Genomic DNA, 144,179 nt, shown 5'->3' on the forward strand with positions numbered 1-144,179 from the left:
GAACAGGCGGCATATGAAAGGGGCCAACCATCAAGTTGTTCAGGTATGCTGAAAACGAATATCGCAAGGAAAATTAGCAGAGAATGACCGACTACTAGTTTTGGAGCTTGTTTTATTAATGCGTGTATTTTGAAATGTAAATCACTGGCGACCATGTGTGAACAGTTTTAACAGGCGGCATATGAAAGGGGCCAACCCTCAGTTTGTTCAGGTATGCTGAAAACGAATATCGCAAGGAAAATCAGCACAGACTGACTATAGACTCACCATCAAAGTATTGAAATATTTTTTATTTTATAAAGGAATCACTACTTATCAAGCCCCAGAGGCCACTCGAGGATAAGGGTTAAAGTGTGTACATACAGTAGTCAATGGACAATATCATAGTAATCGTTAGAAGTGTAAATTTGGTAAATTGGATTACTTAAGATGAACGGCTCATCAAGAACTTGTTTACATTGGACTTGAAGACGACGAAATAAAAACTATACAGTTGAAAGAACTCGCGAAAAATATCATTTTAACGATGCATTTCAAATCGTAAACTGCTTGTTTACATTTGTGTACATTTTTCGAAGATAATAAAAAGTGTAAAAAAAGGCAAACCTTTAGAATCCTAAAAAGATCTCCCGGAAGCATTTTTGCTACATGAAAAATATACAAACCAAAGTAAAGACAGGAGGCACCCTACTCTAAAATATGGTTTATTACATCGCCTAAAAAAAAAAAAAAGAATCCTTATTTAGACGCTCCAATAATATGATAATTTGGTGGGGGAAGCAAATTGTTTTCTTTTTTCTAACTTGGTTTTAAAAAGTTTTTATTGCTAACATTTATTTTCATAAAATCTAACCACACCTCACAACCCTAATCCCGACCTGTCGGGAAAAAGTTTTTATTTTTTTTTAATTTTGTTGAAATCGACGAAATGTTCGTTTGGCATTATGTGACCAAGCTAAATCAAAACTAAATAAATTTGACCTGATGTCGAGTTTATCTAAAAGCGATACTCGAGTTTCACTCGGAATTATTCCTCGTTCAATTCAAGTTTCACAACATCTTGATTACATTGTTAGATGACAGTACAAAGAATAGATTTCTAAGTAATAATGTTTTTATTTCGGCACGGTAGCATAACTGCATAGGATGCATATATTTTTTTAAGGAGAGACTGGGTGTTTATACTACGCTGGGGTAGGTCGTAAAAGTAACCGTTTATTTTTTTTTTTAATTGCAATTTTTAAAGAAATCATTACCTTAAAAGTTAAGACAGCCATTCGATTTTAGGAAAACTCGTCCCGGGAAAACTCGTCTCGGGAAAACTCGTCTCCGGAAAACTCGTCTCCGGAAAACTCGTCCCCTTTCGCTAGGTAGGAAAACTGGTCCCGTATTGAATAAATATCGATTGAAAACACATTTTATGATCGTTCTTGAAGGAGATATTGCTTTTTAAAATAGACTATAGCCCCCCCCTAATATTTTAAAAAAATATTTTTATTTGTTTAATGTTTTTTTTGTTTTTTTTTCTACCTAACTGGCTAAGTTCTTAGTGGTTTCACTTATTTTAAAGCGTTTATTATGTTCATACAAAGTTAATTTAAAAACTTTTTGGTTCTTATTTTAACGATGTTTTTTGGAGTCATAAAAACAATAATAAAAAAACAAAACAAAAAAATTAAAAACTGGGAGCGTTACTTTTTTGTTTTGGTTTTTTAATTATGATAGTTTTTTGTTTTATGTTTTCGTTTTCTCCCATACCAAATGCAATGCACTCATGCGTTATATAAAATTATAATTCTATCAATTATCCACATTTATTGTCGTCCTGTCAAATTTTGCAAAAATTAACTAATAAATCAAAAGCGAAATATTTTTTTGGCGCGAGAGATGCCATGTGCTAACAATCTCTCGTTAACTCATTTTTAATTTTTTTAATTTTTACTTCAAAATTCTAAAATCAATCATTCAGAGAAAAAGTAATCACTAAATAAATTTATTAATCAATTTTATTAAAAAATCCGCTATCGTTTATCAAGATTCTTTTTAATTTCATTTTTTGTTGGTTGTTTTTCCGAGGGAGATATACCCCCCTCTCTAAATTATATTTCAAAAAATATTAAAATTTTGGTTTGTATTACTGTACACATAGATTCGAAAAATAATAAACTAGACAAAATACTGTTAGAAATTCGCTCAATATATATTACCGTGACATAGGTTGACATATATTCGGTGTTTTTTTTAATAGTATTTTGTCTAGTTTATTATTTATAACACCTATTCCCGAACTTACTGTGTTTAAAAGAGAGTCGGCCGCTATTTTGAATTATCCAATACATCGGTAAACACTGTATGTTTTTCGAGCTGAATAAACATGTTACATTGAATAAAAACACGAAAAATATATCCAGTTTGGTAGGAAAGTAACTTATCTTGCCTTTGATAACATTTATTTGTTTTATTAATGCGTGTATTTTGAAATGTAAATCACGGCGACCATGTTTGAACAGGCAGCATATGAAAGGGGCCAACCCTCAGTTTGTTCAGGTATGCTGAAAACGAATATCGCAAGGAAACTTAGCACAGACAGACGAATTGTTTTCGAGATAGTAATGCGTGTATTTTGAAATGTAAATCACTGGCGACTATGTTTGAACAAGCGGCATATGAAAGGGGCAAACCCTCAGTTTGTTCAGGTATGCTGAAAACGAATATCGCAAGGAAAATTAGCAGAGAATGACCGACTACTAGTTTTGGAGCTAGTTTTATTAATGCGTGTATTTTGAAATGTAAATCACTGGCGACCATGTTTAAACAGGCGGCATATGAAAGGGGCCAACCCTCAGTTTGTTCAGGTATGCTGAAAACGAATATCGCAAGGAAAATCAGCACAGACTGACTATAGACTCACCATCAAAGTATTGAAATATTTTTTTATTTTATAAAGGAATCACTACTTATCAAGCCCCAGAGGCCACTCGAGGATAAGGGTTAAAGTGTGTACAGTAGTCAATGGACAATATCATAGTAATCGTTAGAAGTGTAAATTTGGTAAATTGGATTATTTAAGAGGAACGGCTCATCAAGAACTTGTTTACATTGGACTTGAAGACGACGAAATAAAAATATAAAGTTGAAAGAACTAGCAAAAAATATCATTTTAACGATGCATTTCAAATCGTAAACTGCCTGTTTACATTTTTTTATACATTTTTCGAAGATAATAAAAAGTGTAAAAAAAAGCAAACCTTTAGAATCCTAAAAAGATCTCCCGGGAGCATTTTTGCAACATGAAACATATACAAACCAAAATAAAGAGAGGAGACAACCCTGCTCAAAAATATGGTTTACTACATCGCCTAAAAAAAGAAGAAGAATCGGGGGCTCCGTGGGGAAGTAAATTGTTGGGTTTGCATTACTGTACACATAGATTCGAAAAAGTTGTCAAAAAACAAATATAGAACAAATAAATGTTATCAAAGGCAAGATAAGTTAATTTTCTACCTAACTGGATATAATTCACGTGTTTTTATTCAGTGTAACATGTTTATTCAGCTCGAAAAACATGCAATGTTTACCGATGTATTGGAAAATTCAAAATGGCAGCCGACTGTCTCTCGGAGAGGGTACGTTTGGGAAAAGGTATTATAAATAATAAACTAGACAAAATACTGTTAGAAAACAACCGAATACATGTCAACTGATGTCACGGTAACATATATTGAGCGAATTTCTAACAGTATTTTGTCTAGTTTATTATTTATAATACCTTTTCCCAAACGTACCCTCTCCGAGAGACAGTCGGCTGCCATTTTGAATTTTCCAATACATCGGTAAACATTGCATGTTTTTCGAGCTGAATAAACATGTTACACTGAATAAAAACACGTGAATTATATCCAGTTAGGTAGAAAAGTAACTTATCTTGCCTTTGATAACATTTATTTGTTCTATATTTGTTTTTTGACAACTTTTTCGAATCTATGTGTACAGTAATACAAACCCAAATTGTTTTCTTTTTTCTAACTTGGTTTTTAAAAAGTTTTTATTGCTAACATTTATTTTCATGAACTCTAACCACACCTCACAACCCTAATCCGGCCGGTCGGGGAAAAACGTTTTTATTTTTTTAAATTTTGGTGAATACGACAACACACATACGAACGCATGTACACACATACACACACACACACGCACGCACGCACACATAAGCATATCGCTTGTCACCAAGCTAAAGAAGAGAGAGAGAGTGGGGGAAGGAGAGAAAGGATCGTACGTGCCGGGGTCAAACAGAAGTTAAATGAAATCGATTATAAATCGCTCGACAAAGTTGTGTCAGAACTTTTTATTCTATGAAACTTAAGATTAATAAAACGAAATAATCGTGACCCGTGGAAATTTCATAGCGAATATTTCGCATTCAAGAGAACAAAACGAAAAGGTAGTGAACAAATAAATATATAAGAAAATGAATGTTACCAAAGGCAAGAAAAGTTACTCTTCTATCTACCTAGATCACATTTTTGTTGCTTTCACTTATTTTAAAACGTTTATTTAACACAAACAAAAGTAGCGCACGGTTTTAAGTTAGAACAATAAAGAAGTGTCTGACATTTTACAGACATCTTGTGAGACTCGATAATCGCTCCAAACTCGAAAATTAAGCAAAATACTGGTAGGAACACATCCAGTAAATGTCAGCAAACGTTCGAACATGTTTTCTTTTTCACATTAGCGAAACACTTATCAGAGAAAAAGCGAAAATGAGAAGCAAACACAAATGAAGAAGTCGGTTTTTATAGTTGAGCACAAAAACAACAAAAAAAAGAGTATCTAATCTAATAGGCCCCGTGCGTGCTATAGGTCAATCTCCAACGTCTGTCCCATCGCCTCGGTGTTGCATCCCTGTTTACAAGTACTTTAATGGGATGTGCTCTCATGAACCCATAGCACTTATACCAGTGCCCTGAAAACTTGTCCCGGGAAAACTCGTCTCCGGAAAAACCGTACCCGGAAAACTCGAACCGTCAGTTTGTTCAGGTGTGCTGAAAACGAATATCGCAAGGAAAATTAGCACAGACAAATAGTCTTGGAGCTAGTTTTATTAATGCGTGTATTTTGAAATGTAAATCACTGGCGACCATGTTTGAACAGGCGGCATATGAAAGGGGCAAAACCTCAGTTTGTTCAGGTATGCTGAAAACGAATATCGCAAGGAAAATTAGCACAGACAGACGAATAGTTTTCGAGGTATTAATACGTGTATTTGGAAATGTAAATCACTGGCGACCATGTTTGAGTAGGCGGTGTATGAAAGGGGCCAACCCTCAGTTTGTTCAGGTATGCTGAAAACGAATATCGCAAGGAAATTAGCAGAGACAAATAGTGTTGGAGCTTGTTTTATTAAGGCGTGTATTTTGAAATGTAAATCACTGGCGACCTTGTTTGAACAGTTTAACCAGGCGGTGTTTGAAAGGGGCCAACCCTCAGTTTGTTCAGGTATGCTGAAAACGAATATCGCAAGGAAAATTAGCAGAGATAAATAGTTTTGGAGCTAGTTTTATTAATGCGTGTATTTTGAAATGTAAATCACTAGTGACCATGTTTGAACAGTTTTAACAGGCGGCTTATGAAAGGGGCCAACCCTCAGTTTGTTCAGGTATGCTGAAAACGAATATCGCAAGGAAAATTAGCAGAGACAAATAGTGTTGGAGCTAGTTTTATTAACGGTTGTATTTGGAAATGCAAATCACTGGCGACCATATTTGAACAGGCGGCATATGAGGGGGCCAACCCTCAGTTTGTTCAGGTATGCTGAAAACGAATATCGCAAGGAAATTAGCAGAGACAAATAGTGTTGGAGCTAGTTTTATTAAGGCGTGTATTTTGAAATGTAAATCACTGGCGACCTTGTTTGAACAGTTTAACCAGGCGGTGTTTGAAAGGGGCCAACCCTCAGTTTGTTCAGGTATGCTGAAAACGAATATCGCAAGGAAAATTAGCAGAGACAAATAGTTTTGGAGCTAGTTTTATTAATGCGTGTATTGTGAAATGTAAATCACTGGCGACCATGTTTGAACAGGCGGCATATGAAAGGTGCCAACCCTCAGTTTGTTCAGGTATGCTGAAAGCGAATATAGCAAGGAAAATTTGCACAAACAGACCAATAGTTTTCGAGATAGTAATGCGTGTATTTTGAAATGTAAATCACTGGCGACCATGTTTGAACAGGCGGCATATGAAAGGGGCCAACCATCAAGTTGTTCAGGTATGCTGAAAACGAATATCGCAAGGAAAATTAGCAGAGAATGACCGACTACTAGTTTTGGAGCTTGTTTTATTAATGCGTGTATTTTGAAATGTAAATCACTGGCGACCATGTGTGAACAGTTTTAACAGGCGGCATATGAAAGGGGCCAACCCTCAGTTTGTTCAGGTATGCTGAAAACGAATATCGCAAGGAAAATCAGCACAGACTGACTATAGACTCACCATCAAAGTATTGAAATATTTTTTATTTTATAAAGGAATCACTACTTATCAAGCCCCAGAGGCCACTCGAGGATAAGGGTTAAAGTGTGTACATACAGTAGTCAATGGACAATATCATAGTAATCGTTAGAAGTGTAAATTTGGTAAATTGGATTACTTAAGATGAACGGCTCATCAAGAACTTGTTTACATTGGACTTGAAGACGACGAAATAAAAACTATACAGTTGAAAGAACTCGCGAAAAATATCATTTTAACGATGCATTTCAAATCGTAAACTGCTTGTTTACATTTGTGTACATTTTTCGAAGATAATAAAAAGTGTAAAAAAAGGCAAACCTTTAGAATCCTAAAAAGATCTCCCGGAAGCATTTTTGCTACATGAAAAATATACAAACCAAAGTAAAGACAGGAGGCACCCTACTCTAAAATATGGTTTATTACATCGCCTAAAAAAAAAAAAAAGAATCCTTATTTAGACGCTCCAATAATATGATAATTTGGTGGGGGAAGCAAATTGTTTTCTTTTTTCTAACTTGGTTTTAAAAAGTTTTTATTGCTAACATTTATTTTCATAAAATCTAACCACACCTCACAACCCTAATCCCGACCTGTCGGGAAAAAGTTTTTATTTTTTTTTAATTTTGTTGAAATCGACGAAATGTTCGTTTGGCATTATGTGACCAAGCTAAATCAAAACTAAATAAATTTGACCTGATGTCGAGTTTATCTAAAAGCGATACTCGAGTTTCACTCGGAATTATTCCTCGTTCAATTCAAGTTTCACAACATCTTGATTACATTGTTAGATGACAGTACAAAGAATAGATTTCTAAGTAATAATGTTTTTATTTCGGCACGGTAGCATAACTGCATAGGATGCATATATTTTTTTAAGGAGAGACTGGGTGTTTATACTACGCTGGGGTAGGTCGTAAAAGTAACCGTTTATTTTTTTTTTTAATTGCAATTTTTAAAGAAATCATTACCTTAAAAGTTAAGACAGCCATTCGATTTTAGGAAAACTCGTCCCGGGAAAACTCGTCTCGGGAAAACTCGTCTCGGGAAAACTCGTCTCGGGAAAACTCGTCTCCGGAAAACTCGTCTCCGGAAAACTCGTCCCCTTTCGCTAGGTAGGAAAACTGGTCCCGTATTGAATAAATATCGATTGAAAACACATTTTATGATCGTTCTTGAAGGAGATATTGCTTTTTAAAATAGACTATAGCCCCCCCCTAATATTTTAAAAAAATATTTTTATTTGTTTAATGTTTTTTTTGTTTTTTTTTCTACCTAACTGGCTAAGTTCTTAGTGGTTTCACTTATTTTAAAGCGTTTATTATGTTCATACAAAGTTAATTTAAAAACTTTTTGGTTCTTATTTTAACGATGTTTTTTGGAGTCATAAAAACAATAATAAAAAAACAAAACAAAAAAATTAAAAACTGGGAGCGTTACTTTTTTGTTTTGGTTTTTTAATTATGATAGTTTTTTGTTTTATGTTTTCGTTTTCTCCCATACCAAATGCAATGCACTCATGCGTTATATAAAATTATAATTCTATCAATTATCCACATTTATTGTCGTCCTGTCAAATTTTGCAAAAATTAACTAATAAATCAAAAGCGAAATATTTTTTTGGCGCGAGAGATGCCATGTGCTAACAATCTCTCGTTAACTCATTTTTAATTTTTTTAATTTTTACTTCAAAATTCTAAAATCAATCATTCAGAGAAAAAGTAATCACTAAATAAATTTATTAATCAATTTTATTAAAAAATCCGCTATCGTTTATCAAGATTCTTTTTAATTTCATTTTTTGTTGGTTGTTTTTCCGAGGGAGATATACCCCCCTCTCTAAATTATATTTAAAAAAATATTAAAATTTTGGTTTGTATTACTGTACACATAGATTCGAAAAATAATAAACTAGACAAAATACTGTTAGAAATTCGCTCAATATATATTACCGTGACATAGGTTGACATATATTCGGTGTTTTTTTTAATAGTATTTTGTCTAGTTTATTATTTATAACACCTATTCCCGAACTTACTGTGTTTAAGAGAGAGTCGGCCGCTATTTTGAATTATCCAATACATCGGTAAACACTGTATGTTTTTCGAGCTGAATAAACATGTTACATTGAATAAAAACACGAAAAATATATCCAGTTTGGTAGGAAAGTAACTTATCTTGCCTTTGATAACATTTATTTGTTTTATTAATGCGTGTATTTTGAAATGTAAATCACGGCGACCATGTTTGAACAGGCAGCATATGAAAGGGGCCAACCCTCAGTTTGTTCAGGTATGCTGAAAACGAATATCGCAAGGAAACTTAGCACAGACAGACGAATTGTTTTCGAGATAGTAATGCGTGTATTTTGAAATGTAAATCACTGGCGACTATGTTTGAACAAGCGGCATATGAAAGGGGCAAACCCTCAGTTTGTTCAGGTATGCTGAAAACGAATATCGCAAGGAAAATTAGCAGAGAATGACCGACTACTAGTTTTGGAGCTAGTTTTATTAATGCGTGTATTTTGAAATGTAAATCACTGGCGACCATGTTTAAACAGGCGGCATATGAAAGGGGCCAACCCTCAGTTTGTTCAGGTATGCTGAAAACGAATATCGCAAGGAAAATCAGCACAGACTGACTATAGACTCACCATCAAAGTATTGAAATATTTTTTTATTTTATAAAGGAATCACTACTTATCAAGCCCCAGAGGCCACTCGAGGATAAGGGTTAAAGTGTGTACAGTAGTCAATGGACAATATCATAGTAATCGTTAGAAGTGTAAATTTGGTAAATTGGATTATTTAAGAGGAACGGCTCATCAAGAACTTGTTTACATTGGACTTGAAGACGACGAAATAAAAATATAAAGTTGAAAGAACTAGCAAAAAATATCATTTTAACGATGCATTTCAAATCGTAAACTGCCTGTTTACATTTTTTTATACATTTTTCGAAGATAATAAAAAGTGTAAAAAAAAGCAAACCTTTAGAATCCTAAAAAGATCTCCCGGGAGCATTTTTGCAACATGAAACATATACAAACCAAAATAAAGAGAGGAGACAACCCTGCTCAAAAATATGGTTTACTACATCGCCTAAAAAAAGAAGAAGAATCGGGGGCTCCGTGGGGAAGTAAATTGTTGGGTTTGCATTACTGTACACATAGATTCGAAAAAGTTGTCAAAAAACAAATATAGAACAAATAAATGTTATCAAAGGCAAGATAAGTTAATTTTCTACCTAACTGGATATAATTCACGTGTTTTTATTCAGTGTAACATGTTTATTCAGCTCGAAAAACATGCAATGTTTACCGATGTATTGGAAAATTCAAAATGGCAGCCGACTGTCTCTCGGAGAGGGTACGTTTGGGAAAAGGTATTATAAATAATAAACTAGACAAAATACTGTTAGAAAACAACCGAATACATGTCAACTGATGTCACGGTAACATATATTGAGCGAATTTCTAACAGTATTTTGTCTAGTTTATTATTTATAATACCTTTTCCCAAACGTACCCTCTCCGAGAGACAGTCGGCTGCCATTTTGAATTTTCCAATACATCGGTAAACATTGCATGTTTTTCGAGCTGAATAAACATGTTACACTGAATAAAAACACGTGAATTATATCCAGTTAGGTAGAAAAGTAACTTATCTTGCCTTTGATAACATTTATTTGTTCTATATTTGTTTTTTGACAACTTTTTCGAATCTATGTGTACAGTAATACAAACCCAAATTGTTTTCTTTTTTCTAACTTGGTTTTAAAAAGTTTTTATTGCTAACATTTATTTTCATGAACTCTAACCACACCTCACAACCCTAATCCGGCCGGTCGGGGAAAAACGTTTTTATTTTTTTAAATTTTGGTGAATACGACAACACACATACGAACGCATGTACACACATACACACACACACACGCACGCACACATAAGCATATCGCTTGTCACCAAGCTAAAGAAGAGAGAGAGAGTGGGGGAAGGAGAGAAAGGATCGTACGTGCCGGGGTCAAACAGAAGTTAAATGAAATCGATTATAAATCGCTCGACAAAGTTGTGTCAGAACTTTTTATTCTATGAAACTTAAGATTAATAAAACGAAATAATCGTGACCCGTGGAAATTTCATAGCGAATATTTCGCATTCAAGAGAACAAAACGAAAAGGTAGTGAACAAATAAATATATAAGAAAATGAATGTTACCAAAGGCAAGACAAGTTACTCTTCTATCTACCTAGATCACATTTTTGTTGCTTTAACTTATTTTAAAACGTTTATTTAACACAAACAAAAGTAGCGCACGGTTTTAAGTTAGAACAATAAAGAAGTGTCTGACATTTTACAGACATCTTGTGAGACTCGATAATCGCTCCAAACTCGAAAATTAAGCAAAATACTGGTAGGAACACATCCAATAAATGTCAGCAAACGTTCGTACCTGTTTTCTTTTTCACATTAGCGAAACTCTTATCAGAGCAAAAGCGAAAATGAGAAGCAAACACAAATGAAGAAGTCGGTTTTTATCGTTGGGCACAAAAACAACAAAAAAGAGAGTATCTAATCTAATAGGCCCCCCGTGCGTGCTATAGGTCAATCTCCAACGTCTGTCCCATCGCCTCGGTGTTGCATCCCTGTTTACAAGTACTTTAATGGGATGTGCTCTCATGAACCCATAGAACTTATACCAGTGCCCGGAAAACTTGTCCCGGGAAAACTCGTCTCCGGAAAAACCGTACCCGGAAAACTCGAACCGTCAGTTTGTTCAGGTATGCTGAAAACGAATATCGCAAGGAAAATTAGCAGAGAAAAATAGTCTTGGAGCTAGTTTTATTAATGCGTGTATTTTGAAATGTAAATCACTGGCGACCATGTTTGAACAGGCGGCATATGAAAGGGGCAAAACCTGTTTGTTCAGGTATGCTGAAAACGAATATCGCAAGGAAAATTAGCACAGACAAATAGTTTTGGAGCTAGTTTTATTAATGCGTGTATTTTGAAATGTAAATCACCAGTGACCATGTGTGAACAGTTTTAACAGGCGGCTTATGAAAGGGGCCAACCCTCAGTTTGTTCAGGTATGCTGAAAACGAATATCGCAAGGAAAATTAGCACAGACAAATAGTGTTGGAGCTAGTTTTATTAACGCGTGTATTTGGAAATGTAAATCACTGGCGACCATGTTTGAACAGGCGGCATATGAGGGGGGCCAACCCTCAGTTTGTTCAGGTATGCTGAAAACGAATATCGCAAAGAAAATTATCAGAGACAAATAGTTTTGGAGCTAGTTTTATTAATGCGTGTATTTTGAAATGTAAATCACTGGCGAGCATGTTTGAACAAGCGGCATATGAAAGGGGCCAACCCTCAGTTTGTTCAGGTATGCTGAAAACGAATATCGCAAGGAAAAATAGCACAGACAGACGAATAGTTTTCGAGATAGTAATGCGTGTATTTTGAAATGTAAATCACTGGCGACCATGTTTGAACAAGCGGCATATGAAAGGGGCAAACCCTCAGTTTGTTCAGGTATGCTGAAAACGAATATCGCAAGGAAAATTAGCAGAGAATGACCGACTACTAGTTTTGGAGCTAGTTTTATTAATGCGTGTATTTTGAAATGTAAATCACTGGCGACCATGTTTAAACAGGCGGCATATGAAAGGGGCCAACCCTCAGTTTGTTCAGGTATGCTGAAAACGAATATCGCAAGGAAAATCAGCACAGACTGACTATAGACTCACCATCAAAGTATTGAAATATTTTTTATTTTATAAAGGAATCACTACTTATCAAGCCCCAGAGGCCACTCGAGGATAAGGGTTAAAGTGTGTACAGTAGTCAATGGACAATATCATAGTAATCGTTAGAAGTGTAAATTTGGTAAATTGGATTATTTAAGAGGAACGGCTCATCAAGAACTTGTTTACATTGGACTTGAAGACGACGAAATAAAAATATAAAGTTGAAAGAACTAGCAAAAAATATCATTTTAACGATGCATTTCAAATCGTAAACTGCCTGTTTACATTTTTTTATACATTTTTCGAAGATAATAAAAAGTGTAAAAAAAAGCAAACCTTTAGAATCCTAAAAAGATCTCCCGGGAGCATTTTTGCAACATGAAAAATATACAAACCAAAATAAAGAGAGGAGGCAACCCTGCTCAAAAATATGGTTTATTACATCGCCTAAAAAAAGAAGAAGAATCGGGGGCTCCGTGGGGAAGTAAATTGTTTTCTTTTTTCTAACTTGGTTTTAAAAAGTTTTTATTGCTAACATTTATTTTCATGAACTCTAACCACACCTCACAACCCTAATCCCGACCGGTCAGGGAAAAAAGTTTTTATTTTTTTAAATTTTGGTGATTACGACAACACACATACGCACGCATGTACACACATACACACACACACACACACACACACGCACACATAAGCATATCGCTTGTCACCAAGCTAAAGAAGAGAGAGAGAGTGAGGGAAGGAGAGAAAGGATCGTACGTGCCGGGGTCAAACAGAGGTTAAATGAAATCGATTACAAGTGGCTCGACAAAGTTGTGTCTGAACTTTTTATTCTATGAAACTTAAGATTAATAAAACGAAATAATCGTGACCCGTGGAAATTCCACGGCGAATATTTCGCATTCAAGAGGACAAAACGAAAAAGTAGTGAACAAATAAATATGTAAGAAAATGAATGTTACCAAAGGCAAGATAAGTTACTCTTCTACCTACCTAGATCACATTTTTGTTGTTTTAACTTATTTTAAAACGTTTATTTAACACAAACAAAAGTAGCGCACGGTTTTAAGTTAGAACAATAAAGAAGTGTCTGACATTTTACAGACATCTTGTGAGACTCGATAATCGCTCCAAACTCGAAAATTAAGCAAAATACGGGTAGGAACACATCCAGTAAATGTCAGCAAACGTTCGAACATGTTTTCTTTTTCACATTAGCGAAACACTTATCAGAGAAAAAGCGAAAATGAGAAGCAAACACAAATGAAGAAGTCGGTTTTTATAGTTGAGCACAAAAACAACAAAAAAAAGAGTATCTAATCTAATAGGCCCCGTGCGTGCTATAGGTCAATCTCCAACGTCTGTCCCATCGCCTCGGTGTTGCATCCCTGTTTACAAGTACTTTAATGGGATGTGCTCTCATGAACCCATAGCACTTATACCAGTGCCCGGAAAACTTGTCCCGGGAAAACTCGTCTCCGGAAAAACCGTACCCGGAAAACTCGAACCGTCAGTTTGTTCAGGTGTGCTGAAAACGAATATCGCAAGGAAAATTAGCAGAGAAAAATAGTCTTGGAGCTAGTTTTATTAATGCGTGTATTTTGAAATGTAAATCACTGGCGACCATGTTTGAACAGGCGGCATATGAAAGGGGCAAAACCTCAGTTTGTTCAGGTATGCTGAAAACGAATATCGCAAGGAAAATTAGCACAGACAGACGAATAGTTTTCGAGGTATTAATACGTGTATTTGGAAATGTAAATCACTGGCGACCATGTTTGAGCAGGCGGTGTATGAAAGGGGCCAACCCTCAGTTTTTTCATGTATGCTGAAAACGAATATCGCAAGGAAAATTAGCACAGACAAATAGTTTTGGAGCTAGTTTTATTAATGCGTGTATTTTGAAATGTAAATCACTGGCGACCCTGTTTGAACAGTTTAACCAGGCGGTGTATGAAAGGGGCCAACCCTCAGTTTGTTCAGGTATGCTGAAAACGAATATCGCAAGGAAAATTAGCAGAGATAAATAGTTTTGGAGCTAGTTTTATTAATGCGTGTATTGTGAAATGTAAATCACTGGCGACCCTGTTTGAACAGGCGGCATATGAAAGGTGCCAACCCTCAGTTTGTTCATGTATGCTGAAAACGAATATCGCAAGGAAAATTAGCACAGACAAATAGTTTTGGAGCTAGTTTTATTAATGCGTGTATTTTGAAATATAAATCACTAGTGACCATGTGTGAACAGTTTTAACAGGCGGCTTATGAAAGGGGCCAACCCTCAGTTTGTTCAGGTATGCTGAAAACGAATATCGCAAGGAAAATTAGCAGAGACAAATAGTGTTGGAGCTAGTTTTATTAACGGTTGTATTTGGAAATGTAAATCACTGGCGACCATGTTTGAACAGGCGGCATATGAGGGTGCCAACCCTCAGTTTGTTCAGGTATGCTGAAAACGAATATCGCAAGGAAATTAGCAGAGACAAATAGTGTTGGAGCTAGTTTTATTAAGGCGTGTATTTTGAAATGTAAATCACTGGCGACCCTGTTTGAACAGTTTAACCAGGCGGTGTATGAAAGGGGCCAACCCTCAGTTTGTTCAGGTATGCTGAAAACGTATATCGCAAGGAAAATTAGCAGAGACAAATAGTGTTGGAGCTAGTTTTATTAATGCGTGTATTGTGAAATGTAAATCACTGGCGACCATGTTTGAACAGGCGGCATATGAAAGGTGCCAACCCTCAGTTTGTTCAGGTATGCTGAAAACGAATATCGCAAGGAAAATTAGCACAGACAGACCAATAGTTTTCGAGATAGTAATGCGTGTATTTTGAAATGTAAATCACTGGCGACCATGTTTGAACAGGCGGCATATGAAAGGGGTCAACCATCAAGTTGTTCAGGTATGCTGAAAACGAATATCGCAAGGAAAATTAGCAGAGAATGACCGACTACTAGTTTTGGAGCTTGTTTTATTAATGCGTGCATTTTGAAATGTAAATCACTGGCGACCATGTGTGAACAGTTTTAACAGGCGGCATATGAAAGGGGCCAACCCTCAGTTTGTTCAGGTATGCTGAAAACGAATATCGCAAGGAAAATCAGCACAGACTGACTATAGACTCACCATCAAAGTATTGAAATATTTTTTATTTTATAAAGGAATCACTACTTATCAAGCCCCAGAGGCCACTCGAGGATAAGGGTTAAAGTGTGTACAGTAGTCAATGGACAATATCATAGTAATCGTTAGAAGTGTAAATTTGGTAAATTGGATTACTTAAGATGAACGGCTCATCAAGAACTTGTTTACATTGGACTTGAAGACGACGAAATAAAAACTATACAGTTGAAAGAACTCGCGAAAAATATCATTTTAACGATGCATTTCAAATCGTAAACTGCTTGTTTACATTTGTGTACATTTTTCGAAGATAATAAAAAGTGTAAAAAAAGGCAAACCTTTAGAATCCTAAAAAGATCTCCCGGAAGCATTTTTGCTACATGAAAAATATACAAACCAAAGTAAAGACAGGAGGCACCCTACTCTAAAATATGGTTTATTACATCGCCTAAAAAAAAAAGAAGAATCTTAATTTAGACGCTCCAATAATATGATAATTTGGTGGGGGAAGCAAATTGTTTTCTTTTTTCTAACTTGGTTTTAAAAAGTTTTTATTGCTAACATTTATTTTCATAAACTCTAAGCACACCTCACAACCCTAATCCCGACCTGTCGGGAAAAAGTTTTTATTTTTTTTTAATTTTGTTGAAATCGACGAAATGTTCGTTTGGCATTATGTGACCAAGCTAAATCAAAACTAAATAAATTTGACCTGATGTCGAGTTTATCTAAAAGCGATACTCGAGTTTCACTCGGAATTATTCCTCGTTCAATTCAAGTTTCACAACATCTTGATTACATTGTTAGATGACAGTACAAAGAATAGATTTCTAAGTAATAATGTTTTTATTTCGGCACGGTAGCATAACTGCATAGGATGCATATATTTTTTTAAGGAGAGACTGGGTGTTTATACTACGCTGGGGTAGGTCGTAAAAGTAACCGTTTATTTTTTTTTTAATTGCAATTTTTAAAGAAATCATTACCTTAAAAGTTAAGACAGCCATTCGATTTTAGGAAAACTCGTCCCGGGAAAACTCGTCTCGGGAAAACTCGTCTCCGGAAAACTCGTCTCCGGAAAACTCGTCCCCTTTCGCTAGGTAGGAAAACTGGTCCCGTATTGAATAAATATCGATTGAAAACACATTTTATGATCGTTCTTGAAGGAGATATTGCTTTTTAAAATAGACTATAGCCCCCCCCTAATATTTTAAAAAAATATTTTTATTTGTTTAATGTTTTTTTTGTTTTTTTTTCTACCTAACTGGCTAAGTTCTTAGTGGTTTCACTTATTTTAAAGCGTTTATTATGTTCATACAAAGTTAATTTAAAAACTTTTTGGTTCTTATTTTAACGATGTTTTTTGGAGTCATAAAAACAATAATAAAAAAACAAAACAAAAAAATTAAAAACTGGGAGCGTTACTTTTTTGTTTTGGTTTTTTAATTATGATAGTTTTTTGTTTTATGTTTTCGTTTTCTCTCATACCAAATGCAATGCACTCATGCGTTATTTAAAATTATAATTCTATCAATTATCCACATTTATTGTCGTCTTGTCAAATTTTGCAAAAATTAACTAATAAATCAAAAGCGAAATATTTTTTTGGCGCGAGAGATGCCATGTGCTAACAATCTCTCGTTAACTCATTTTTAATTTTTTAAATTTTTACTTCAAAATTCTAAAATCAATCATTCAGAGAAAAAGTAATCACTAAATAAATTTATTAATCAATTTTATTAAAAAATCCGCTATCGTTTATCAAGATTCTTTTTAATTTCATTTTTTGTTGGTTGTTTTTCCGAGGGAGATATACCCCCCTCTCTAAATTATATTTAAAAAAATATTAAAATTTTGGTTTGTATTACTGTACACATAGATTCGAAAAATAATAAACTAGACAAAATACTGTTAGAAATTCGCTCAATATATATTACCGTGACATAGGTTGACATATATTCGGTGTTTTTTTTAATAGTATTTTGTCTAGTTTATTATTTATAACACCTATTCCCGAACTTACTGTGTTTAAGAGAGAGTCGGCCTCTATTTTGAATTGTCCAATACATCGGTAAACACTGTATGTTTTTCGAGCTGAATAAACATGTTACATTGAATAAAAACACGAAAAATATATCCAGTTTGGTAGGAAAGTAACTTATCTTGCCTTTGATAACATTTATTTGTTATATATTTGTTTTTTGACAATTTTTTCGAATCTATGTGTACAGTAATACAAACCCAAATCGATTTTACCCTTTTATAACAACAGTAAATAAGTAAATTCTTTTTATATTAATATAAAAAAATATGCGGTCTCGTTTATGAACATAATAAACGCTTTAAAATAAGTGAAACCACTAAGAACTTAGCCAGTTAGGTAGAAAACGGACACTTAGAAAATCGATTTTATTTAAAAAAAAAAAAAAAAACATCAAACAAGTAAAAAAAATTTTTTTTAATATTATGGGGGGGGGGGGCTATAGTCTATTTAAAAAAACAATTTCTCCTTCAAGAACGATCATAAAATGTGCTTTCAATCGATATTTATTCAATAAGGGACCAGTTTTCCTACCTAGCGAAAGGGGACGAGTTTTCCCGAGACGAGTTTTCCGGAGACGAGTTTTCCCGAGACGAGTTTTCCCGGGACGAGTTTTCCGGGCACCCAGCCATTCTTAATGTAGAGAGGGGAATGTTAACTATTCTGTACTTTCATCCAATAATTTAATAGGCAAAAGATAGGATAAAAATTGAATTTAACTTCAAAATTTTACCCAAAAATATCGCAGAAGTTTTCTTTGATATTTTTTACAAGTTGCCCCAGCGTAGTATTATCACCTCTAACCTCTCCATGATAAGAACGGCTTTCTGAAAAAAAAAAAAACAACCTAGAAAGCCGTTCTTAACATGGAGAAATCGGGGGGAAGGGGTTCATTCCGAAAATCGTTCTTAAAATCGGGAGGTTGGGGTGTTTATACTACGCTGGGGTATGTCGTAAAAATAACCTTTCTGTTTTTACTGTGCCGCACTGCCGCACTGCCGCAGCGCACTGGCAGTGCCGCACTTTAATAAATAAAAAAACTTGGGAAATTGAAACACTCGCCCAAAGTTATATTTACTGACGAAGTTTAATATCAGGAATAGACTCTGACCAAAGACCAAAGACCGTATGCTGTTACCCTCTCTCTCTCTCTCTCTCTCTCTCCTTTCCCCTCTCTCTTTCTCTCTCTCTCTCTCTCTCTCTCTCTCTCTCTCTGGCTTCACCGTGCCCCTGCTACTAAGTTTATATATATATATATATTATTTTTTTAACTTCTTATAACTTTTTAAATTTCCGGGTGCTAACCTTTCTCTCTTTCTCTCTCAACGACGCACACACCCACATACACACACACTTGCATAAACACACACACACACGCCCACGTTCACTCTTCAAACTAAACAAATTTAACTCAGCACACACACTCACATAAACACATACACACACACACACTCGCATAAAGACACCAACACACACAAACACAAAGTATTACTCTGTGTGTGCGTGCGTGCGTGCGCGCATATCACGCCACATTCACTCTTCAACTAAACAAGTTTAAATCAACCAATGAAAAGGCAGCTAGGTAACACAAACTCCATAAAAGGTAAAAAGGTTGTAACGTCTACTGCGAATTGTTCGATTTTTCCCGGAAAAAGTTAACGGTTTTCACGCCGATGGTGAAATATAAAAAGAGCCCGAAAACGGGCTGTAAATTCAGTTTGGACCCTGGCAGCGAGATGAGTTCCGTAAGAATAGATGACCAGCCAGTCGACCCAGCTAAGCCGCCGCCCTGCCGCTCCTCTGTCTACTTCTCTGATGTCAAAAAAAATAAGGTTATTTCTTCTCATTTCAAAGTAGATGACGCATTTATTTCAGTTGTGTAAACTGCACAAGTGTTCAATGAACGTTGTTAGTATGAGCACAGTTCATAAACACGTCGAATTTCTTTTCAAATTTCGACACGTGTAGTTTACACGATTTTAACGTTTAACGTCTTTTTATATTTTATTATACTGTTAGAAAGCCAGCCAACAAATATTACCGTGACAATTGTGCAGTTTATAGACCGTGCTGTTCTTGAAAAAAATATTTTTAATTTTAATCTAAATTAACGTCTTTTTTTTAATTTGTTAGGTGAAAGCATACATATAATATTATTTAAGGGTGGTCCAAAAACTGTACAATCACAGTGACAATTGTGCAGTTTATAAACCGTGCTTTTGCTGGAAAAAATATTTTTAATTTAAATCTAAAATTAACGTATTTTAATTTAATTTGTTAGATGAAAGCATACATATAATATTATTTAAGGGCGGTCAATAAACTATAGAATTACCGTGACAATTGTGCAGTTTATAAACCGTGCTGTTCTTGGAAAAAATATTTAAAATTTAAATCTAAATTAACGTCTTTTTTTTAAAATTTGTTAGATGAAAGCATACATATAATATTATTTAAGGGTGGTCAATAAACTATAGAATTACCGTGACAATTGTGCAGTTTATAAACCGTGCTGTTCTTGGAAAAAAATATTAAAATTTAAATCTAAATTAACGTCTTTTTTTTAATTTGTTAGATGAAAGCATACATATAATATATAAGGGCGGTCAATAAACTATAGAATTACCGTGACAATTGTGCAGTTTATAAACCGTGCTTTTGCTGGAAAAAATATTAAAATTTAAATCTAAATTAACGTCTTTTTTTTTATTTGTTAGGTGAAAGCATACATATAATATTATTTAAGGGCGGTCAATAAACTATAGAATTACCGTGACAATTGTGCAGTTTATAAACCGTGCTTTTGCTGGAAAAAATATTAAAATTTAAATCTAAATTAACGTCTTTTTTTTTAATTTGTTAGGTGAAAGCATACATATAATATTATTTAAGGGCGGTCAATAAACTATAGAATTACCGTGACAATTGTGCAGTTTATATACCGTGCTGTTCTTGGAAAAAAATATTAAAATTTAAATCTAAATTAACGTCTTTTTTTTAAATTTGTTAGATGAAAGCATACATATAATATTATTTAAGGGTGGTCAATAGACTATAGAATTACCGTGACAATTGTGCAGTTTATAAACCGTGCTGTTCTTGGAAAAAATATTTTAAATTTAAATCTAAATTAACGTCTTTTTATTTAATTTGTTAGATTTTCATCTAACAAATTAAATAATGTATATAATATTATTTAAGGGCGGTCCATAAACTGTAGAATTACCGTGACAATTGTGCAGTTTATAAACCGTTCTTTTATTGGATAAAATACTGGATGTGTATTTTCCCCCCTAAAGTCCAACCCTATCCTCACCGTGGTAGGGGGGTGTAACGTTGTAGTTTAACAGCTACACGGCTAAATGGGCTCTGGCAAAAAAAAAAAAAAAAAAAAAAAATCCAGAAAATGTCGGCATTAGTTTGTTGCGTCCGTCATCTGGTCGTCTTTTTATACGCTTGCATGTGGCGAGCAAAAAGGCGTGATGGGGGCAGGCTGAAAGGAGAACAATACCCGAAAGATGTAAACCGAACGCAAGAGAAAAATGGGCCTCCCTGCAAGGCCCCGTGTTCTCCCCAGCCTGCTCCCAGTTTCCCCGACTTTGCATGCAACTGGTTTTGAGCTTTTGGAAAGCTCTTTTCTCAGTGTCGGGGTGTTGACTCCACTTCCAAGTTAACAAATAGCTGCAAGTCTGGGTACGGTCCGATTGGTTCCGAAGCTCTTCCGCTGTGAGGTGCGCTTTCGAATCTCCCGAAGGGGGCTACCCTCTAAGCAGGCGACACGTGCTCGTGTTACTATGTAATGCAGGCTTGCCTCGACTCGACTAAGGACGACTAGAGTTCGACTAGATTGTGTGCTCACAAGCCGCTTTAAGGCCGCTTTTATTATTCCTACTGTCTAGGAACTCCGAAACGGTATGGTAGTGCAATTATATATGACCGTCCTCCAATACGAAATGGTAGTGCAATTATATATGACGGTCCTCCGATATGATAGTAGGAATGCCAGTTTTGTGAGCGATCATCGCCATCTTATGAACACAAACTAGTGGTCTCTTTACGAATCCTGTTGGGTAGAGAGAACACCTCTGTTTTCTGCTCCGCCTGTTATTCTGAGTAGAAACCGCTTTTTAGGAGATGTTCGCAGCAAAGCTTGTTTTTATATAGTGCCCCTCCTTTCGGGAGTTCATCACCTCGCTCGCTGCCCAGACGAGAGCTTTCTCCGGTGGAACCTCTTTTTTTTTTTTCTTTTTTTTATTTTACTTTCCAGTTTAATGGCGAACGAACAGTCACCAGCAAGTGGTCTGCACCGACAGGAAGATGAGTATAGTATCACCCTTTCTTCTTTTTATTTCGATTTCAGTCTTTGTGATTTGATAATTTAATTTAACTGTTTCCATTGTTCCAGCTTTCACACAGCAGTAGATTATCAACACTATAAATATCATCTCTTTTTTATAGATTGGAACAAGCAATGAAACCTAGCAGCATCACCGTTCCTGTCTGCCACATGTCTTGTGCACTTTGAATCAAGTATTTCTTTCTTTGCGTTCAAGCACATCGGGGTACAATCAAACTGCGTATGATGTATGTCTATCTGTTTCTTCCAACATTAGCATCTCGAAGTCTTGGCAGCAATCATTGTCATAGAAGTAGAGTAAGTATTCTTTTTCTTTCCTTCTGTGTGTATATTTTTGTAATTTCAGGTACTCCCCTTGATCATGGTGGAATTCTACTATCAGCTATTGTTAGAATTATGTGCATTGGAAAAAACAACTGAATCCAGCAGCATCACCTATCCTAGCTGCCACATGTTTCCTGTAGTTACAGAAGTCCTCAAGTAAGTGTTTCTTTCTTTGTGTACATGCACATCTGGGTACAATCAAATTCTAAACTATTAGCTTTATTTAAATGAATGCAGTTCTGCTTGTATTTCTTCTCATCAGCTAACTTATGCAACTACAAAAAAAATAAAAAAGTAGTACATGGGTGTTTGATTATAGCCAGAAAGTTAAATATATCATTAAAAAAAAGTTTTTAAATTATTAAAAGAAAGAAGTTTTTAAATTATTAAAAGGAAAAAAATCATCACAGTAAAAATTATATATATGTAACAAAGAACACAAACAAACCTGAAATTGCCATGAGTTTCAGCAAGAAGCAGAAAAGAGAAAAAGTGGAGATAACACCTGGGAAGTAACAGGTAAGAATTTTCTTTATTTCTTATCTCAACTAGCACATAGATTTTTTTCAAATATACATTAAAAACAATTACCCAAGTCAAACAATTGATGGAAAAACTAAGCATTAAAGTTCAATTAAGCATAAAAAAAATAAATTCTAATAATTATGTAATCTATATACAAATTGTCTCCCTTGAATATATATATATATATATATATATATATACATATTCAAGGGAGACCATTGGTATATAGATCACATAATAATTAGAAGTTATTTTTTTAACTGAAATATATATATATTCAAGGGAGACAATTTGTATATATATCATATAATTATTTGAAGTTATTTTTTAATTCAAATATATATATATATATATATATATATATATTTATTTATTTCAATTAAAATAATAACTTCTAATAATTGTTATCTATATTCACATAGTCTTCCTTGAATATATATATATATATATATTCAAGGGAGACAATTTGTATAAAGATCACATAATTATTAGAATTATTTTTTTTAATTGAAATAAATAAATATATATATTCAAGGGAGACAATTTGTATATAGATCAGATAATTATTAGAATTATTTTTTTTAATTGAAATAAATATATTTATATATATATATATATATATATATATATATATATATATATATAATATATATATATTATACTAGCATGGGTTACTGGCGTAGCCCCGGTGTTTAGCGGTGTATGCTGCCCCCCTCCCCAACCAAAAAAAAAAGCAGAGAAACGGTTAATTTTTTAAAACTTGACCCCTATTATGAACCCTTAAAATTTATTGTTTTGGGCTCCAATGGAGATATTAAGTTAGATTCATGTCCAAGGAAACTATATGTAAAATTTCAAGTGTTTAGACCCATAATTGTCGGAGGAGATTTGTAGGGTTCTAAAAGGCCAAATCATTGAAGTTTGACCCCTCAATCGCCAAATTTCTGTCCAAGTACCAATCACATAGATTTTCCAAAATCTCAGTACCCTTTTTATCAAAATTTGGAATATGTAGACTAAAATTGACAGAAATGTACACACAGACAGACATATTCAATTCTATAGATAGATAGATAGATAGATAAATAATGAGAGACAGAAAGATAAATATATACAATGATTAATGAATTAGTAGAGATAGTTGTTAAATTTTTGGAAATATGTATGGCAATTTGATGGTAAGACTTAGAGCTAACTGTAAATATTTAAAATATACACACAGAAATTCAAATGACAGGACTTATATGTAGAGTGCTCAATACATCAGTAGAGCAAGGTAATAAGTTAAAAAAATGTATACGTCAATTTAGATAACCACAATATTTTTGGTATTCTTGTGTGAATATGACATAATGTAATATAAATTTTAATAATTTTATTCTAAATGTTATGATTCTCAATGAAAAATCTAAAATGTCAATATATATATATATATATATATATACATATATATATATTTCAATAAAAAGAATAACTTCTAATAATTATGTCATCTATATAACAATTGTCTCCCTTGAACATATATAGATTATATATATATAAAATATATATATTTATATATATATATATATATATATATATATATTAAAAAAAAATAACTTCTAATAATTATGTGATCTATATTAAAATTGTCTCCCTTGAATATATATATATATATATATATATATATTTATTTCAATAAAAAAATAAGGTCTAATAATTATGTGATCTATTTACAAATTGTCCCCCTGTAATATATATATATATATATATATATATATTTCAACTAAAAAATAACTTCTAATAATTATGTGATCTATATACAAATTGTCTCCCTTTTTTCAGCACTATTTAAAGTGTAATTATTAAGTACAAATCTACATAAAATGTCTTTATTGCTCTATGTCTAATTGAGCACTCTTATATAACTCTAGTTAAATTTTAATGTTTATTTTCCTGTAGTAAAATAAACGTTTTATAATATCAGCTCTGTCTAGTTTTGAACACTATTTAAAGGGTATTTATTAAGTACAAACCTAAATAAAATGTCTTTATTGCTCTATGTCTCATTGAGCACTCTTATATAACTAGTTGAATCTTAATGTTTATTTACCTGTAATAAAAGAAAATACATATAAAATTTGAATATATATATATATATTTCAATTAAAAAAAATACTTTTAATAATTATGTGATATATATACAAATTGTCTCCCTTGAATATATATATAGATTATATATATATTTATTTCAATAAAAAAAAAACTTCTAATAATTAGGTGATCTATGTATTAATTGTCTCCCTTGAATATATATATATATTATATATATATATATATATATAAATATATATTTTATATATATATATATTTATATATATATATATTTCAATAAAAAAAAATAACTTCTAATAATTATGTGATCTATATACAAATTGTCTCCCTTGAACATATATACATAGATTATATATATATATAAAATATATATATATATTATATATATATTTATATATATATATTTATTAAAAAAAATAACTTCTAATAATTATGTGATCTATATATAAATTGTCTCCCTTGAATATATATATATACATATATATATTATATATATATATTTATATATATATATATATATATATATGTATATATTTATTTCAATAAAAAAATAAGGTCTAATAATTATGTGATCTATTTAAATAATTGTCTCCCTTGAATATATATATATATATATATATATATATATATATATTTCAATTAAAAAAATTACTTCTAATAATTATGTGATCTATATACAAATTGTCTCCCTTTTTCTTAGCACTATATAAAGTGTAATTATTAAGTACAAATCTAAATAAAATGTCTTTATTGCTCTATGTCTAATTGAGCACCCCTGTTTAACTCTAGTTTAATCTTAATGTTTACTTATCCTGTAATAAAATAAACGTTTTATAATATCAGCTCTGTCTAGTTTTGAACACTATTTAAAGTGTATTTATTAAGTACAAATCTAAATAAAATGTCTTTATTGCTCTACGTCTAATTGAGCACTCTTATATAACTCTAGTTAAATCTTAATGTTTATTTTTCCTGTAATAAAATAAACGTTTTATAATATCAGCTGTGTCTAGTTTTGAACACTATTTAAAGTGTATTTATTAAGTACAAACCTAAATGAATTGTCTTTATTGCTCTAGGACTCATTGAGCACTCTTATATGACTCTGGTAAATTCTATATATTTATTTATCCTGTAATAAAATTACATAAATAAAAATTGAATATATATATATATATATATATATATATATATATATATATATATTTCAGTAAAAAAAGAAATTCTAATAATTATCTGATCTATATACAAATGTTCTCCCTTGCATATATATATATATATATATATATACACATATATTTACTTATTTCAATAAAAAAAATAACTTCTGATAATTATATGATCTATATACAAATTGTCTCCCTTTTTTTAGCACTATTTAAAGTGTAATTATTAAATAAAAATCTAAATAAAATGTCTTTATTGCTCTATGTCTTATTGAGCACTCTTATATAACTCTGGTTAAATCTTAATGTTTTCTTATCCTGTAATAAAATAAATGTTTTATAATATTAGCTCTGTCTAGTTTTTAATACTATTTAAAGTGTAATTATTAAGTACAAATCTAAATAAAATGTCTTTATTGCTCTATGTCTAATTGAGCACTCTTATATAACTCTAGTTTAATCTTAATGTTTACTTATCCTGTAATAAAATAAACGTTTTATAATATCAGCTCTGTCTAGTTTTGAGCACTATTTTAAAGTGTTATTATTAAGTAAAAATCTAAATAACATGACTTTATTGCTCTATGTCTCATTGATTGAATTGAAATAAATATATATATATATATATATATATATATATATTTCAATTAATAAAAATAACTTCTAATTATTATATGATCTATATCAAATTGTCTCCCTTGAATATATATATATATATATATATATATATGTTTATTTATTTCAATAAAAAAAACTTCTAATAATTATGTGATCTATATACAAATTGTCTCCCTTGAATATATATATATATATAGATTATATATATATATATATATATATATGTATTTCAATTAAAAAAATAACTTCTAATAATTATGTGATTTATATATTTACCAATGATTCTTGCATGTGCTCCATAGTTTTATATAGCTGTGTAGTAAATTTAAAAATTGCTTTGTTTAATTATACAAGACGATTTTACTTTAAGAGTGCTCAATTCATTTATAGAGCTTTGTAGTAAGAGTTGGAAACATTTTGGCAATTATTTTAGACAAATCTACTTCCAGAGTGCTCAATATATTAGTAGAGCTAAATAAAACATTTGAGAAACAGATATGGCATTTCAACTGCATAAATTTATTTTGACAGAGTTCAATACATTAGTAGAGCTAAATATAGACTTTCAAAAAACATGTATGGCAATTCAGCTACACGAATATACTTAAGAGTGCTCAATACATTAGTAGACGAAAGAATAAAATTCAGAAAACATGAAGAGCTCTGCAGTATGTTTTGAAAACCTAAATGTCAATATGTAAGTATAGATATACTGTAAGTGTTTAATATATATATATATATATATATATATATATATATATATATATATATATATATGACAAGTATTTAAAACAAGTTTCTTATTTAAGTGCCTAATATATTTGAGAGCTCTATGGTAACTTTATAAAACATATTTCAAAATTATGTTAGATAAATTGTCTTTGAGAGTGCTCATTTCTAAGTAGACCTCTGTAGAAAATTTTTGAGACATGTTCAGCAATTTAAGTTCATATGAGTTAATAAATAGAGCTATATAGTGACTTCTGCAAACTTATATGGCACTTATCCTAGACGAGTTAACTCTTGTAGCTGTGCAATACGTAAGTAGAGTTCTGCATTAGTTTTGGGGTATGGTTCTCACTTTATTAGGGCAATAACTTGGACACATTATACTATGGACAAATCCATTGAGGACAACCAAAGGTAACCTGTTTTTTTCCACTTTGCTGAATAAGACTCATCCGTCTTGGTTCACTCTTGGGACATTAAAACAAAAAAGATGAAGAATTAAAAAAAGAATTCAAAAATGTAAATGTCTTTGCAACTCATTCATTTTCACTTTCATAACACAAAAACATCTGTAAAAACTTGATAAAAGAATGCACAAACAATAAAATACAACTTTGCTGTCTTGGAATCTGAAATCAGTAGAAACTTCCCCTACTGAAATTCCTGCACACCTCAAAAAAAAAAAAAAGAAAGAAAAAAGAATCCTTCCCAATGCAATACTTTTCAAGCAATTACAGTGTCAGACTTGGTACTGCAATGACTCTGTAAACTGAAAAAATATACATAATCAAAAATGTTAAGCAAAATTGATTCATGTTAACACCTCTCCCAACACCACAGATTAACTACAAAAATACTTGATAAAGCAAGACACAATTACAAATGTGTATGAAAAAAATAAAAATAAAAAAAATAAAAAAAATCAACCAAGCAATGGCTCATGATTTCCTGGTGTTTGATGGAATGTGAGTAGGCATACAGCCTGGATAATTTTCCAAGGTAAGTGATGATATTCATCATTATTGTCTTTTTGGATTAGTTCAGATATATCTCATAACTATAATTGTTTTATGTATATATTTATATGTCTAGATGTTATGTGTGCTATTTGCATGTTCCCTATAGAAAAAAAGCTACATAAAATCTACAAGTGTATTCTGATGTAAAATTAACCAGTAAAAACAATGCTTGTGTTCCTGATACACCAACTATTTCTTATTAGCATATAAGTTGAATCATGAAATGTATCTCCCTTGCCTGCCTCTCTTTATACCTCTGTATTTATCTAGATCTGTCTATCTCCCTTTTCTTATTCTTTATCCCTATTCCCCGTCTTGCTATCCCAGGTAACAGTAGGCGTCGATGAGGCACATCCAGACGCCAACCTACACGGTGCAGAGAAAGGACAGAAAAAAAACTAAGTCCCGATGTGCGTAGCAGATTAGAAGGCATTTTGCTACGCCTACATGCACCCAACATGGCAGTAGGCGTCGATCGGGCACTTCCAGACACTTACTTACACTGTTTTGAACTTATAAATTTCAATTGAATACTACTTGACATGTGTTGGTCTAGTAGCTCCTCATTTACCTATACCTACGTCCACCCCTGTTTGGACTTAGAAATTTTCAATTGAATACACGTTGACTTGCCTTGTTCTGTAAGATTCTCATCTACATATACCTACATCCCCTCTTGTTTGGACTTAGAAATTTTTCGATTGAATACACGTTGAGAAGGCATGGTCTATAGGATTCTCACCTATCTATACCTACATCCCCTCTTGTTTGGACTTAGAATTTTTCAATTGAATACAATCTGAGAAGGCTTGGTCTATAGGATTGTCACCTATCTATACCTACATCCCCTCTTGTTTGGACTTAGAATTTTTTCAATTGAATACAATGTGAGAAGGCTTGGTCTATAGGATTGTCACCTATCTATACCTACATCCCCTCTTGTTTGGACTTAGAAATTTTTCAATTGAATACAATCTGAGAAGGCTTGGTCTATAGGATTGTAACCTATCTATACCTACATCCCCTCTTGTTTGGACTTAGAATTTTTTCAATTGAATACACGTTGAGAAGGAATGGTCTATAGGATTCTCACCTATCTATACCTACATCCCCTCTTGTTTGGACTTAGAATTTTTCAATTGAATACAATCTGAGAAGGCTTGGTCTATAGGATTCTCACCTATCTATACCTACATCCCCTCTTGTTTGGACTTAGAATTTTTCAATTGAATACACGTTGAGAATGCTTGGTCTATAGGATTCTTACCTATCTATACCTACATCCCCTCTTGTTTGGACTTAGAATTTTTCAATTGAATACACGTTGAGAATGCTTGGTCTATAGGATTCTCACCTATCTATACCTACATCCCCTCTTGTTCGGACTTGGAATTTTTCAATTGAATACACGTTGAGAAGGCTTGGTCTATAGGATTGTCACCTATCTATACCTACATCCCCTCTTGTTTGGACTTAGAAATTTTTCAATTGAATACAATCTGAGAAGGCTTGGTCTATAGGATTGTCACCTATCTATACCTACATCCCCTCTTGTTTGGACTTAGAATTTTTCAATTGAATACACGTTGAGAAGGCTTGGTCTATAGGATTCTCACCTATCTATACCTACATCCCCTCTTGTTTGGACTTAGAATTTTTCAATTGAATACACGTTGAGAAGGCTTGGTCTATAGGATTCTCACCTATCTATATCTACATCCCCTCTTGTTTGGACTTAGAAATTTTCAATTGAATAGAATCTGAGAAGGCTTGGTCTATAGGATTGTCACCTATCTATACCTACATCCCCTCTTGTTTGGACTTAGAATTTTTCAATTGAATACACGTTGAGAAGGCTTGGTCTATAGGATTCTCACCGATCTATACCTACATCCCCTCTTGTTTGGACTTAGAATTTTTCAATTGAATACACGTTGAGAAGGCTTGGTCTATAGGATTCTCACCTATCTATACCTACATCCCCTCTTGTTTGGACTTAGAAATTTTTCAATTGAATAGAATCTGAGAATGCTTGGTCTATAGGATTCTCACCTATCTATACCTACATCCCCTCTTGTTTGGACTTAGAATTTTTCAATTGAATACACGTTGAGAATGCTTGGTCTATAGGATTCTCACCTATCTATACCTACATCCCCTCTTGTTCGGACTTGGAATTTTTCAATTGAATACACGTTGAGAAGGCTTGGTCTATAGGATTGTCACCTATCTATACCTACATCCCCTCTTGTTTGGACTTAGAAATTTTTCAATTGAATACAATCTGAGAAGGCTTGGTCTATAGGATTGTCACCTATCTATACCTACATCCCCTCTTGTTTGGACTTCGAATTTTTCAATTGAATACACGTTGAGAAGGCTTGGTCTATAGGATTCTCACCTATCTATACCTACATCCCCTCTTGTTTGGACTTAGAATTTTTCAATTGAATACACGTTGAGAAGGCTTGGTCTATAGGATTCTCACCTATCTATACCTACATCCCCTCTTGTTTGGACTAAGAAATTTTCAATTGAATAGAATCTGAGAAGGCTTGGTCTATAGGATTGTAACCTATCTATACCTACATCCCCTCTTGTTTGGACTTAGAACTTTTCAATTGAATACACGTTGAGAAGGCTTGGTCTATAGGATTCTCACCTATCTATACCTACATCCCCTCTTGTTCGGACTTGGCATTCTTCAATTGAATACACGTTGAGAAGGCTTGGTCTATAGGATTGTCACCTATCTATACCTACATCCCCTCTTGTTTGGACTAAGAAATTTTCAATTGAATAGAATCTGAGAAGGCTTGGTCTATAGGATTGTCACCTATCTATACCTACGTCCCCTCTTGTTTGGACTTAGAATTTTTCAATTGAATACACGTTGAGAAGGCTTGGTCTATAGGATTCTCACCTATCTATACCTACATCCCCTCTTGTTTGGACTTAGAATTTTTCAATTGAATACACGTTGAGAAGGCTTGGTCTATAGGATTCTCACCTATCTATACCTACATCCCCTCTTGTTTGGACTTAGAAATTTTTCAATTGAATAGAATCTGAGAATGCTTGGTCTATAGGATTCTCACCTATCTATACCTACATCCCCTCTTGTTTGTCTTCGAATTTTTCAATTGAATACACGTTGAGAAGGCTTTGTCTATAGGATTCTCACCGATCTATACCTACATCCCCTCTTGTTTGGACTTAGAATTTTTCAATTGAATACACGTTTAGAATGCTTGGTCTATAGGATTCTTACCTATCTATACCTACATCCCCTCTTGTTTGGACTTAGAATTTTTCAATTGAATACAATCTTAGAAGGCTTTGACTATAGGATTCTCACCTATCTATACCTACATCCCCCATTGTTTGGACTTAGAAATTTTTCAATTGAATACACGTTGAGAAGGCTTGGTCTGTAGGATTGTCACCTATCTATACCTACATCCCCTCTTGTTTGGACTTAGAATTTTTCAATTGAATACAATCTGAGAAGGCTTGGTCTATAGGATTCTTACCTATCTATACCTACATCACCTCATGTTTGGACTTAGAAATTTTCAATTGAATAGAATCTGAGAAGGCTTGGTCTATAGGATTCTCACCTATCTATACTTACATCCCCTCTTGTTTGGACTTAGAAATTTTTCAATTGAATACAATCTGAGAAGGGTTGGTCTATAGGATTCTCACCTATCTATACCTACATCCCCTCTTGTTTGGACTTAGAATTTTTCAATTGAATACAATCTGAGAAGGCTTGGTCTATAGGATTCTCACCTATCTATACCTACATCCCCTCTTGTTTGGACTTAGAAATTTTTCAATTGAATACAATCTGAGAAGGGTTGGTCTATAGGATTGTCACCTATCTATACCTACATCCCCTCTTGTTTGGACTTAGAAATTTTTCAATTGAATACAATCTGAGAAGGCTTGGTCTATAGGATTGTCACCTATCTATACCTACATCCCCTCTTGTTTGGACTTAGAATTTTTCAATTAAATACACGTTGAGAAGGCTTGGTCTATAGGATTCTCACCGATCTATACCTACATCCCCTCTTGTTTGGACTTAGAATTTTTCAATTGAATACACGTTGAGAAGGCTTGGTCTATAGGATTCTCACCTATCTATACCTACATCCCCTCTTGTTTGGACTTAGAAATTTTTCAATTGAATACAATCTGAGAATGCTTGGTCTATAGGATACTCACCTATCTATACCTACATCACCTCTTGTTTGGACTTAGAAATTTTTCAATTGAATAGAATCTGAGAAGGCTTGGTCTATAGGATTCTCACCTATATATACTTACATCCCCTCTTGTTTGGACTAAGAAATTTTTCAATTGAATACAATCTGAGAAGGCTTGGTCTATAGGATTCTCACCTCTTGTTTGGACTTAGAATTTTTCAATTGAATACAATCTGAGAAGGCTTGGTCTATAGGATTCTCACCTATCTATACCTACATCCCCTCTTGTTTGGACTTAGAATTTTCAATTGAATACAATCTGAGAAGGCTTGGTCTATAGGATTCTTACCTATCTATACCTACATCACCTCTTGTTTGGACTTAGAAATTTTCAATTGAATAGAATCTGAGAAGGCTTGGTCTATAGGATTCTCACCTATATATACTTACATCCCCTCTTGTTTGGACTAAGAAATTTTTCAATTGAATACAATCTGAGAAGGCTTGGTCTATAGGATTCTCACCTCTTGTTTGGACTTAGAATTTTTCAATTGAATACAATCTGAGAAGGCTTGATCTATAGGATTCTCACCTATCTATACCTACATCCCCTCTTGTTTGGACTTAGAAATTTTAAATTGAATAGAATCTGAGAAGGCTTGGTCTATAGGATTCTCACCTATCTATACCTACATCCCCTCTTGTTTGGACTTCGAATTTTTCAATTGAATACACGTTGAGAAGGCTTGGTCTATAGGATTCTCACCTATCTATACCTACATCCCCTCTTGTTTGGACTTCGAATTTTTCAATTAAATACACGTTGAGAAGGCTTGGTCTATAGGATTGTCACCTATCTATACCTACATCCCCTCTTGTTTACACTTAGAAATTTTTCAATTGAATACAATCTGAGAAGGCTTGGTCTATAGGATTGTCACCTATCTATACCTACATCCCCTCTTGTTTGGACTTCGAATTTTTCAATTGAATACACGTTGAGAAGGCTTGGTCTATAGGATTCTCACCTATCTATACCTACATCCCCTCTTGTTTGGACTTAGAATTTTTCAATTGAATACACGTTGAGAAGGCTTGGTCTATAGGATTCTCACCTATCTATACCTACATCCCCTCTTGTTTGGACTTCGAATTTTTCAATTGAATAGAATCTGAGAAGGCTTGGTCTATAGGATTGTCACCTATCTATACCTACATCCCCTCTTGTTTGGACTTAGAATTTTTCAATTAAATACACGTTGAGAAGGCTTGGTCTATAGGATTCTCACCGATCTATACCTACATCCCCTCTTGTTTGGACTTAGAATTTTTCAATTGAATACACGTTGAGAAGGCTTGGTCTATAGGATTCTCACCTATCTATACCTACATCCCCTCTTGTTTGGACTTAGAAATTTTTCAATTGAATACAATCTGAGAATGCTTGGTCTATAGGATTCTCACCTATCTATACCTACATCACCTCTTGTTTGGACTTAGAAATTTTTCAATTGAATACAATCTGAGAAGGCTTGGTCTATAGGATTGTCACCTATCTATACCTACATCCCCTCTTGTTTGGACTTCGAATTTTTCAATTGAATACACGTTGAGAAGGCTTGGTCTATAGGATTCTCACCTATCTATACCTACATCCCCTCTTGTTTGGACTTAGAATTTTTCAATTGAATACACGTTGAGAAGGCTTGGTCTATAGGATTCTCACCTATCTATACCTACATCCCCTCTTGTTTGGACTTCGAATTTTTCAATTGAATAGAATCTGAGAAGGCTTGGTCTATAGGATTGTCACCTATCTATACCTACATCCCCTCTTGTTTGGACTTAGAATTTTTCAATTAAATACACGTTGAGAAGGCTTGGTCTATAGGATTCTCACCGATCTATACCTACATCCCCTCTTGTTTGGACTTAGAATTTTTCAATTGAATACACGTTGAGAAGGCTTGGTCTATAGGATTCTCACCTATCTATACCTACATCCCCTCTTGTTTGGACTTAGAAATTTTTCAATTGAATACAATCTGAGAATGCTTGGTCTATAGGATTCTCACCTATCTATACCTACATCACCTCTTGTTTGGACTTAGAAATTTTTCAATTGAATACAATCTGAGAAGGCTTGGTCTATAGGATTGTCACCTATCTATACCTACATCCCCTCTTGTTTGGACTTAGAATTTTTCAATTGAATACAATCTGAGAAGGCTTGGTCTATAGGATTCTTACCTATCTATACGTACATCACCTCTTGTTTGGACTTGGAAATTTTTCAATTGAATACAATCTGAGAAGGCTTGGTCTATAGGATTCTCACCTATCTATACCTACATCCCCTCTTGTTTGGACTTAGAAATTTTAAATTGAATAGAATCTGAGAAGGCTTGGTCTATAGGATTCTCACCTATCTATACCTACATCCCCTCTTGTTTGGACTTCGAATTTTTCAATTGAATACACGTTGAGAAGGCTTGGTCTATAGGATTCTCACCTATCTATACCTACATCCCCTCTTGTTTGGACTTAGAATTTTTCAATTGAATACACGTTGAGAAGGCTTGGTCTATAGGATTCTCACCTATCTATACCTACATCCCCTCTTGTTTGGACTTCGAATTTTTCAATAAAATACACGTTGAGAAGGCTTGGTCTATAGGATTCTCACCTATCTATACCTACATCCCCTCTTGTTTGGACTTAGAAATTTTTCAATTGAATACAATCTGAGAAGGCTTGGTCTATAGGATTGTCACCTATCTATACCTACATCCCCTCTTGTTAGACTTCGAATTTTTCAATTGAATACACGTTGAGAAGGCTTGGTCTATAGGATTCTCACCTATCTATACCTACATCCCCTCTTGTTTGGACTTAGAATTTTTCAATTGAATACACGTTGAGAAGGCTTGGTCTATAGGATTCTCACCTATCTATACCTACATCCCCTCTTGTTTGGACTTAGAATTTTTCAATTGAATAGAATCTGAGAAGGCTTGGTCTATAGGATTGTCACCTATCTATACCTACATCCCCTCTTGTTTTGACTTAGAATTTTTCAATTAAATACACGTTGAGAAGGCTTGGTCTATAGGATTCTCACCGATCTATACCTACATCCCCTCTTGTTTGGACTTAGAATTTTTCAATTGAATACACGTTGAGAAGGCTTGGTCTATAGGATTCTCACCTATCTATACCTACATCCCCTCTTGTTTGGACTTAGAAATTTTTCAATTGAATACAATCTGAGAATGCTTGGTCTATAGGATTCTCACCTATCTATACCTACATCACCTCTTGTTTTGACTTAGAAATTTTTCAATTGAATACAATCTGAGAAGGCTTGGTCTATAGGATTGTCACCTATCTATACCTACATCCCCTCTTGTTTGGACTTAGAATTTTTCAATTGAATACAATCTGAGAAGGCTTGGTCTATAGGATTCTTACCTATCTATACCTACATCACCTCTTGTTTGGACTTAGAAATTTTCAATTGAATAGAATCTGAGAAGGCTTGGTCTATAGGATTCTCACCTATCTATACTTACATCCCCTCTTGTTTGGACTAAGAAATTTTTCAATTGAATACAATCTGAGAAGGCTTGGTCTATAGGATTCTCACCTCTTGTTTGGACTTAGAATTTTTCAATTGAATAGAATCTGAGAAGGCTTGGTCTATAGGATTCTCACTTATCTATACCTACATCCCCTCTTGTTTGGACTTAGAAATTTTTCAATTGAATAAAATCTGAGAAGGCTTTGTCTTATAGGATTGTCACCTATCTATACCTACATCCCCTCTTGTTTGGACTTCGAATTTTTCAATTGAATACACGTTGAGAAGGCTTGGTCTATAGGATTCTCACCTATCTATACCTACATCCCCTCTTGTTTGGACTTGGAAATTTTTCAATTGAATACAATCTGAGAAGGCTTGGTCTATAGGATTGTCACCTATCTATACCTACATCCCCTCTTGTTTGGACTTAGAAATTTTTTAATTGAATACAATCTGAGAATGCTTGGTCTATAGGATTGTCACCTATCTATACCTACATCCCCTCTTGTTTGGACTTAGAATTTTTCAATTGAATACAATCTGAGAAGGGTTGGTCTATAGGATTCTTACCTATCTATACCTACATCACCTCTTGTTTGGACTTAGAAATTTTCAATTGAATAGAATCTGAGAAGGCTTGGTCTATAGGATTCTCACCTATCTATACTTACATCCGCTCTTGTTTGGACTTAGAAATTTTTCAATTGAATAGAATCTGAGAAGGCTTGGTCTATAGGATTGTCACCTATCTATACCTACATCCCCTCTTGTTTGGACTTAGAATTTTTCAATTGAATACACGTTGAGAAGGCTTGGTCTATAGGATTCTCACCGATCTATACCTACATCCCCTCTTGTTTGGTCTTAGAATTTTTCAATTGAATACACGTTGAGAAGGCTTGGTCTATAGGATTCTCACCTATCTATACCTACATCCCCTCTTGTTTGGACTTAGAAATTTTTCAATTGAATACAATCTGAGAATGCTTGGTCTATAGGATTCTCACCTATCTATACCTACATCCCCTCTTGTTTGGACTTAGAAATTTTTCAATTGAATACAATCTGAGAAGGCTTGGTCTATAGGATTGTCACCTATCTATACCTACATCCCCTCTTGTTTGGACTTAGAATTTTTCAATTGAATACAATCTGAGAAGGCTTGGTCTATAGGATTCTTACCTATCTATACCTACATCACCTCTTGTTTGGACTTAGAAATTTTCAATTGAATAGAATCTGAGAAGGCTTGGTCTATAGGATTCTCACCTATCTATACTTACATCCCCTCTTGTTTGGACTAAGAAATTTTTCAATTGAATACAATCTGAGAAGGCTTGGTCTATAGGATTCTCACCTATCTATACCTACATCCCCTCTTGTTTGGACTTAGAATTTTTCAATTGAATACAATCTGAGAAGGGTTGGTCTATAGGATTGTCACCTATCTATACCTACATCCCCTCTTGTTTGGACTTAGAAATTTTTTAATTGAATACAATCTGAGAAGGCTTGGTCTATAGGATTCTTACCTATCTATACCTACATCACCTCTTGTTTGGACTTAGAAATTTTCAATTGAATAGAATCTGAGAAGGCTTGGTCTATAGGATTCTCACCTATCTATACTTACATCCCCTCTTGTTTGGACTTAGAAATTTTTCAATTGAATACAATCTGAGAAGGCTTGGTCTATAGGATTCTCACCTATCTATACCTACATCCCCTCTTGTTTGGACTTAGAATTTTTCAATTGAATACAATCTGAGAAGGCTTGGTCTATAGGATTCTCACCTATCTATACCTACATCCCCTCTTGTTTGGACTTAGAAATTTTTCAATTGAATACAATCTGAGAAGGGTTGGTCTATAGGATTGTCACCTATCTATACCTACATCCCCTCTTGTTTGGACTAAGAAATTTTTCAATTGAATACAATCTGAGAAGGGTTGGTCTATAGGATTGTCACCTATTTATACCTACATCCCCTCTTGTTTGGACTTAGAATTTTTCAATTGAATACAATCTGAGAAGGCTTGGTCTATAGGATTCTCACCTATCTATACCTACATCCCCTCTTGTTTGGACTTAGAAATTTTTCAATTGAATACAATCTGAGAAGGCTTGGTCTATAGGATTGTCACCTATCTATACCTACATCCCCTCTTGTTTGGACTTAGAAATTTTTAATTGAATACAATCTGAGAAGGCTTGGTGACTGACTTGATCTCTGACTAAAATAAGAAACTATAATATGGAGAAATGTCCTTTGTTTATGACGTCAGAAGTGTGTTTTTCAAACGTGACCAATTTCATGTGGCTTTACATGTTTGTCCAACACACTTTTGACAAACAAAAGGATCCTCAATTCTAATCTAACTAATTTTAAACAATATAATTTAATTTGCATTGTTCATTCTTTTACTGACATATTTAATATTCTGGTTTCTGAAAGAATTAACAATAGACTTAATTTCTAACATTCCATTTCTTAACTTTGCCTACAGGGTTCGATTCTAATCTCATTTTTCTTATCCAATATTCTTCTTATTTACATGTACTAAAAATCTATCTACATATAAAAGTGAGAATGTGTGTGTGTGTGCGTGTATGTGTATGTGTGTGTTTGTGTGTGTGTGTGTGTTTATGTGTGTGTGTTTGTGTTTTTGTATGTGTATGTATGTGTGTGTTTGTGTGTGTGTGTGTGAGGACAACTCTAAACCTATATACTCAATGAATTTTTCTGTTTTTAATAAATAAGAATTCTGCACGAATTAAAATTTAATATTTATGGGCATTTTACAACCGGGCAATGCCGGGTGATTTGCTAATAATAATAAAAAGGAAAGGAAACAGTAATATATACGCAAGTTTCATTGCATAAAAAAAGTGGCGACGGCTTAAACTTAATAATAACTGATAATAAATATATTTTTTGTTTGTTTTCTTATATTTTAAGAAAGTAATTCCCCACACCATGGTTTCCACCAGCCGTTGCCTTGTACCTTTACTCTATTACAACGTCATCCATATACACCAGACTGCGCTTTTAGTGACTTGTGAAGCTTTTCGGGGAGACGAATCGATTCTGCAAAGTGGTATGTATAATTTCCTTATTTATTCTAAAAATGTACATAATTTTTAATCTTCCGTCTCTACTATTTACCTAGTATTTTATCTGTTATGCCATGGATCTGTGCAAATTTCCGAGTTTAACAGTTAAAAAAGAACATAACCGTTTCTTTAGCACTTGCACTCATACTACAAATGTTATCTTTCTTTCAAAACAAATTATTATTATTTCCAACCAACAATATATTTTCAGACGGGCCACAATGTGTTGAATTCTACTAGTGCCTAATAAATTGTGATGAATTAATAACAAGAATTGCCATAGTATAGCATCTTTATTAGACATAAAATTACTTGATGTAATGGGCGGTAGCCATAGTATATATTAATGAGAGAGTAAAAACTCCATCACCTTTCTCTTAAGAAAAAATAAATATTTATCCTAATCGAATACTGAAAGCGATTAATGCGATTAAAATTAAACATTTCTTTATCATAATCATCATCATCATCAACGGCATCATCATCACATACAATGAAACAGGTGATTATTGTTGACATTGGTTTCCCCGATATTTTACTCGTCAGAATTCTTTCTAGAAAGACATTCAGTACCTGAAGGTTGCCAACATCTGAAATGAAAGTGATTTTGTGAAACGAATCAGATTCGAACTTGAAACACCCAGGTCGTCAGTCTGTGCCGTTCACCTCTTGACCACCATCACGTGATTTGATAGAATGTCACCCCTCTTCTTTGTTAAAGCAGGTGCTGATTCTTTTTTTTTCAGGCAGATTTCAATCTAACCAAACGTATACTATGGATGCTGGCAAAAAACAACCCTCCATACTTTAAGATGGGAGGAGGATTGTTTGATACAGTTACATAAATGTTATATTAATGCTGTGTGTTATGTTCGGATCGTCGGGGCAACAAAAGAATTGAACCATAAAACTGTGTTGAGCATTTTTTACAATTAAAACTGTAAATTTAATTTTTTATAATTAAAACTGTGTTGAGCATTATTTTAGAATTAAAACTGTGTTCAGCATTTTTTTACAATTTAAACTTTGTTGAGCATTTTTTTACAATTAAAACTGTGTTGAGCATTTTTTTACAATTAAAACTGTGTTGCGCATTTTTTACAATTAAAACTGTGTTGAGCTTTTTTTGGAATTAAACCTATGTTAAGCATTTTTTATAATCAAAACTGTGTTGAGCATTTTTTTAGAATTAAAACTATGTTGAGCAATTTTTACAATTAAAATTGTGTTGAGCATTTTTTACAATTAAAACGGTGTTAAGCATTTTTTAGAATTAAAACTGTGTTGAGCATTTTTTTAGAATTAAAACTGTGTTGAGCAGCTTTTACAATTAAAACTGTGTTAAGCATTTTTTTCAATTAAAACTGTGTTGAGCATTTTTACAATTGATCTGACTGCAAGACGACACATTCGAACAAAACAAAGATGGCCACAGGTAATGAAGTTGGTATGACAATTTTCACCGCCCACTAAAAGAGTGATTGCGTGATGAATAGTGACTCAAAGGTTGAGCAATCTCTAACTACATTGGTAGCTAGGAGAATACAAGACAACCTGTGGGAAATCTATGATAAGCAGATCAGTTGCCCTACTCAGGCTTGATAGACGTCTTATAGCAGCCAATCTTCAAATAAATTGTAAGACTACCTCCTATGATAATATCTAACAAAAAATCGTCTAAAAAAAGGAAACTAAGCCCCTTCTATAAACAACAAATTCTATATAGTTATTAGATTTCTTAAGCAATCAAAAACACACAAAAGTTATAATCTGTTAACTTAAAATGATTGCTTTAAGCTAAATTGATGGCTGAATATGGTTAAATGTTTATTAATTTTTTGCATTAAATATTAATCCCTAATAATTAATTTGTGCTCAGTCTTGTTTTAAATACTAATCCGTATTAATTCCTAACTGTGAATCGAATGGATACCATAATACTTAGTTCACTGCACCCTATCATAACAAATATTCATAAAAAATTTCAGTTAAATCAACTTAGTAGTTTTTAATAAAACCTTGAACGTAAATGTGATGTTGTGGTGCCTAATAACTATTAATCCTAACTCTGCATCAACCAGATACCATGACACTTAGTTCATTGCACATTATCATAAGAAAATTCCATACAAAATTACAGCCAGATCGGCCCAGTAGTTTTTGAGAAAAAGTAGAACGGACAGACAGCAGACTAAGAGAAATATAATATAGCGTTGTATGGCATATGCAACAGTTTAAATGTAATGTAAACCAACATCTTTTGTTTTTTGGTATCCCTCACAATAGCCGTGAATAATAATAATACTAATAATACTAATACTACTAATAATGATAATAATAATGAAAATGTCAATGATCATGCGTAGTAGTTATAATAATAATAATAATAATAATAATAATAATAACAAAAGTAAAACCACTAATAATCATAACAATCTTAGTATTAATAGTAACAAATTTAGTAATAATAATAATGATAAAAAAAGCGGTAATAAAAATGGCAATGAAATAATAAATAACAATCATAAAGATACTAATATATATACGCCCCGTTTATATATATATATATATATATATATATATATATATATATATATATATATATATATATATAGTAATTTATAAAATATATATGGCGATTAAGCTACACTGAATATTCTGCGTTTCATCCAACTATAGGATTCGTCAGGCTTATATATGCCCCGTTATATATATATATATATATATATATATATATATATATATATGTGTGTGTGTGTGTGTGTGTTTGTGTGTTTTCTTTTTTATTCTCTTTCCCTTTCTGTATATATATATGCATATATATATATTTATATATATATATGCATATATATATATATATATATATATATATATATATATATATATATATATATATATATATGATAAATTCCACAGGGCGAAACTCAAGTCTTGGACTTCCGGTTCTTTGACTGTCATGGCTCTTGTGGGCTTCGACGTTGTTTGGCTGTGGAATTTATTATATACAATCTCTTACATTCTGAAAATCATATATATATATATATATATATATATATATATATATATATATATATATTCTTTACTTTTTATTATTATTTGATTCAATATATAATTTCAGCTGAGTCAATAACTAAATTGAAGATTGAAAAATTTGCATCGTGCGTTTACAAAATTGCAACACCTTGTACGGCAATCGAATACAATATTGAATGCTTCAATGACGGGGTAAGTACACCGACTTTCTTTAGTTTAAAGGACAAAATCGCCACCACTACCACTACCACCACCACCAACAACAACAACAACACGCCCGCTATACATGGCTTTCATTGATTAACATTTAATCTAATCTATTTCTGTCCAGGTATTTATTTATCCCTCTTTCTCTCAATTCCAATTTTTATCATTTTCTATTATGTATCGCTTGGCTTTCCCCTGTGCACTGGATCTACTGACACAAACCCTCTCAGCCATTCTTTAAACGTGACCAAACCATCAAAGTCTCCTTATACTGTCCATGTACATGAGCATCCCAGATTAACTAAAATTAAATTAAAACCAGAACAGTTTTGCACTGCTTTTATTTCTCCTCACGAAGAAAGAAATCAAGAAATGATCCCACTAAACCTTATGCCTAGAATCCCAATTCCAATTTTGATCAATAGCAATTACGTGATTTTGATTCTAGTTTGCAGCGCCTCATCATAACAAATTTCCATACAAAATTTCAGACAAATCGCTTCAGTAGTTTCCGAGAAAAGAAGGAATGGACAGACAGACAAACTTTTAGACTTTTAGCCCGTAAAAAATGGGCAAAAGTTATAGGTTGTTAGCTTAGAATTAATGTTTTATGTCAAATGGATGGTTGAATATGATCAAACTTGCGCTCATTTTAACAATCTTTTTTAATCTGCATCAAACGGATGCCATGTTGATGCTTAGTTAACAAAGGTTCATACAAAATTTCAGCCAGATCGGCTCAGTAGTTTCCAAGGAAACTTCTAGGGTATATATGATATGTTGGCGTCTAATTTCTATTAATCCGCAAATTTGCAATGAACAAACTACCAGGCGGGCAGTTCTAGAAAAGAAGCTTTGTTCATGGAATCTGCGTTTAGATTTAGGCACAGGTAGACAATAGGGGAAATTGTTTATAGTGGTTGTAGCTAGTAGAGTGTTTTAGGGGGAGTTTAAAGGGTGGAAGGCATAGATTGGAGTATTTTTGGTATAGTTTTCCTCTTTTTTAAAATGATTTTCTAACACTTTATAGGGCGTTCATATTATCACAAAAGAAACTTTTTATTTATTGTTATTATATTTCGTTTGTTATTATTTCAGTTATTTAGATGTTTTCTAAAATGGTATTTTTCATTTTTGTTTTTTGTGTTTTAGAAGCCAATGGATCCAAAAACAGAGTATAACCACTGCGGACATGGCCATGCAGCCCATTACCATGTGGATTTAAAAAATATGGCTTATGATAGTATACTAACCTGCAACGTTACAGTTAAAAATCATAGTTATGAACTCAAAGAAGTCATTTCCTGCCACAGTATGTTGTACTTTCTTGTCAACTAATTACTTTGTTCATTCATTTCCTTGTGTAACATGATCGGGCAGTCTATAGATACTTGCTTTCTGACCTAAAATAGACCAAATATTAATTTTTTTTTATTTATGCACTTATGTTACTGAAAACTGCTGGGTCCTTCAGCCTCACGTTTCGGAACTCTCTTTTGAAGGGGACTTTTCTTTTCTACCACCGGTTTTCTGCTTTGAGCAAAAGCACAACCGCTTATTTGTCTGAGTTTGGTTTTTTATCTCTCTGAAGTCTCGGGAATTCTTGCGGTTAGTCTTGCTTTTTTCTAAATAAAACCAACTACTACTACTACTACTACTACTACTACTACTACTTCTTTTTCTTCTTTCCTCTCCTCTTCCTTCTTCTTCTTCTTCTTCTTCTTCTTCTTCTTCTTCTTCTTCTTCTTCTTCTTCTTCTTCTTCTTGTAGACCCCCCCCGCATATCGACAGCAGACGGAGCAGACTTTCTGTCTTTTAGAGAATTACTACTTACAGTTACCGTGCTGAAATAATATCATTATTATTGTGAAAGCCATTCTTAACATGGGAAAGGGAGAGTGTTTGTAACTATTGTGTACTTCTACCTAACAATTAATTAATAACAAGTGAAACATGCATGGTCCCCCGTGAGTGCGCAATGAACGAGGCATAAAAAAATGACTAAGTTCAGCATTTGTCCCCTGCCCCCATTTAGCCTCCAAAGTCCCCAGGGGACGTCAAATCCTGGTGAAAATGAACAAACGGTGCAGTTTTAGGCCTTAACATATGTAAATTTGAGTTCTACAACATGCAGAAAAAAGAAAAAAATGACTAAGTCCATCATTTGCATTAAAAGTCCTCAAGGCCTTAACATATTTAAATTTGAGTTTAGCACCATGCAAAACTGCTAAATAGACATACACAGAAAATTTTGGATAAATATGGTAAAATAGTCCCCAAAAATGGAGTGTTTTTATTAGCCCTAAAAGCGGCCCTGTGGCACACCCAAGAGTTATCGCGAAGTATAGACAAACCAAATTATATAGAAACCAGTTAGCTACAACTTTTCAGAAAGTTTGATAAAAATCCAAAGCATCAATTTTTTTTCAATAAGCACAAACGTGTTAATTTTAGCCATTTTAACCTGAAACGCACCCCTAGAAGGGGAGCAACTAGAGTTTTCCCGGAAAATCCATTCTGCTACTTTTTACTCATATCATGTTTAATGTTTGCGCAAAATTTCAAAAAATTCCAGACGTAGTTATTGAGAAAAGTGCGGACAGACAAACGGGCGAACGGACAAGGGTGTATTTACAGGTCCACCCTCCAATTGTCGGGGGACCAATAAAATAAAATATTGTGAAACTTGAATTTAACTTGAAAATACTATTTAAAAATAGCACGTCAACTTAAATGCACAAGTGAAAATGTATTATTTGTTACTAAAGTTATGGTTTTCAATAGTAAAAAAAAACCAAAAATGAATTAAAACAAAGCATCGTAATTTGTAACAATTAAAAAAGAAAAATTAATTTTTCAGGAACATTACGAAAAAGCCCTTAAAGTCCGATAAGTTTGATATAACATGAAGAAAAATTAATTTCTCGAACTATCAATATTATCATTGAATCAAGCATTGTTTATTTAATATATTTTCACACAAAAAATTATAATTGCAAAAAATGTTTCTACTTTTTTTTTTAGATTACATGTTTTACATCATTTTTATATGTAAGATTCTAATATTTTCTTTGCTTGAATGAAACTTTCAGAATAATATAATTTTTCTATAATCTTGAAAAGTAAAAATAAAACTTTAACTTAAAAGCAGGAAGAATAGAAAAATAATTAAATTAAAAAGGTAAAAATTATATTAATTTCACGATAAGAATATGTGGATGCACGACTGGAGGAAAAAAGAAAACCAGCACCTCCTTCCTCCTTTTAACTACCTGACGTCATTTTCAAACAATCTTTGGACTTTCTTACATTCCGGGCTTCTGTATAATCCACATTTGGGAGATTTTTCGTTGGTTGTTATTTTGCAAAGCCAGAATCTCCCGCTTTGTGGGGCTAATTAGGCTATTTTTGTACAAACAAGGTGTTTTTTTTTAAAATTTAATTCAACATCTTAGGACTTTACTAATTATCTTTGCAATAGACCGAGAAAACTAATATTTATCTTTCAAAGGATTTTTACAATGGATTCATGTAAATTCAAAATTTAGCTGAATTTGTCAGCTTCCGAATGCTGCTGTGAAAACATGTTTCGTTATAACTTTTTTTTTATGTGCACAAATATTTTTTTCCTTTTGAAAATTAACTTTAGGGCTTAATCTTTCAAAAATACAATCAAAAAATAGTCGAAAACCTACAAAACATTATGATAAACTGACTTTCAAAATTATGTCCCTTTATTTTTCTCTGCCATTTTTGCCCATACAATATTAGTTAAGTTTTAAGCCTTCACATTAATCAGGTATCATAAAGGTATCATAAAGTATTAAAATGGACTATAAATACTATAAAATACTAAAAAGTACAAAAAGATTATTATAAAATACTAGTAGGCACAAAATCTACTTTTAACTTACCAAAAGTACGATTATGAACTAAAAGGTATCATAACGTTGTAACTGTCCTATAAATACTATAAAATAATAAAATCTACAAAAAGATTATTATAAAATAATAATAGGCACTAAATCGTCTTTTAAATTCTCAACCGTACTATTATGAACTAAAAGTATCAAATTATATAAAAATGTCTGATAAATACTGTAAAAACCGAAAAAGTACTAAAAGATAAAATACTAATAGGCATTAAATCTACTTACAAAATACGAAAGGTACCATTGTGAACTAAAAGATATCACAGAGTATAAATGCCCTACAAATTCTATAAAATACTAAAAAGTACTAAAACATTATTATTATAAAATACTAAAAGGAACTAAATCTACTTTTAAACTAGAAAAGGTACTAATATGAAATAAAAAGTATCATAAAGTACTACATGTCCTATAAATAATAAAATACTAAAAGTATTAATAGGCATTAATTCTACTGATAACTTACGAAGGGTAATATTTTAACTAAAAGATATCAATCATAAAGAGTAAATGTCCTTAAAATAACAAAATGTACTAAAAGATTATTATGAAATATTAATAGGCACTAAATCTACTCATAAATTTCCAAAAGTGCTATTTCGAAATAAAAGTATTATAAAGTACAAAATGATTTATAAATTTACTTTTAAACTACCAAAGGTACTATTATAGACTAAAAGGTATATAACGTACCAAATGTTATATAAAAGAAAATTATAAATTACTAACAGGCACTTAATCTACTTATAAATAATCAATGGTACTATTTGGAATTAAAAGGTATCATGAATACTGAATGTCATATAAATACTATAAAATACTAATTTATTTATATTTAAAATACTAAAAAATACAAAAAACTATTACAAAATACTAATAAATACTAAATCTATTTTTAAACTACCAAAGCTACTATAATGAACTTAAAAGTATCTTAAAGTACTTAATTTCCTATAAATAATATAAAATACTAAAAAGTTTATTTTAAAATACTAATAGGCACTAAATCTATTTATAATCTACCAAAAGTACTATTATAAACTTAAAGGTATCATAAAGTACTAAATATCTTCTAAATACTATAAAATACTAAATACTAAAAGTTTATTAAAATAACTTTACTTTAAAACTACGAAAAGTACTAGTATGGACTAAAAGGTATCAAAAATTACTAAATACCATATAAATACTATCAAATACAAGAAAGAACTTAAAGATTATTATAAAATACTAATAGGCACTAAATCTGTTTATAAACAACCAAAGGTACTATTATAAACTAAAAGGTGTAATAAATATTAAATGTTCTTTAAAAGCTAAAAAATACTAAAAAGTATTAAACGATTGTTAAAAATACTAATAGGAACCAAATCTACTTTTAAACTAATGGCACGAATATGAACTAATAGGTATCATAAAGTACTAAATATCCTACAAATATTATAAAATACTTTATTATCTACTTTCAAACTACCAAATGTACTATCATAAACTTACATGTATCATAATGTCCCAAATATCCTATACATACTACAAAACATTAAAATGTACTAAAAGATTATTTAAATAAATACTAATAGCAATTTAATCTACTTATAAACTACAAAATATATTATTATGAACTAAATGGTATCATAAAGTCCTTAATATCCTATAAATACTATAAATACTTATAAACTACAAAATGTATTATTATGAACTAAATTGTATCATAAAGCCCTTAATATCCTATAAATACTATAAAATACTTATAAACTACAAAATGTATTATTATGAACTAAATGATATCATAAAGTCCTTAATATCCTATAAATACTATAAAATACTAAAAAGTACTAAAAGATAATTATGTAATACTAACAGGAAAGAGTTGAGAGTCAGACAGAGTAGACCGAGTCGGTGGCCATGGGGAGAAAGACTGTCCACGGTAATGGTTCACAGTAAGGGAAGGTGTCGAATGTAAGAGTCTGGGACTAGATTTGCGACTTTCCACTGGGGCAAACATCTGGAATGAAGTTGTTGTAAGTACCACCGAGACTTTGAGTTGTACGAATCTTTAATTGCAGCTTTTCTGAGGACCCATCAAATAAAGACCAAGAATGATCTAGGTATGTTTCTCCATTAGTCGATGTAAAACCGCAGGGAGTTATTTGCTATTGTAAATGCTGCATTTCTGTTGTTAAACTGCATCTGTTAATATATCACCAATGTTGTAAGTGTTGCACACGCATCAATACAATGAACAATAGAAAAACCAGATTAGAAGATCACAATGTTAGACGGTCATAAACGAACACATATATACACGTCATATAGATGACCGTGACACGTATATACAAACATATATACACTCTGTGTACACACATTTATTAGAACATTTTATAGCACTAGACGATACACAGATACGGACACGTATATTTATCTATATATCTATAAAAGTGAAAATGTCTCTGTGTGTGTCCGTGTGTGTACATTTCTCTACCAAACTACTTTGTCAATTTTCAGTCTACAGACTCGAGAGTTGACATAAGGGGTATTGAGATTTGGGAAAATCTTTTTAAGAGGCTTTCGGTCAGAAATTTGGCTGTAAATGGGTCAAAGTTCAATGATTTGACCCTTGAAAACTCTACCAAACTCCTCTGCCAATTTTAGGTTTAAACACTTGAAATTTTAGATGTAAATTACTTGTACTTGGCTCAAACTTTTTTGATTTGAGCCCAAAACAATAAATGTTTAGGAGTCAAAATTAGGGTCAAAGTTTTAAAAAATGTGACCTCTGTGATCTCTACCAAATTACTCAACCAATTTTTCGTCTAAACATTTAAAATTTTACATAAAGTGTATTCAGACATAGGGCAAGCTTTTTAATCGGTTTTTGGCTGAAAATCTGGTTGACAAGTAGTCAAAGTTCAAAAGATTTTAACTTTGCGGTCTCTAGCAAACTATTCAGCCAATTTTGAAAATTTACATAAAGGGTATTCAGACATGCAGGAAGCTTTTTAATCAGTGTTTGGGCGCAAATTTGATTTTCAAGAGGTCAAAGTTGAAAGAGTTGACTTTTGCAGACTCTACCAAACTCCTCCGCCAATTTTGGATCTAAACACTTGAAATTTTAGATGTAGGTTACTTGGACATGAGTAAAAAATATTAATATATATACATATGCACATAAAGTTATGAACGGTACGTAGGGCCCAAGCAAAGATGGCCTGAACGTTATGTTACGAGCCACGTTACAACAATTTCTTTTCTTTTTTTTTTAATTATATGCCTTAACCTTAACCACAACATCGCCAACTATGTCACAACAATTTCATTTCTTTTTTATTTTGAAATTTTATACCTGGGTATAACTCTAACCACAAGATCTCCACCTATGTCACACCTATGTCACAACAATGTCACACCTATGTCACAAGAATGTCATGCCATCATTTGTGTAGTATCACACCTTTTTGTTTGAATAAACAACTGTTTCTTCTTTTTTTCAGTTGAGTATTATGCGATAGGAGGATTCCAAGTGGTCATTGGCCTCATGTGTGTTGGCACCGCCGTGATTACTTATCTCTTCAAAATTGGTAAGAATTGGCTCTGACTCTGAATTTCTTTAAAAATTCTATTTCAAAAGGTTTTATAAATGACTGAAAGTAACGTTTATATTCTTTTCTCTTGCACAAAAATGTTTACTATCTTATAGTATTTATAGGACTTTTAATACTTTATTATACCTTTTAGGTTGGTTGGTTGTTTTTGTTTTACGGCATATCAACCTTTTTCAGGTTATTTAATGCCGAATCTAGTTATTTTGAGGAACGATTTGTAATGGAGTATATTTGTTTTTTTAAGTCGGATTCTATTTCACCCATAGTTGGGACCCTAACAGGTACTACCACTCCGGGTCAGAGTGGACCTGGAGCAATGGCAATTAAAGGGTGGCTCCACACTCCCCAAGGCCCGCAAGGTGGGGCCTCACCATCGGATATAGTTTTAGGTCATATCCAGGACCATGATACCTTTTAGTTCATGGTAATGCCTTTTGTACTTTATAAGTAGACTAGTGGGGGTGTTCGGTGTTGCCTGGGTTTTTCGGTGGTGTAGTAAGGATCCATAAGGGGAGGGCGTCAAGACAACTATAGCAGGGGTGTCTGGGTGTGTGTAAGTGGTGTAGTAAGGACCCCCCCCCCAAAAAAAAATAGCCGGGGGGGGGGGATCAAAACAACAGTAGGCAGAGGTGTTAAAAAAACGTGGTAGCAGACTGGCGGAGAAAAATAGGTTTAAAAAAACGTGACGTCTTTATATTTTATCTATCGGGGGTACCCGGCGTTGCCTAGGTGTTTAGAGGTGTGTGTTGGGGGAGGGGTAAATCAAAACGCAATGGAACATAAAGAATAAGCGTGTTTAAATATTATATATAAAAAATCAATGTTAAAACTTCTTTAAAAATAGGAAAAACAGCAAAAAGAAAACCCCAAAAAACTAACGTAATGCAAACGAACGATGTTAAAATTTCTTAAAATTGGAAAAACAAAAACAAAAAAACGCGAACGTGGCGGGGGAAAAAAACTAAAAAAAAATGAATGTGATGCAAAACGAACGATGTTAAAACTTCTTAATCAAAAAACAAAAAAATAGCGAAGGCGAAAAATCGCATAAATAACCCTTTTTCAGTAATAAAAGTTTAAAAATCGAAAAATAAATTATCTGATACCTGAGATCGAACCTGCAATCTAAAGATAACAAAGCTGCCACTTTTAAAATTGTGTCATGACCGCATCTAGGTCGCTTTTTATAATATTTAAACTAATTCAAAAACCAGCGTCTTTTGCGCATGCGTATTTGCCTAGATTGTAATGAAGGAACGCTAACCCTCCCTGTAGAAAAGTGTCCCGTTGAGGGTAAAGGAATAAATGTTTTTAGCCAATTTTTCGATATTTGTCGTCCGAAGGTTCGAGCTTCAAAATGATATATATCTGGTGAAAATCCGTCGCCTCTGTCGAAAGTCTTTGCGAAACACACACACACACACACACACACACACACACACACACACACACACACACACACACACACACACACACACAAAACACACACATTTTGCCTTTAATATATATGGATAGATTTAGTGCCTTTTAGTATTTTATACTACCTTTTTGGACTTTTTAGTTTTTTATAGTATTTATCATACGTTTTAATTCATAATAGTGCGTTTAGCACTTCTAGTACTAAAAGATTTAGTACTTTACTAGACTACCCGTGACCCGTTGGGTCAGTATGTTATATTAGCTATGGAATTAGTGTATGAGCGTGACACTTGTGATGTAAAGAAAATAGTTTTTTGTGACATAATGGAAACATTTCTATGAAAGTATACTTAAATGACAAAAGTATATAGATAGATTACTATGAGTCGTCCTGCTTATAATTTTTGAAAAAAACAAACAAACTTACAGCCATTGAATTATAAGTGGTTTGCCATACTTATAGGTAAATGTGCACTGAACAGATACCATAATACTTAAAGTTAAATTTTTATATATCTTTTAATTTAAACGCAAAAAAAAAACAAACAATTGGGACACTGAAAACATACATAATAAAACAATACGTTTTATTGTCGCATTGATTATTCATTTGTAACGAAAATTAAAAAAAACATTTTCGGGGTAATCTATTTATGTTGGTAGTGTAGAAGAAAATGTATGAATGTTTTTAAAGAAAGGTGTATTAAAAATGGAAAATAAATTATAAAAAAAATGAAGGCGGTGGATAAATCGCCGTTGCAAAATGCTCTTATGGTTGTCAACCGAGTAAAGTAAATTTATTTGTAAGAAAATTGCGTTGAAATAAATTAAACGTAATACGGAAATGAACAATGTAAAAAATGCAGAAAGTATTAACGATTGTTTATTTGCATAATTTAAACGCGAAAAAAAAAACAATTGGGACGCTGAAAACGTACACAGTAAAACAATAATTCTATTGTCGCGTTGATTATTTGTTTATGTACGCATGCGCAACCGGAAGTTATAAACCAAATGTTGGGGTACAACACCCGTTACAAGGTTATTTGAGTTTTATAATTATATAGATTGTACCTATGATATCTTTTGATACTATATAGTACTTTGTAGTATCTTTTAGTTCTTTATAGCATTTATAGTAGCTTTAGTAAAATATATCTTATCTATGTTATAGCCTCATGCAGTCTTCATTTTCGTTTTTGATTTTTATTTATTTGCATATTTAAGGTAGACAATTCCTATTATATAATTCAATTGAAAAAGTAAGTTTGTGGTGAAGGAATCTTGATTCCTACGAACGCTAAAAAAGAAATGGCATAATTGCCATACTCTCTCCTTCTCTGCTTTGTTTGAATTAACTTTCTTCTTCACTCCTCAAGGAAGTTTTCACAGAAACGTGTGAACTAAAAAATATTTTCAACCAATGAAAATCATCCTAAATCCCGAAAGTAACACATATATGTAAATATAGTAAGCCAACCCCAATTTAGAAACTCCCATGAAATAAACAGCACATTTTCCTCTTTAAAATATTAAGAAGTAACAATTACATAATTAATAATATAAAATATAATATAAATATAAAAAATATACAAATATAAATAATATAGAATGAATATTATAATATATTATATAATATAACATATTTTATATTATACAAAATATTTTTATAATATACAGGGTTTGCCAAAAGAAGCTAACGGATTTAAAATTTGATTAACTTCCTCAATATTTAAGTTATGCTTACCAATTTTCATATGTAGGTAGATGAGCTTCTCCGTGATTTTTTGAGATATACTACGATATCATAGTCTACTTATTCTAATTTTATTTCCGCAACTTAATCTAGGGTATGTTTTTCACAAGGTCTAATGTCCACCATTTTCATTTTCACACTCTTGTGCTCTCTGCAGGGCATTGTCCAGCAGATCACTTAATGTTTCAAGGCTTATGGTCCTAATTTCCTCCTCTATATTATTTTTAAGGGCATTTATTGTGGCTGGTTTGTTTGCGTATACCCGTTCTTTGAAGTAACCTCAAAGGAAGAAATCTGCACATGTGAGATCTGGCGAGCGGGGTGGCCAATTTATCTCACAGCCACTAGAAATTATTCGGTTGCTGAATATGTCCTGGAGTAGATTTAATGTTTTTCGTGCCGTATGCACCGTTGCACCGTCCTGCTGGAATTGATCGAGAGACCCCAATTTTACTTGATCTCCTTCTTACTGATGTGGATGGATCCTCGGCCACACTTTCTGCTAATCTCTGACGATTCTCATCACTTCTTTCCGTACAGGGTCTACCAGATTACGAGAGGTCACATACAGACCCTTGCTCATGAAATCGAGCCACCATAGCTTTTATTGCATTGGGAGAAGGGGAATTTCTTGTGTTGATTTCGTCGAAATTCTCTGAGTTTCTGATATTGACTCATTCAACCGAAAATACGACTCTACAATTAATATTGGCTCGTCGGGAGTGTAACGACTCATGACGACCTTGGAAGGGTTAATCTAGATGATTTGAAAAAATAAAAAAATATATATAAAAAATTAAGAAAATTATTATTATTTTTTTAATCATCAGCTTCTATTGGGAGACCCTGTATAATAATATAAAACTTTTACTATTAAAATACATTACATGATAATTAGAAAATAAATTGATTCTTTTTAAGCGTTCCTGGAGAGTTCTATAATCGAACAGAAAAGTGTTGGGTTTTTTTGCAAGGGCCCCAGAAAGTACCAAGTTGTACTGTTCCATTTTAGAAATTCTAGAATGTTTCATTTTCAATGACTGTAAATAGGCGCTAATAGTGTCATAACTTCAGTTATGAAATCAGCTCTCAGAATGAACGCTATTTTAGGGCAATCTTTCAACTATTTATGATTCTGGCTTATTTTTCCTGGGATAAATCTAGCCATAAAGAATTTCTGAAACACGCCAATTGCAAACGCCCTCACAAAGAACTGGGCTCTTGGTAAATATTGATTTTCTGATCTTATGTTTTGACTAAAGTAATATTATTATTTCTCAAACATGATTGTTACTTACACTGCGTAAAAGCTAGATTAACCTAAAGCCGGATTTATCTCCCTTGTTTTTACTGTTTACCTGTTCAATAAATTCTTTTATTTTTCTCCTTAACTTCTTTTAATTTTTTTTCCAATATATATTGTCTAGACACGTTCTTGCACGTGACAATACTAACCCAACTTTCCTTGTTTTATTTTATTGCAGACTATTATTCTCATCTTACTTAGATGTTGTTTCACGACGTTTCGGCCAACTATTTCTCTGGCCTTCGTCAGGTGATAAGATGAGGATAATAGTTCGCAATAAAATAAATTAATAAATAATACTCATCTCAATAATGAATTCCAATTAAATAATATATATTTTTTAATTGAATAATATATATATTTCAATTAAATAATATATATATATTTCAATTAAATAATATATATATTTCAATTAAATAATATATATATATTTCAATTAAATAATATATATATTTCAATTAAATAATATATATATTTCAATTAAATAATATATATATTTCAATTAAATAATATATATATATTTCAATTAAATAATATATATATTTCAATTAAATAATATATATATTTCAATTAAATAATATATATATATTTCAATTAAATAATATATATATTTCAATTAAATAATATATATATTTCAATTAAATAATATATATATTTCAATTAAATAATATATATATATTTCAATTAAATAATATATATATTTCAATTAAATAATATATATATTTCAATTAAATAATATATATATTTCAATTAAATAATATATATATATTTCAATTAAATAATATATATATTTCAATTAAATAATATATATATATTTCAATTAAATAATATATATATTTCAATTAAATAATATATATATTTCAATTAAATAATATATATATTTCAATTAAATAATATATATATTTCAATTAAATAATATATATATATTTCAATTAAATAATATATATATTTAAATTAAATAATATATATATATTTCAATTAAATAATATATATATTTCAATTAAATAATATATATATTTCAATGAAATAATATATATATTTCAATTAAATAATATATATATATTTCAATTAAATAATATATATATTTCAATTAAATAATATATATATTTCAATTAAATAATATATATATTTCAATTAAATAATATATATATATTTCAATTAAATAATATATATATTTCAATTAAATAATATATATATTTCAATTAAATAATATATATATTTCAATTAAATAATATATATATTTCAATTAAATAATATATATATTTCAATTAAATAATATATATATTTCAATTAAATAATATATATATTTCAATTAAATAATATATATATTTCAATTAAATAATATATATATATTTCAATTAAATAATATATATATTTCAATTAAATAATATATATATTTCAATTAAATAATATATATATTTCAATTAAAAAATATATATATATTTCAATTAAATAATATATATATTTCAATTAAATAATATATATATTTCAATTAAATAATATATATATTTCAATTAAATAATATATATATATTTCAATTACATAATATATATATTTCAATTAAATAATATATATATTTCAATTAAATAATATATATATTTCAATTAAATAATATATATATTTCAATTAAATAATATATATATTTCAATTAAATAATATATATATATTTCAATTAAATAATATATATATATTTCAATTAAATAATATATATATATTTCAATTAAATAATATATATATTTCAATTAAATAATATATATATATTTCAATTAAATAATATATATATATTTCAATTAAATAATATATATATTTCAATTAAATAATATATATATTTCAATTAAATAATATATATATATTTCAATTAAATAATATATATATTTCAATTAAATAATATATATATTTCAATTAAATAATATATATATTTCAATTAAATAATATATATATATTTCAATTAAATAATATATATATTTCAATTAAATAATATATATATTTCAATTAAATAATATATATATTTCAATTAAATAATATATATATATTTCAATTAAATAATATATATATTTCAATTAAGTAATATATATATATTTCAATTAAATAATATATATATATTTCAATTAAATAATATATATATATTTCAATTAAATAATATATATATATTTCAATTAAATAATATATATATATTTCAATTAAATAATATATATATTTCAATTAAATAATATATATATATTCCAATCAAATAATATATATTTTTTAATTGAATAATATATATATTTCAATTAAATAATATATATATATTTCAATTAAATAATATATATATTTCAATTAAGTAATATATATATATTTCAATTAAATAATATATATATATTTTAATTTAATAATATATATATATTTCAATTAAATAATATATATATTTCAATTAAATAATATATATATTTCAATTAAATAATATATATATTTCAATTAAATAATATATATATATTCCAATTAAATAATATATATTTTTTAATTGAATTATATATATATTTCAATTAAATAATATATATATATTTCAATTAAATAATATATATATTTCAATTAAATAATATATATATTTCAATTAAATAATATATATATATTTCAATTAAATAATATATATATTTCAATTAAGTAATATATATATATTTCAATTAAATAATATATATATATTTCAATTAAATAATATATATATATTTCAATTAAATAATATATATATATATTTCAATTAAATAATATATATATATTTCAATTAAATAATATATATATTTCAATTAAATAATATATATATATTTCTATTAAATAATATATATATTTCAATTAAATAATATATATATATTTCAATTAAATAATATATATATATTTCAATTAAATAATATATATATTTCAATTAAATAGTATATATATATTTCAATTAAATAATATATATATTTCAATTAAATAATATATATATATTTCAATTAAATAATATATATATATTTCAATTAAATAATATATATATTTCAATTAAATAATATATATATTTCAATTAAATAATATATATATTTCAATTAAATAATATATATATTTCAATTAAATAATATATATATTTCAATTAAATAATATATATATTTCAATTAAATAATATATATATATTTCAATTAAATAATATATATATATTTCAATTAAATAATATATATATATTTCAATTAAATAATATATATATTTCAATTAAATAATATATATATATTTCAATTAAATAATATATATATTTCAATTAAATAATATATATATTTCAATTAAATAATATATATATATTTCAATTAAATAATATATATATATTTCAATTAAATAATATATATATATATTTCAATTAAATAATATATATATTTCAATTAAATAATATATATATATTTCAATTAAATAATATATATATATTTCAATTAAATAACATATATATTTCAATTAAATAATATATATATTTCAATTAAATAATATATATATTTCAATTAAATAATATATATATTTCAATTAAATAATATATATATTTCAATTAAATAATATATATATATTTCAATTAAATAATATATATATACCAACTTTCTTTGTTTGTACAAATGACTGGAAGCCACTTTTATATTGTTATCTCTTGTATAAAATGATTTGTTAAAAAATTTCGTTTTTCTCAGTTTTTGCATTTACGAAAATCTGTTTATGTTTTAGGTAGCACCTGCTACCTGGTGACCTTTCTATTATCTCAATATTTCATTTATTTCCGCCCATAACACAACTTTTGTGTGGGAGACACTACTATCAAGATTTTTTATTTCCATTTTCCGACTCTTTACACAGTTGGTGTTTTACTAGGGATGACCTTGAAACGGTTTCAAGGTCATCAAACATAACAAGTGATAATGTAAATATTGAGATTTGCTGTTTATCATGAAAAATGCCGAAATAAAATTTGTATTATTTTATTTTCAGGTACAATAAAATATGCAAGTAAGTATTTTCATTTCTTTTTGTAATGTGTTTTCGTTATTTTAATCCGATAATCCAATTTTAAAGTTTTTTGTGTGTCTCTTTGGGTTTTTCTTATTTTAATTTGATAATCTAATTTCAAGTTCTATTATGTCTCTTTGGGTTTTCATTATTTTAATCCAATAATCCAATTTAAAGTTGTTTTTTTGTTTTGTGTGTGTGTGTGTGTGTGTGTATGTGTGTGTGTGTTGTGTGTGGGTTGGTGTGTGTGTAGGTTTACTTTATTTTAATCCAATAACCCAATTTCAAGTTTTTGTGTTTTTGTGTTTTCCTTATTTTAGTTCAATAATTCAATTTCAAATTGTTTTTTTTGTTGTGTGTGTGTGTGTGTGTTTGTGTGTGTGTGTGTGTCTATAGGTTTTCCTTATTTTAATCCAATAATCCAATTTCAAGTTCGATTTTGGGTTTTACTTATTTTAATGCAATGACCCAATTTCAGTCTTTCTTGTGTCCTTTTAAGCTGTCCTTATTTTAATCCAATAATCCCATAATTGACTACACTGGCTGTGATCTTTACACTCATTGTGCTATCAAAAGATTGTTGTCAGCTCTGCAATGATGGAATTCTCCCTCTAATAGCAGTAATACCAAAAATGTGGATGGTTCTACACAAAGCCTTCACCACTATAAACAAATCATCTGTGTGGATTTCCGAGTAACTTAGTTGTTGTGGCGAAATCTCATATGTCGAAATCGACGGGAGAGTTCATATATATATATATATATATATATATATATATATATATATATATATATATATATATATATATACATAAATAATGATTTTTGTAATGGCATGAGAAAGGAACTTGTATTTCGATGTACAGCAGTTCTTCAAAGAAAGTCAGTAAAATGTTACATAAAAAGGGGGACATTCGAAAGAAACGGAAAAATAAAATTGTCTGCAAAGAGATGCTGGACTCAAAGAGTAAATTAAAGATTGCTTCTTACAATGTAATTTTATTATTGGTATTCAGACATATTTATAGCAATATATGATCATTGTTATGAGGGTGCGAGAAAAGACCGCTTTGTAATTTCGATGTATAGCAGCTCTTCACTGAAGAAAGTCAGTAAAACAGTAACACATACAAAAAAGTTTATTGGAAACAGAATTTAGTCGTCTTACTGATATATATATATATATATATATATATATTGTAATAAACTCAAATATATATATATATATATATATATATATATATATATATATATATATATATATATATTAATAAACTCAAATTTTAGGAATGTGAACATCTTGGGCCACAATCAGATTCCACTATAACTTTTCAAAAAAAAAAAAAAATTAATGGAGAGTGATTCAGGCTGCGGTTGGAAGACGGATTTAATGCTCTTACTGATGACGAAAAACAAAAGACTCAAATTCCAAGGGATTCCCTATTTTGGATTTTCATTTTCTTTCCAAAAGTTTTTTACCACTTATCAAGGCTCAAGTGTCACTTGAGGATAACGATTAATCAATATTAGGTAGTAGTTTAGTAATCGTTAATGGTGTAAGTTGAATAGAATTTCATTATTTAAGAAGACGGTTTAATAAGAATTTGTTTACATTGGACTTTAAGGCTACGATATTGTAGTCGGCCAGGAAGCATCCCAGCGGAACAGTGTTCTACAGATGGGAAGTTCTAGGAAATAAGCTTTATTCATGGAATCTGCATTTAGATTTATGCACAGACAGACAGCGAGGGAAATTGTTGATAGTGGTTGTAGTTAGTTGAGTGTTTTTTGTGAAAGTCTGACAAGAGGATACTATAGATTGGAGATCAGATAAGCACTTGCCATGAAAATAATGATAAAGCAGAGACAAACTCGCAATGCCTCTTCTGTGGAAAGCTAATAAATAAACAGTTCTTAGGATGTTTCAAGTGGTTTTACATTTCCCAATGTGGATTAGCCGACTTTCGAAATAAGAGTTTGGCCTAACCAGGCAGAACCCACAAATGAAACTGATACAGTATTTCAGCCAAGAGCCCCAAGGAATCTGATCTACCCAGAGAGGTACATCGGCCTAACTTCTTGGCAGCTCTGAATAAAATAAACTGTCTAAAACGTTCAGCTCTAACTCCCATTTTTAGTTCTCCTCCTCCTCCCCCTCCGGAAAGCTGGTTATGACCGCTTATCTTCCCATCTCCTGATGTGGCAATATATTTGTTTTATAATGAGGGCATGATTATAAAATATTGGAAGATTCTACTTATAGACAGGGGTGTTAGGAACTGAACAATCAAATGGTGCCGCGCCCTGCTAGCAAACAATCAGAAACCGGAATCACTCCACAAATATACAGAATGTCTTAAGAATTCTCACACAGTTGTTTGTCTTCATATGAGAACGAACTCCACTCAAGACTTCTTCGGATTAGCTAATTCTTCATCTTCGTGTTAGCTTTTACAATCCAAAGCTTCTCTGGATTGATACTGCCACTTGGTTTGGAGCAAGTTTTCTCTTCTATTCTGAAACTAAAGTATCTTACAACTCAAAACTTGGAATCTTTTTAACCCTGACTTATTCTGGTCTTATGTTATTTGTGACAATTCAACCACCCAGAGATCAGGAAACAACATCCAGATGGTGCCTATTCATTTTAGAGTTGAGTAAGTCAGAATGGAGGAGTTGGATAAGTTAGCACGGAATATATCAGCTCCAATGGGAAGTCGAGAATAGAGTTTATATAAAATGGACTTGGTATTTAGCAGTCTTGCAAAGAGAGACAATTGGAAGAAATAGATCAGAAGAGTGACAGACCTATTTGTCTCTATTAAAAAGGTATGTTTTTCCTTTGTCTGGACCAAGCGGACAAATATGGTTATTCATTGTTGTCTTGTGTTAACGATGACAATTCGACCACCCAGAGGTTGATCAAAAAACAACATTCAGATGGTACCTATTCATAAAGGTTTATCTTGAGCCTGTTCATGAAAATTACTTTCCCAAGCAAGTCGGTCCGAGCATGACTTCCTCGTTCAATAAAGTACTCATATTTTTAAACAAATAAAATATATCTTCAATTCTAGTCAGAGATGCAAATAACCTTTGGGAAATATATTTTTCCACAAAGGCCGATTCCAGCATACTCTCCCCATTCAAGGTAATACTTTTATTTATAAACAAAGAAAATATCTCTTGGGTGGTCTGACTTCGACTAGAGATATATTCAGTTCTTTGTGCAACTCACTCTCTTCCGATTCATATACACCAGCAAAACATGTAGCAAGCTACAGAGTGATTTTGTAGAATAGTCACTATTTCCTTAGCAATTTCTGACGAGAGTTCTTTGACAATGTAAACATATATACTTCATTATTTTACATGTAGCAAATATAATTTTCCACAAAACGTGCACAACCTTTAGTCTGTTTGGCACCACTGTTTACTTTGGCTGGCCGTACGTTGCTTCGACTTTGTGCTGAGTTCTTTCCTCACAATGGCTTGGTCTATGACTTCACCGTCTGGGAGTCAGGGTAAATCTGAAATTAACTGCCCCTTTAATTCGACAGGCAATAAACAAATAAAGACAAGCCAGTGGTCATTTTCTTATAAATTAAAAAATAATTATTCATGAAAGTTACAAGACTCTGAAGACTCTGATCATTCATAAGTTGTGACTAAATACAAATGCTTTGGGGGTTGGCAGCTTCCATTAGTAAAGTTATGGCAAATAACCCTAAGTCCAGGGAGTTGTCTCTACACAGTGTAGATTCATGGGCTTAGAATAAGGTGAGACTTAAGTCAGGGGTTTCTCTGTGACTGGTATGAAAATCCTAGGCGGCTAGCAGAATGTGTCTTAAGTCAGGGGTTCCTCTCTGACTGGTGTGAAAGCCTCAGGCAGTTGTCAAAGTTCTCGAGGCTATTTTTGCCCTTCATTATATTGAGAATCAAGTGAGCTTAACTCCACCTCCAATTCCCAGAATTCCATTTCACAATTCTATAAAACCAATCATAGGCAGTTTTTGTAAATTCTCAAGCTCTAGAAATTTTTTCTTCTTTTCTATCTTAATCTGCATCTCTGACTGCCACTTCTGACAGAGGGTTCATTGCTTTCACTTCATTGGGACTCTACCTTTCACCATCACTCATGTGGGAGGGCCCATCCATCATTTGCATAACCAAGGGGGGTTTTCCAAGTGCCATTCCGTATGAGTAAAAAATAAATAATTTGGTTCTCTTTTGGGGGTTGATCAAGTTCCCCCGGACAATAATTAATAGACACTTAACTTTGAATCCACCATCTTGCTTTTCCTTATCCAAAGAAACTCATAACCTCTGACCTATATTTCGGGTGACCCAATAATAATTTTTGACTACCCAGAATTTGATTAACTGCCTTTTCTTTACAGAGGTGGCCTATTCAGATAAACGTATCAAATCACAAAAAGGCGACATTTCTGACATTTTATTTTTTTTAGATATCTTTGTATTGGAACATCACGTTTTCAGCTAGTGTTCTTTTTTTAATGGCCATTTATCTCAACAGAAATTACCATGAAAGAAAACAGATTTCTTCTTTATCAATATCCACAAATAAATGTGTGTATTAAACTGATACCATTTCCTTACATTATCATCAATATCATCCCCACCATTGCCACCACCATCATCAACATCATCATCGTCATCATCAACGGTTAATATACTGCCTTCTGATATCTTCAAATTATTTACTATCTTATGCAACTTGAATTTATGATTGACTAAAACCAGTTTGTGGACTTTTTTGTTTTCCAGGACAACTGTTGAATTTAGACAACTTGAGCATTCAGCATCATTTGTATCTGTCACCATGTCTTGAAATGTTTCCTTTAAACATGTTCCAGCTCCCCTAAGGACGGTCAGCGAATCTGACACATAACACACCCACGACTACTAGACGAGTCATGGGCTGTTAAGTAAATAAGCATTATGGGATCTGAGGACAATAGTCCGTTAAATAATCTGTTAAATAACATGTCACCTCATAACCATTGTTTCAGCAGAACAGATGTCAAATAACTTATATGAAGCCACTACTCTGCTTGAACAGTATATTTTCCCATGAGAAAATAATGCTTTATAAACACACGAAATTCAGATTTTTCCACTACAACAGTAGCTCCACTTAAATAATTAATTTGTAAACTAATAATCAAATTAGGCTCAAATTTTGATACATCATAAATGAAGGTTAGTACTTTATAAAATCATATAGATTTTTTTATCTGTGATAACATCTATACGGCAAGCCCGGGATTTATTGAGTAATGTGTTAGGTGTTGGAGTCAGAATTTTTTAAATCATTGGAGTCAGAGTTGGATGTTGTATCTTGCAACTCCATAATCCTGGTTTAAACCCACGAAACCACTACTGTGCTTGAACAGTATACTTTCCACTCAGAAAGCAATGTTTTATAAACAATGTTTTAACCCTACTAAATCAACCCAAAGCAAGAGCAAGTCTTTTAAATACAAGCAAAAAAGGTTTCTTGTGAAATTATTCTTTTTTCTTATCAAACTAAAAACTGAAATAGAAAATGTTCTTTAAATGATTTCACTGCAGAAAATGAAAAGATAATTTATATTATTCAGGTTAGACGGAGCACTAGTCTTATCTTAGTGTTATATGGAGCACTGCCGGGGCAACGCCAAGTAACCTGAACGATTATTATGATCGTTGTTGATGTTTGGAAAATAGAATGTAAGAAAATATGTATCGAGACGAAGTAGGTTCTCTCTCCTCTGATCTTGATCACGTTGTACAATGGGGAAAGGAGTGGCTGGTTACTTTTAATGCATCTAAAACCAAGCTTCTATCTTTACATCATCAACGTTCTGATCCCCATCTGGCATCAACTAAAATGAATGGCTCTTGTCTTGGGGAGGCCTCAAGTTTTGACAGGCTTCTGGGCTTGACCTTTACTCCTGATCTTAAATGGAATACGTACATCAAATCTGTTGCCAAGGCCGCTGGAAAAATGGTCGGATCCTTCTATCGATCCAGTAGATATCTCACTGCTGATGTAATTCTCTATCTATATAAGAGCCAGATACGTCCAACGATGGAATAATGTTGCCACATATGGGCAGGAGCTGCTAGAAAAGACTTGTCCTGCCTTGATAGGGTTCAAAATAGACTCCATGGCCTGGTGGGAGATGTCCTTTTCTCTTCGCTGCAACCTCTATCTCACAGAAGACATCAATAATTCCCCCCACTCTTTATCTGTGCCTAAACCTAAACATAGATTCCATTATCAAAGCTTCTTTCTTAGAACTGCACGCCTGTGGAATATAGTTGTCTTCAAGTCCAACGTGAACAAGTTTCTGATGAGCCTTAAGTTAACAAATTTACCGAACTTCCATTACTATCGATTACTATATTGTCCTTTTGACTACTCTACACTCTTTAACCCTTATCCTTGAGTGGGCTATCGGCCTTGATAAGTGGCGACGCCTATGTAAAAATAACAGTAGGTATTTTACAAAGAAAATTATTTACAGTAGAAATGTAACACAGGAATATTAAAACAAACAGGAATGTTAACTAAATGACTACAAAGAAAGTTTTGTTAACTTATATGGAACGGCTCTTCAAAAACTTGTTTACGTTAGACTTGATGACAATCATATTGTAGTCAGCTGGAAAGCAGAAAAACGGAAGACAATTCCATAGGCGTGCAGTTCTAAGAAAGAAGCTTTGCTCATGGAATATACGTTTATGTTTAGGCACAGATAAAGTGTGGGGAAATTAGTGGTAGTGTTTTCTGCTAGACGGGTGTTTCTTGTGAAAGTTTGGCGAGGGGGACCATAGATTGGAGCTCAGCCGAGCACTTGCCATGAAAATAACGATAAAGCAGAGACAAAGTCGCAACATCTTTTCTGTGATAAAGAGGTTCATAGATAAAGAGTTTTCTATTCACTGATCTACGTTTCTTTTAAATTTCAGTATATATGTGACCAGTCGTTCTTATTTTATATAATGTCGAACGCCCTGGCACTCTTATGTCCCGCTTTCTGTGCTTCTTTCTCTTTGTGCACGAGAGGAAAATCAATTATTCTCGTAATTTTTTAGATAAACAAAATATGTGACAAAGATGGATTAGTTGATGACGTAATGAGATGGTTTAGAAATGTAGTCAGAAATTTAGAGTAGGGTTAGTCAGAATGGAGGAGTTGGACAAGTTAGCACGGAATATATCAGCTTCAATGGAAAGTCCAGAATAAAATTTATATAAAATGAACTTGGTATTTAGCGTTCCTGCGAAGAGTGACAATTGTTTCAGGACTGCAAGAAACAGATCAGAAAAGTGAAAGACCTATTAGTCTCCATGAAAAAGGTATGTTTTTCCTTTGTCTGGATCAAGTGGACAAATATGGTTATTCATTGTTGTAAAAGATTGTCCCATGTACATATGTTTGTTACAATGTGAACAAAGTTATGGAAACGCCCACACATCTATACTAACACGCATATCACACGTACGTTTATATACAACCATTCCCGCTATATAACATTAGTTATTATATTCATGACATTTCGGCCGATGTAACCTCTGATCTCTTTCAGGTGCATCTTTTCTAATTTTGGAACTTTTTGAACTTGTGGACCTTCTTGTCAAATTATGAAACATAAAAACATATTAAAAACAGAAAATCTTTGTTTGAATCGTAATTATTTTTATTGTTTAATTTCAGTCTACTGGAAATTTGCGTTGTGGTATTTCGGTATTTTACTCGTTGATACTGGCATCCTGCTCTTTCTGTGGACAATAAATTGGAAATTTGTTTCAATAGGTATGTTATGGTACTACCGATTTTCCAACCATCACCCTCCAAACGGGATGAACCCAAACCTTTGTTACCTGTCTTCTAAACGAATAAGTGTAAACATCTTAAATTTATCACCATCAATTAGGATCATTATTTAGATCAACAACATTGTATTTTTAAATATTGTATAGGGTGGACAAACAGTTACTGAACGGGTTGGATCTTTAATATATCCTTTATTTTTTATGATATCTTTCTGTAATTTTAACACAATCTGATTGACATTGGGAATTGATTTTTAAAAATGCAAATTTCACACAATCTTTCTTTATGAAAAATAATGTTTTTTGACTGTTGCCTATTACTAGTTGCCTACTACAAGTCTCTCTCTCTCTCTCTTTCTCTCTCTCTTTCTCTCTCTCTTAGACTTCTACTCTAATAGATTCTTCCCCTAGACTGCTAGTCTTTGGAATTCCCTCCCTATTTCTTGCTTTCCTGATTCCACTAACATGCAGAAGTTTAAATGTAATGTGAACAAATAACTTACTATTCAACTCCCTACAAGCTTCTGTTAGAGATTATCTCAAATAATAGCTCCTTGCATCGAAGTGGGAATATGCCTCGTTTAGGGTGAAGAAGAGTAAAAAATGTTTGATGTTATATATTTGCAATTTTGTTGTCCTATTATATGCTGAAATGTGAGAAAACTCACATTTAAAATCCATTATCTCATTCTCGTATCATTTCTCTCCATGCAACGCATGTCCTCGACCCTCGCTTACTTTTTGTTGTCACTTTTCCAGTATTTTTACCATTCTTTGTGCTGTTCAGTTGCAAAAACATTGCAGTGCTTTACTTCGGCTTGTATTTGAGAGAAAATCGTAAGTAAATGATTTTTTTTGTTCTTATTTCTTTTTTAACTTTACTGATCGAGACGTTATATGAGACGTTATCTTATATGAGACGTTATCTTATAGTGCGGACATCGGTGAAGCATAATTTTTTGTAAATAGAGAAGGACAGACACTGCTATAAAATAGAAAAGTATATACTCTGCTTTAAAATAAACTTGGGTATACATTGCTATGGCAAAAGTGTCTTATTATTAGGACTATGATAACAGCATGTTCTTTTCATTGCTCTATATAAAAGCATATAAGATCTCAAAACTGATGAGGATTGGCTGAAGAAAGCTTGATATGGATATCTAAAACGGTCCTAATTATCGGGCTTGAAACCGACGGTACCAATGTCTTATCTCATCTAACAACTTTCTGTACACAAAATACAAAATATAAAAGCATACAAGATATCAACGAATACATACTCGAGAATCAAAACAATGAAAAGAATATGCTGTTGTCCTAGCCCTAGTTATTACTATGAGGGTTATACCACAAGTAATGTCTCCTATTTTTTTTATTTCGTCTGAATAGATCAGAGTAGATTACAAATCACATTGTTATGATCACTGAACTTATGCATTCATGATCTGAAAGTTTAATCTCTTTGAAGCAGATATTGATGGTCTGAGACTCTAAAAAAGCAACTTGATGTGCGTCAGAAGCAGAGATGCGTCATTGAATTCCTGGTAAAAATGTATTGAAAATGGTGGTGACTATGTAGAAAAATAAATTCTAAATCACAAAAGGTTACTCGCTTTAATGGTACTACTCTTGTCTTCCTAGCTCTTCAACTTTTTAATAAAAAAATAGGAGGCTTTACTTTTGGAGCGATCCTTATATAAATTAAGAATTGAATAGACTTCTAGGAGCAAAGTGTTGTACCTGTTGTTGTGGACGTTGTTAAATGCTGTCAACCACATCGAGAAAGACAAACATAGCGGATGAACAACAATAAAAGAAAGAACGCCTACCAAAATATGTAACTTACAAACCACGTTAATTTATTACATGCGACTGGTAAAAGACCTGTTTATAAGAAGAGAATAGGGGGAGAGAAATCTCCACATACCAGATGACCTACCAGGTGAAAAGAAGCTGAGAAAGAAAAAGAGAGGAAGGAAGTTGATATCGCCACCTACCGGTTTAAACATGCAACTCTGGAAATAAGGAGCGATAACCATATGTGTCTCCAACTTGATGGTGTTGTGCACTGTGCCCATGTGTGTGCGAGGTAGGCTTGAATAGCAGTTTCACAACACGTCTCTATACTGTTTTGTTCTTTGTCTGTTTTATTCTCGTTCAGTGAAGAAGCGATTTTTTTAAAAGCAACTTTACACAATTTTTGTCTCAATCCAGAGGGACCTTTTGTGGGAGGCTGGGTTTACTTCCACATTAAAATCCGACCTTGTGGGGAGGCAAGTAAATTCATATAGATGTTTCTATTGTGTAAAGAAGCGCTTTATTATTAAAATCGGCGAACTGCTTACAATGCTTTACATTAAACATTAAATAAGAACGGTTGTAAATAAAAAAAACATTGAAGTCGGTATTGTATCTCTGCTTATATATAAAAGACATCTGTGTGTTTGTTTCCTATGGACACCAAAACGCGTTCGTTTCCTACGGCGTTCGTTTCTTATGAACACCAAAATGGCTAAGCCAGTTTTCTTTTTAATTTCAAGTATTTTTATGGGTTTTTTTTATCGGAATGCCTCCAATAAGTTAACGCTCTTATACAGCCCAACATCACATGTACATTTGAGGCTTTATCACCCGACAAGCAGAAGGACCCAACATATAAAATCAACAGTAGGAATTTCCACAGGTAGTAATAATAAATGCTAAAGACGTCTTCTTTTTTGTAAATTAAGATTTGTCATAATGGTTAGAGCGCCAACTAATGGACGGGGAGACCCGGGTTCAATCCTCGGTTGTATCATGCCAAAGAGTAAAAAATCGTACTTGATGACCTCTTGCATTACATGTACACAACTAGCCAACTAGTTGATGGTCTGCAGCAAAAATAGAAAACCAGTTTTCATCGAACGGGAATGGAATCATGTCATCTTTTCCATGGTAACAATTTTATCATTTCACCCTAACCCTAACCCTAACCCATTAGTAGATATTTTAGATCCTTACATCAAATAGCTCCATATCTTGTCTGGAGCTATGTACATGAAAATGGATTTGCTTATTTTGTTATGAATTAAATGTAATAAACTGTTTTCTTATTAATACAAACATTTCGACTTTCTATTCCATTTCAGGGGGATTGATTAACATGCATTCACCGAAAACTTATAGCAGAACCAGCATTAACACGTCAACTGAACGTGCTGTACAGACGTCTCTGCCACAAGCCCCCAATTCAACTACAACAACTCCAACGAAAACCGAAACACAATAACAACCATAATAAATGACAATCGCAACAAATCAAATGACAATCGCAACAATACCTACAAAAATAACAATTTCAACAAGCTAAATGAATACAACTACAACACACAACAAAAAAAAAAGAAAACAATTTTAACAAGATGACAACTGCAACAACACCCCACCCAAATACACATAATTTCAACAAGTCAAATGACAACCACGAAAACATAATTCCAATAAGACAACCGCAACAACACCTCCAAAGAAAACAATTCCAAAATACCTAATGACAATTACAACAATATGCATCCAAAATCAATTACGATAAGCAAAATAACAATTACAACACCCAAAGAACAATTCCAACAAGCTAAATGACAGCAGCAACAACCCACCAGAAAACAATTCCAACATAAAAATGACAACCGCAAAAACACCTCCCAAAAAATTCAAACAAGCAAAATAACAACCACAACTACACCACCAAAAATAATTCCAACATATCAAATTACAGTCGCAATAACACCACCTACAAATAATTTCAACAAGAAATATAACTACGACAACAACACCCAAAACACAATTCCAACAAGCTAAATGACAACTGCAACAACACCACAAACAATTCAAACAAGCAAAATACTAACCACAACAACACCCAAAAAAAACAATTCAATCAAGTTAAATGACCACTTCAACAACAACACCAACAAATAATTCCAACAAGCAAAATAACCACAAAAAAAAATTCAACAGGCAAAATGACAGTCACAACAATACCCCTAAAAAAAACAATTCCAACAAGCTAAATGAGAGCCCCAACAACACCACCAACAAATAATTCCAACAAGAAAAAATATAACCACAACAACACTAAAAAACAAATCCAATAACCCAGATAACAACCGTAACACCACCCAAAAACTATTATAACAAGCAAAATGACCACTACAACACCACTAAAACAATTCCAACAAGCCAAATGACAACCGCAACACCCCCCTCAAAAAATAATTCCAACAAGCTAAATTATAACCGCAACAACACCACCCAAAAACAATTCTAATGAGCAAAATGGCCACGACAATACCCTCCCCCCAAAAAACAATTCCAACAAGCAAAATTACAACCGCAATAAACCACCAATAAGCAATTCTAACAAGCAAAATGACAATCGCAAAAAAACTTTAATTACCTGAACATTTCTGAATTAAAATGAAACTAAAAAATTCTAATAATATAAAATTAAACATTAATTATCTAAACATTTTTTGATTTAAAATAAATTTAAGAAAATTGTAATAACACAAAATAAAACATTAATTATCTGAATATTAATTGAATTTAAATAAAATTAGTAAAATTCTAAAAACACAAAATAAAACATATATTGAATTAAAATAAAATCAACAAAAATTCGTTTTCTCCAAAAAATCACACATACTTCAATAATGACTGCACAAAACAATTCATTAATTGTAAAAGTCATACATTTTAATAGAATGACAAGTTTAATTAATTTCACAATATCTTAATTTTATTTCAATTTAATAAATATTCAAATAATTAATATTTATTGCATTGTATTACTTTAGTTTATTTGTTTTGTTTGGACTAAAAGTTATGCGAAACATTTTCGGATTTAAAGAAATTTTATTTTATTAGATTTAAATCATACATTTTTTTTTCCAGAATTTTCTTAATTTAAAAGGAATTCTTAAAAAATCGAAACAAGAAAATTGTAAAAAAAAAATATATACAAGACACAAGTTCCGAATAAACTCCTATAAATTACATTAATTAACTCGACCCCACGTTATAATTTAAATGTAAAATAATTTAAATGACAAATGCAACCCCCCCCCCAAACAACAATTCCAACAAGCCAAATGACAACTACAACACCTCCTAAATAAACCATACCAATAAGCTCAATTGACAACTACACCCCCCAAAAGAAATGAATCCCAAAAATGTAAATGAAAACTACAACAAAACCCCTCCCAAAATATTATCCTAACATGCTAAATGACAACTACAACAACATCTTCCAAAAGAAACTAATCCAAACAAATTACAACTGCTACAAACCTGAAAACAATCCAACCAAGCTACATAATAACTGCCATCCTCTAAAAAAAAACCCAACAATTCCAACGAACCAAATGACAACTGCAAAACATCCCCTAAAAACTGCGCTTTCTCCCCACAATAAAACAATCCCAATAAGACAAATTACAACAGCAATAACACTCCATAAAAACAATTTCAACAAGCCATATGAACACTCCAACAACAACCTTAAAAAAATTCCAACAATCCAAATGATAACCGCAAAACCACCTCTTCACAGAACCAATTCCAACACCCTTCATAATAACTGCAACAACACCCGCCCCCCCAAAAAAAAATTACAGGCCAAATGACAACTGCATCAACACCTTCTGAAAAGAACAAACTCAACAAGCCAAATGATAACCGAAATAATACTTACCCCCAAAACCAATCCCAACAAGCCTAATGACAACCATAATAACACCTCAGAAAATCAACTACAACAAACCAAATGATAACCGCAACAACGCCCCCAAGAAACAATTCCACCAAGCCAAATAACACCGGCAAGAACCCCCTCAAAGAAATCAATCCCAACAAACTAAACGACAACTGCAACGACACCAAGACAATTTCAACAACTCAAATTACAACTGCGATAGCAACTCCAACAACCCATACAATAAATCCATCCACAACATAAACATGTATCCTATCAACAACTCGAATAGTCGAAATGACAACACCAACAGAAACCCTAACAACCCAAGCAAAACCAACAGGATGAGCTAAAAACATCCCCACGCAAACAAATAGAACCCAACAACAGCAACCTTTTTGGAGAGCTACATTAATAAGCCGATTTTGAAAATAAATATCTAAATATGTCTCTCTCCGCCAACCCCCTCCCCACTTAAAATAAATTGTTCTTTGCATTAAAAAGCAGACCCCGTGTCTTATTTTGCTCTGATGAGAAATAAAGTAAATTGCAACTTTTTTTTATAAAAAATAATTTCTAAAAAGATTTGTGAGTAAAATAGGTATTTTTACGGGTATTTTCATTTGTTTGTGCAGAGAAAAAATGTAAACATTTATATTATGTAAAATTTACACAATTAAAAAAATATGCGGTGCCTTCAATAAGTTTCCAGACTATTTTTACACAAGCATTATAATTGTCGTAGACTCTTGAAAATTCAGTATGTTATTGTTATAGATCTTATGAGATGACTGACCAATTTTTATGATTTCAGGTTCAAATTAACAGCCACAGCAGGAATTGAAATACACTCCACTAAAACCTGATTATCACAACTGGTGAATTTCAAAAATGCAATCTGGACTTGAGGACACTTTAGAAGAACAATATGCAATAAAATTCTGTTTTAAATTTGAAAAAAAAATACCACAGAAACGTATGGAAGGGTTCAGACTTTCTTTGGATCATTTTGCATGAAGCGAACATAAGTTTTGGAGTGAGTCTGTAAGGAATGACGAGAGGTGTGGCAGGAGTAAGGAAATCAGAACACCAGAGTTGATTGGCCAAATAAAGAATTTCATGGATAAGGACATAAATGTGTCTATAGACAATAAGTGCATAGTTTGATGTCAGTGTGGGAACTGTACACACAATTATTTGCGAGGAACTGAAGATTTGCGCAAAGTTTGTCTCAGTGGTGCTCAAAGAATATCAGAAAGAAAGACGTTGTCATAGGCATAAAGACAGTTCCTCACTCTTTCTATAGCTCAGACCTTGCTGTCTGTGACTTTTGGTTATTCCTTAAGCTCAAGGAAAACCTTAGAGGCTTCTATTACCAGGCAGTTGAGGAGATGAAAGAGACTGTGATGAGGGTTATTGACATGCTCACACAAGAAGACTTCTAGGGGCCTTCAATAAGTTGTTGGAATGTTACAAAAAGTGCATTGCAACCGGAGGAGATTACTTCGAAGGGGACTAGAATTTCATTTGTTTACTATCAATAAAAGTGTCCATGCAAAAAAAGTCTGGAAACTTATTGAAGACACCTTGTATGTTTGTTATTTTTTTTAAAGTTGAAAAGAGATGATCATGAGATGATCAAACATGTAAAATAAAAACAATTTTCAGTATTCTTTATGAATTTCCTCAATAAATTTTCATTTTATTATACATATATATATAGATATTGCTGAACTATGTTGAAATTAAAAAACTTACATTTTTTTCTTTTTTATAACTTTTGTTTATTTCATCCTGGATTTTTTTCATTAAAACCGTTTCGTTAGTGGGATGGTAATTTATGATTTATGGTTCCAACTCGTCAGGTGATGTTTCCATTTGATGTTAACAACAAAAGGTTGTTTTTTACATGATGAGTGTTTAGGGGAAAAAAATTCCATCGCCGGGCTGCTACATGTCAGCATTCTTGTGTCTTATGCTTATGGGGTTATATATATATATATATATATATATATATATATATATATATATATATATATATGGGGTTATATATATATATATGTATATATATGGGGTTATATATATATATATATATATAAAAGTAAAATTATCTGTCTGTCTGTGTATGTGTGCGTCTGTATGTGTATACATTTCCCTACCAAACTACTCTTTCAATTTTTAGTCTACAGACTTGAGATTTGACATAAAGGGTATTGAGATTTGGGAAAATATTTTTAATCGGTTTTTCGTCAGAAATTTGGCAGTCAAGGGATCAAAGTTCAATGATTTGACCTTTGAAGACTCTGCCAAACTCTTGCGCCAATTTTGGGTCTAAACAGTTGAAGGTTTAGATGTAGGTTACTTGGACATGGATCAAACTTTTTAATCTTATTGTAGCCCAAAACAATAAATGTTAACGGGTTAAAATTGGGGTCAAAGTTAAAAATAAGTTTGACCTCTGCGGTCTCTACCAAATTACTCAGCCAATTTTTAGTCTAAACATTTGACATTTTACATAAAGTGTATTCAGACATAGGGCAAGCGTTTTAATCGGTTTGGGCCGAAAATTTGGCTGCTAAGGGGTCAAAGTTCAAAAGATTTGACCTTTTGTGGTCTCTAGCTAACTATTCAGCCAATTTTGGATCTTAACATTTGAAATTTTACATAAGGGGTATTTAGACATGCAGCAAGCTTTTAATGAGTTTTGAGGCGAAAATTTTACTGCCAAGTCTTGAAAGAGTTGACCTTTGCAGACTCTACCAAACTCCTCCGCCAATTTTAGGTCTAAACACTTGAAATTTTAGATGTAGATTACCTGGGCATGAGTCAAACGTTTTAGTATATATATATATATATATATATATATATATATATATATATATATATATATATATATATGCACATAAAGTTCTGAACAGTACATAGGGCCCGAGCAAAGCCGGATTGAACTACTAGTATATATATATATATATATATATATATATATATATATATATATATATATATATATACAGAGATAGATAGATAGATAGATATATTAATATTCTTTATTAATATAGGAAGATTGTATACCAAAGTGATAGTTAGAAAGATTGCCTTTTAGGACTGGACCGAATCAGATCGACCTAAAAATTGAGACACTGAGCAAGGCAGACTATAATTCTCGGGTTTACCCTCTGTCATAATATTCAATTGTGTATAAACGATCAATTGACAAAACACCTGAATACAGGTAAAGCAGGAAGTTTTAAAATTTAAAAAAAATAAAGAAAAATTATGACAGGAAAAAAAACCCACAAAAAGAAAACTAAGTTTCTTTCATTTTTTTTATTCATCATAATCCGATTGGCAACCACATTACCCACTTAAGATGAAGCTTAAATGATTGAACAATCAAAACAAAGTAAGTTTCTAATTTTTTTCTGCGTTGATTTTAATTTTTGCGTTAAATTTTATACTTCAATATTAAAAAAGGTACTTGTTAAGATAAAATCGACAGAGCGATTAAAAAACATTTCGTTTAAGCAAAAAGAAAACAATATTACGTACGTAACTGTCATGTCGAGAATAGTAATACATTCAAGAATTACGAAAATTTATCGAGTAGAAAGTTATTTAGAGTTAAAAGTAATTTTACTGAAAATTGGGTAAAATTGCATTTTAAAGTAGACAATGAAGAGTCCATACACAGGGAACATAACTCGGAACATAAGGCTTAGATTACACCTATATTTGTAATCTATAACGATAGACGTTTTTTTGTTTGTTTACTTAAAACACAATAGCAGTTGTTCTACTCGACGAATTTTCGTTATTGTTGGATATATTAATATTATCGACATGCCAATTAAGTACGTAATATTGTTGTTGCTTAAAACGACATGTTTTAAAAAATCGATCTGTCGATTAACAAGGACAAAAAAGAACTATGTGTAGGAATGTTATGGTTAAATTTACATATTTATTTTTACATGGAACCCATATCGTGCTGAATTCATTCACATAAATAGAAGCCAAACGTAAATGTAAAAGTTCTTTTATTGTTCCTATTTACAATGCCTCCCCACGGGACAGAGTTAGACACCAGGGTCGTTTTTTAACGTGGAGAAAAGGAACAAAAATAAAATTGTCTCAGTCGTGAAGGATTTCTCCTCCACTGACAAAGAACAAGAAATTGAAGTGTAGCATCTGAAGAACAGATACTACACTTTGATCTTGTTTATATATTTTATTGAGAAAGAAAAAATTGAACATAAAAAACGTACAAAAAATTCAATTCAACAAAATTAGGCACAAGGCCCCACAAGAAATTGGGAGGGGGAGGGTACAGGGTCTTTTTGACTATGTAACAGATGAGACTTTGAAGTCTTACTCTTGACTGGCAACATTTACCAAAATACCTCAATCACTCTGTGGATCCTAATCTAACTAATAACCCCAGCGTTCAATGTAAAATTTAACTATGTACAATTTGTATATTCATTTCTGTATGTTGTGTGTGCATTTTTTTTTTTTTTTTTTTTTGTGTATGTGTGAGAAAATAAAGTTCGATTTCATTAGAAAGAGTTCTTGAATTAATTGGCATAAAATGTTCGTGGAGGGGGAAAAAACTAATGAAAATGTTCATTTCAAAAATAAGGAAAAAACTACTAATGTGTTGTTAGTAAGACCCCCCTGTACTATTCTATGTGGCTAGATCCCCCACTGTTTTCCGGGGAACCGAAAACAAGCAGAGCATCCCTAATGGGGTTTGGGGAAGTCGCCTTAATGGAGGTGGGAGAAAATAAAGCAACGGATGGAGGGGGTAGGAAGGTGACCTCTGAGTAGGGGGATGACCGGGGGCATCAGAAAATAAAGATGAGGAGCAGGGGGGTTGGGCAGACTCAGAGGTTCTCTAATACCAAAAAATAAAATCAGGAACAGGATCTCATTTGTACCACCAGTCAAGAGTTACTTTACTGAACTTATAATGCTAACCTAGGTGGGATGGGTTCCGTAGGACCCAGCACCGCCCATGCCATGCCTAAGGAGGGAACACGTATTGAAACTTGGCTCCTCGACGGATGCACAAACTAGTGCTGTGCACCCACCTCTTGTCAAATTCCACTCTAGGCAACCTCTTCCAATCGCATCTGATCTTTACTTTAAGCAAATGTTTAAAGTAAACGATCAGATCCCGATCAGGAACAGATGTCCCTTCGCGGACCAACTTGAGGCGCGTGATCCAAATGGTCATGCGCGCTACTGCTAGGATCGCCAGGAAAACCAAACTTTCCTCCCTGGGGAACGGCGGCTCCATGTTGTACACAAAAGTTCCTACGTCGAGATCAAGCGGACACTCGGCATCGATGCGAGCTGTTACCCCCTCGACGTACTTTAATAGGGGCTGTATCCGGCTTCAACTAAAAAACGCGTGCTCGATTGTTTCGGGCTCGCGTTCGTCACAGCACAGACAGAAGCGCCTGGTATGTTCTTTATACCGGAAAAGTTCGTACAAGTTCGTACACTTTGATCTTGTCCCGAAGGCCAAGAATGTTAAAAGTTCTTTTATTGTTATTGTAGATAAATTCGAAAAATGAAATATTGAATTGTCATGTCGCAGTAATGAAAATATTCAAAAATTACGAAAAACGATGAGATAGAAAATTAATTATTAATAAAAACAGTTTTCGAAAAAAAAAAATTCAAGTGCCTATATAAACTAATAGTATTAAGTCAAGGGAAGTAATTCAGTCGGTCTTTAATGGTGGATGTCACACAATCATCTATTCGTACAAAGTACATGTAATAATGCAGGATGATTAGGTAGATTGCTTATTGTTGAAATTGATGGCAAATGTTTACGTACTTTCCACTTTAACAATCACCTTAAATATGATGACTTATACAAGTTTTGGGGGATGCTGAAAAAGAATATCGTATTTAAATTTGCCTCAAACAAGTACTTTTCCAGACATTAAGCAATGAGCTATGTGACATTTGCCCTTAAGATCGCACATTACTGCTTCAAAAAGTGGGGAATCAGTTTTCTATAGTAACTAGCTGTTCAGCCCGGCTTTGCTTGGGCCCTGTGTACTGTGCATACCTTTATGTGCATATGTACTTTTATATTAAAATGTTTGACTCATTTCCAGATAACCTACATCAAAAATTTCAAGTGTTTAGACCCAAAATTGGCGGAGGAGTTTGGTAGAGTCTGCAAAGGTCAACGTGTTCACCTTGGATCTATTGGCAGCCAAATTTTCGTCTGAAAACTGATTAAAAACCTTGCTGCATGTCTGAATACCTTTTATGTAATTTCAAATGTTTAAACCCAAAATTGGCTGAATAGTTTGTTAGAGACGGCAAAGGTCAAATCTTTTAAACTTTGACTACTTGGCAGCAATATTTTCGGCCAAAACCGATTAAAAAGCTTGCCCTACGTCTGAATAAACTTTATGAAAAATTTCAAATGTTTAGACCAAAAATTGGCTGAGTAATTTGGTAGAGATCGCAGAGGTCAAATTGTTTTAAACTTTGACCCCAATTTTGACCCGTTAACATTTATTGTTTTGGGCTCAAATACAAATTAAAAAGTTTGATCAACGTCCAAGTAACCTACATCTAAAATTTCAAGTGTTTAGACCCAAAATTGGTGGAGGAGTTTGTTAGAGTTTTCAAAGGTCAAATCGTTGAACTTTAACCCCTTCACAGCCAACTTTCTGACGAAAAACCGATCAAAAAGATTTTCCCAAATCTCAATACCCCGTATGTCAAATCTCGTGTCTGTAGACTGAAAATTGACAGAGTAGTTTGGTAAGGAAATGTACACACACACACAGATACACACGTACATGCACATAGACATTTTCATTTTTATAGATATACTGGCATGGGTGCCCGGCGTTGCCCGGGTGTTTGGAGGTGTATGCTGAGCAAAAAAAAAAAAGGTCAATTTTTTTAATTTGAACCTTATTATGACCCCTTAAAATTTATTGTTTTCGGTTCAAGTGGAGTTATTAAGTAAGATCCATGTTCACCGAACCTATATCTAAAATTTCAAGTGTTTAGACCCAAAATTGTTGGAGGAGTTTGATAGAGTTCTCAAATGTCAAATCGTTGAACTTTGACCCCTTAACGGTCAAATTTCTGGCCGAAAACCGATCAGAAAGATTTTTCCAAATCTCAGTACCCTGTATATCAAATTTCGAGTCTGTAGATTAAAATTGACAGAGTAATTGCGTAGGGAAATATACACACACAGACACACAGACACGTTCACTTTTATAGATACACTAGCATTTAAGCTGGCGTTGCCCGGGTGTTTGGATGTGTATGTTGAGCAAAAAAAAAAGTGGTAGTAGGAAGGCAGGCTCGAACCCGTACCGCAAAGGAGGAAGAGAACGGGGAAACAAACCTGACGTCTTTGCGGTTATGGCCACCTTGAAGTGACTTACGTTCACATTAAGGTTACACAATCGAAAGGGGAGGATATCTTTCAAAATATCCGCGAAAAAACGACCCCCCCTGTTGAAAAGTGCGTAATTGAAGGTTAAGATGTGAATGTTTTTAGCCAAATTTTCAATAATTGTCGTATTAAAGGTCGAACTTCAAAACGATAATGATCTTGGTAAAATCCGTCGCGTCTGTCGAAAGTTTTTGGCAGATCTGCAAACAGACATACATACATACATTTATATATTGGTAACTAAGAATTTTCAACCCAAACTGATGAAAAAGCTCCCCCTATCTCTGAATACCCTCTATGTGAAATTTCAAATGTTTAGACCAGAAATTGTCTGAGTAATTAGGTAGAGACCGTAGTGGTCAATTTTTTTTTAAACTTTGACCCCTATTATGACCCCTTAACATTTGTTGTTTTAGACTCAAATCAAGTTATTAAGTTAGATCCATGCCCAGGGAACCTATATCTAAAATTTCAAGTGTGTAGATCCAAAATTGTTGGAGGAGTTTGGTAGAGTTCTCAAAGGTCAACTCGTTGAACTTTGACCCCTTAACAGCGAAATTTGGGGCTGAAAACCGATCACATTGATTTTCCCAAATCTCCATACCCTGTATATCAAATTTCGTGTCTGTTGATTGAAAATTAACAGAGTTATTGCGAAGGAAAATGTACACAGAGTCACAGATACACAGACACTTTCACTTTTATAGATATATATATACATAGATAGATAGGTAGATAGACAGATAGATAGATAGATAGATAGATAGATAGATAGATAGAAAAACAAAAATATATACGTATAGATAAATATATATATGGAAACAATTTGGTGTTTACTCCACACTTTTTACGCAAATATTATGCAAGTATAAATCATGTAGAATATCTGCATGAATATAATTACACGTAATAGTTAACTAAAGATAATCATTCCACAAGAAAACCGAAAAAAACTAATAAGGAATTAATTAAAATGAATGTTTAAAAGAATATGCAAATTAGCTAGATCTTTTGCTAGTGAATGCAATTCTACGACCCATATATAAGAAAATTGTATTTTCTTTTTAAATAAATAGAAAAGCGTGTTTTGAATATGAATATCAATACAAACAAAAGAGAAACGAATTCATAGGAGTATAGATAGAAGATAGATAGACTAGCAGTTCCGCCCGGCTTTGCTGGGGTCCTATGTACTGTTTACAAGATTATGTGCATATGTATATATTAAAAAGTGTGAATATGTAAAGTAATGCCTGTCTGTATAATGCTCATCCTTAACTACCATAGAGAAAAGACCGACAGACATTTTCACTTTTATAGATATAGATAGATAGATTGGATGCAATGATTTAAAAAGTATAAAAAAAAAACTCATGCGCCACCACCGAGAATCGAAACCAAAACATTCAGCTCAAAATTTATTTTGCCTCTGCCTTCAATGACTGGGCTATGAAAACATGTTGACTGCAAAGCTAAAAATTAAAACATGAACCAATAGCTACGACGTGATGCATTCGTAATGCCGGCGTTCGACTTTCACCTGCAAATTTCATTTTTTTTAATTTTCACACTTTTGCACCGATTTTTCCTGGCTAAAACCCAAATATAAAGTTTTGCATGGATTCAAATACTTTATATATGAAGTTTCATGTCTGTAGACCAAAAACTCTAGGAGGGGTTTGGTAGGTAAAATTTGTTAAACAAAAATATATCCGTATACATAAATATATATGGAAACAATTTTGTGGTTACCATAAACTTCTTACGCAAATATTAGGCAAGTATAAATCATATAGAATATCTGCATGAATATAATTATACGTAATAGTTAACTAAAGATGATTATCGCATTAAAGAACCGAAAAAACTAATAGGGGATTAATTAAAATGAATGTTTAAAATAATATGCAAATTGGCTAGATTTTTTTGCTAGTGAATGCAATTCCACAACCCATATATGAGAAAATTGTATTTTTTTTAAATAAATAAAAAAGGGTTTTAATATGAATATCAATACACACAAAGGAAAAACGAATTTATAGGAATATAGATAGATAGATAGATAGATAAAGATTTAACGTAAAATGAACACCCACTTTACGGTCACCTTGGCTATAAAGTGGATGTTCATTTTACATTAAATTAATATAGAAAAGTGATCTCCCACTTTTTAAAACTGTAATTTATTCATATCTTGGAAACTACTTATTTCCTGGAATTTTTTATTATTATTGTCGTGTTCATCACCCCCCCCAAAAAAAACCCCTCTAATTTTCAGTAATTTTAAAGGATTTTTCGTGTGTGCAAAGATACTCCACCTTTACCAATACTTCAATCATTTGTTTTCCTAGTTTTGCATATGAATAACAAAATATCTGATATTTTCCCAAAACCTTTGACCTTGATGGAGGGGAGACAAAAACTTGCTACTATCATTTCAAATGACCTGAAATAACATCAAGGGGAGACTTGATTCCAAATATTTCTCATGTGTTATATCTTGGTTTTCATACATAAAGTAAATCTCACATTGTATAAGGCGTATTTGATACTGGAGATATTCATAATCGTACCCCGTTTCCCATACATATATAAGTTGAGTTATTTGCCGTACTGATATTGAATTATTTATTTGCAAAAAAAAAAAAAAAAAATTAAGGAATACAGCTTCAACATTTTAAATAAACTGTAAAACTTAACTTTGAAATAATGTGTGCATTAATCTGTCTTACGTAAATGTGAAATTGCTTTTTCATCAATCTCTAATGTTTAAGTTATCGGTCCTGGATATGACTTGAAACTATATCCAATAGTTTATTGGGGCTTTGGGGAGTGTGGAGCCACCTCTTAATTACCATTGCTCCCAGGTCCACTCTAACCTGAGGTGGTAGTATATGTTAGGGTCCCAACTATTGGTTAAATAGAAACCGACTTGAATTTTTTTTTTTTTAATTCTATTAAAAAAATTTTCTTGAAGATTATTAGATTTCGCATTAAATAATCTGAAAAGGGCTAATATGCCGTAAAACAAAAACAATGTTTAAGTTAGCATTTTTGCCAGTCTATTATATTTTACAGTTGAATAACACATACTCATAACTAACTAGATCAATTAAAATGGAATTTTGTTTATACATTACTCAATCCCAGAACTATAATATATTTTATAGAGCGCATTTTCTATCATTAAATTTTTTGTAAAAAATAAAACGGCTGAAGTAGTTGAGATGCTGCGAACAGATACTACACTTTGAATGGCACTTGTACAGTTTAATCAAGACATTAAAAAAATCAAAATATCGAAAAAAGGTTATATTGTACATATCAGCTATGGAACGAAGTCCTTCGAAAAAAAAATTCACTTAATTTCATCAAGTAGTTTTTTTTTTTTTATAGTGAAAAAACAATTTGTTATGATACCGAGCAAAAGGTTAGATTTTTAGGAAGAAAAGCAAGTATTCAAGATGGGGAGGGATTGTCGGCGGTTTAAATTATCTCCCCGTGGCATATTCAAAAATTTCCAAGATGATTAACCTCAATGCGCTCTCATAAAAACGTGTTTTTCCGCTGTAAAAAAAAAAAACAAAAAAACTACTCGATCAAATTAAGTGAAATATTTTTCTGGAGATCTTCAGTCCAAAATGGATGCGTAAAATATAACCTTTTTCGATATTTTCATTTTTTAATGTCTTGATTAAACTGTACAAATACTCTTGAATTATTTGAAGAAAACAAAAAACTTTACATTTTAAATATTTGAAAAAAATTAGGCACAAGGCCACACAAATGTGTGAGAAAATGGGTACCATTATCCATCTTTTCTCACCATAATTAAAAAAATATATATTTTACTTTTAACTAGAATCACCAATTACCATAATACCACATTTACTTCAAAGGTCATCCTACTTAAATTTCCACAAATAGTTTTGATATTAAAAGCCCACTTTTCTATTTTAAAATAAATACAGCTTTCTTATATATATATATATATATATATATATATATATATATATATATATACATATATATATATATATAGAGAGAGAGAGAGAGAGAGAGTGAGAGATAGATAGATAGATATGCGTGAATATACTAGCAACTTAAAAAGGAATACTAATTTGCATATTCCTTTAAAAACAAACTTTTATTCACTGTTTGTTTGTTTTTTTCTGTTTTCTTATTAGACTAGCGGGGGTACCCGGCGTTGCCCGGGTGTTTGTAGGTGTGTGTATGGGGGATAAGTAATAACTCTGAAACGATGTTAAAAAAACGGCCCCCCCCCCTCCGCCAAAAAAAAAACAGCGAAAAAAAAAACCGCTGTGTGCATAGGGGAGAGTAAACTAAAGAATAAGCGAAGTAAAAAAAATAAAGAAATGTTGCCCGCATGTCGAAAAAAACGCTGTGTGTATAGGGGAGGGGGAAGTAAACTAAAGAATAAACGAAGTAAAAAAAAATAAAGAAACGTTGCCCGGGTGTTTAAAGATGTAAACGAAAAAAATAATAGTTTTGGTCGTGAGGCTGGATTGAACCCGAGAGCCTTGACGCGGAGGTGAAACAAACTCCAACCACTTAACCGTGTAGGCCAAGAGTAAGAGGAATTGATTATAGTGTTAAAATAAGGCTTATAAAGCGAGTGAAAGAGGTTTGATTGACAGATAGCCACTAAATGAGGTCATCGCGGGAGCGTTACGAGATGACGTAGCAGTATTTTATTTTTTTTGTTTTACTTCACATTAGTGTTTATTAAATTACGTATTTCGTTTCCTGTCTAGACAAAGAATGGTGTGTCCCCATCGACTACACCTGCAAATGTCATCTACATACACCAGACTCAAGTAAAAAGGAATGACTTGACACAGTTACTTGATGGACAGGCCATACTGTAGTAGATCACGTCTAGGTAGAACCACTTGGTGAAAATGCCAGGCTATCGATATGCCACTAGATTAAAACTGGGACAAGTGACTAATGTGGTCCAGCAATCTGTTATTGTTGATGGAATTCCATGTCTAGTATGCGATTTACACCATGCTTTGGGAGCAGACTCTTCAATGACTGAAAATTGAAATGAATGGCTCTCGTCTTGGAGAGGCTCCATGTTTTGACAAGCTTCTGGACTTGACCTTCACTCCTGATCTGAAATGGAACACGTACATCAAATCTGTTGCCAAGCTCGCTAGGAAAATGGTGGATCCTTTTATCGCTCCAGTAGATATCTCACTGCTGGTGCAATTCTCTACCCATATAAGAGCCAGGTACATCCAAGGATGAAGTACTGTTGCTACATCTGGGCAGGAGCTGCTAGGAAGATCTTATCCTGCCTTGACAAAGTTCAAAATAAACTTCATACTCTAGTAGGGGGATGGCCTTTTCTCTTCCCTGCAACCTCTTTCTCACGGAAAACGACGTTGAAAGCCTGTCTCTGCTTTACTGTTACATGGTAAGTTCTCGTCTGAGCTCCAATCTATAGTCCCCCTCACCAAACTTTCATGAAGAACACACATCTAGCTGAAAACACTATCAATAATATTCCCCACTCTTTATCTGTGCCTAAACCTGCCTACAAGAAATATGTGTTTTGATTCACATCATCAGCAAATGAAAAAAAAATTAAATTCCACAATTTAATGGTGACTGTAATGTGCAGGAATTTTCATTGCGAATGAAACAGTCGCATTTACGAGTGATTTTTCAAAGTGGCTACTAAAAATAATAAAACACTTATCTTTTAGTGATTGTATTTCTTTCACTAACAATCTTCTAAGGCTTATTATTGAGTGAAAAATGTCTTTTAAGCCATTATTTTTTTAATGGGCAAAGTCAAATTATTTAACCAATAAGTTTAATAAAACAATATGTTCTTTTTCTTTCTTCTTTTTTTTAAACAAATTCAGTGCATATTTAGAATTGCACTTATTTTATTATTATTATTAACTTAAATTCCTCATTTCAGTTTACATTATGGAGACGGACGTGCTTTTGTTGAGATAAGTGATTTCAATTTTAATCATACTTTTTATTTTTAGATTCAAATATTAATAACTCCATTTTATTTCAGTATTTAATTTATGTATTTCTGTTTTATCAAATGTTAGCTTTTTTTTTCTCGTCCATAAATGTTTATTTATCTACCAAGTCGATTGCAAAAATAGATTACGAATTTGTACTCATTCTTAATTCCTGAGAGGGGAATCTATCACCATATTTTCCCTTAAACACGTCCGTTGGACTTTTATTAAGTAGAATACTTAATAGTTTTTTTTGTTTTTTTTTTAATGGAGAGTAGAAAACGCATTGTGGATGCGTTATCGGCAGCTCCTGTTACTCTCGCTTCTTCTTATTTATCCCTCAGTCCTCATTTTTTAATGAGTGATTTTTCTGACAAAGGGAGAAGAAAAAGCTGTTTTCTAGGTTGGCAGTATTTTGCGCGAACAGTTGGCAGAGATGGCGGAAATTTTCTGTTTCTATGTCTATCCTTGTAGCCATGTCACTAGTAAGGGTGCTGGAGGTAAACGTTTTGTCTGGGCTGACGTTATCCGCCTGATAGTCAGGGACCCGAACCTTGGATTAACCACCAAGGAGGCTGTCCTATCAGCAGGTGCAAAGTACTGGAGCTGCTGTATTGCCATTTGGTGAATGGATTCTGGACCATGCAGTAGCTTCTGGTGGGGCCTCTCGATGCCATACTAGTGGGTAATTGTTACGGCTTTACCTTATCATTAGCAACAAATAATAAAAAAAATTCGTTTCTTTTTCTCTCTTAGTTTCCCCTCTCTGTCCTGCTCTAAGTAAATCTGACGACCACTAGACCATTTCCAAAAATTCATCATGACAAGTTTCAAGAAAAAATACACGATTAAACCCGGTTCTCCAACTTCGAACGTAGACCCCTACTACCATGTCTCCTTCTCCAACATCAGGGGTCTACGTTCTAACCTTCCAGAGGTTGAAACCCAATTACAGGAGACTAAACCAGACCTTTTATTTTTAAGTGAAACTGGCATTGGACAGGCTATTTCCCTAGAAGAGTTCGCAATTAAAGGATACTCTAACTTAACTTCTAAATCTGACCCCCAAGATCGCCATGGGCATGGAATATGTGCCTATATTAGGGATAACTTTCCATGTGGTAGGGACATCTCCAGGGAAGATCCTAACTTACCCTATATGTGCTTCTGGGTTGCTTTAGCTCACACTACGGCATTTATATTTACTCTCTATCGCCCCCATAACAGCGGAGTTACTATCTTTCAAAGCATATCTGAGAAAATTGACCAAGTCCTATCTGCTTATCCTTCAGCTAACATTCACGTATGTGGTGACTTCAATGTTCACAACGTCGAATGGTTGACCCACTCTAACAAGACCGATGATGAGGGGAGGTTCTGTCATGATTTCTCCATTGCCTATGACCTCACTCAGATTGTTCAGGAACCCACTCGTGTGCCCGACAATGACGGCCAGTATGCGAGCCTACTAGACCTTTTTCTCACAACTTGCCCTGAACTATGTTCAGTTTCTGTTCTGTCGCCTTTTGGATCTTCCGACCATTCTGTTGTATCAATTAAGATAAAAATGAAATGTAATAAGTCCCCAGACGTACCTCTCCATCGTACAGTATATCGATACACTAAGGCTGACTGGGATAGCTTTCGTACATTTATATCTGATCTACCTCTGCATTCCATGTTTAAAAAGGATGTGTCCTCTATAGTATTAGACCTGACGGAATGGTTAATTGTAGGTATTGACCGTTTCATACCCTCGAAAAAGTTTCAGCAAAAACCTAACAGCCAGCCATGGTTCTCTCCAGAATGTGCTGCTGCCATTGCGCACAGAAATCACTTTTTCCACTGTTTCCAACGTAATAGATGTATGAAAACTAAAGCCGCTTTCAGGACTGCCAGCAACCATTGTAAGAAAGTAATAAAGAATGCAAGAGAGTTGTATGCTCAACCTGTTCAGTCCAAAGTAGCTGAGCAGCGGCTTGGTTCCCAACAGTTTTGGAGCAAACAGAATCCTGAACAGAAGCGTGTGCTCCATCCCAACCATTATCAATGGACCTGAGGTAATCTCGTCAGCATCAGACAAAGCCAAACTCTTTGTCAAGAACTTTTCAGCTAATTCTACCCTTTGCGATCAAGGCTGCCAACCCCCAATATTTCCTCCTGTATCAGAAAACACGCTATATGAAATACGTATATCTGTACGTGATGTTGCCAAGCTAATCAAAAACCTTGATTCCAGTAAAGCAACTGGCCCTGACGGTATTCCAATTATAGTACTCAAAAAACTTCAACCTGAACTAGCGCCCATAATTACAAAACTGTTTAAACATTGTCTTAAGGAGAATAGTTTCCCATCTCCCTGGAAAATTTCATCAGTATGCCCTGTATTTAAGAATTCAGGTGATCGCTCATCCCCCTCTCAGTACAAGCCAATAAGTCTCCTGTGCGTCATGAGTAAGTTGCTGGAATCTGTGTTAAATACAGAAGTAATCAACCATCTCAACAAAAATAACCTTCTTAGTGACACTCAATATGGTTTCCGTTCTGCTAGATCTACAGCAGATGTGCTTACAGTTATATCTCATAAGATTAGCAAATCTCTCGACGGAGGCAAACTTTCTAGGGCAATTGCTCTTGACATATCTAAGGCCTTTGATAGGGTATGGCATAAAGGTTTACTTCATAAGATCTCTAGCTATGGTATTGCTGGAAATGTCGTCTCAATTATTAAATCATTTCTTTCTGATAGGTTCATAAGAGTAGTAGTTGAGGGGCAAAAATCAGAAGCTCACAGTATTAATGCCGGTGTCCCTCAGGGATCCATCCTGGGCCCAACTCTTTTCCTGATCTATATTAATGATCTTCCAAATCACATCCTTATATCATTTGTAGACATCTGTGCTGACGACACTACCATTTATGGTAGCACATCTAAGACAGTAAACGACCAAGTTCTCTCCAATTCTCTCTCCTCTGATCTTGAGCACGTAGTACAATGGGGTAAGGAGTGGCTGGTTACTTTTAATGCATCTAAAACCAAGCTCCTCTCTTTACATCATCAACATTCTGATCCACATCTGGCATCAATTGAAATGAATGGCTCTCGTCTTCAGGAGGCCTCAAGTTTTGACAAGCTTCTGGGCTTGACCATTACTCCTCATCTTAAATGGAACACGTACATCAAATCTGTTGCCAAGGCCGCTGGAAAAATGGTGGGATCTTTCTATCGATCCGGTAGATATCTCACTGCTGATGCTATTCTCTATCTATATAAGAACCAGGTACGTCCAAGGATGGAATACTGTTGCCACATCTGGGCAGGAGCTGCTAGAAAGGACTTGTCCTGCCTTGATAGAGTTCAAAATAGACTTCGTAGCCTCGTAGGAGATGTCCTTTTCTCTTCGCTGCAACCTCTATCTCACAGAAGAGATGTTGCGAGTTTGTCTCTGATGTATCGTTATTTTCATGGAAAGTGTTCGACTGAGCTTCAATCTATGGTCCCCCTCGCCAAACTTTCACAAGAAACACTCGTCTAGCTGTAAACACTATCAATAATTCCCCCCACTCTTCATCTGTGCCTAAACCTAAACGTAGATTCCATGAGCAAAGCTTCTTTCTTAGAACTGCACGCCTGTGGAATTGTCTTCCGGTTTCCTGCTTTCCGGCTGACTACAATATGGTTGTCTTCAAGTCTAACGTAAATAAGTTCTTTATGAGCCGTTTCATATAAGTTATCAAATTTACCAAATTTTCTTTACTAATGATTACTATATTGTCCAATTTCTACTGTACACTCTTTAACCCTTATCCTTGAGTGGCCTCTTGGCCTTGATAATGTGGTGATGCCTATGTAAAAAAAAAACCCTAAACGTAGATTCCATGAACAAAGCTTCTTCCTTAGAACTACACACCTGTGGAATTGGCTTCCATTTGCCTGCTTTCCAGCTAACTACAATCTGGTTGTCTTCAAGTCCAACATAAACAAGTTCTTGATGAGCCGTTTCCCCTTAAGTAATCCAATTTATAAAATATCCACTACTACCGATTACTACGATATTGTCCCATTGACTACTGTACTCTCTTTAACCCTTATCCTCGAGTGGCCTCTGGGACTTAATAAGTGGTGACTCCTATGTAAAAAAAAGATGAGGAAATGGATGAGTAACCTAGTACTGAGCTGTAAATGGCTGGTGCCAGTGATTCTTATGGAAATGGAGCTACGCATCTTGTTGGATGATTTGGAAGCAGAAATTTTATTGAAGAAAACAAAAACAGAAACTATGGTGCACGTTCCACTTCAAAGAAGCACGTGAACCAGATATCCACTGCTATTCTGCATCATATTTAGTCAAGAGATAGGAGGCTGAGTTAGCAGCCATCATGAGGTTTATGAGGAAAAGAGTTAGGGTTGTGTCATATGTTGTTGATTGGGTATTGAACCCAGAGTGTTTTATTTACATTTAAGATGAAAATATCTTGTTTTTTTGTGTGCGTGATGCCAAGAGTACACTTATGCAAATGAGCATTGTTTTGTTTGGACGAATACTCGTGGATATAAAAAGAGAAAGAATTTTCCATCCCAGACAATACGAAAATTTCATGCAATGATTTTGAATCACATCAAATGCTCAGAAACAGACAGGCAGGCAGGCAGGCAGACAGGCAGGCAGACAAAGAGAGAGAGAGAGAGAGAGAGAGAGAGAGAGAGAGAGAGAGAGAGAGAGGGAAAAAGACGCCTCAGACACAGAAAAAACTTTGAGTTCTCAATGAAAAATATGAATTTATGATGAATTTATTTTTTAATGTTAAATTTTTTAATGTTGAATTCTTTTAACTTAAATTAATTTAAATTTTAATTAATTAATTATTTAATTATTTCAGCAAGAAATATTTTCTCTGAAGATAATTAAGCTGCAATCACCATGGAAACGACGATCAGGTTTGTTTAATCTTTTTAATGAATTGCTTTTTTTGTTGTTGTTGACACTTGCAAATATACAAACCCTCTTGACACAAATTTTTAATAATTCATGCATAGCACCAAACATTCTACTGAGATTCTTGACTTTTGAAAATACTTATACGTGTTCGTCATAGTGATAATATCGTTGATCAACGTATGTGGGAAATGTAATGAAAATAAAATCACCTTTAAATGTTAGATATTGAACGATCCACTAGCATATAATTTAGTTGAAAATAACAAGAAATAGAAACTGAGTTATACTTGATAATTCTAAGTTTAAAATTGTTTAGGCTGTGAAAATGTACAAGAAACGGATATGACAACACATGCGTCAAAGAGAGAGGATGATAGAAAAGATAGTCTGTTTGGAAGCATGAAATGTGGGTGTCAAACGTGTCAGGACATATATATATATATATATATATATATATATATATATATATATATATATAAGGCAAAAGCGGTGTGTGCATTTTTATATGTGCAGCAAAGGCTTTTTTGCCGGGGTTCTCTGGGGGGGTCACTATTTCTTAGAACTGTTTATATACCTCCTAGATTGTAATATCTATAATTTGCAAATGGGACGTCATGTCTAGATTTATTTGATTGACTTTTATAAAATTTGCACTATTTCATTCTGTCGCGTGTCGTTTGACTTTTTCGTATAAATAAAATGAAACTATTCTATTGCTCCTATTGCTATGGACACTCCCATTTTTATTGGGAGCTGGTTTATTGGTTAAATATTGAACGATTCACTGGCATATAATTTAGTTAGTTGAAAATAACAAGAGGTATACTTGATGATCCTGAATTTAAAATTGTTTAGGCTGTGAAAAAGGACAAGAAACGGACATGACAACACATGACTCAAAGAGAGAAGGTGATAGAAAAGATAGTCTGTTTAGAAGCATGCAATGTGGATGTCAGCCGTGTAAGAGCATGGACTAATAAGATATAATTAATTAGTAATTTTGGTCTCTGTCTCCCTTTGACCCCCCCTATCTAATGCAAATATATATATTGACCAATGAATTGTCTTCAGATATGTATCGGTGAAATTTAACAGGATCTAAAAAAATCTCATTCCGCAACATACATATGGAATACAAAAGACAATTAAATCATCTTTTAGTGAATGTTGGATATTGAACAAGAAGATCGACTAGTATATAAGGTTGTTGGAAAAATGGTGAGATCCTTCTACCGATCCAGTAGATATCTCACTGCTGATGTAATTCTCTACCTTTATAAGAGCCAGGTACATCCAAGGATGGAGTACTGTAGCCATATCTGGGAAGGAACTGCTAGAAAGGACATCCTACCTTGATAGAGTTCAAAATAGACTTACTACACCACCGCAACACACCCAATCAAAATGTGCGTGTGTGTGCGTGTGTGTTTGTATGTCGGAACAAGTATCGTTTTTAACCTTGATCTTTCAGACAACAAATATCGAAAAATTAGTCAAAGACATTAATTCCTTCACCCTCAACTGAGCAGTTTTTTACAAGAAGGGGTCACTTTTTCATGGCCATTTTGCAACGCTATCATACGCGCTTGAAATGACTAGCCTTAATTTGAAGGAAGCGAAGTCGTCAGAATTCGTCAACCTGACGAATTCTCATGAGAATGAAACACGGAATATTCTGTGTAGCTTAGTTGCCATATATATTTTCATTTATTATATATATATATATATATATATATATATATATATATATATATATATATATATACTATTCGATTGTGGCTAACAGAATAAGAATAAGATGTTTTTTTTCTTTATAAAAACAACAATCTTATTTTTTTCGTTAATTTCTTTCACAAACAAACACGATTTTTATGAGGCCTTTTCATTTCCTTACTTATCTGTCTGCCAGAATCTGCTTGGACTCGTATTCCTTCTGTTAAATAACAATTGTTTACGTCATTTGATGTCAGTTCTTGTCGTTTCTATTTGTGGCCTAACTTCCAACCACATTTACATATAACAACATTTCAACCCAATGACGTCATCAACAAAGAAATGTTTCTGCTTTCCCACTTATGTTTTATTTTCGTCTTTGTATTTTGACCTTAATTTTTGTTTTATAATTTTCTGCGGCTTTCTACTCCTTGACGTCAGACCCACAACCAAATGTGTTAATCACTTCTGTATCCATTTGAAATTTCCGATTTTAATTAAAATAGTTTTGTTCTCTTTTCCAGGATAATAATAATAATAATAGCAAGCATGATCCACTTGACGGAGTCTTTCAGTAAGTTTATTTTTTAAATTATTTTTTATTCTTTTAGCTTTATCTATTTAATTTCTCATACTTATTAATCAATTTCTGGAGCTTCATACAAAAATACTGACATTTTTAAGTGATAAAACAAAAATATGAAGAAATAATTTGGATGAAAACGATTCTGTAGGTAAACAACAATAATTATTTATTATATAAATAGCAGTTAAAAAGAAATTACTGTGAAATGAGGTGGCATTTAATTGTCTGTCGCAGAGCGAACGTCCATTTAATGTTTTCCTATTTAGCATCTCATTAATGTCTAGTCCTAAGTCAGGGGCAGATAACTCGTGTTTCAAAAATGCTTTTAGAGCAAAGGAGATAAGAGTAAAGTTACTTTCCTTTAAAAATAGAAAAAATATTTAGTGTATTATTATTTTGAAATTCGGACAAAAGTAGAGATTTGTGGAGGTTGCTTTTAAGTCTCAATTTTTTTTTTTTTTTGACAAAATACAGTTTTCTCCAAGAAATGTCAATCATGGAATGATTGATTAAATTCACAGTCCTTGCTGCAATTCAAATATGTTTGGTTGCAGTTAAATGGGCTGATATTTTGGGAGGAAAAAAAAAGAAACAAAAAAACACAAAAGTTCACGAATCGCTGTATTTCCTTTTCCTCACAATTTTCTCTCGCCTTCCAGCACACGTCTGTCCCTCTCACCTCTGCCAACAGGTGTTTATTAAAAAAAAACTGACTGCAATTCATTTGCATATGTGTGCAGTATGATCTCGTGCAATTCTACGAGACTACACGTTATAAAGCCAGGGTCGACATATTTAATCTCTCTCTGTCTGTCTCTCTCTCTCTCAGATCCCACCTGAAGGTAAGTCGTATGGCCACACAATGCACACATACATATGGGCGCTTGCTTCTTTGATTATTACATTCAACTCTACATTAGTACAAATAAACTGACGTCTATGTTTAACTTGACCACCAAGTTTCATTCATGAATGCCCAACAGTCTTTGCTTTATTGCTATTTAATGATATGCTTCAATATGTACCTCTATGTCGAGAGCTATGTGAGTGGTTGTTAAAACGTTTTGCGCAGACAATGTGTTGTTAGACAATATTATTGAAATTTGATTTCAATCATATTGCTGCTACTCTTCACTTCAAATGACTTGGAATGGCGTCAAGGACACTTTCGTTATCGTCTGATTAGATGTAATCCTAAACCGAAGGCCAAATTTGTATTTTTCTGATTATTTCAAAGAAAAAATTGGTGCTTATTTTAGAATTAAACCTATCTTCAAAACAAAAATACAGAAAAATCTAAAAACTTTATCATGTCCATACCCGTCACGCAACGAATATGTCATATTCCAAAAGTCACGTAAATTGATCAAGTAGTCTTTTTTAACTAAGAGTTCATGTTTTGGTCTGTAATGTTTTTTATAAATAAGGGGAAAGAGAACTCAATTCGAACTACTGAGATTACAATCAACCTTGTAATGGATACAGTTTTCTAATAAAATCGTTAAAATTCGTAAAAAAATATTTTCTATATAAAAAAAACTATGTAATCAATTTATATAATTTTTGGAATATGACATCTTCTTTCTGTATCTCATAAAAAATATCTGTCAAATAACCTCTAAACTATTCCAGGGAAGAGGTTCACGGCTGGATTTAGGGTTTAAGATTAGAGGTGAACATTTGCAGACTCTCTGAATTAGTTTATTGGCCAGCTTGGAACTGCGACTATTATTCATGTAAATGAAAACAATATGTTCCACCTTATGCAATCTTAACCCTAACCCTAACCCTAACCCTAATACTAAATTTATCACAACTTTGCCTGTTTAATATCGCTTTGCAAATGTTTGCTATTTCAAATACTCCAAACGAAAATGTTAAATAATAAAGATTTCTTTATTGTTTAATTGGAATTTATTATTGAGATGAGTATTATTTATCAATTTATTTATTTGTTGCGAACTATCATCCTCATCTTTCTTAGTTGTTGTTTCACGACGTTTCGACCAACTATTCCTTTGATCTTCATCAGGTGGTAACCGCAACGGGATTGGAACTCCAAATCTCCTCATTGCATTACATCAATTATTGCCATCCATAGTTGCTATCGCCTCACAACAACAACTACGGATGACAATAATAAAATTAATAAATAAAGATTGAAAATTAGTTTGCAAATATTTTAATATCGACAAAGATGATGCATATACAGTGGGGGTCAAAAGTGTTTGCAAATTGTATAAATTGATAAATTTATGCTTCAATATTTTCCAATATAATAACTATGTTACTCACTGTTTGATATGCAAATATGTGAAGTAAATTCATAGAAACGAAAACCAAATAATCATATTCTGGGGGTGGGTATGGATTTTTAAATGATTTTAGGAAGGAATATGGGCCCAAAGAGTTTGCAAGCACTCATTTATCCGCAATAAATACCATTTTAAACATGATATAATTCGAAAAATTGTGACATGATGATTATAGTACCATATATTGATAACATATTACAAGAAAACAACAGTTATTACTCAAATAACAATTAACAGGACAATACGAATTTATGAAACTATTTAACCCTTTATTCACTTTTCTCCATTTTTAATCAAATCAATCAGCCTCCTATCAACAGAGGATGTTAATCTATGCACTTGCTGAGGTGTGATTTCACTTGCTGAGGTGTGATTTCACTTGCTGAGGTGTGATTTCAGAAAATACCTTCTTGATGCTCTCCCAAATGTCTTTTTATGGAATTGATGCCCGTTTTCGTAAACCTTCCTCTTCAGAATCGACTAGAGGTTCTCTATCGGATTCAAATCCGGGCTCTGAGAGGGCCAGACCGTCAGACGTTCACCAGAGATCCCCTTGTCTGAAAGCCAGGCTTTTGTGAACCGAGAGGCATAGCTTGGGCATTGTCTTGTTGGATATTTAGATTCTGGTTGAGAGCATCATTTTGTGAATTCAATCAGGGTAATAAATTTGCTTCCAAAAACTTGCAGTAGTTCACAGAATTCATTTTGACACAATCAGGGACAAGAAAAGGACCAACAATCTCACTTCCAATAATACCAGCTCAAATCATCACTTCTCCTCCTCCCTGTTGACGTCTAAATCGCAAGCCTGGGCTATTGCCTTTAAGAAGCCGCCTTTATATTTAACTTTATCATTTTTTTTCTCTCCTTCCTCTTCCCAGATTTTTTATTTATAGTTATGTCTCGGAAGTAGAGTGAAAAGCACATCTTATTTTTCTTTTATTAATATTATTTTTTTCCTTGTACACATTTTTGTGAATTATTCCATGGATTTCTGCCTTTGGATTATTATGGACCATCTTCTTCCAATTACGCAATTTCTTTGGATTTTACTTGTACAAATGGAAATTCTCTTAACTTTCTTGAAGTTTTACATTTGGATTTTACCGTCACTGGATTTTTTATCTTCCACCAGACTATCCATTCATGTGTAATCACCTTTTTCTTTACCATATTCCTTCTGCTTAACTTATTTTGTTTTCAAGTAAGATCTTTGACTTACTTGTTGTTTCATCAAATACTTCTGCATGCAAAATCCGATCCCGCATTTTGCTAATTTTACCCTCTGATGAGAAGGAGAGTATTTCTTCGAAACTCCACGCATTAAGGACTATCTATTTATCTAGTGTTTCCTTTTCAGATTAAATATGTTTTTAACTCATTTCAAAGTGTTTTTTAACATATTTTATTAACTGTTTGCTCATATGTATATATATATATATATATATATATATATATATATATATGTGGCACTATTTCCTTGTGCCACTGTTTCTAACACACTCTGCAGCATGGACGGGTGGTAAATTGTCCATGAGCGTAGAGATACAAAGAAACCCCTTCCCATAATCCCCTTGCTATCTTTCTGTCTCTTTCCTGCACGACCACCATGATGTGAGGACGCATAGTCTGTCTCTCCGTAAATGGGGGGGGCCACCCCCTCCCTCAACACTAGTTAGGGTAGGTTAGTTAGCTTTGAAAAGCCTATTGTAAAAATTAATTGTAAATTGTTTTTTTTTGTAATATATATTGTATCTCTAATGTAAAATAAAATAGTTAGTTATACCTTTGTATATTACAATTGTGTCGCGTGTCGTTTTTCTTGTGTCTGCCATGAATGCCTTCATAAATGTCTGAAGTCGAAAGGCGGCCCTGAGGACAAAGAAATGAAGATTCCCACCAGAATGCCACCAGGGTGAAGAAATCATCTTGAGAAAAGAAAGGAGCCACACCCAGATCCAATATCTCAGGTATGATTTTCTTCTTGTTACTCAGACCCTAATGACTGGCCCGTCTTCATGTCTTCATGAGACCGCTTTAAGACATTTACTATAACACGTCTGTCGGTCACACCCCAGTGACCGGCTGATTGTGGTATAAATGTTGCCTTAAGACTCAGGATTGGCCCTGGTTAATTACCAGACGGATCTCGTCGCATCTGTGTCGCAGTATAAATGATGCACTATGACCAAGACATATTGTTTCCCAGCATGGAAATAATTTCGACTCTTAAACCCACGGCACAACCAAAAATAATGACCACTAGACGAATCGAATAAAAAAAAAAAAATGGTCCACGGTCTTTAAAAACGGAAAAAACTATTATTTCTGGCAAAATTTTTAAAAAATGGCAGACCAGTACACACGCGCACAAAAAAAAAAAAAAACGCACTCAAAAAGAAAATTCAGAACCTGAACAAAAAATTGTCTTGCACCTACAAAAAAAAAAACAAAAAAAAAAACAGTTTACAAAAGATCGATTTAAAAAAAAAAGAGTATTGAAAGTAACCCTTCAAAAAAAAAAAAAGTAAGAAATGTGTCCCACACAAAAAAAAAAAAAAACAGAGATGAGAAAAAAGTGTCTCTAGAATATGCAATATCTCTTTCTCTCTCACGCTTTCTCTCTTTCTGTCTCTCTCAAGATATATATCTATATGTGTGTATATCTATGCATCTTGTTATTACATGAAAGAAAAAGAAAAAAATCCTTCAAACACGAAGCTCGAAAAATAAATTTAAACAAGAAAAAAAAAGGAAAGAAAATAAAGGATACCTAACATTTTTTATCTGATCTTTATTTCAGGTTTATAAAAATATAGGACTTTTTAAAAAATTCTTTTGACTTTGCAAGTGTTAGATTCAGATTTAAAAAAAATAGAACTTTTACATTACATTTTATTCCATGAACAGTTGATGTGTTTTTTTTTTCGGGTTAGATTAGCAGTTAATGCCGAAACATATGTGGTTTTTTGATTTGATTGTGTTTTTTTTATTAATTTTGATTTGTCTGTTTAAAAAAAGGAAAGAAAAAATGGATTGCTACAAATTTGGATTACATAATGTGAACGTTTTTTTTGTGTGAGAATGCCTTTTACAAAATTGTTCAAAATAAGATTGTTTTTCTATTTAGTTATTTGTTTTAAACTCGTAGAGATGTTTAATGTCTACCTGTCACTTATTTGTTTAAAACAATGGCCGCACATAGGAAAGAAGCGAAGATGACCTCGTCATGGTGTTTGTGAGGGTGTTGAGGGATGGGTAGGGGGAACAATGCGACCTGCCTCTGTTTCTCTTCCTCTCTTTCTCCACCTATCGTGTTGTCTACCATTCTTTCACCCTCTGCAAGCTTTTTTGGGGACGAGAGAGTGACTTTTAAAATCGTCGAAGATTTTTTTTTTGTTATTACGTAATGGTGTTATGAGGGTGGTGGGGTGTGTAATGGCATCGCTCTGCCTCTATCCCCTTCTTTTTCCCCTCATTCTCTTTCTCTACTCTTGCGTTTTAATGATTGTATAGCTAAACCCCCATGGCTGATTGCAGGAGGGCATATAATAACGAATTAACTTGGAGTTTTTTAAATTTTTCTACCAAGTTTAAAGAACAAAATTATTTATGCTTCGTTAAATTACATTAAATGATGTCTTCAATTGGTTTTTATTAAAAATAAAAACTGAGACGATTATTCAAACAGCACTTAAAGTACTTTTTTGAAGTCTTCGAGTGTTTGGAAAAGCCAACTGTTACATGATTACGTTAATTTTTTAAGAGTTCTCTGAAATGTTCATAGTTTTTCTTAAAGAAAAATTACGCTATTACATTTCGAATATTCTCTGAATTTTTAATAATTTCTAAGGAAATATTGTTTGACTAACGAAAGAGATTTTCCTGAACTCTAGATGATTTTAAGGAAGAATTATTCGAGCAAATTCTTTAATTGAAGGTTTATTTGAAATTGGACCGTATGATAGGGGTCCCTGAAATATTGACTGAGGAGTATATACGTAAAATTGAATTAATTATTAAGAATAAAAAAAGATTTCCTCAGTCTAGAAAGATCTCTCTTTAATTGAAACTTTAATTTTTTCGAGCTTTTAACTATACAGAACTGGTCGTTAACTAATGTAGCTCCTAGGTGTGGCGGGAGTTTATCAATTCGAAATAATCCTTGTGAGTGAGTTTAGGAAAAGAGTTGCTTTTAAATAATAAAATAATTACTTTGAAAAAAAAGTTAATTAACGTGAAAAGTTTCTGAATTCGAAATGACCTGGATAATGGTCTAAAAGAAGAAATGATTTTTAAGAATCAATTAAATAACTTTAAATGTACACTGAATTTTAAAAATAATAATTACGAAATGAAAAAGTTTTGGGATGTCTCTGAATCTCATTGTGAAGGGTGAATTGATTCAAAATGAATTGTCTATGATCTTTTCGGAAGATTAATTTTAATAATGAACCAAATGTTTGGAATAATTTTTGAATTGTATTACGAAAAATGGGTATATTCGAAGTTTATGACCTTTTGAGAAGATTGGTTTTTATAATAATAAATGAATTACTTTGGAAAGAAGTTAACTAACATAAATTGATTTTAACGATGAACCAAAATACTTGAAATAATTTTTAAATTTTGGAATTAAATTTTAATGATCTTTTGTAAATCAAGTTTTGAAAAAATACACATACTTTTTAAATGTACCCTGAAATTTGGGAAAAAGTTAATTATGAATGTAATAACTGAAATGCGTTTGCATTGTGTAAACAAATTCTAATTGTGACCGAGGTGCTCTGAAATGATTTTTTTAAAATGTTTTCTTTTTAAGAAAAAAAATTGTTAACACCCTATTTCATTGATTTAATGTATACCAGGTTTCTGAATTGTTTATTTTTGGAATTTTTTCCCCTAATTGAGTATTCTAACTCATGAAGGCTGAGTGCCCTTCTTAATTAATTCTTTATATAATTAATAAATATTCCGTGGTGGATAGTTTTTATTGGTCGCTCGGCGGCAGACTCCTTGCTCTAACAGAATTAATTGGATTAGAACCTCTGAAGACCAAGGTTTTACTAAATCCATATAGGTCGGCGTGATGAGGTCACGTAACCCCGACTTATCTAAAATACATTATACTGGTCGCTGAAGAGAGCGTAAGTCCAGTAACTGAAGTAATAACTTGGAATACATATAGGTCGGCGTGATGAGGTCACGTAACTCCGACTTGGTTAAAATACATTATACTGGTTGCTGAAGGGAGCGTAAATCCAGTTACGAAAATAATGTTATGCAGACTAAATTAAAAAACGTATAGGTCGGCGTGATAAACTCACGTAGAATCCGGCTTAGTCAAATACGTATAGGTCGGCGTGATAAACTCACGTAGAATCCGGCTTAGTCAAATACGTATAGGTCGGCGTGATAAACTCACGTAGAATCCGGCTTAGTGAAATACATATAGGTCGGCGTGATAAACTCACGTAGAATCCGGCTTAGTGAAATACGTATAGGTCGGCGTGATAAACTCACGTACAATCCGGCTTAGTGAAATACGTATAGGTCGGCGTGATGAACTCACGTAAAATCCGGCTTTGTTAAAAAATATTATACTGGTTGCTTAAGAAAGTGTAAATCCAGTAACTGAAATCATGAGGTCATTGCCTCGATGGAGGGCGAGGATGATTACCCTCTCTGGTATTTGAAGCAGTATACCAGTCTACCAGGAGCCTGGTGGAAAAAATAACTTGCTTCACTGAGTTCCTGATGGAACGTAGAGCATGGGGACATTGATTGCTGACGGCCGGTTGACGCACCATTCACGGAAAATTAGGGACTTCTGAAATTTATGAATACTCATAAATTTCGGATAGCATAGGGAGGGATGTGGCACTATTTCCTTGTGCCACTGTTTCTAACACACTCTGCAGCATGGACGGGTGGTAAATTGTCCATGAGCGTAGAGATACAAAGAAACCCCTTCCCATAATCCCCTTGCTATCTTTCTGTCTCTTTCCTGCACGACCACCATGATGTGAGGACGCATAGTCTGTCTCTCCGTAAATGGGGGGGGGCCACCCCCTCCCTCAACACTAGTTAGGGTAGGTTAGTTAGCTTTGAAAAGCCTATTGTAAAAATTAATTGTAAATTGTTTTTTTTTGTAATATATATTGTATCTCTAATGTAAAATAAAATAGTTAGTTATACCTTTGTATATTACAATTGTGTCGCGTGTCGTTTTTCTTGTGTCTGCCATGAATGCCTTCATAAATGTCTGAAGTCGAAAGGCGGCCCTGAGGACAAAGAAATGAAGATTCCCACCAGAATGCCACCAGGGTGAAGAAATCATCTTGAGAAAAGAAAGGAGCCACACCCAGATCCAATATCTCAGGTATGATTTTCTTCTTGTTACTCAGACCCTAATGACTGGCCCGTCTTCATGTCTTCATGAGACCGCTTTAAGACATTTACTATAACACGTCTGTCGGTCACACCCCAGTGACCGGCTGATAGTGGTATATATATATATATATATATATATATATGTGTGTGTGTGTGTGTGTGTGTGTGTGTGAATAATGAATTTTTAGGTCATTAATGAAAATTTGAGGGCTATGTAAAATATTGTTATGTAAAAATATTGTAATAATCTTTCTTGTCAGAATAAGTATTTTTCAAAGAAAAGGATTGAGAAAGATTTTTAGATTGTAAAAAACATGCTGGGAAGTAGAAAACCAAAGACAAACTGGCTAGGTAGAATCAAACATTAGTTTGTCAGATGTGATGCTATTTAGGTCTCAATTAAAAATCCAACTTATACATATATATATAATGTATATATATATACATTATATATAAGTACATGATATTTTAAAATCATTTGCTTCAAAATCTCGCATTTATATTATATATATATATATATATATATATATATATATATATATATATATATATATATATATATATATATATATATATAAGAATATCATATTTTAAAATCATATGCTTCAAAATATTGCATTTAATCCATTGAATCCATTATTTTTTATTTTATTTTATTATTTATTTATTTTTTTCAGGAATCATTTTTTCTGCAAATGCAACCGATTTTCTGGAAGGAAGCCCCGCAGCACTAAACTGTATCTTCCCTGCTGATCCTATATTCAATCGTTTACAATGGGAAAATGTGAAAAATGGTAATACACTTCGATGTAGGAATCTAACAACTTGTCAAGAGGATTCTAGATTCGAGCTTTCAAGAAATGGTTATAACATGACTCTCATCATAAAAGAGGTGCAACAAGATCAAAACAAATGGTCGTGTTCGGATAATACCGGAAATTATATTGAATTTGTTACTTTCAACGTCATTGGTAAGTAAATATTAATAATTTTGACCCATGTAATTCGATTGTAAAGAAGATATGAAGTATTTAACAAATTATATATTTTTTTAATATTAATAATTTCATTTTCTATTTCTGAATAAAGAGAATGTCAGTAAGAATTATTCAGTAAAAAATTGATTGAGTTATAAATACGTAGAATTGGAAAGAAAAAATGATAAAACGTACAAGTGTGTCACGATATTGGGATATATCAATATCGTATTAATAAAAAAAAAACAAATAAATTTAATGGTTAAAATTCCAAAACGCGAGACAAGTAAGCCGTTACCATAGCAACGACAGCGATATCGAGGAATAAAACAAAAATGAAGAAAGAAAAAAACGCTGATATATTTAAAATTCAGAAAAAAACGTTCGACAAAAGTTACAGTTAAGAATTTCAAACGCTAATCAGTTGCAGACGGGAGTCCAAAGAAAAAACACGTCTGAGCAGTAGCTTAGCTCCGCCGATAAAATCAACATCGCGAGAAAGATGAAAAGAAAAGCATAAAATAAAGGCTGGTTCATCTTTCACTCTTTCCATTTCTCAATTATAAAGGAAATATTGGATCTCTTAAAAAAAAGAAAAGTCTATCGCATGAAAGGGAAAAATAGCAAATCAACCATTAAGAGTTATAAAAGAAAAATAAATGATTAAAAGGGAAGAACTCTGTAATTTATTTTGAGGGGGGTTGTGAATCCGTTTTGATTCGTTATTGGGAGCTCAAGAAAAAAGAAGAAAAATAAGACTTATGAATTTAAATATATATTATCATCTTCTGAATTTTGTATATATTACCTATTCGTTCTTTGGTTCTGTTCATTAAAATAAAACAAAAAGAAAAACATATCCATGTTGAATTGATTATCTTTTCATATTATAAATATATGTCGAAACTTTTCTGACCTTCACTCTATTGCAGCGATGATCAGCTGATGGCTAAAAGAAAATTTGAAAAGGGCCAAATACAACATTTTGAAGGTTTAAAAAAAAAGAAGCCAAATTCGTGAAATTTAGTTTTAAAAGGGTTAATCAGGCAACTGTGGGCAAAAATATGAGAGTGACCTCACATATCACTATCATAATAATATATGAATATGAGAGTGACCTCAAATGTCACTATAATAATAATAATAATAATAATAATAATAATAATAATAATAATAATAATATATGATCATTGTTATAATGGTGTAAGAAGAAAACAACCGAATACATGTCAACTGATGTCACGGTAACATATATTGAGCGAATTTCTAACAGTATTTTGTCTAGTTTATTATTTATAATACCTTTTCCCAAACGTACCCTCTCCGAGAGACAGTCGGCTGCCATTTTGAATTTTCCAATACATCGGTAAACATTGCATGTTTTTCGAGCTGAATAAACATGTTACACTGAATAAAAACACGTGAATTATATCCAGTTAGGTAGAAAAGTAACTTATCTTGCCTTTGATAACATTTATTTGTTCTATATTTGTTTTTTGACAACTTTTTCGAATCTATGTGTACAGTAATACAAACCCAAATTGTTTTCTTTTTTCTAACTTGGTTTTAAAAAGTTTTTATTGCTAACATTTATTTTCATGAACTCTAACCACACCTCACAACCCTAATCCGGCCGGTCGGGGAAAAACGTTTTTATTTTTTTAAATTTTGTTGATTACGACAACGCACATACGAACGCATGTATACTCATACACACACACACACACACACACGCACGCACACATACGCGGCTTGTCACCAAGCTAAAGAAGAGAGAGAGAGAGAGTGGGGGAAGGAGAGAAAGGATCGTACGTGCCGGGGTCAAACAGAAGTTAAATGAAATCGATTATAAATCGCTCGACAAAGTTGTGTCAGAACTTTTTATTCTATGAAACTTAAGATTAATAAAACGAAATAATCATGACCCGTGGAAATTTCATGGCGAATATTTCGCATTCAAGAGAACAAAACGAAAAAGTAGTGAACAAATAAATATATAAGAAAATGAATGTTACCAAAGGCAAGATAAGTTACTCTTCTACCTACCTAGATCACATTTTTGTTGTTTTAACTTATTTTAAAACGTTTATTTAACACAAACAAAAGTAGCGCACGGTTTTAAGTTAGAACAATAAAGAAGTGTCTGACATTTTACAGACATCTTGTGAGACTCGATAATCGCTCCAAACTCGAAAATTAAGCAAAATACTGGTAGGAACACATCCAATAAATGTCAGCAAACGTTCGTACCTGTTTTCTTTTTCACATTAGCGAAACTCTTATCAGAGCAAAAGCGAAAATGAGAAGCCAACACAAATGAAGAAGTCGGTTTTTATCGTTGAGCACAAAAACAACAAAAAAAAGAGTAACTAATCTAATAGGCCCCCCGTGCGTGCTATAGGTCAATCTCCAACGTCTGTCCCATCGCCTCGGTGTTGCATCCCTGTTTACAAGTACTTTAATGGGATGTGCTCTCATGAACCCATAGCACTTATACCAGTGCCCGGAAAACTTGTCCCGGGAAAACTCATCTCCGGAAAAACCGTACCCGGAAAACTCGAACCGTCAGTTTGTTCAGGTATGCTGAAAACGAATATCGCAAGAAAAATTAGCAGAGAAAAATAGTCTTGGAGCTAGTTTTATTAATGCGTGTATTTTGAAATGTAAATCACTGGCGACCATGTTTGAACAGGCGGCATATGAAAGGGGCAAAACCTCAGTTTGTTAAGGTATGCTGAAAACGAATATCGCAAGGAAAATTAGCACAGGCAGACGAATAGTTTTCGAGATATTAATGCGTGTATTTGGAAATGTAAATCACTGGCGATCATGTTTGAGCAGGCGGTGTATGAAAGGGGCCAACCCTCAGTTTGTTCATGTATGCTGAAAACGAATATCGCAAGGAAAATTAGCACAGACAAATAGTTTTGGAGCTAGTTTTATTAATGCGTGTATTTTGAAATGTAAATCACTGGCGACCCTGTTTGAACAGTTTAACCAGGCGGTGTATGAAAGGGGCCAACCCTCAGTTTGTTCAGGTATGCTGAAAACGAATATCGCAAGGAAAATTAGCAGAGACAAATAGTTTTGGAGCTAGTTTTATTAATGCGTGTATTGTGAAATGTAAATGACTGGCGGCCCTGTTTGAACAGGCAGCATATGAAAGGTGCCTACCCTCAGTTTGTTCATGTATGCTGAAAACGAATATCGCAAGGAAAATTAGCACAGACAAATAGTTTTGGAGCTAGTTTTATTAATGCGTGTATTTTGAACTGTAAATCACTAGTGACCATGTTTGAACAGTTTTAACAGGCGGCTTATGAAAGGGGCCAACCCTCAGTTTGTTCAGGTATGCTGAAAACGAATATCGCAAGGAAAATTAGCAGAGATAAATAGTGTTGGAGCTAGTTTTATTAACGCGTGTATTTGGAAATGTAAATCACTGGCGACCATGTTTGAACAGGCGGCATATGAGGGGGGGCCAACCCTCAGTTTGTTAAGGTATGCTGAAAACGAATATCGCAAGGAAATTAGCAGAGATAAATAGTTTTGGAGCTAGTTTTATTAATGCGTGTATTGTGAAATGTAAATCACTGGCGACCATGTTTGAACAGGCGGCATATGAAAGGTGCCAACCCTCAGTTTGTTCAGGTATGCTGAAAACGAATATAGCAAGGAAAATTAGCACAGACAGACCAATAGTTTTCGAGATAGTAATGCGTGTATTTTGAAATGTAAATCACTGGCGACCATGTTTGAACAGGCGGCATATGAAAGGGGCCAACCATCAAGTTGTTCAGGTATGCTGAAAACGAATATCGCAAGGAAAATTAGCAGAGAATGACCGACTACTAGTTTTGGAGCTTGTTTTATTAATGCGTGTATTTTGAAATGTAAATCACTGGCGACCATGTGTGAACAGTTTTAACAGGCGGCATATGAAAGGGGCCAACCCTCAGTTTGTTCAGGTATGCTGAAAACGAATATCGCAAGGAAAATCAGCACAGACTGACTATAGACTCACCATCAAAGTATTGAAATATTTTTTATTTTATAAAGGAATCACTACTTATCAAGCCCCAGAGGCCACTCGAGGATAAGGGTTAAAGTGTGTACATACAGTAGTCAATGGACAATATCATAGTAATCGTTAGAAGTGTAAATTTGGTAAATTGGATTACTTAAGATGAACGGCTCATCAAGAACTTGTTTACATTGGACTTGAAGACGACGAAATAAAAACTATACAGTTGAAAGAACTCGCGAAAAATATAATTTTAACGATGCATTTCAAATCGTAAACTGCTTGTTTACATTTGTGTACATTTTTCGAAGATAATAAAAAGTGTAAAAAAAGGCAAACCTTTAGAATCCTAAAAAGATCTCCCGGAAGCATTTTTGCTACATGAAAAATATACAAACCAAAGTAAAGACAGGAGGCACCCTACTCTAAAATATGGTTTATTACATCGCCTAAAAAAAAAAAAAAGAATCTTAATTTAGACGCTCCAATAATATGATAATTTGGTGGGGGAAGCAAATTGTTTTCTTTTTTCTAACTTGGTTTTAAAAAGTTTTTATTGCTAACATTTATTTTCATAAACTCTAACCACACCTCACAACCCTAATCCCGACCTGTCGGGAAAAAGTTTTTATTTTTTTTTAATTTTGTTGAAATCGACGAAATGTTCGTTTGGCATTATGTGACCAAGCTAAATCAAAACTAAATAAATTTGACCTGATGTCGAGTTTATCTAAAAGCGATACTCGAGTTTCACTCGGAATTATTCCTCGTTCAATTCAAGTTTCACAACATCTTGATTACATTGTTAGATGACAGTACAAAGAATAGATTTCTAAGTAATAATGTTTTTATTTCGGCACGGTAGCATAACTGCATAGGATGCATATATTTTTTTAAGGAGAGACTGGGTGTTTATACTACGCTGGGGTAGGTCGTAAAAGTAACCGTTTATTTTTTTTTTTAATTGCAATTTTTAAAGAAATCATTACCTTAAAAGTTAAGACAGCCATTCGATTTTAGGAAAACTCGTCCCGGGAAAACTCGTCTCGGGAAAACTCGTCTCGGGAAAACTCGTCTCCGGAAAACTCGTCTCCGGAAAACTCGTCCCCTTTCGCTAGGTAGGAAAACTGGTCCCGTATTGAATAAATATCGATTGAAAACACATTTTATGATCGTTCTTGAAGGAGATATTGCTTTTTAAAATAGACTATAGCCCCCCCCCTAATATTTTTAAAAAATATTTTTATTTGTTTAATGTTTTTTTTGTTTTTTTTTCTACCTAACTGGCTAAGTTCTTAGTGGTTTCACTTATTTTAAAGCGTTTATTATGTTCATACAAAGTTAATTTAAAAACTTTTTGGTTCTTATTTTAACGATGTTTTTTGGAGTCATAAAAACAATAATAAAAAAACAAAACAAAAAAATTAAAAACTGGGAGCGTTACTTTTTTGTTTTGGTTTTTTAATTATGATAGTTTTTTGTTTTATGTTTTCGTTTTCTCCCATACCAAATGCAATGCACTCATGCGTTATATAAAATTATAATTCTATCAATTATCCACATTTATTGTCGTCCTGTCAAATTTTGCAAAAATTAACTAATAAATCAAAAGCGAAATATTTTTTTGGCGCGAGAGATGCCATGTGCTAACAATCTCTCGTTAACTCATTTTTAATTTTTTTAATTTTTACTTCAAAATTCTAAAATCAATCATTCAGAGAAAAAGTAATCACTAAATAAATTTATTAATCAATTTTATTAAAAAATCCGCTATCGTTTATCAAGATTCTTTTTAATTTCATTTTTTGTTGGTTGTTTTTCCGAGGGAGATATACCCCCCTCTCTAAATTATATTTCAAAAAATATTAAAATTTTGGTTTGTATTACTGTACACATAGATTCGAAAAATAATAAACTAGACAAAATACTGTTAGAAATTCGCTCAATATATATTACCGTGACATAGGTTGACATATATTCGGTGTTTTTTTTTAATAGTATTTTGTCTAGTTTATTATTTATAACACCTATTCCCGAACTTACTGTGTTTAAGAGAGAGTCGGCCGCTATTTTGAATTATCCAATACATCGGTAAACACTGTATGTTTTTCGAGCTGAATAAACATGTTACATTGAATAAAAACACGAAAAATATATCCAGTTTGGTAGGAAAGTAACTTATCTTGCCTTTGATAACATTTATTTGTTTTATTAATGCGTGTATTTTGAAATGTAAATCACGGCGACCATGTTTGAACAGGCAGCATATGAAAGGGGCCAACCCTCAGTTTGTTCAGGTATGCTGAAAACGAATATCGCAAGGAAACTTAGCACAGACAGACGAATTGTTTTCGAGATAGTAATGCGTGTATTTTGAAATGTAAATCACTGGCGACTATGTTTGAACAAGCGGCATATGAAAGGGGCAAACCCTCAGTTTGTTCAGGTATGCTGAAAACGAATATCGCAAGGAAAATTAGCAGAGAATGACCGACTACTAGTTTTGGAGCTAGTTTTATTAATGCGTGTATTTTGAAATGTAAATCACTGGCGACCATGTTTAAACAGGCGGCATATGAAAGGGGCCAACCCTCAGTTTGTTCAGGTATGCTGAAAACGAATATCGCAAGGAAAATCAGCACAGACTGACTATAGACTCACCATCAAAGTATTGAAATATTTTTTTATTTTATAAAGGAATCACTACTTATCAAGCCCCAGAGGCCACTCGAGGATAAGGGTTAAAGTGTGTACAGTAGTCAATGGACAATATCATAGTAATCGTTAGAAGTGTAAATTTGGTAAATTGGATTATTTAAGAGGAACGGCTCATCAAGAACTTGTTTACATTGGACTTGAAGACGACGAAATAAAAATATAAAGTTGAAAGAACTAGCAAAAAATATCATTTTAACGATGCATTTCAAATCGTAAACTGCCTGTTTACATTTTTTTATACATTTTTCGAAGATAATAAAAAGTGTAAAAAAAAGCAAACCTTTAGAATCCTAAAAAGATCTCCCGGGAGCATTTTTGCAACATGAAAAATATACAAACCAAAATAAAGAGAGGAGACAACCCTGCTCAAAAATATGGTTTACTACATCGCCTAAAAAAAGAAGAAGAATCGGGGGCTCCGTGGGGAAGTAAATTGTTGGGTTTGCATTACTGTACACATAGATTCGAAAAAGTTGTCAAAAAACAAATATAGAACAAATAAATGTTATCAAAGGCAAGATAAGTTAATTTTCTACCTAACTGGATATAATTCACGTGTTTTTATTCAGTGTAACATGTTTATTCAGCTCGAAAAACATGCAATGTTTACCGATGTATTGGAAAATTCAAAATGGCAGCCGACTGTCTCTCGGAGAGGGTACGTTTGGGAAAAGGTATTATAAATAATAAACTAGACAAAATACTGTTAGAAAACAACCGAATACATGTCAACTGATGTCACGGTAACATATATTGAGCGAATTTCTAACAGTATTTTGTCTAGTTTATTATTTATAATACCTTTTCCCAAACGTACCCTCTCCGAGAGACAGTCGGCTGCCATTTTGAATTTTCCAATACATCGGTAAACATTGCATGTTTTTCGAGCTGAATAAACATGTTACACTGAATAAAAACACGTGAATTATATCCAGTTAGGTAGAAAAGTAACTTATCTTGCCTTTGATAACATTTATTTGTTCTATATTTGTTTTTTGACAACTTTTTCGAATCTATGTGTACAGTAATACAAACCCAAATTGTTTTCTTTTTTCTAACTTGGTTTTAAAAAGTTTTTATTGCTAACATTTATTTTCATGAACTCTAACCACACCTCACAACCCTAATCCGGCCGGTCGGGGAAAAACGTTTTTATTTTTTTAAATTTTGGTGAATACGACAACACACATACGAACGCATGTACACACATACACACACACACACGCACGCACACATAAGCATATCGCTTGTCACCAAGCTAAAGAAGAGAGAGAGAGAGTGGGGGAAGGAGAGAAAGGATCGTACGTGCCGGGGTCAAACAGAAGTTAAATGAAATCGATTATAAATCGCTCGACAAAGTTGTGTCAGAACTTTTTATTCTATGAAACTTAAGATTAATAAAACGAAATAATCGTGACCCGTGGAAATTTCATAGCGAATATTTCGCATTCAAGAGAACAAAACGAAAAGGTAGTGAACAAATAAATATATAAGAAAATGAATGTTACCAAAGGCAAGATAAGTTACTCTTCTATCTACCTAGATCACATTTTTGTTGTTTTAACTTATTTTAAAACGTTTATTTAACACAAACAAAAGTAGCGCACGGTTTTAAGTTAGAACAATAAAGAAGTGTCTGACATTTTACAGACATCTTGTGAGACTCGATAATCGCTCCAAACTCGAAAATTAAGCAAAATACTGGTAGGAACACATCCAATAAATGTCAGCAAACGTTCGTACCTGTTTTCTTTTTCACATTAGCGATACTCTTATCAGAGCAAAAGCGAAAATGAGAAGCAAACACAAATGAAGAAGTCGGTTTTTATCGTTGGGCACAAAAACAACAAAAAAAAGAGTATCTAATCTAATAGGCCCCGTGCGTGCTATAGGTCAATCTCCAACGTCTGTCCCATCGCCTCGGTGTTGCATCCCTGTTTACAAGTACTTTAATGGGATGTGCTCTCATGAACCCATAGAACTTATACCAGTGCCCGGAAAACTTGTCCCGGGAAAACTCGTCTCCGGAAAAACCGTACCCGGAAAACTCGAACCGTCAGTTTGTTCAGGTATGCTGAAAACGAATATCGCAAGGAAAATTAGCAGAGAAAAATAGTCTTGGAGCTAGTTTTATTAATGCGTGTATTTTGAAATGTAAATCACTGGCGACCATGTTTGAACAGGCGGCATATGAAAGGGGCAAAACCTGTTTGTTCAGGTATGCTGAAAACGAATATCGCAAGGAAAATTAGCACAGACAAATAGTTTTGGAGCTAGTTTTATTAATGCGTGTATTTTGAAATGTAAATCACTGGCGACCCTGTTTGAACAGTTTAACCAGGCGGTGTATGAAAGGGGCCAACCCTCAGTTTGTTCAGGTATGCTGAAAACGAATATCGCAAGGAAAATTAGCAGAGATAAATAGTTTTGGAGCTAGTTTTATTAATGCGTGTATTGTGAAATGTAAATCACTGGCGACCCTGTTTGAACAGGCAGCATATGAAAGGTGCCAACCCTCAGTTTGTTCATGTATGCTGAAAACGAATATCGCAAGGAAAATTAGCACAGACAAATAGTTTTGGAGCTAGTTTTATTAATGCGTGTATTTTGAAATGTAAATCACTAGTGACCATGTGTGAACAGTTTTAACAGGCGGCTTATGAAAGGGGCCAACCCTCAGTTTGTTCAGGTATGCTGAAAACGAATATCGCAAGGAAAATTAGCAGAGACAAATAGTGTTGGAGCTAGTTTTATTAACGCGTGTATTTGGAAATGTAAATCACTGGCGACCATATTTGAACAGGCGGCATATGAGGGGGGCCAACCCTCAGTTTGTTCAGGTATGCTGAAAACGAATATCGCAAAGAAAATTATCAGAGACAAATAGTTTTGGAGCTAGTTTTATTAATGCGTGTATTTTGAAATGTAAATCACTGGCGACCATGTTTGAACAAGCGGCATATGAAAGGGGCCAACCCTCAGTTTGTTCAGGTATGCTGAAAACGAATATCGCAAGGAAAAATAGCACAGACAGACGAATAGTTTTCGAGATAGTAATGCGTGTATTTTGAAATGTAAATCACTGGCGACCATGTTTGAACAAGCGGCATATGAAAGGGGCAAACCCTCAGTTTGTTCAGGTATGCTGAAAACGAATATCGCAAGGAAAATTAGCAGAGAATGACCGACTACTAGTTTTGGAGCTAGTTTTATTAATGCGTGTATTTTGAAATGTAAATCACTGGCGACCATGTGTGAACAGTTTTAACAGGCGGCTTATGAAAGGGGCCAACCCTCAGTTTGTTCAGGTATGCTGAAAACGAATATCGCAAGGAAAATCAGCACAGACTGACTATAGACTCACCATCAAAGTATTGAAATATTTTTTATTTTATAAAGGAATCACTACTTATCAAGCCCCAGAGGCCACTCGAGGATAAGGGTTAAAGTGTGTACAGTAGTCAATGGACAATATCATAGTAATCGTTAGAAGTGTAAATTTGGTAAATTGGATTATTTAAGAGGAACGGCTCATCAAGAACTTGTTTACATTGGACTTGAAGACGACGAAATAAAAATATAAAGTTGAAAGAACTAGCAAAAAATATCATTTTAACGATGCATTTCAAATCGTAAACTGCCTGTTTACATTTTTTTATACATTTTTCGAAGATAATAAAAAGTGTAAAAAAAAGCAAACCTTTAGAATCCTAAAAATATCTCCCGGGAGCATATTTGCAACATGAAAAATATACAAACCAAAATAAAGAGAGGAGGCAACCCTGCTCAAAAATATGGTTTACTACATCGCCTAAAAAAAGAAGAAGAATCGGGGGCTCCGTGGGGAAGTAAATTGTTTTCTTTTTTCTAACTTGGTTTTAAAAAGTTTTTATTGCTAACATTTATTTTCATGAACTCTAACCACACCTCACAACCCTAATCCCGACCGGTCGGGGAAAAAAGTTTTTATTTTTTTAAATTTTGGTGATTACGACAACACACATACGCACGCATGTACACACATACACACACACACACACACACACACACGCACACATAAGCATATCGCTTGTCACCAAGCTAAAGAAGAGAGAGAGAGTGAGGGAAGGAGAGAAAGGATCGTACGTGCCGGGGTCAAACAGAGGTTAAATGAAATCGATTACAAATGGCTCGACAAAGTTGTGTCTGAACTTTTTATTCTATGAAACTTAAGATTAATAAAACGAAATAATCGTGACCCGTGGAAATTCCACGGCGAATATTTCGCATTCAAGAGGACAAAACGAAAAAGTAGTGAACAAATAAATATATAAGAAAATGAATGTTACCAAAGGCAAGATAAGTTACTCTTCTACCTACCTAGATCACATTTTTGTTGTTTTAACTTATTTTAAAACGTTTATTTAACACAAACAAAAGTAGCGCACGGTTTTAAGTTAGAACAATAAAGAAGTGTCTGACATTTTACAGATATCTTGTGAGACTCGATAATCGCTCCAAACTCGAAAATTAAGCAAAATACTGGTAGGAACACATCCAATAAATGTCAGCAAACGTTCGAACATGTTTTCTTTTTCACATTAGCGAAACACTTATCAGAGAAAAAGCGAAAATGAGAAGCAAACACAAATGAAGAAGTCGGTTTTTATAGTTGAGCACAAAAACAACAAAAAAAAGAGTATCTAATCTAATAGGCCCCGTGCGTGCTATAGGTCAATCTCCGACGTCTGTCCCATCGCCTCGGTGTTGCATCCCTGTTTACAAGTACTTTAATGGGATGTGCTCTCATGAACCCATAGCACTTATACCAGTGCCCTGAAAACTTGTCCCGGGAAAACTCGTCTCCGGAAAAACCGTACCCGGAAAACTCGAACCGTCAGTTTGTTCAGGTGTGCTGAAAACGAATATCGCAAGGAAAATTAGCAGAGAAAAATAGTCTTGGAGCTAGTTTTATTAATGCGTGTATTTTGAAATGTAAATCACTGGCGACCATGTTTGAACAGGCGGCATATGAAAGGGGCAAAACCTCAGTTTGTTCAGGTATGCTGAAAACGAATATCGCAAGGAAAATTAGCACAGACAGACGAATAGTTTTCGAGGTATTAATACGTGTATTTGGAAATGTAAATCACTGGCGACCATGTTTGAGTAGGAGGTGTATGAAAGGGGCCAACCCTCAGTTTGTTCATGTATGCTGAAAACGAATATCGCAAGGAAAATTAGCACAGCCAAATAGTTTTGGAGCTAGTTTTATTAATGCGTGTATTTTGAAATGTAAATCACTGGCGACCCTGTTTGAACAGTTTAACCAGGCGGTGTATGAAAGGGGCCAACCCTCAGTTTGTACAGGTGAAAACGAATATCGCAAGGAAAATTAGCAGAGATAAATAGTTTTGGAGCTAGTTTTATTAATGCGTGTATTGTGAAATGTAAATCACTGGCGACCCTGTTTGAACAGGCAGCATATGAAAGGTGCCAACCCTCAGTTTGTTCAGGTATGCTGAAAACGAATATCGCAAGGAAAATTAGCACAGACAAATAGTTTTGGAGCTAGTTTTATTAATGCGTGTATTTTGAAATGTAAATCACTAGTGACCATGTTTGAACAGTTTTAACAGGCGGCTTATGAAAGGTGCCAACCCTCAGTTTGTTCAGGTATGCTGAAAACGAATATCGCAAGGAAAATTAGCAGAGACAAATAGTGTTGGAGCTAGTTTTATTAACGGTTGTATTTGGAAATGCAAATCACTGGCGACCATATTTGAACAGGCGGCATATGAGGGGGCCAACCCTCAGTTTGTTCAGGTATGCTGAAAACGAATATCGCAAGGAAATTAGCAGAGACAAATAGTGTTGGAGCTAGTTTTATTAAGGCGTGTATTTTGAAATGTAAATCACTGGCGACCTTGTTTGAACAGTTTAACCAGGCGGTGTTTGAAAGGGGCCAACCCTCAGTTTGTTCAGGTATGCTGAAAACGAATATCGCAAGGAAAATTAGCAGAGATAAATAGTTTTGGAGCTAGTTTTATTAATGCGTGTATTGTGAAATGTAAATCACTGGCGACCATGTTTGAACAGGCGGCATATGAAAGGTGCCAACCCTCAGTTTGTTCAGGTATGCTGAAAACGAATATAGCAAGGAAAATTAGCACAGACAGACCAATAGTTTTCGAGATAGTAATGCGTGTATTTTGAAATGTAAATCACTGGCGACCATGTTTGAACAGGCGGCATATGAAAGGGGCCAACCATCAAGTTGTTCAGGTATGCTGAAAACGAATATCGCAAGGCAAATTAGCAGAGAATGACCGACTACTAGTTTTGGAGCTTGTTTTATTAATGCGTGTATTTTGAAATGTAAATCACTGGTTACCATGTGTGAACAGTTTTAACAGGCGGCATATGAAAGGGGCCAACCCTCAGTTTGTTCAGGTATGCTGAAAACGAATATCGCAAGGAAAATCAGCACAGACTGACTATAGACTCACCATCAAAGTATTGAAATATTTTTTATTTTATAAAGGAATCACTACTTATCAAGCCCCAGAGGCCACTCGAGGATATGGTTAAAGTGTGTACATACAGTAGTCAATGGACAATATCATAGTAATCGTTAGAAGTGTAAATTTGGTAAATTGGATTACTTAAGATGAACGGCTCATCAAGAACTTGTTTACATTGGACTTGAAGACGACGAAATAAAAACTATACAGTTGAAAGAACTCGCGAAAAATATCATTTTAACGATGCATTTCAAATCGTAAACTGCTTGTTTACATTTGTGTACATTTTTCGAAGATAATAAAAAGTGTAAAAAAAGGCAAACCTTTAGAATCCTAAAAAGATCTCCTGGAAGCATTTTTGCTACATGAAAAATATACAAACCAAAGTAAAGACAGGAGGCACCCTACTCTAAAATATGGTTTATTACATCGCCTAAAAAAAAAAAAAAGAATCTTAATTTAGACGCTCCAATAATATGATAATTTGGTGGGGGAAGCAAATTGTTTTCTTTTTTCTAACTTGGTTTTAAATTAAGATTCTTTTTTTTTATTGCTAACATTTATTTTCATAAACTCTAACCACACCTCACAACCCTAATCCCGACCTGTCGGGAAAAAGTTTTTATTTTTTTTTAATTTTGTTGAAATCGACGAAATGTTCGTTTGGCATTATGTGACCAAGCTAAATCAAAACTAAATAAATTTGACCTGATGTCGAGTTTATCTAAAAGCGATACTCGAGTTTCACTCGGAATTATTCCTCGTTCAATTCAAGTTTCACAACATCTTGATTACATTGTTAGATGACAGTACAAAAAATAGATTTCTAAGTAATAATGTTTTTATTTCGGCTCGGTAGCATAACTGCATAGGATGCATATATTTTTTTAAGGAGAGACTGGGTGTTTATACTACGCTGGGGTAGGTCGTAAAAGTAACCGTTTATTTATTTTTTTTTAATTGCAATTTTTAAAGAAATCATTACCTTAAAAGTTAAGACAGCCATTCGATTTTAGGAAAACTCGTCCCGGGAAAACTCGTCTCGGGAAAACTCGTCTCGGGAAAACTCGTCTCCGGAAAACTCGTCTCCGGAAAACTCGTCCCTTTTCGCTAGGTAGGAAAACTGGTCCCGTATTGAATAAATATCGATTGAAAACACATTTTATGATCGTTCTTGAAGGAGATATTGCTGTTTAAAATAGACTATAGCCCCCCCCTAATATTTTTAAAAAATATTTTTATTTGTTTAATGTTTTTTTTGTTTTTTTTTCTACCTAACTGGCTAAGTTCTTAGTGGTTTCACTTATTTTAAAGCGTTTATTATGTTCATACAAAGTTAATTTAAAAACTTTTTGGTTCTTATTTTAACGATGTTTTTTGGAGTCATAAAAACAATAATAAAAAAACAAAACAAAAAAATTAAAAACTGGGAGCGTTACTTTTTTGTTTTGGTTTTTTAATTATGATAGTTTTTTGTTTTATGTTTTCGTTTTCTCCCATACCAAATGCAATGCACTCATGCGTTATATAAAATTATAATTCTATCAATTATCCACATTTATTGTCGTCCTGTCAAATTTTGCAAAAATTAACTAATAAATCAAAAGCGAAATATTTTTTTGGCGCGAGAGATGCCATGTGCTAACAATCTCTCGTTAACTCATTTTTAATTTTTTTAATTTTTACTTCAAAATTCTAAAATCAATCATTCAGAGAAAAAGTAATCACTAAATAAATTTATTAATCAATTTTATTAAAAAATCCGCTATCGTTTATCAAGATTCTTTTTAATTTCATTTTTTGTTGGTTGTTTTTCCGAGGGAGATATACCCCCCTCTCTAAATTATATTTCAAAAAATATTAAAATTTTGGTTTGTATTACTGTACACATAGATTCGAAAAATAATAAACTAGACAAAATACTGTTAGAAATTCGCTCAATATATATTACCGTGACATAGGTTGACATATATTCGGTGTTTTTTTTTAATAGTATTTTGTCTAGTTTATTATTTATAACACCTATTCCCGAACTTACTGTGTTTAAGAGAGAGTCGGCCGCTATTTTGAATTATCCAATACATCGGTAAACACTGTATGTTTTTCGAGCTGAATAAACATGTTACATTGAATAAAAACACGAAAAATATATCCAGTTTGGTAGGAAAGTAACTTATCTTGCCTTTGATAACATTTATTTGTTTTATTAATGCGTGTATTTTGAAATGTAAATCACGGCGACCATGTTTGAACAGGCAGCATATGAAAGGGGCCAACCCTCAGTTTGTTCAGGTATGCTGAAAACGAATATCGCAAGGAAACTTAGCACAGACAGACGAATTGTTTTCGAGATAGTAATGCGTGTATTTTGAAATGTAAATCACTGGCGACTATGTTTGAACAAGCGGCATATGAAAGGGGCAAACCCTCAGTTTGTTCAGGTATGCTGAAAACGAATATCGCAAGGAAAATTAGCAGAGAATGACCGACTACTAGTTTTGGAGCTAGTTTTATTAATGCGTGTATTTTGAAATGTAAATCACTGGCGACCATGTTTAAACAGGCGGCATATGAAAGGGGCCAACCCTCAGTTTGTTCAGGTATGCTGAAAACGAATATCGCAAGGAAAATCAGCACAGACTGACTATAGACTCACCATCAAAGTATTGAAATATTTTTTTATTTTATAAAGGAATCACTACTTATCAAGCCCCAGAGGCCACTCGAGGATAAGGGTTAAAGTGTGTACAGTAGTCAATGGACAATATCATAGTAATCGTTAGAAGTGTAAATTTGGTAAATTGGATTATTTAAGAGGAACGGCTCATCAAGAACTTGTTTACATTGGACTTGAAGACGACGAAATAAAAATATAAAGTTGAAAGAACTAGCAAAAAATATCATTTTAACGATGCATTTCAAATCGTAAACTGCCTGTTTACATTTTTTTATACATTTTTCGAAGATAATAAAAAGTGTAAAAAAAAGCAAACCTTTAGAATCCTAAAAAGATCTCCCGGGAGCATTTTTGCAACATGAAAAATATACAAACCAAAATAAAGAGAGGAGACAACCCTGCTCAAAAATATGGTTTACTACATCGCCTAAAAAAAGAAGAAGAATCGGGGGCTCCGTGGGGAAGTATATTGTTGGGTTTGCATTACTGTACACATAGATTCGAAAAAGTTGTCAAAAAACAAATATAGAACAAATAAATGTTATCAAAGGCAAGATAAGTTAATTTTCTACCTAACTGGATATAATTCACGTGTTTTTATTCAGTGTAACATGTTTATTCAGCTCGAAAAACATGCAATGTTTACCGATGTATTGGAAAATTCAAAATGGCAGCCGACTGTCTCTCGGAGAGGGTACGTTTGGGAAAAGGTATTATAAATAATAAACTAGACAAAATACTGTTAGAAAACAACCGAATACATGTCAACTGATGTCACGGTAACATATATTGAGCGAATTTCTAACAGTATTTTGTCTAGTTTATTATTTATAATACCTTTTCCCAAACGTACCCTCTCCGAGAGACAGTCGGCTGCCATTTTGAATTTTCCAATACATCGGTAAACATTGCATGTTTTTCGAGCTGAATAAACATGTTACACTGAATAAAAACACGTGAATTATATCCAGTTAGGTAGAAAAGTAACTTATCTTGCCTTTGATAACATTTATTTGTTCTATATTTGTTTTTTGACAACTTTTTCGAATCTATGTGTACAGTAATACAAACCCAAATTGTTTTCTTTTTTCTAACTTGGTTTTAAAAAGTTTTTATTGCTAACATTTATTTTCATGAACTCTAACCACACCTCACAACCCTAATCCGGCCGGTCGGGGAAAAACGTTTTTATTTTTTTAAATTTTGGTGAATACGACAACACACATACGAACGCATGTACACACATACACACACACACACACACGCACACATAAGCATATCGCTTGTCACCAAGCTAAAGAAGAGAGAGAGAGTGGGGGAAGGAGAGAAAGGATCGTACGTGCCGGGGTCAAACAGAAGTTAAATGAAATCGATTATAAATCGCTCGACAAAGTTGTGTCAGAACTTTTTATTCTATGAAACTTAAGATTAATAAAACGAAATAATCGTGACCCGTGGAAATTTCATAGCGAATATTTCGCATTCAAGAGAACAAAACGAAAAGGTAGTGAACAAATAAATATATAAGAAAATGAATGTTACCAAAGGCAAGATAAGTTACTCTTCTATCTACCTAGATCACATTTTTGTTGTTTTAACTTATTTTAAAACGTTTATTTAACACAAACAAAAGTAGCGCACGGTTTTAAGTTAGAACAATAAAGAAGTGTCTGACATTTTACAGACATCTTGTGAGACTCGATAATCGCTCCAAACTCGAAAATTAAGCAAAATACTGGTAGGAACACATCCAATAAATGTCAGCAAACGTTCGTACCTGTTTTCTTTTTCACATTAGCGAAACTCTTATCAGAGCAAAAGCGAAAATGAGAAGCAAACACAAATGAAGAAGTCGGTTTTTATCGTTGGGCACAAAAACAACAAAAAAAAGAGTATCTAATCTAATAGGCCCCCCGTGCGTGCTATAGGTCAATCTCCAACGTCTGTCCCATCGCCTCGGTGTTGCATCCCTGTTTACAATTACTTTAATGGGATGTGCTCTCATGAACCCATAGAACTTATACCAGTGCCCGGAAAACTTGTCCCGGGAAAACTCGTCTCCGGAAAAACCGTACCCGGAAAACTCGAACCGTCAGTTTGTTCAGGTATGCTGAAAACGAATATCGCAAGGAAAATTAGCAGAGAAAAATAGTCTTGGAGCTAGTTTTATTAATGCGTGTATTTTGAAATGTAAATCACTGGCGATCATGTTTGAACAGGCGGCATAAGAAAGGGGCAAAACCTGTTTGTTCAGGTATGCTGAAAACGAATATCGCAAGGAAAATTAGCACAGACAAATAGTTTTGGAGCTAGTTTTATTAATGCGTGTATTTTGAAATGTAAATCACTGGCGACCCTGTTTGAACAGTTTAACCAGGCGGTGTATGAAAGGGGCCAACCCTCAGTTTGTTCAGGTATGCTGAAAACGAATATCGCAAGGAAAATTAGCAGAGATAAATAGTTTTGGAGCTAGTTTTATTAATGCGTGTATTGTGAAATGTAAATCACTGGCGACCCTGTTTGAACAGGCAGCATATGAAAGGTGCCAACCCTCAGTTTGTTCATGTATGCTGAAAACGAATATCGCAAGGAAAATTAGCACAGACAAATAGTTTTGGAGCTAGTTTTATTAATGCGTGTATTTTGAAATGTAAATCACTAGTGACCATGTGTGAACAGTTTTAACAGGCGGCTTATGAAAGGGGCCAACCCTCAGTTTGTTCAGGTATGCTAGAAACGAATATCGCAAGGAAAATTAGCAGAGACAAATAGTGTTGGAGCTAGTTTTATTAACGGTTGTATTTGGAAATGTAAATCACTGGCGACCATGTTTGAACAGGCGGCATATGAGGGGGGCCAACCCTCAGTTTGTTCAGGTATGCTGAAAACGAATATCGCAAAGAAAATTATCAGAGACAAATAGTGTTGGAGCTAGTTTTATTAATGCGTGTATTTTGAAATGTAAATCACTGGCGACCATGTTTGAACAAGCGGCATATGAAAGGGGCCAACCCTCAGTTTGTTCAGGTATGCTGAAAACGAATATCGCAAGGAAAAATAGCACAGACAGACGAATAGTTTTCGAGATAGTAATGCGTGTATTTTGAAATGTAAATCACTGGCGACCATGTTTGAACAAGCGGCATATGAAAGGGGCAAACCCTCAGTTTGTTCAGGTATGCTTAAAACGAATATCGCAAGGAAAATTAGCAGAGAATGACCGACTACTAGTTTTGGAGCTAGTTTTATTAATGCGTGTATTTTGAAATGTAAATCACTGGCGACCATGTGTGAACAGTTTTAACAGGCGGCTTATGAAAGGGGCCAACCCTCAGTTTGTTCAGGTATGCTGAAAACGAATATCGCAAGGAAAATCAGCACAGACTGACTATAGACTCACCATCAAAGTATTGAAATATTTTTTATTTTATAAAGGAATCACTACTTATCAAGCCCCAGAGGCCACTCGAGGATAAGGGTTAAAGTGTGTACAGTAGTCAATGGACAATATCATAGTAATCGTTAGAAGTGTAAATTTGGTAAATTGGATTATTTAAGAGGAACGGCTCATCAAGAACTTGTTTACATTGGACTTGAAGACGACGAAATAAAAATATAAAGTTGAAAGAACTAGCAAAAAATATCATTTTAACGATGCATTTCAAATCGTAAACTGCCTGTTTACATTTTTTTATACATTTTTCGAAGATAATAAAAAGTGTAAAAAAAGCAAACCTTTAGAATCCTAAAAATATCTCCCGGGAGCATTTTTGCAACATGAAAAATATACAAACCAAAATAAAGAGAGGAGGCAACCCTGCTCAAAAATATGGTTTATTACATCGCCTAAAAAAAGAAGAAGAATCGGGGGCTCCGTGGGGAAGTAAATTGTTTTCTTTTTTCTAACTTGGTTTTAAAAAGTTTTTATTGCTAACATTTATTTTCATGAACTCTAACCACACCTCACAACCCTAATCCCGACCGGTCGGGGAAAAAAGTTTTTATTTTTTTAAATTTTGGTGATTACGACAACACACATACGCACGCATGTACACACATACACACACACACACACACACACGCACACATAAGCATATCGCTTGTCACCAAGCTAAAGAAGAGAGAGAGAGTGAGGGAAGGAGAGAAAGGATCGTACGTGCCGGGGTCAAACAGAGGTTAAATGAAATCGATTACAAATGGCTCGACAAAGTTGTGTCTGAACTTTTTATTCTATGAAACTTAAGATTAATAAAACGAAATAATCGTGACCCGTGGAAATTCCACGGCGAATATTTCGCATTCAAGAGGACAAAACGAAAAAGTAGTGAACAAATAAATATGTAAGAAAATGAATGTTACCAAAGGCAAGATAAGTTACTCTTCTATCTACCTAGATCACATTTTTGTTGTTTTAACTTATTTTAAAACGTTTATTTAACACAAACAAAAGTAGCGCACGGTTTTAAGTTAGAACAATAAAGAAGTGTCTGACATTTTACAGACATCTTGTGAGACTCGATAATCGCTCCAAACTCGAAAATTAAGCAAAATACTGGTAGGAACACATCCAGTAAATGTCAGCAAACGTTCGAACATGTTTTCTTTTTCACATTAGCGAAACACTTATCAGAGAAAAAGCGAAAATGAGAAGCAAACACAAATGAAGAAGTCGGTTTTTATAGTTGAGCACAAAAACAACAAAAAAAAGAGTATCTAATCTCATAGGCCCCGTGCGTGCTATAGGTCAATCTCCAACGTCTGTCCCATCGCCTCGGTGTTGCATCCCTGTTTACAAGTACTTTAATGGGATGTGCTCTCATGAACCCATAGCACTTATACCAGTGCCCGGAAAACTTGTCCCGGGAAAACTCGTCTCCGGAAAAACCGTACCCGGAAAACTCGAACCGTCAGTTTGTTCAGGTGTGCTGAAAACGAATATCGCAAGGAAAATTAGCAGAGAAAAATAGTCTTGGAGCTAGTTTTATTAATGCGTGTATTTTGAAATGTAAATCACTGGCGACCATGTTTGAACAGGCGGCATATGAAAGGGGCAAAACCTCAGTTTGTTCAGGTATGCTGAAAACGAATATCGCAAGGAAAATTAGCACAGACAGACGAATAGTTTTCGAGATATTAATGCGTGTATTTGGAAATGTAAATCACTGGCGACCATGTTTGAGCAGGCGGTGTATGAAAGGGGCCAACCCTCAGTTTTTTCATGTATGCTGAAAACGAATATCGCAAGGAAAATTAGCACAGCCAAATAGTTTTGGAGCTAGTTTTATTAATGCGTGTATTTTGAAATGTAAATCACTGGCGACCCTGTTTGAACAGTTTAACCAGGCGGTGTATGAAAGGGGCCAACCCTCAGTTTGTTCAGGTATGCTGAAAACGAATATCGCAAGGAAAATTAGCAGAGATAAATAGTTTTGGAGCTAGTTTTATTAATGCGTGTATTGTGAAATGTAAATCACTGGCGACCCTGTTTGAACAGGCGGCATATGAAAGGTGCCAACCCTCAGTTTGTTCATGTATGCTGAAAACGAATATCGCAAGGAAAATTAGCACAGACAAATAGTTTTGGAGCTAGTTTTATTAATGCGTGTATTTTGAAATGTAAATCACTAGTGACCATGTGTGAACAGTTTTAACAGGCGGCTTATGAAAGGGGCCAACCCTCAGTTTGTTCAGGTATGCTGAAAACGAATATCGCAAGGAAAATTAGCAGAGACAAATAGTGTTGGAGCTAGTTTTATAAACGGTTGTATTTGGAAATGTAAATCACTGGCGACCATGTTTGAACAGGCGGCATATGAGGGTGCCAACCCTTAGTTTGTTCAGGTATGCTGAAAACGAATATCGCAAGGAAATTAGCAGAGACAAATAGTGTTGGAGCTAGTTTTATTAAGGCGTGTATTTTGAAATGTAAATCACTGGCGACCCTGTTTGAACAGTTTAACCAGGCGGTGTATGAAAGGGGCCAACCCTCAGTTTGTTCAGGTATGCTGAAAACGTATATCGCAAGGAAAATTAGCAGAGACAAATAGTGTTGGAGCTAGTTTTATTAATGCGTGTATTGTGAAATGTAAATCACTGGCGACCATGTTTGAACAGGCGGCATATGAAAGGTGCCAACCCTCAGTTTGTTCAGGTATGCTGAAAACGAATATCGCAAGGAAAATTAGCACAGACAGACCAATAGTTTTCGAGATAGTAATGCGTGTATTTTGAAATGTAAATCACTGGCGACCATGTTTGAACAGGCGGCATATGAAAGGGGTCAACCATCAAGTTGTTCAGGTATGCTGAAAACGAATATCGCAAGGAAAATTAGCAGAGAATGACCGACTACTAGTTTTGGAGCTTGTTTTATTAATGCGTGTATTTTGAAATGTAAATCACTGGCGACCATGTGTGAACAGTTTTAACAGGCGGCATATGAAAGGGGCCAACCCTCAGTTTGTTCAGGTATGCTGAAAACGAATATCGCAAGGAAAATCAGCACAGACTGACTATAGACTCACCATCAAAGTATTGAAATATTTTTTATTTTATAAAGGAATCACTACTTATCAAGCCCCAGAGGCCACTCGAGGATAAGGGTTAAAGTGTGTACATACAGTAGTCAATGGACAATATCATAGTAATCGTTAGAAGTGTAAATTTGGTAAATTGGATTACTTAAGATGAACGGCTCATCAAGAACTTGTTTACATTGGACTTGAAGACGACGAAATAAAAACTATACAGTTGAAAGAACTCGCGAAAAATATAATTTTAACGATGCATTTCAAATCGTAAACTGCTTGTTTACATTTGTGTACATTTTTCGAAGATAATAAAAAGTGTAAAAAAAGGCAAACCTTTAGAATCCTAAAAAGATCTCCCGGAAGCATTTTTGCTACATGAAAAATATACAAACCAAAGTAAAGACAGGAGGCACCCTACTCTAAAATATGGTTTATTACATCGCCTAAAAAAAAAAAGAAGAATCTTAATTTAGACGCTCCAATAATATGATAATTTGGTGGGGGAAGCAAATTGTTTTCTTTTTTCTAACTTGGTTTTAAAAAGTTTTTATTGCTAACATTTATTTTCATAAACTCTAACCACACCTCACAACCCTAATCCCGACCTGTCGGGAAAAAGTTTTTATTTTTTTTTAATTTTGTTGAAATCGACGAAATGTTCGTTTGGCATTATGTGACCAAGCTAAATCAAAACTAAATAAATTTGACCTGATGTCGAGTTTATCTAAAAGCGATACTCGAGTTTCACTCGGAATTATTCCTCGTTCAATTCAAGTTTCACAACATCTTGATTACATTGTTAGATGACAGTACAAAGAATAGATTTCTAAGTAATAATGTTTTTATTTCGGCACGGTAGCATAACTGCATAGGATGCATATATTTTTTTAAGGAGAGACTGGGTGTTTATACTACGCTGGGGTAGGTCGTAAAAGTAACCGTTTATTTTTTTTTTTAATTGCAATTTTTAAAGAAATCATTACCTTAAAAGTTAAGACAGCCATTCGATTTTAGGAAAACTCGTCCCGGGAAAACTCGTCTCGGGAAAACTCGTCTCGGGAAAACTCGTCTCCGGAAAACTCGTCTCCGGAAAACTCGTCCCCTTTCGCTAGGTAGGAAAACTGGTCCCGTATTGAATAAATATCGATTGAAAACACATTTTATGATCGTTCTTGAAGGAGATATTGCTTTTTAAAATAGACTATAGCCCCCCCCTAATATTTTTAAAAAATATTTTTATTTGTTTAATGTTTTTTTTGTTTTTTTTTCTACCTAACTGGCTAAGTTCTTAGTGGTTTCACTTATTTTAAAGCGTTTATTATGTTCATACAAAGTTAATTTAAAAACTTTTTGGTTCTTATTTTAACGATGTTTTTTGGAGTCATAAAAACAATAATAAAAAAACAAAACAAAAAAATTAAAAACTGGGAGCGTTACTTTTTTGTTTTGGTTTTTTAATTATGATAGTTTTTTGTTTTATGTTTTCGTTTTCTCTCATACCAAATGCAATGCACTCATGCGTTATTTAAAATTATAATTCTATCAATTATCCACATTTATTGTCGTCTTGTCAAATTTTGCAAAAATTAACTAATAAATCAAAAGCGAAATATTTTTTTGGCGCGAGAGATGCCATGTGCTAACAATCTCTCGTTAACTCATTTTTAATTTTTTAAATTTTTACTTCAAAATTCTAAAATCAATCATTCAGAGAAAAAGTAATCACTAAATAAATTTATTAATCAATTTTATTAAAAAATCCGCTATCGTTTATCAAGATTCTTTTTAATTTCATTTTTTGTTGGTTGTTTTTCCGAGGGAGATATACCCCCCTCTCTAAATTATATTTCAAAAAATATTAAAATTTTGGTTTGTATTACTGTACACATAGATTCGAAAAATAATAAACTAGACAAAATACTGTTAGAAATTCGCTCAATATATATTACCGTGACATAGGTTGACATATATTCGGTGTTTTTTTTAATAGTATTTTGTCTAGTTTATTATTTATAACACCTATTCCCGAACTTACTGTGTTTAAGAGAGAGTCGGCCTCTATTTTGAATTGTCCAATACATCGGTAAACACTGTATGTTTTTCGAGCTGAATAAACATGTTACATTGAATAAAAACACGAAAAATATATCCAGTTTGGTAGGAAAGTAACTTATCTTGCCTTTGATAACATTTATTTGTTATATATTTGTTTTTTGACAATTTTTTCGAATCTATGTGTACAGTAATACAAACCCAAATCGATTTTACCCTTTTATAACAACAGTAAATAAGTAAATTCTTTTTATATTAATATAAAAAAATATGCGGTCTCGTTTATGAACATAATAAACGCTTTAAAATAAGTGAAACCACTAAGAACTTAGCCAGTTAGGTAGAAAACGGACACTTAGAAAATCGATTTTATTTAAAAAAAAAAAAAAAAACATCAAACAAGTAAAAAAAATTTTTTTTAATATTATGGGGGGGGGCTATAGTCTATTTAAAAAAACAATTTCTCCTTCAAGAACGATCATAAAATGTGTTTTCAATCGATATTTATTCAATAAGGGACCAGTTTTCCTACCTAGCGAAAGGGGACGAGTTTTCCCGAGACGAGTTTTCCGGAGACGAGTTTTCCCGAGACGAGTTTTCCCGGGACGAGTTTTCCGGGCACCCAGCCATTCTTAATGTAGAGAGGGGAATGTTAACTATTCTGTACTTTCATCCAATAATTTAATAGGCAAAAGATAGGATAAAAATTGAATTTTACTTCTAAATTTTACCCAAAAATATCGCAGAAGTTTTCTTTGATATTTTTTACAAGTTGCCCCAGCGTAGTATTATCACCTCTAACCTCTCCATGATAAGAACGGCTTTCTGAAAAAAAAAAAACAACCTAGAAAGCCGTTCTTAACATGGAGAAATCGGGGGGAAGGGGTTCATTCCGAAAATCGTTCTTAAAATCGGGAGGTTGGGGTGTTTATACTACGCTGGGGTATGTCGTAAAAATAACCTTTCTGTTTTTACTGTGCCGCACTGCCGCAGCGCACTGCCGCACTTTAATAAATAAAAAAACTTGGGAAATTGAAACACTCGCCCAAAGTTATATTTACTGACGAAGTTTAATATCAGGAATAGACTCTGACCAAAGACCAAAGACCGTATGCTGTTACCCTCTCTCTCTCTCTCTCTCCTTTCCCCTCTCTCTTTCTCTCTCTCTCTCTCTCTCTCTCTCTCTCTCTCTCTGGCTTCACCGTGCCCCTGCTACTAAGTTTATATATATATATATTATTTTTTTAACTTCTTATAACTTTTTAAATTTCCGGGTGCTAACCTTTCTCTCTCTCTCTCTCAACGACGCACACACCCACATACACACACACTTGCATAAACACACACACACACGCCCACGTTCACTCTTCAAACTAAACAAATTTAACTCAGCACACACACTCACATAAACACATACACACACACACACACACACTCGCATAAAGACACCAACACACACAAACACAAAGTATTACTCTGTGTGTGCGTGCGTGCGTGCGCGCATATCACGCCACATTCACTCTTCAACTAAACAAGTTTAAATCAACCAATGAAAAGGCAGCTAGGTAACACAAACTCCATAAAAGGTAAAAAGGTTGTAACGTCTACTGCGAATTGTTCGATTTTTCCCGGAAAAAGTTAACGGTTTTCACGCCGATGGTGAAATATAAAAAGAGCCCGAAAACGGGCTGTAAATTCAGTTTGGACCCTGGCAGCGAGATGAGTTCCGTAAGAATAGATGACCAGCCAGTCGACCCAGCTAAGCCGCCGCCCTGCCGCTCCTCTGTCTACTTCTCTGATGTCAAAAAAAATAAGGTTATTTCTTCTCATTTCAAAGTAGATGACGCATTTATTTCAGTTGTGTAAACTGCACAAGTGTTCAATGAACGTTGTTAGTATGAGCACAGTTCATAAACACGTCGAATTTCTTTTCAAATTTCGACACGTGTAGTTTACACGATTTTAACGTTTAACGTCTTTTTATATTTTATTATACTGTTAGAAAGCCAGCCAACAAATATTACCGTGACAATTGTGCAGTTTATAGACCGTGCTGTTCTTGGTTAAAATATTTAAATTTAAATCTAAATTAACGTCTTTTTTTTAATTTGTTAGGTGAAAGCATACATATAATATTATTTAAGGGTGGTCCAAAAACTGTACAATCACAGTGACAATTGTGCAGTTTATATACCGTGCTGTTCTTGAAAAAAATATTTTTAATTTTAATCTAAATTAACGTCTTTTTTTTTTAATTTGTTAGATGAAAGCATACATATAATATTATTTAAGGGCGGTCAATAAACTATAGAATTACCGTGACAATTGTGCAGTTTATAAACCGTGCTTTTGCTGGAAAAAATATTTTTAATTTAAATCTAAAATTAACGTATTTTAATTTAATTTGCTAGATGAAAGCATACATATAATATTATTTAAGGGCGGTCAATAAACTAAAGAATTACCGTGACAATTGTGCAGTTTATAAACCGTGCTGTTCTTGGAAAAAATATTTAAAATTTAAATCTAAATTAACGTCTTTTTTTTTAAATTTGTTAGATGAAAGCATACATATAATATTATTTAAGGGTGGTCAATAAACTATAAGATTACCGTGACAATTGTGCAGTTTATAAACCGTGCTGTTCTTGGAAAAAAATATTAAAATTTAAATCTAAATTAACGTCTTTTTTTTAATTTGTTAGATGAAAGCATACATATAATATATAAGGGCGGTCAATAAACTATAGAATTACCGTGACAATTGTGCAGTTTATAAACCGTGCTTTTGCTGGAAAAAATATTAAAATTTAAATCTAAATTAACGTCTTTTTTTTTTAATTTGTTAGGTGAAAGCATACATATAATATTATTTAAGGGCGGTCAATAAACTATAGAATTACCGTGACAATTGTGCAGTTTATAAACCGTGCTTTTGCTGGAAAAAATATTAAAATTTAAATCTAAATTAACGTCTTTTTTTTTAAATTTGTTAGGTGAAAGCATACATATAATATTATTTAAGGGCGGTCAATAAACTATAGAATTACCGTGACAATTGTGCAGTTTATATACCGTGCTGTTCTTGGAAAAAAATATTAAAATTTAAATCTAAATTAACGTCTTTTTTTTAAATTTGTTAGATGAAAGCATACATATAATATTATTTAAGGGTGGTCAATAGACTATAGAATTACCGTGACAATTGTGCAGTTTATAAACCGTGCTGTTCTTGGAAAAAATATTTTAAATTTAAATCTAAATTAACGTCTTTTTATTTAATTTGTTAGATGAAAGCATGTATATAATATTATTTAAGGGCGGTCCATAAACTGTAGAATTACCGTGACAATTGTGCAGTTTATAAACCGTTCTTTTATTGGATAAAATACTGGATGTGTATTTTCCCCCCTAAAGTCCAACCCTATCCTCACCGTGGTAGGGGGGTGTAACGTTGTAGTTTAACAGCTACACGGCTAAATGGGCTCTGGCAAAAAAAAAAAAAAAAAAAATCCAGAAAATGTCGGCATTAGTTTGTTGCGTCCGTCATCTGGTCGTCTTTTTATACGCTTGCATGTGGCGAGCAAAAAGGCGTGATGGGGGCAGGCTGAAAGGAGAACAATACCCGAAAGATGTAAACCGAACGCAAGAGAAAAATGGGCCTCCCTGCAAGGCCCCGTGTTCTCCCCAGCCTGCTCCCAGTTTCCCCGACTTTGCATGCAACTGGTTTTGAGCTTTTGGAAAGCTCTTTTCTCAGTGTCGGGGTGTTGACTCCACTTCCAAGTTAACAAATAGCTGCAAGTCTGGGTACGGTCCGATTGGTTCCGAAGCTCTTCCGCTGTGAGGTGCGCTTTCGAATCTCCCGAAGGGGGCTACCCTCTAAGCAGGCGACACGTGCTCGTGTTACTATGTAATGCAGGCTTGCCTCGACTCGACTAAGGACGACTAGAGTTCGACTAGATTGTGTGCTCACAAGCCGCTTTAAGGCCGCTTTTATTATTCCTACTGTCTAGGAACTCCGAAACGGTATGGTAGTGCAATTATATATGACCGTCCTCCAATACGAAATGGTAGTGCAATTATATATGACGGTCCTCCGATATGATAGTAGGAATGCCAGTTTTGTGAGCGATCATCGCCATCTTATGAACACAAACTAGTGGTCTCTTTACGAATCCTGTTGGGTAGAGAGAACACCTCTGTTTTCTGCTCCGCCTGTTATTCTGAGTAGAAACCGCTTTTTAGGAGATGTTCGCAGCAAAGCTTGTTTTTATATAGTGCCCCTCCTTTCGGGAGTTCATCACCTCGCTCGCTGCCCAGACGAGAGCTTTCTCCGGTGGAACCTCTTTTTTTTTCTTTTTTTATTTTACTTTCCAGTTTAATGGCGAACGAACAGTCGCCAGCAAGTGGTCTGCACCGACAGGAAGATGAGTATAGTATCACCCTTTCTTCTTTTTATTTCGATTTCAGTCTTTGTGATTTGATAATTTAATTTAACTGTTTCCATTGTTCCAGCTTTCACACAGCAGTAGATTATCAACACTATAAATATCATCTCTTTTTTATAGATTGGAACAAGCAATGAAACCTAGCAGCATCACCGTTCCTGTCTGCCACATGTCTTGTGCACTTTGAATCAAGTATTTCTTTCTTTGCGTTCAAGCACATCGGGGTACAATCAAACTGCGTATGATGTATGTCTATCTGTTTCTTCCAACATTAGCATCTCGAAGTCTTGGCAGCAATCATTGTCATAGAAGTAGAGTAAGTATTCTTTTTCTTTCCTTCTGTGTGTATATTTTTGTAATTTCAGGTACTCCCCTTGATCATGGTGGAATTCTACTATCAGCTATTGTTAGAATTATGTGCATTGGAAAAAACAACTGAATCCAGCAGCATCACCTATCCTAGCTGCCACATGTTTCCTGTAGTTACAGAAGTCCTCAAGTAAGTGTTTCTTTCTTTGTGTACATGCACATCTGGGTACAATCAAATTCTAAACTATTAGCTTTATTTAAATGAATGCAGTTCTGCTTGTATTTCTTCTCATCAGCTAACTTATGCAACTACAAAAAAAATAAAAAAGTAGTACATGGGTGTTTGATTATAGCCAGAAAGTTAAATATATCATTAAAAAAAAGTTTTTAAATTATTAAAAGAAAGAAGTTTTTAAATTATTAAAAGGAAAAAAATCATCACAGTAAAAATTATATATATGTAACAAAGAACACAAACAAACCTGAAATTGCCATGAGTTTCAGCAAGAAGCAGAAAAGAGAAAAAGTGGAGATAACACCTGGGAAGTAACAGGTAAGAATTTTCTTTATTTCTTATCTCAACTAGCACATAGATTTTTTTCAAATATACATTAAAAAAAATTACCCAAGTCAAACAATTGATGGAAAAACTAAGCATTAAAGTTCAATTAAGCATAAAAAAAATATTTTCTAATAATTATGTAATCTATATACAAATTGTCTCCCTTGAATATATATATATATATATATATATATATATATTTATTTCAATAAAAAAATAAGGTCTAATAATTATGTGATCTATTTACAAATTGTCCCCCTGTAATATATATATATATATATATATATATATATATTTCAACTAAAAAATAACTTCTAATAATTATGTGATCTATATACAAATTGTCTCCCTTTTTTCAGCACTATTTAAAGTGTAATTATTAAGTACAAATCTAAATAAAATGTCTCTATTGCTCTATGTCTAATTGAGTACTCTTATATAACTCTAGTTAAATTTTAATGTTTATTTTTCCTGTAGTAAAATAAACGTTTTATAATATCAGCTCTGTCTAGTTTTGAACACTATTTAAAGGGTATTTATTAAGTACAAACCTAAATAAAATGTCTTTATTGCTCTATGTCTCATTGAGCACTCTTATATAACTAGTTGAATCTTAATGTTTATTTACCTGTAATAAAAGAAAATACATATAAAAATTGAATATATATATATATATTTCAATTAAAAAAAATACTTTTAATAATTATGTGATATATATACAAATTGTCTCCCTTGAATATATATATATATAGATTATATATATATTTATTTCAATAAAAAAAACTTCTAATAATTAGGTGATCTATGTATTAATTGTGTCCCTTTAATATATATATTATATATTATATATATATATATATATATAAATATATATTTTATATATATATATTTATATATATATATATATATATATATATTTCAATAAAAAAAATAACTTCTAATAATTATGTGATCTATATACAAATTGTCTCCCTTGAACATATATACATAGATTATATATATATATATAAAATATATATATATATATTATATATATATTTATATATATATATTTATTAAAAAAAATAACTTCTAATAATTATGTGATCTATATATAAATTGTCTCCCTTAGATATATATATATATATATATATATATATATTATATATATATTTATATATATATATATATATATATATATGTATATATTTATTTCAATAAAAAAATAAGGTCTAATAATTATGTGATCTATTTAAATAATTGTCTCCCTTGAATATATATATATATATATATATATATATATATATTTCAATCAAATAAAATTACTTCTAATAATTATGTGATCTATATACAAATTGTCTCCCTTTTTCTTAGCACTATATAAAGTGTAATTATTAAGTACAAATCTAAATAAAATGTCTTTATTGCTCTATGTCTAATTGAGCACTCCTGTTTAACTCTAGTTTAATCTTAATGTTTACTTATCCTGTAATAAAATAAACGTTTTATAATATCAGCTCTGTCTAGTTTTGAACACTATTTAAAGTGTATTTATTAAGTACAAATCTACATAAAATGTCTTTATTGCTCTACGTCTAATTGAGCACTCTTATATAACTCTAGTTAAATCTTAATGTTTATTTTTCCTGTAATAAAATAAACGTTTTATAATATCAGCTCTGTCTAGTTTTGAACACTATTTAAAGGGTATTTATTAAGTACAAACCTAAATGAAATGTCTTTATTGCTCTAGGACTCATTGAGCACTCTTATATGACTCTGGTAAATTCTATATATTTATTTATCCTGTAATAAAATTACATAAATAAAAATTGAATATATATATATATATATATATTTCAGTAAATAAAGAAATTCTAATAATTATGTGATCTATATACAAATGTTCTCCCTTGCATATATATATATATATATATATATATATATATATATATATATATATATATATATATATATACACATATATTTACTTATTTCAATAAAAAAAATAACTTCTGATAATTATATGATCTATATACAAATTGTCTCCCTTTTTTTAGCACTATTTAAAGTGTAATTATTAAATAAAAATCTAAATAAAATGTCTTTATTGCTCTATGTCTTATTGAGCACTCTTATATAACTCTGGTTAAATCTTAATGTTTTCTTATCCTGTAATAAAATAAATGTTTTATAATATTAGCTCTGTCTAGTTTTGAATACTATTTAAAGTGTAATTATTAAGTACAAATCTAAATAAAATGTCTTTATTGCTCTATGTCTAATTGAGCACTCTTATATAACTCTAGTTTAATCTTAATGTTTACTTATCCTGTAATAAAATAAACGTTTTATAATATCAGCTCTGTCTAGTTTTGAGCACTATTTTAAAGTGTTATTATTAAGTAAAAATCTAAATAACATGACTTTATTGCTCTATGTCTCATTGATTGAATTGAAATAAATATATATATATATATATATATTTACTTCAATTAATAAAAATAACTTCTAATTATTATATGATCTATATCAAATTGTCTCCCTTGAATATATATATATATATATATATATATATATATGTTTATTTATTTCAATAAAAAAAAAACTTCTAATAATTATGTGATCTATATACAAATTGTATCCCTTGAATATATATATATATATATATATATATATATATATACATATTCAAGGGAGACCATTGGTATATAGATCACATAATAATTAGAAGTTATTTTTTTAACTGAAATATATATATATTCAAGGGAGACAATTTGTATATATATCATATAATTATTTGAAGTTATTTTTTAATTCCAATATATATATATATATATTTATTTATTTATTTCAATTAAAAAAATAACTTCTAATAATTGTTATCTATATTCACATAGTCTTCCTTGAATATATATATATATATATATATTCAAGGGAGACAATTTGTATAAAGATCACATAATTATTAGAAGTTATTTTTTTTAATTGAAATAAATAAATATATATATTCAAGGGAGACAATTTGTATATAGATCAGATAATTATTAGAATTATTTTTTTTAATTGAAATAAATATATTTATATATATATATATATATATATATATATATATATATATATATATATATATATTATACTAGCATGGGTTACTGGCGTAGCCCCGGTGTTTAGCGGTGTATGCTGCCCCCCTCGCCAACCAAAAAAAAAAGCAGAGAAACGGTTAATTTTTTAAAACTTGACCCCTATTATGAACCCTTAAAATTTATTGTTTTGGGCTCCAATGGAGATATTAAGTTAGATCCATGTCCAAGGAAACTATATGTAAAATTTCAAGTGTTTAGACCCATAATTGTCGGAGGAGATTTGTAGGGTTCTAAAAGGCCAAATCATTGAAGTTTGACCCCTCAATCGCCAAATTTCTGTCCAAGTACCAATCACATAGATTTTCCAAAATCTCAGTACCCTTTTTATCAAAATTTGGAATATGTAGACTAAAATTGACAGAAATGTACACACAGACAGACATATTCAATTCTATAGATAGATAGATAGATAAATAATGAGAGACAGAAAGATAAATATATACAATGATTAATGAATTAGTAGAGATAGTTGTTAAATTTTTGGAAATATGTATGGCAATTTGATGGTAAGACTTAGAGCTAACTGTAAATATTTAAAATATACACACAGAAATTCAAATGACAGGACTTATATGTAGAGTGCTCAATACATCAGTAGAGCAAGGTAATAAGTTAAAAAAATGTATACGTCAATTTAGATAACCACAATATTTTTGGTATTCTTGTGTGAATATGACATAATGTAATATAAATTTTAATAATTTTATTCTAAATGTTATGATTCTCAATGAAAAATCTAAAATGTCAATATATATATATATATATACATATATATATATTTCAATAAAAAGAATAACTTCTAATAATTATGTCATCTATATAACAATTGTCTCCCTTGAACATATATAGATTATATATATATAAAATATATATATTTATATATATATATATATATATATATATATATTAAAAAAAAATAACTTCTAATAATTATGTGATCTATATTAAAATTGTCTCCCTTGAATATATATATATATATATATATATTTATTTCAATAAAAAAATAAGGTCTAATAATTATGTGATCTATTTACAAATTGTCCCCCTGTAATATATATATATATATATATATATATATATATATTTCAACTAAAAAATAACTTCTAATAATTATGTGATCTATATACAAATTATCTCCCTTTTTTCAGCACTATTTAAAGTGTAATTATTAAGTACAAATCTAAATAAAATATCTTTATTGCTCTATGTCTAATTGAGCACTCTTATATAACTCTAGTTAAATTTTAATGTTTATTTTCCTGTAGTAAAATAAACGTTTTATAATATCAGCTCTGTCTAGTTTTGAACACTATTTAAAGGGTATTTATTAAGTACAAACCTAAATAAAATGTCTTTATTGCTCTATGTCTCATTGAGCACTCTTATATAACTAGTTGAATCTTAATGTTTATTTACCTGTAATAAAAGAAAATACATATAAAATTTGAATATATATATATATATTTCAATTAAAAAAAATACTTTTAATAATTATGTGATATATATACAAATTGTCTCCCTTGAATATATATATAGATTATATATATATTTATTTCAATAAAAAAAAAACTTCTAATAATTAGGTGATCTATGTATTAATTGTCTCCCTTGAATATATATATATATATATATATATATATATATATATATATATATATAATATATATATTTTATATATATATATATTTATATATATATATATATATATATTTCAATAAAAAAAATAACTTCTAATAATTATGTGATCTATATACAAATTGTCTCCCTTGAACATATATACATAGATTATATATATATATAAAATATATATATATATTATATATATATTTATATATATATATTTATTAAAAAAAATAACTTCTAATAATTATGTGATCTATATATAAATTGTCTCCTTGAATATATATATATATATATATACATATATATATTATATATATATATTTATATATATATATATATATATATATATGTATATATTTATTTCAATAAAAAAATAAGGTCTAATAATTATGTGATCTATTTAAATAATTGTCTCCCTTGAATATATATATATATATATATATATATATATATTTCAATTAAAAAAATTACTTCTAATAATTATGTGATCTATATACAAATTGTCTCCCTTTTTCTTAGCACTATATAAAGTGTAATTATTAAGTACAAATCTAAATAAAATGTCTTTATTGCTCTATGTCTAATTGAGCACTCCTGTTTAACTCTAGTTTAATCTTAATGTTTACTTATCCTGTAATAAAATAAACGTTTTATAATATCAGCTCTGTCTAGTTTTGAACACTATTTAAAGTGTATTTATTAAGTACAAATCTAAATAAAATGTCTTTATTGCTCTACGTCTAATTGAGCACTCTTATATAACTCTAGTTAAATCTTAATGTTTATTTTTCCTGTAATAAAATAAACGTTTTATAATATCAGCTGTGTCTAGTTTTGAACACTATTTAAAGGGTATTTATTAAGTACAAACCTAAATGAAATGTCTTTATTGCTCTAGGACTCATTGAGCACTCTTATATGACTCTGGTAAATTCTATATATTTATTTATCCTGTAATAAAATTACATAAATAAAAATTGAATATATATATATATATATATATATATATTTCAGTAAATAAAGAAATTCTAATAATTATGTGATCTATATACAAATGTTCTCCCTTGCATATATATATGTATATATATATATATATATATATATATATATATACACATATATTTACTTATTTCAATAAAAAAAATAACTTCTGATAATTATATGATCTATATACAAATTGTCTCCCTTTTTTTAGCACTATTTAAAGTGTAATTATTAAATAAAAATCTAAATAAAATGTCTTTATTGCTCTATGTCTTATTGAGCACTCTTATATAACTCTGGTTAAATCTTAATGTTTTCTTATCCTGTAATAAAATAAATGTTTTATAATATTAGCTCTGTCTAGTTTTGAATACTATTTAAAGTGTAATTATTAAGTACAAATCTAAATAAAATGTCTTTATTGCTCTATGTCTAATTGAGCACTCTTATATAACTCTAGTTTAATCTTAATGTTTACTTATCCTGTAATAAAATAAACGTTTTATAATATCATCTCTGTCTAGTTTTGAGCACTATTTTAAAGTGTTATTATTAAGTAAAAATCTAAATAACATGACTTTATTGCTCTATGTCTCATTGATTGAATTGAAATAAATATATATATATATATATATATATATATATATATATATATATATTTCAATTAATAAAAATAACTTCTAATTATTATATGATCTATATCAAATTGTCTCCCTTGAATATATATATATATATATATATATATATATATATATATATGTTTATTTATTTCAATAAAAAAAACTTCTAATAATTATGTGATCTATATACAAATTGTCTCCCTTGAATATATATATATATATATAGATTATATATATATATATATATATATATATATATATATATATATATATATGTATTTCAATTAAAAAAATAACTTCTAATAATTATGTGATTTATATATTTACCAATGATTCTTGCATGTGCTCCATAGTTTTATATAGCTGTGTAGTAAATTTAAAAATTGCTTTGTTTAATTATACAAGACGATTTTACTTTAAGAGTGCTCAATGCATTTATAGAGCTTTGTAGTAAGAGTTGGAAACATTTTGGCAATTATTTTAGACAAATCTACTTCCAGAGTGCTCAATATATTAGTAGAGCAAAATAAAACATTTGAGAAACAGATATGGCATTTCAACTGCATAAATTTATTTTGACAGAGGTCAATACATTAGTAGAGCTAAATATAGACTTTCAAAAAACATGTATGGCAATTCAGCTACACGAATATACTTAAGAGTGCTCAATACATTAGTAGACGAAAGAATAAAATTCAGAAAACATGAAGAGCTCTGCAGTATGTTTTGAAAACCTAAATGTCAATATGTAAGTATAGATATACTGTAAGTGTTTAATATATATATATATATATATATATATATATATATGACAAGTATTTAAAACAAGTTTCTTATTTGAGTGCCTAATATATTTGAGAGCTCTATGGTAACTTTATAAAACATATTTCAAAATTATGTTAGATAAATTGTCTTTGAGAGTGCTCATTTCTAAGTAGACCTCTGTAGAAAATTTTTGAGACATGTTCAGCAATTTAAGTTCATATGAGTTAATAAATAGAGCTATATAGTGACTTCTGCAAACTTATATGGCACTTATCCTAGACGAGTTAACTCTTGTAGCTGTGCAATACGTAAGTAGAGTTCTGCATTAGTTTTGGGGTATGGTTCTCACTTTATTAGGGCAATAACTTGGACACATTATACTATGGACAAATCCATTGAGGACAACCAAAGGTAACCTGTTTTTTTCCACTTTGCTGAATAAGACTCATCCGTCTTGGTTCACTCTTGGGACATTAAAACAAAAAAGATGAAGAATTAAAAAAAGAATTCAAAAATGTAAATGTCTTTGCAACTCATTCATTTTCACTTTCATAACACAAAAACATCTGTAAAAACTTGATAAAAGAATGCACAAACAATAAAATACAACTTTGCTGTCTTGGAATCTGAAATCAGTAGAAACTTCCCCTACTGAAATTCCTGCACACCTCAAAAAAAAAAAAAAGAAACAAAAAAGAATCCTTCCCAATGCAATACTTTTCAAGCAATTACAGTGTCAGACTTGGTACTGCAATGACTCTGTAAACTGAAAAAATATACATAATCAAAAATGTTAAGCAAAATTGATTCATGTTAACACCTCTCCCAATACCACAGATTAACTACAAAAATACTTGATAAAGCAAGACACAATTACAAATGTGTATGAAAAAAATAAAAATAAAAAAAATTAAAAAAATCAACCAAGCAATGGCTCATGATTTCCTGGTGTTTGATGGAATGTGAGTAGGCATACAGCCTGGATAATTTTCCAAGGTAAGTGATGATATTCATCATTATTGTCTTTTTGGATTAGTTCAGATATATCTCATAACTATAATTGTTTTATGTATATATTTATATGTCTAGATGTTATGTGTGCTATTTGCATGTTCCCTATAGAAAAAAAGCTACATAAAATCTACAAGTGTATTCTGATGTAAAATTAACCAGTAAAAACAATGCTTGTGTTCCTGATACACCAACTATTTCTTATTAGCATATAAGTTGAATCATGAAATGTATCTCCCTTGCCTGCCTCTCTTTATACCTCTGTATTTATCTAGATCTGTCTATCTCCCTTTTCTTATTCTTTATCCCTATTCCCCGTCTTGCTATCCCAGGTAACAGTAGGCATCGATGAGGCACATCCAGACGCCAACCTACACGGTGCAGAGAAAGGACAGAAAAAAAACTAAGTCCCGATGTGCGTAGCAGATTAGAAGGCATTTTGCTACGCCTACATGCACCCAACATGGCAGTAGGCGTCGATCGGGCACTTCCAGACACTTACTTACACTGTTTTGAACTTAGAAATTTCAATTGAATACTACTTGACATGTGTTGGTCTAGTAGCTCCTCATTTACCTATACCTACGTCCACCCCTGTTTGGACTTAGCAATTTTCAATTGAATACACGTTGACTTGCCTTGATCTGTAAGATTCTCATCTACATACCCTCATCCCCTCTTGTTTGGACTTAGAATTTTTTCGATTGAATACACGTTGAGAAGGCATGGTCTATAGGATTCTCACCTATCTATACCTACATCCCCTCTTGTTTGGACTTGTAATTTTGCAATTGAATACACGTTGAGAATGCTTGGTCTATAGGATTCTTACCAATCTATACCTACATCCCCTCTTGTTTGGACTTAGAATTTTTCAATTGAATACAATCTGAGAAGGCTTGGTCTATAGGATTCTCACCTATCTATACCTACATCCCCTCTTGTTTGGACTTAGAATTTTTTCAATTGAATACAATCGGAGAAGGCTTGGTCTATAGGATTCTCACCTATCTATACCTACATCCCCTCCTGTTTGGACTTAGAATTTTTCAATTGAATACAATGTGTGAAGGGTTGGTCTATAGGATTCTAACCTATCTATACCTACATCCCCTCTTGTTTGGACTTAGAATTTTTCAATTGAATATACGTTGAGAAGGCTTGGTCTATAGGATTCTCACCTATCTATACCTACATCCCCTCCTGTTTGGACTTAGAATTTTTCAATTGAATACAATGTGAGAAGGGTTGGTCTATAGGATTCTAACCTATCTATACCTACATCCCCTCTTGTTTGGACTTAGAAATTTTCAATTGAATAGAATCTGAGAAGGCTTGGTCTATAGGATTGTCACCTATCTATACCTACATCCCCTCTTGTTTGGACTTCGAATTTTTCAATTGAATACACGTTGAGAAGGCTTGGTCTATAGGATTGTCACCTATCTATACCTACATCCCCTCTTGTTTGGACTTAGAATTTTTCAATTGAATACACGTTGAGAAGGCTTGGTCTATAGGATTCTCACCTATCTATACCTACATCCCCTCTTGTTTGGACTTAGAAATTTTTCAATTGAATACAATCTGAGAAGGCTTGGTCTATAGGATTGTCACCTATCTATACCTACATCCCCTCTTGTTTGGACTTAGAATTTTTCAATTGCATACAATCTGAGAAGGCTTGGACTATAGGATTCTCACCTATCTATACCTACATCCCCTCTTGTTTGGACTTAGAATTTTTCAATTGAATATACGTTGAGAAGGCTTGGTCTATAGGATTCTCACCTATCTATACCTACATCCCCTCCTGTTTGGACTTAGAATTTTTCAATTGAATACAATGTGAGAAGGGTTGGTCTATAGGATTCTAACCTATCTATACCTACATCCCCTCTTGTTTGGACTTAGAAATTTTCAATTGAATAGAATCTGAGAAGGCTTGGTCTATAGGATTGTCACCTATCTATACCTACATCCCCTCTTGTTTGGACTTCGTCTTTTCAATTGAATACACGTTGAGAAGGCTTGGTCTATAGGATTCTCACCTATCTATACCTACATCCCCTCTTGTTTGGACTTAGAATTTTTCAATTGAATACACGTTGAGAAGGCTTGGTCTATAGGATTCTCACCTATCTATACCTACATCCCCCCTTGTTTGGACTTAGAAATTTTTCAATTGAATACAATCTGAGAATGCTTGGTCTATAGGATTCTCACCTATCTATACCTACATCCCCTCTTGTTTGGACTTAGAATTTTTCAATTGAATACAATCTGAGAAGGCTTGGTCTATAGGATTCTCACCTATCTATACCTACATCCCCTCTTGTTTGGACTTAGAATTTTTCAATTGAATACAATCTGAGAAGGCTTGGACTATAGGATTCTCACCTATCTATACCTACATCCGCTCTTGTTTGGACTTAGAAATTTTTAAATTGAATACACGTTGAGAAGGCTTGGTCTATAGGATTGTCACCTATCTATACCTACATCCCCTCTTGTTTGGACTTAGAATTTTTCAATTGCATACAATCTGAGAAGGCTTGGACTATAGGATTCTCACCTATCTATACCTACATCCCCTCTTGTTTGGACTTGTAATTTTTCAATTGAATACACGTTGAGAATGCTTGGTCTATAGGATTCTTACCTATCTATACCTACATCCCCTCTTGTTTGGACTTAGAATTTTTCAATTGAATACAATCTGAGAAGGCTTGGTCTATAGGATTCTCACCTATCTATACCTACATCCCCTCTTGTTTGGACTTAGAATTTTTTCAATTGAATACAATCGGAGAAGGCTTGGTCTATAGGATTCTCACCTATCTATACCTACATCCCCTCCTGTTTGGACTTAGAATTTTTCAATTGAATACAATGTGAGAAGGGTTGGTCTATAGGATTCTAACCTATCTATACCTACATCCCCTCTTGTTTGGACTTAGAATTTTTCAATTGAATATACGTTGAGAAGGCTTGGTCTATAGGATTCTCACCTATCTATACCTACATCCCCTCCTGTTTGGACTTAGAATTTTTCAATTGAATACAATGTGAGAAGGGTTGGTCTATAGGATTCTAACCTATCTATACCTACATCCCCTCTTGTTTGGACTTAGAAATTTTCAATTGAATAGAATCTGAGAAGGCTTGGTCTATAGGATTGTCACCTATCTATACCTACATCCCCTCTTGTTTGGACTTCGAATTTTTCAATTGAATACACGTTGAGAAGGCTTGGTCTATAGGATTCTCACCTATCTATACCTACATCCCCTCTTGTTTGGACTTAGAATTTTTCAATTGAATACACGTTGAGAAGGCTTGGTCTATAGGATTCTCACCTATCTATACCTACATCCCCTCTTGTTTGGACTTAGAAATTTTTCAATTGAATACAATCTGAGAAGGCTTGGTCTATAGGATTGTCACCTATCTATACCTACATCCCCTCTTGTTTGGACTTAGAATTTTTCAATTGCATACAATCTGAGAAGGCTTGGACTATAGGATTCTCACCTATCTATACCTACATCCCCTCTTGTTTGGACTTAGAATTTTTCAATTGAATATACGTTGAGAAGGCTTGGTCTATAGGATTCTCACCTATCTATACCTACATCCCCTCCTGTTTGGACTTAGAATTTTTCAATTGAATACAATGTGAGAAGGGTTGGTCTATAGGATTCTAACCTATCTATACCTACATCCCCTCTTGTTTGGACTTAGAAATTTTCAATTGAATAGAATCTGAGAAGGCTTGGTCTATAGGATTGTCACCTATCTATACCTACATCCCCTCTTGTTTGGACTTCGTCTTTTCAATT

General features: G+C 32.6%; 2 protein-coding genes across 4 annotated transcripts; both read left to right on the top strand.

Moving 5' to 3' along the window:
• The first annotated feature begins 19,090 nt into the window (after positions 1 to 19,090).
• LOC145248976 (uncharacterized) lies at positions 19,091 to 73,589 on the top strand. Of its 3 annotated transcripts, none has more exons than XM_080110790.1 (9): positions 19,091 to 19,264; positions 39,022 to 39,160; positions 42,295 to 42,401; positions 43,569 to 43,728; positions 49,840 to 49,926; positions 58,401 to 58,418; positions 66,146 to 66,244; positions 67,024 to 67,101; positions 69,396 to 73,589. In XM_080110790.1, the coding sequence occupies exons 1-9, from the start codon at positions 19,106 to 19,108 to the stop codon at positions 69,533 to 69,535; spliced, it is 987 nt and encodes a 328-aa protein (XP_079966916.1). In that variant the 5' UTR covers positions 19,091 to 19,105; the 3' UTR covers positions 69,536 to 73,589. The 3 variants fall into 3 exon arrangements, with proteins under 3 accessions (XP_079966916.1, XP_079966917.1, XP_079966918.1); XM_080110791.1 differs by lacking the exon at positions 19,091 to 19,264 and adding an exon at positions 27,322 to 28,244; XM_080110792.1 differs by lacking the exon at positions 19,091 to 19,264 and adding an exon at positions 27,322 to 28,244 and having other exon boundaries at positions 39,026 to 39,160.
• A 1,678-nt stretch (positions 73,590 to 75,267) lies between these two features.
• LOC145248977 (uncharacterized) lies at positions 75,268 to 103,519 on the top strand. Its single transcript, XM_080110793.1, has 4 exons — positions 75,268 to 75,407; positions 90,344 to 90,401; positions 92,640 to 92,689; positions 102,087 to 103,519. The coding sequence occupies exons 2-4, from the start codon at positions 90,385 to 90,387 to the stop codon at positions 102,386 to 102,388; spliced, it is 369 nt and encodes a 122-aa protein (XP_079966919.1). The 5' UTR covers positions 75,268 to 75,407; positions 90,344 to 90,384; the 3' UTR covers positions 102,389 to 103,519.
• Positions 103,520 to 144,179: the final 40,660 nt, after the last annotated feature.

Source organism: Euprymna scolopes, chromosome 27 (assembly GCF_053919585.1).
Source record: "Euprymna scolopes isolate OS-2025 chromosome 27, ASM5391958v1, whole genome shotgun sequence".
In the NCBI taxonomy this organism is placed as follows: Eukaryota; Metazoa; Mollusca; class Cephalopoda; order Sepiida; family Sepiolidae; genus Euprymna; species Euprymna scolopes.

What these genes read in the sequence shown, in the direction of transcription:
- LOC145248976 (XM_080110790.1), top strand. Translation starts at nt 19,106, where the DNA reads ATGGTGAAATATAAAAAGAGCCCGAAAACGGGCTGTAAATTCAGTTTG. An exon ending in CTGATGTCAAAAAAAATAAG is followed by an intron (nt 19,265 to 39,021) that starts GTTATTTCTTCT and finishes TTATATTTTAAG; the next exon opens with AAAGTAATTCCCCACACCAT. An exon ending in TTGAATGCTTCAATGACGGG is followed by an intron (nt 42,402 to 43,568) that starts GTAAGTACACCG and finishes TTTGTGTTTTAG; the next exon opens with AAGCCAATGGATCCAAAAAC.
- LOC145248977 (XM_080110793.1), top strand. An exon ending in CCACTTGACGGAGTCTTTCA is followed by an intron (nt 92,690 to 102,086) that starts GTAAGTTTATTT and finishes TATTTTTTTCAG; the next exon opens with GAATCATTTTTTCTGCAAAT.